Source organism: Lycium barbarum, chromosome 2, assembly GCF_019175385.1.
Source record: "Lycium barbarum isolate Lr01 chromosome 2, ASM1917538v2, whole genome shotgun sequence".
NCBI lineage: Eukaryota > Viridiplantae > Streptophyta > Magnoliopsida > Solanales > Solanaceae > Lycium > Lycium barbarum.
In genome coordinates this window covers 133,241,179-133,361,173 of record NC_083338.1, presented here as the reverse complement: position 1 = coordinate 133,361,173, position 119,995 = coordinate 133,241,179, and the positions used below count along the sequence as shown (strand labels likewise).

The window sequence follows — 119,995 nt, the reverse complement described above, 5'->3', positions numbered from 1 at the left end:
GAGGGAGTAAGATTAAATTGATTGATTTGTTGTAAAGATGGGTTTGGGTAAAGTTGATACGTCTATCCCTTTTGAAGTAATCAATGCCTTTGCCTTATCTTTGACATGGTCAAACACGATAGTCAGCAGAACCTAAAAAAATATGAATAAGAAAAAAAATGATATTATTTAGAGAAATCGATTTATTCAGCTATGACTAATCACTATCACTTTTTTTTTTTTTGAAAAAATAACTAAATAAATTTGGAGGAACAAGGTGATTAAATGGATAAAATTGGAGTTCTTGTGTTTTATATGGGTATTTGAGATATTGCACCCTATTCTTTGATTAAGGTTCATAACCCCTTCCCCTCTCAAGCTCAAATATCACCTATAGTGTGGACTTCGTTTTTGCATTTTTTTTTCCAATTCATCCTAGGAACAAAAAAAAAAAAAAAAAAGGAGGGGGGGGGGGGGGGGGGCAAAAGTAGAAAAGTTGAGGATGATATGGGCTTAAAAGTGTGGAAATAGTTATGTTGGGTCTTATTTCCAAAAGATGTGAAAATATAGTAAAGGGATATCTCGCACAAAATATGGGATTTCTCACTCATTTTATAAAGAAGAAAAAAAAACGTGCATTTTTAAAGACTAACTGATAAGTTCAAGTGCCTTTTGTTTTGATGATTGTTAAACTATTTTAAAATTAGATAGAGACCTGGTCTGTAATCTGCTCGCACTGTCAGTAAAGAACAGTTGTAAAGCCGAGCCACTTGCTGCACACAAGTACAGTTGTGAGTTGGCTCATGCTTTAGGTCAAAGAAAATGAATGATCACTATCCATCCCACATGCTCCCATTATATATACAACATGATGACAACATATTGAGCAGAATTGAAAACCTAATCAAAATCGAGCAAATCCTTGTCGCCACAGGTTCTCAAGTTCTCTCAAGAACAAGTCACTTGCAAAACTGAAGAACCCGATCCAGACACAGATTTAGTCTAAAGTTCTTTATGTTGTTGTAAGTCTTTGTTCGTTTGTGCTTAAATTGTAAACCTACTCTTCTGTGTTAAGAAGTTGTTTGTAGGTGTTTTGAAAAGTCTCAAAGTGTACTTGCTGAAAGTGTGTTTTCACAAGCTTTTGAGTGGTACACTAGGGTAGAGTTAGTCTAGGTGTATTAGTGGTTCTTGGCTAGAGTTAGTAAGTGGAGCTTAGTTGCAATCGGAATATTGCAAGTGTTGAGGGACTACGGGGGTTAGTTCCTAGGTTACAAAAGAGTCATTGTAAGGGTGAGGGGTTATGAGAGTTAATTCCTAGATTACAATCGATTGTAATCTGAAGTTGCTCATGAAGTGGAGTTGAAATCCTACTGGGGTAGGTCGTGGTTTTTAATCTCTTGAGGAAGGAGTTTAGCATCTGGTATCTTTTACATACTGCACTGCATAAGGGAACTGGTACACAATCAGGTCTCTTCATATTGTGTTTGGTGGACGCACAGCCTACATCACTAACATATATGAGAAAAGAGAAAAATAAGCATTGAAGACGTGTTTCTCTAATTATATATGAATGAAAATCATTATAATTCTCCAATTTTACTCTAAAAATCAAATACCTTCCCCCAACATTGAACAATCACCATTTTCATCCTCTTATCTCAACTTTCGGCCATTGACCGTATACTTTAGATTAGTTGACCGATCATCAAAGGGGTAAAATGAAATTTCACTTATTCTTAATTAATTAGTGGATACCCTAATTAATCATTTTAGTGAAATTCCATTTTACCCCTTTGATGATCGATCAACTAATTTAAAGCTACCGGTCAATGGCCGGAAGTTGAGATAAGAGGATAAAAATGTCAATTGTTCAATGTTGGAGAGAGGTATTTGATTCTTAGAATAAAGTTGGAGGACTAAAATAATTTTCACCCAATTATATATCATATTAACATGTGAGAAAAAACACTATTACCTAATATCCACCTTTTCCGCCAAATTTCCAGCTAGACAGCAATGAGAAATCTACTAACTGATCAATATTTTAGTTGTATGTAAGATTTGATTCTCACTTGCCAACTTTCTATTATTTTCTCCTACACGGTTCCTCTCCTCACCCAAAAGGAAAAGTTGTATGAAAAATGACAACTCCAACCTAAGTTAACTGGCTTGCAATTGATAGCCTGTTTGGTCAGGTTTATTTTTCTCCCAAATGTACTTATTTTTTTAATAAGTGCTTATTTGAAAAAAAAGTGAGGTGTTTGGCCAATCTTTTGGGAGAAAATAAGTGCTTCTGGGGAGTAGCAGAAACAGTTTTTCAGAAGCTAAAAAAAATTGTTTTTGCCCAAAAGCACTTTTTTTTAAAAATACTTTTGAGAAAAATACAAATAGAAACACTTTTTAAAAGCTTGGCCAAACAGGCTATGAGTCTTCATTGTATTGGTAGGAAAAATAGTAATTGATTAGTTGTTTCCAGTCGTTAATTTAGAAGAATGTAAAGACTTGATCGATGACGAGTTTTTGTTTTCTTTTTTGTTGGAGACGCTTAAAATAGTGGGGAGGAAGAAAAAGTTGTGATAAAAATTGATACTAGTACATATGAGGAGGTGTAAATGGTAACTGGAGTAATAATATTAATTAAATTTCACGTCAAGTGTTTCAGTTATTAGGAAGACAAAGCTGTGATAAATTGTGTCAAATCACCGGTGGAAGGAAATGAGATTTCTTGCCCTTACGATTTGAATAGAAGAAAATGATATTTTTAAACATCCTATGTGTGAGATCTCTTATGTGTAAAAATGAAATCTCTTATAAAAATGACATAAAACTAAAAACATTTTATAAGTGGAATTTCATTGGATATGTTGTTGTAGCTGCGACAAAACCACTCTCCATAAAAAGATACTGGGGGAATTAATCTCTAAGTGGTCGTTTGGTAGGTAGCCAAAATTATTCCGGGATTATAATCCCAGGACTAATTTATCCCACTTCTTGGAATTATTTTATCCCATCTGTCTGGGAGATGGGATAAAATAATCCCAAAGATAAGTGGGATAAGGCGGGATATCCCGCCCTTTAGGATAAGGCGGGATATCCCACCCTTAGGAAAAGGCTTCATTTTGTACCGTGTTTGGTAGGAGGTATAAATTTATTAAATTTATACCTCCTACCAAACACGATACAAAAAATTAGTGTTGAATATCCCAACCTATACCATGCACTAAACGACCCCTAAGATTTTGACACGACATGATGCATGGCTCCTTTAATCAAAATAATAAATACTTGACCTGCCAACATCCCATATAGACGTGGTCGGGAGCAAGACGTGTGCTGTTGACTCTTTACTTGATTCATGCTTAAGCAAAGGATATTTGCTTCTTCATTAAACTACTACTAAGAATAAAATTAAAATATGTGATCACACTCATCAGTTATCTTGCAAGGCTTCATCTCCTCATTTAATTGAAGAATAAACTTTACTTAATCTCCTTAGCCTTTTAGATTTGAGGAAACAAAACTCCGTTCACCTTTTGAATGACACAACGAACCCCTAAAATCTTAAATCAACGGCCAAAAATGAATAGGGTTATTGCTTGTATATTCAAAATGTCAAAAAAGTACAACGCAAAGATTGCATGGACTGCCCAGAAAATAGGCTCAGATTTCAGTGTTCTTATGTAAGTGTGTAACCAATCGCTTAGATGATGCATACAAATTTTTGGAGAAAGTACATATATAGCTTGATTAGGTTTGTATTTCCTTCTTTCTCAAACAGGAGTAATTGATTTAGTAGTGTTATGCTAGAAAATAGTCAATTTAACATGTGTTTGGACGTATATTGTCGTATATTTAAATAAAAATCGACAAAAAAAAAAAGGAAAACCCGACAAAATCGACAAAAATCGAAGCAATGAAGAACCGATTTAATTGATTGATTCTAAAATTTGAAAAATCGATTAAGTTGATTTGATCATCTTTTAGAGGATAACCGACTCAAATCGAAACATGAACACCCCTACATTTCAATTTTCAAACAATTCATAATTTCTTTTTTCAATTTGAAAATGCATTTAATTTATTATAAAGACATCTTGCAACAAATGGCGCTTAGTCGGAGATGGAGCTATGATTTGAAGTTTGTGGATTTAGGATTCTATTCATTTTAAATTAATGGGTTCTAAAATTAATAATTTGGGGTTCTAAAAATAATAATTTGTACATATTAATATTTTTTTGGAAAATATCACCAAGTTAAATGATCTAAAATAATATACTATTCTTCATACTAAATATGATATGGTAAACTTGAAAATAGAGTAACAACCTGATATTTTATAAGTTTTTTATTTAGTAGTAAATAGTGAATTATGTTGGTCAACATAAAGGGCCTAAAACAGATCACCAAACGCCGAACACGCATGAATGAGAAGTGGCCATTTGTGTGACTACTTATCCATTATTAATTAATAATTATATAAAGGGCAACTTATAAAAATAACTACATTTTGGAGGTTTTTTTTTTTATAGGCATAACTATATTTTTCCTAATTATATTTCGTAGCTACAGTAACGTGTATCCAAATTCGGTTGTATTTTGCTGTATTCCAATTCGCTTGTATTTACACTGTATTTAAATTCAGTTGTATTCAAACAACATAAATGAAAAAAATAGGGATATTCATCTGTATTCAAATTCATTGTATATAAAAATAATTCGGATGCAGTCAATTCAGTTGTATCATTCGTAACTACTTTTGCATTGCTGTATTCATTCGTAACTACTTTTACATATTCAACTTATTGTATTTAAACTCGGTTGTATTCAAACAACATAAATGCAAAAAAAAAAAAGGAATGTTTAGCTGTATTCAAAATTCACTGTATTCATTTGTATACAAAAACAATCTCCTTCGAAATACAAACGAAAAATACATAAAGAAATATTTTATTTTACACTAAAAAAAATAACGAATACACTGAAATAGACTCAACTCTGAGATACAAAGAAAAAAAAATACACTTAGATTTGAGATACAAGAAAAAAAATACACTCAGATTTGAGATACAAGAAATAAAATACACTCAGATCTCAAAATAAATCGCCGGAGATTTTTTCATCGCCGACAACAGTGCCGTCGTCCGGTAAGGATCCAATCAGAAACCATTTCTTTCTATGTATTCAACACAAAACAAATACATATCAAGCAACAACAATAATAAATACTCAAATCTGATAAATACATTCAGATCTGAGCAAAATACACTCAGATCCGACAACAACGGGGTCGTTCAGGTCATCCGCCGTCAACGGCAATTCTCAAAACAATAATGAGAAGGAAATTTCTTAAAAATAATAGCACGAGATGGATAATTTGATAATTCAGACTGCTACTATTTATTAACTAGAATCTATTATCCGCGTCCTCTAGTGGACAGCAAATGAGAAGTCAGAAATCGAACTGCAATGATGATAAATGAGAATATTTGTGCCCTATGACCATTTTTCTATTATATATATTAGTTTCTCGGGGCTCGTGCTAAGACTCAAAATATAGAGTCGATAGTTTAATTTAAAAATCATTTATATTAGACATTTTTACTGTATAATAATTAAAATTTCAAATAAGAGTATTTTCAATATATAAAAATAAAACGTTCATTTCACTACTTTAGCATCTTAACTTTTATTTTTAATGAAATTATTTACTTCAAATTAGATGCGGAGTCAAAATATTAAGTTTATGGATCCTGAATTCTAACCTTTTTAAGTTACTTTTGTATTACCCAACAACTACCCCAGTGTATTACCCAGAAAAAGAAAAAAAGAAAAACTACCCCTGTGGGTTCCTTTGAGAGGACTACAAATTTTGTGGATCCTTGCTTATATAGAGTAGTATATATATATATATATATATATATATATATATATATATATATATAGTTTCTATGTTCGTGCTTTGCGCGAATATATTTTGCGTCAATTTTATAAAATACGTACTTAAAATAATAAACTTTGAGCTTGTATATATTATAAAAATGATGATCAAGTATTCCAAGGCAAATGATTTATATAAATCAAATCTTTCTATAATTTTAAATTACCAAATATTAGGAGCTCTTACCTAGTTCAAATAAGAAGGTAATGTCAAAAGTAATATTTAGGAGAGGAAAAAAAAATTATGTAAAAATTACGGCATGTCGTTTGCAATCAAAATATGTTATGAATGTTGACATTATTTTATTAATCTTATTTTTAAGTTATGGAGTAGAAACTAATCTAGGCAAAAAGTTGCAATCAAAATATGTTATGAATGTTGACATTATTTTATTAATCTTATTTTTAAGTTATGGAGTAGAAACTAATCTAGGCAAAAAGTTACCGCTTAGTCATTTGAAATAAGAATATGTATTCAACATTAATATTATATTACTCCCTCCGGATTAAAAAAAGAGTTCACTTAGCCTTTTTTTCTTGGATAAAAAAAGAATCCACTTAGCAAATCAAGAAATAATTAACCTAGTTTTTCCATATTTGCCTCTATTAAGTGTTATATGATCAAATTTCAATACATATTTAATTAGGAGTAGTTTAGTCAAATTACCTATTTTTGTTTAGGAGTTAGTATTTTCTTACGGAGTATGCAAATTGTTAAGTGGACTATATTTTTGATCCGGAGGGAGTATTAAAGATGGTAATTAAATTAATTTTCTTAAACAGAAAACACATAGCTCTATTTATGAGCTGTAATTGATTATAGCGTCAAGCGGTAGAAAAAATATGATAATTTCAATGTATACACGGTGCCATGCACCTGTAGAGACCAACACAACTTGTATTAGACTCTACCTAAATAGCATTAGACTTTGTGTTTACATCAATAACTGGCTAGGTCATGCTCTCTTTTTAATGACAACTTTGTTATTTTCTAATAGTAGAAGTTAAAGACTCAAGAGTTAATAGTTTAAGAGTATAAAAGCGTAGTTAATATTTTTGACATCAAAATTGGAAGAAAATAATTATTTAGAAAATAAATTTCGTCATATTAAATGTGCAGTAAATTTGAAAACACTTTGACAATTGGACATAATTGATTTAATTAACAAATCAACACATACAATTTTATTAAAATTTTATTTTGTAGGATATGACTTAAATATAATTCAACGTTAGAAGCATTAATTAATGTTGTCATTGAGAATTAGCAAGTTGGATTTACAGCAAAGGACAAATTGGAAGTATACTCAAACTCTTCTTCCACGAATATTATCGAACTCAAATTAGTATAATAGTAAATAAACATTACAATTTGGTCCTTTTGATTAAAAAATTAATCTAGTTTTAAAGGGTGAAAAAGTCGTTCAATATTTGAAGGATATTTTGGTCAATCAACATTTATATTCATGCTTTAAAAAAAATAATAAAAAAAAATATATATATATAATAAGTGGCTAAGAAGTACCAACACCGCAATACCTTATTGTACCAAAAGCTTTATAAATTGTACACGCAATGAATGCTTGTACCAAAAGCTATATAACTTGTACATTTTACCCAACTACTTCTTTATTCCATGTGGACATATGTCATAATACTTAATATTTATTCCATTCTCATGTAGACGTATGCACTTCAATTTTAATTTTCCGACACATTTATTTCCTCTGTGCACTTTTACTTGTTCACTTTTAATTTTTCACGTTCTTGCTGAATATTTATATTTTACTTGTTTACTTTTGATTTTTCACGTTCTTGCTGAATATTTATTCTCTTCTCATGTATAGACATATGCAGTTCAATTTTAATTCTCCTACACAAATTTATTTCCTCCGTGCACTTTTACTTGTTCACTTTTGACTATTCACTTTCTTTAAGAATTGATAAATCCCACGTGGACATATGTCATCGTACTGAATATTTATTCTCTTCTCATGTATATACATATGCACTTCAATTTTAATTTTTCGACACATTTATTTCCTCCGTGCACTTTTACTTGTTTACTTTTGACTTTTCACGTCCTTGCTGAATATTTATTCTCTTCTCATGTATATATGTATGAACTTCAATTTTAATTCTCCGACACATATTTATTTCCTCCGTGCATTTTACTTGTTCACTTTTAACTTTTCACATTCTTTAAGAATTAATAAATGAAGTATTCCCTTCATCCCATATTACTTGGCCACATTACTTGACTTTTCACGTTCTTTAAGAATTAATAAATGAAATACTCCCTTCGTCCCATAGTACTTGGTCACATTACTATACTTGACTTTTCACGTTCTTTAAGAATTAATAAATGAAATACTCCGTTCGTCCATATTACTTGGCCATATTACTAAAAGTATATAGATCTATATTTTTCTTATTTATGATTTATTACATATAAACGACCAAGGTGGACGAATACAACAACAATAAGTTGTACAAAAAACAACTGAAATTGTACTCTAAGCAGGTACTAAAATGTGTACATTTTAGAAGTTGAACATTAATTCTACCTTTTATGTGTTTACTTTTTAAGTTCTCACGGGTCCGCAATATCTTAATTGTCCTTTCATTTTTTTCATTTGTCATATACTCCCGCTGTCTCAATTTAAGTGTCGACATTTGACTAGACACGAAGTTTAAGAAATATAATAAAATATCCTTTGAATCTTGTGCTTAAAAACTTGACATGTAGGATATTTGAATTGTCAACTTACTAAATATAAAAAGAGGCGGACATAACCGAAATAAGACAATTTTTTTTATTTAACAACAAACGCCCAAAGTGGACGAACACAGCAACAATAAATTTTACAAAAAGCAATTGAAATTGTACTCTAAGCCGGGACTAACATGTGTACATTTCAGAAGTTTAACATTAATACTACCTCATGTGTGTTTACTTTTTGAGTACTCATGTGTCTACAGTGTCTCAGTTGTCCTTTCATTTCCTTCATTTGGCATATACTCCCTCTGTCTCAATTTAAGTGTCTATGGTTGACTATACACGGAGTTTAACAAATAAAGATAGACTTTTGAATCTTGTGGTTTTAAATTAAAAATGTTTATAATATAATAAAATATCTTTTGGATCTTGTGATTATAAACTTGACAGGTAGGATATTTCAATTGTCAACTTACTAAGTATAAAAAGAGGCGGACATAACCAAAATAAGACAAACTTTAACAACAATTGAGAAATTAAGGGGAAAAATAAGAGAAAAAGAAAAAAAAATATGGAGACTCACTAGAGAATCGCAGTATCCTTTGCAAAATATACAAATCATAAAGACTAACTAAATTGAGTAGCCAAATTAATCATGTTGGATCCAGTGCATCGCACGGGCATAGTTTGCTAGTCTTTTTCTAAATGTGTTCCTATTCTTTGTTACCAAGTATATGAAAGAAGAATAAAAAAAATAGAATCCATGGAGAAGATGACCGGAGGCGGCTAGCTCCGTCGGAGAAGATGACCTGCAGCGGCTGGTGATGAGTCGTGAAATTACGCGATATTCGACGCTAATTCCTTAAGCTTTTGTGACTCCTTAAGCACTTTTGTTGTTACTTTTTGTGTTTTTATGTTGTTTTGTAGGAAAAGATGCCCGAAGAGCATAAAAGAGCAAAATGGATCAAAATGGAACAAAATAGAGCAAAACAAGCCAAGTAGCTGAAATGAGTGATCGGAAGATACCAAGTGAAAAGAAAGTCAAAAAGAGGTCAAACTGGACATTTTTGCAAAACTGTTAAAACTGGACAGTTTTGCAAAAACGGGACAGATTTGCAAAACTGTCAAAAAGTGGACAGTTTTGCAAAAACGGGCAGAATTGCAAAAACAGAAATATGGGGGCAGATTTTGACATTTTTTGGACTTGAAAAAATTGGGGGGAGCTACAAAAGAGAGGCTAGGGCAAAACATTTTCGATCTTTGGTCATTTTGCAAGTTTTGGAGGCTAGGGTTTTCACCTACACCATTGGAGGAGAAGATTGGAGCACTTTAATGAGATAATTCTTAAACCTTTCTTCAACTCCTTGTTTTGTATTGAATATTTTAGTGTGTAGTATTTCATTTCTAGACTTGAATCTCGTTTATGAAAGTATTCTTGATTAAAGTTTGGTTTGAAACTCTTGTTATGCTTATGTATTGAATGATTCTTATTGCTATAGAAGTGGGTCTTTGTTGATTTAATTAATCTCGTTCTTGAATGTTTCCAAAGGGATTAGCTAACCCTAGGACTCACCCATTTACTTAGATTGAGCTTGGAAAAGGAAATCTAGGTTGGGAAAGATTAATTAACAAGAATTTGGGTCATTAAACTCATCTAATAACTTGAGCTCGGAAGAGGATAGTTACTTGAGGTTAAATTGATTGTGCCTAATATCACACTCTAAGGCTTGGAAAAGCTTAGAGTGAAATTCATTGATTTGGTTGGAAGACTTTCAATGAGATTTTAGAAATCATTATCTATTGACATAAACCCGTTCTTAGTTGTAAAATCGTGAAATACATTGGATCGTTACTTGAGTGTAATATCCTATTATCCATGCTTGTGGCCATTGATCATTTTACTCGCTTTCTAGGTAATTTTACATTTCCGCATTAGTTATAATTTTCTCAAAAACCCAAAATATTATTTATCGTTTGGCTTTAGCGTAGTTGGTGAAAGTTCCTTACTTTCTTAATCGCCTAGCATATTGTTCCCTGTGGGATCGACCCCGACTCATAGTTGGGTAAATATATTGCATACGACCGTGTACACTTTCTCTTTGAGGAGTGTATTTGGACGTTATCAGCTGGCCGACGGAGAAGAGAGAGTGAAAAATGAGAGCGAGTTGAGGGAGAGGAAAGAGAGGGATTGAGGGAAAAGATTGATATAATGGAATAAGAGGGAGATGATTTTTGAAATAATTACCCTGGGTAATTGAAATATAAAATTTAGCTATGAGATGTAATTAAAATAAAATGTAACTACTAAATATAAATATAAATAACTTCCTAATGTTCTCTGCACGAAGTAGATTTCCTTATATAAATTAGATTTATGTTAGTTGGGATTTCGATCGTCCAATCGACGACTGTAAATTAGATCACTTAACCACGTGAATATCGAACGTTAATTTAAAAACCGATTATCTAATTCAACCGCCAAACAAAGGCGTTACAGAAATTCTAAAGAAAAGAAGAATAAGATGTCATAATCATTTTTATAACACAAGGAAGAAAAAGGGAGTAACACTCAAATAGTACCAAATTAATCGAAACACAAAGTATTAGAAGGCGAGAATAACATAGAAACACCAAATCAATCCACACTAGAGAGAATTAAAACTGGACACGAAACACATATCTTTTACAGTATTTATTTTAGGCAGTTCATAGCTGCTAGAAATTAAACAAAAATTGTAAAATATTAGTGGTGGCGGTGGTGGTGGTGATGTCCACCCTCAACTTCTTTTTGCTCTTTCTTGGCATCCTTTTTCTGATGGTGTTCATGGAATGCAAATCCAGCAGCCCCAACTGCAGCAGCTGCTGCTATTTCTTCCTCTATCCTGTGCTTGTGTGCATGCTCTTGGTCTTTCTTTGACTTGTGCTTCTCATGCTATTTTTTATTTATTTATCAAGACAACAAGAAATTGAGTAAGAAATTGACGAAAACTGTAGCTCAATCAAGATAAAGAGGTAAACTTCTTAATTTATGGAGCATAGTGCACTGTCAAATAAGGTATTGTACGTTTTTTTGCTAAAATCCATGTATAGAGAACAAAAATGAAGAAACTAAGAAAAAATTTGCTCCTTGTAAAGACTAAAGTGAAAAGTTATACTCCCTTATCTCAATTTTTTTGACATTTTCCTTTTTAGTGTCCCAAAAAAAAAATGTTACGTTTTTATTAGAAATATTGATTTTAAAATTCTCATTTGATAATTTAATAAAATTATTTATAGTTACACAAATGTCTAAACCTTATTTTAGATTACAAGTTTAAAGAGACTTTAAAAAAAAAAAAAAAAAAAAAAACTCCGGTGTACTATCAAACGGGCTCACATAAATTAATTAGGACGGAACGAGTAAACATTAAAATGTCATAGGCCTATGCCACTAGTTAAGATAGGAGCAAATACTTGGGTTCGATAGAATAATTCTTTGAACCTTAATTAGGCTAACTAATTAACTCCATACTACTATATATACTTACTAGTACTCGATCCGTCCCATTTTAGATTTATAACTGAGCACGGAATTTAAGAAATCAAATAAGACTGAGTCCGGAGTCAAAATGGCTTATTTTTACAGCCATTAGATAAAAATAGTATTTTTTTTTTTAGACCAAAATGGGTATTTCGTTGGTTATCCAACGAAATACCCACACAACGTACTGTTCCGATGCCGAAGATTTCTTGCATTTCGCTACATGTGTAGCGAAATGCAAGATTTTTTTTTTTTTTTTTTAATTTTCCTTTGCATTTCGTGAATCAATTCACGAAATAGGCATTTTTAATTTTTTTTTTTTTTGCAATTCGTGTAATTAAATAAACTGTTTTTTTTAGCATTTCGTGATGCAATTCACGAAATGGATTTTTTTTTATTTCGTCAAATTGCAAAAAAAAAAAAAAAAAAAACTGTTAATTTTTATTTTCCTTTGCATTTCGTGAATCAATTCACGAAATAGTTAATTTTTTTTTTTTTTGCAATTCGTGAAATTAAAACTGTTTTTTTTTTTAAATTAAAATTAAAACTTTATTTTGAATATAAATCTAATTCAATTAGATAAAAATATAGGAGAAAGAGTAGTTGTAAATTGGTGAAACTTTAAACAGTCATAACTTTGCGCTCGGATATCCGATTTATGCAAAAAAAAAAATTATTTTGCATATTTTTCCGAGATCTAGCAGCGCAAACTGCCATAGGCCGGGCCGATTTTCTAGAAAACCTCTTTTTTCCCTTCCAATTTTAATTTTCCCCCAAATTGGCGGAAATTTTTTAGTTTTCTTTACTTATATTATGATGACGCGCAATAGACTTCAACATAAAAATTTCGGAGTAATGTAGTTGTGAATGTCAATTTCACTTATGTGGTTTCAATTTTTGAAAATAAAGCTGACTAATTTTCTCAACATATAGGATAAAACTATTTTTTTATCCTATTTCGTTTTTTAATACACGAAATGCAAAAAAATAATAATTATAATTTCCTATTTCGTTGGTATATCAACGAAATACAAAAAAAAAAATTAATGAAAGAAACTGTTTTTTTTTTGTATTTCGTTGATATACCAACGAAATAGGAAATTATAATTATTATTTTTTTGCATTTCGTGTATTAAAAAACGAAATAGGATAAAAAAATAGTTTTATCCTATATGTTGAGAAAATTAGTCAGCTTTATTTTCAAAAATTGAAACCACATAAGTGAAATTGACATTCACAGCTACATTACTCCGAAATTTTTATGTTGAAGTCTATTGCACATCATCATAATATAAGTAAAGAAAACTAAAAATTTCCTGCCAATTTGGGGGAAAATTAAAATTGGAAGGGAAAAAAGAGGTTTTCTAGAAAATCGGCCCGGCCAAACCGCCTTTGCGCTGCTAGATCTCGGAAAAATATGCAAAATCAATTTTTTATTTTGCATAAATCGGATATCCGAGCGCAAAGTTATGACTGTTTAAAGTTTCACCAATTTACAACTACTCTTTCACCAATTTACAACTACTCTTTCTCCTATATTTTTATCTAATTGAATTAGATTTATATTCAAAATAAAGTTTTAATTTTAATTTCAAAAAAAAAAAAAACAGTTTTAATTTCACGAATTGCAAAAAAAAAATAAAAAAAAATTAACTATTTCGTGAATTGTTTCACGAAATGCAAAGGAAAATAAAAAAAAAAATCTTGCATTTCGTGAATCAAATCACGAAATAGGTTTTTTTTTTTTTTTTTTTTTTTTTTTGCAATTTGACGAAATAAAAAAAAATCCATTTCGTGAATTGCATCACGAAATGCTAAAAAAAAAAAACAGTTTTATTTAATTACACGAATTGCAAAAAAAAAAAAAAATTAAAAAAAAAAAATTCTTGCATTTCGCTATACATGTAGGGAAATGCAAGAAATCATCGGCACCGGAACAGTACGTTGTGTGGGTATTTCGTTGGATAACCAACGAAATACCCATTTTGGTCTAAAAAAAAAAACATACTATTTTTGTCTAATGGCTGTAAAAATAAGCCATTTTGGCTCCGGACTCAAATAAGACTTGTGACATGTAAATAAAATGTATATATGCAAAGTTTCAGATATATACCGACGTGGAAATATATGTTAGAGTTCATAATTGAGAAAAATTTACGTACCAAGGCGAAAGCACCAGCAGCAACAACACCAAATTCACCGGCTTTCTTGAGATGACTGTGGTGCTTGATTTCTTTTTCATAATCAACTGGACCACCCTCTTCCTCCTCCTTCTTGTGGTGGAACAGATGGTGATGGTGTTTCTCTTCTTCCATGGTGATTATTGTCTAAATGTGATGACTTTATGAAAGATGTCAATAGACAAGTTGTTGATGCTTTGATATTGTGATTTGTGAACGTTTTCCTAGTGCACTATTTATAGCTGATTAATTGAATAAATCGTATGGACAAGGTCCAAAAATATTAGCTGGCGTGGGTAAGGAAAAAATGTTGTGAAAGGGATTTCAATATTAATAATATTAGTCCATGGATTAGGTGGCACCTTCATCAATTCTTGTGGTATTTCTATTTGTCATCTTGTTATAGAAAATTAAGTTTGATTTCTTCTGGAAGTATTTATTATTAATTGTTTGTGTGAACGTTAGAAATTTCAATATTAATTATTTCTAACTTATTTCGAATTGAACTAAGTGAGGTTTTGACTGGTGGATGTTATCTAACTGTGAAATGTTTATAATTTCCTTAATAAAGAAGTAAGTGGAACAATTATCAAAGGAAAATGTTTTGTAGAAACACGGAGGTATGAAAATTTCCTTTCGCTTACCTAAATCAGAAAATAGAACACATGTGGTTCGGTATTTCCCTTTCAAACTTTTTTTTCCCGTGTGCATGTAGGGGCAGAATTATTCATAGACATTTCTTTTAAAGAATATCTTTATTACTTTCTTCATCTTAATTTATGTGTTTGATACTGTTTAATTAGACACAAAATTTAAGAAAGAAATGAAAACTTTGAAATTTGTAGTCTAGATTCTAAAACAATTGTGTTAGATAAATGTATGACTATAAAGCATCTCATTAAAGACTAAATAAGAAATTTAAAGTTAAATTATTTATTGTTGGTGAAAGTACAAGTACAGTTGAAAAATAAATGAAGAAAAAATAAAAGTTCTTCACGCTCTCGAAAAGAGATTCAAGCTCAGGTAGAATCGTCATTGGTCCAATAGTGACAATCGTGATGTGTTCCGACTAGGATACCACCAGTGGCGGAGCCAGGATTTTCAGTAAGGGGGTTCAAAAATATAAAGAGGTAAATATACAAGAAGCTAAGGGGGTTCAACACCTACCATATATACATAAAAAAATAATTTTAACCTTCAATATACACTGTAATTTTCTGCCGAGAGGGTTCGGATGAACCCCCTCAACTACACTTGGCTCCGCCCCTGGATACCACAACCTGATAACTGGCTCGAACTCTGGATCGGTTGTTGAGTCCAAAGCTCCACCACTAAAAATACCTTACGTCAATAGAACAATACTCTCTTTAATCTTATAGTGAATAAATTAAAGACTAAACGTTTTCCTTTTTTTTCACAATTCTTTACCAATCTCACTTTTACATGCACGCTACATATTTTTCAGACACCAACACAAGGAAGAGCGATTCCTTTTATATAAATATACAATTTATTCTATGAAGTAGATAAGCTGGTATTGGACTATTAGGTAATAAACATGTGTTAAGTAGGTTAGCGGATAAGTAATAAGGTAGATCATGAGTTCGTAAATTAATGAAATTATGCCCACTCCCTAAATCATAGGTCAGTGGTTACAAAGATATTATGATCACTTTCTAGTTTTTATGGCCGCTAAAAAGGATGAAAAGTCGCACCTTAATATTATTAATATTTTTTAATATAAAAAATTCAAAATATATCTTCGACATTTCTAAATATTGAAAGATAATACTTTTGAATTTTTTTATCAAGAATGGAAGTGTGCCACGTCAATTGAAAAAGAGGGATTACAATTTATGTGGGAAAGGAGCCTCATGAATTGAACATAAACCTATCGTTTGTGTAGGTGGCAAATTTATTCATCAACATGATGAGTCGTGAAATTACGCGATATTCGACGCTAATTCCTTAAGCTTTTGTGACTCCTTAAGCACTTTTGTTGTTACTTTTTGTGTTTTTATGTTGTTTTGTAGGAAAAGATGCCCGGAGAGCATAAAAGAGCAAAATGGATCAAAATGGACCAAAATGGAACAAAATAGAGCAAAACAAGCCAAGTAGCTGAAATGAGTGATCGGAAGATACCAAGTGAAAAGAAAGTCAAAAAGAGGTCAAACTGAACATTTTTGCAAAACTGGACAGTTTTGCAAAAACGGGACAGATTTGCAAAAACAGAAATATGGGGGCAGATTTTGACATTTTTTGGACTTGGAAAAATTGGGGGGAGCTACAAAAGAGAGGCTAGGGCAAAACATTTTCCATCTTTGGTCATTTTGCAAGTTTTGGAGGCTAGGGTTTTTCTACAACATTGGAGGAGAAGATTGGAAGCACTTCAATGAGATATTTCTTAATCCTTTCTTCAATTCCTTGTTTTGTATTGCATATCTAAGTGTGTAGTATTTATTCCATTACTTGAATCTTGATTGTGAAAATATTCTTGATTAAAGTTTGGTTTGAAACTCTTGTTATGCTTATGTATTGAATGATTCTTATTGCTATTGAAGTGGGTCTTTGTTGATTTAATTAATCTCGTTCTTGAATGTTTCCAAAGGGATTAGCTAACCCTAGGACTCACCCATTTACTTAGATTGAGCTTGGAAGAGGAAATCTAGGTTGGGAAAGATTAATTAACAAGAATTTGGGTCATTAAACTCATCTAATAACTTGAGCTCGGAAAAGGATAGTTACTTGAGGTTAAATTGACTGTACCTAACATCACACTCTAAGGCTTGGAAAAGCTTAGAGTGAAATTCATTGATTTGGTTGGAAGACTTTCAATGAGATTTTAGAAATCATTATCTATCAACATAAACCTGTTCTTAGTTGTAAAATCGTGAAATACATTGGATCGTTACTTGAGTGTAATCTCCTATTATCCATGCTTGTGGCCATTGATCATTTTACTTGCTTTCTAGGTTAGTTCACATTTTTGCATTAGTCATAATTTTCTCAAACAAAAACCAAAATACCATTTATCGTTTGGCTTTAGCTTAGTTGGTGAAAGTTCCTTACTTTCTTAATCGCCTAGCATATTGTTCCCTGTGGGATCGACCCCGACTCATAGTTGGGTAAATATATTGCATACGACCGTGTACACTTTCTCTTTGAGGAGTGTATTTGGACGTTATCACAACATCGCATTCAATCCTTTATATCCCACTAGGTCCCTATTTGTTGTTTGTTTTCTTCATGACAATACTTTTAGTTGTTGGCCAATCGCTCACGAAATATCATCTTTTTCTCACTCATTCTTCCTTTTTTTTTTTGTTTTTTTTTAAGGAAATGACTCTTATGGTCACTTATAGAAGAAAATAATAATTTAGATCTTTTATGTGTTATTTTCAAATCTCTTACATGTAAAATAAAGATTTCTCATAAAAAAAAATATAAAACTAAAACAAGTTTGTAAAACACCACAAATCAATTGATGTATCCTTTGTAGCAGCCAAGAGTTAATGGGCATGTTTACATAGATGTGTCAAATTTGGCCCAAAAGGTGATTGTCCGTCCAACCTGCTCAAAATTTTATGGGTTGGCTTAAGCTAATTTCACATTGGGCTGATTTTAGCCCAATTCAATATAGCTCATTTTAAAGTGATCTCCAACTTAGCCCAATTCTAACCCTTTTTTTAAGATTTACTTAAATTTGGGTTTATTGCTTGAGTTTACTCTATTTTTTTTTTTTTAATGTATACACTTTTCTTGTATCATGTATCTTATAAGTTTGTAGTGTGTTTGATATGAAGGGAAATATTTTTCACGAAAAATGTTTTGCTCGAAAATATTTACCACGGAAAATGTTTTCCTCAAAAATATTTTTCGCGAAAAATGTATTTCTAGAAAAAAATTTCCACGAAAATGTTTTTCTAGAAAATAGACCCTTCAAAAAAATTGGATCAAGTTGGGCGGGTCATGACCCAACTCATTTTTAGCCCATTTCAGCCCAAGCAACTTTTGGGTCAATATTAGCCCAACCTATTTATCACCTCAGTCCATTTTGATTGGGCCAATTTCAGCCTAACCCGCCCATTTGACACCTCTATATTTACGAGAACTAAAGAAGGACTTTTTTGAGTTTTATTTCTTGAAAATTAAAATCTTCGTGGTATATTCGTGATTGTCGATTTTCCATTGCTAAAAGTAAGAGCAGATCTCAAAGTAAAAGGAGTGCGCAAATAATATTCCTTTCTTTTTGTCATAGAGTTACTGTAGAATCTAAGTTCTGATTGATTATCTCCTTAAGGCTTAAATTAAACTCACATGTGTTCAGACAGATAATCTTATCATAGTAACATGTCTCTCACGATCCTGAAATGATATGCCATATTACAACAACAACAACAACAACAAGCCCAGTAGAATCCCACCATGTGGGGTCTGAGAAGAATAGAGTGTACGCAAACTTAACCCCCACCTTGAAAGATAGGGCGGCTGTTTCCGAAAAACTCTCGGCTCTGATATGCCATATTATACTTTTAATATTATGAATTGAGGTTGGGGTTTACCCGTCGATTTTTATACTAATCAATGAATGCAGGATTTTTTTTTTTTTTTTTGCACATATTTTTATTACTTAACTGTAAAGTTGATACGTGTATCCCCTTTAAAGTAATCGATGTTTTGCCTTATCTTTGACAGGGTCAAACATGCATAGTCAGCAGAACCAAAAAAAGATATGAATAAAACAAATTTGAGATTATTTAGAGAAATCGATTTATTCATACATGACCAATCACTATCATCTTTGTTTTCAGAAAAATGATAAATTTGGAGGAATAAGGTGATTAAATGGATAAAATTGGAGTTCTTTTGTTTTATATCCCTAATGTATGGGTATTTGAGAGATTATATCCTATTCTGTGATTAAGGTTCATAAACCCTTCCCCTCTCACCTCAAATATCACCTATAGTGTAGACCTCGTTTTTTCATAATTTTTTCCAATTCATCTTGGGAACAAAAATAAAGGGTAAAAGTAGAAAAAGTTGAGGATTATATGGGCTTAAATGGGGTGGAATTAGTTATGTGGGTCTTATTTTCATAAGATGTGAAAATATCGTACGTAAAGTGGTATCTCCCACAAAATATGGGATTTCTCACACTCATGAAGGATTGCTTCATTTTAGAAAGGAAGAGAAGTGCATGTTTCAAAGACTAACATCTATGACAAAAGAGAAAAATAAATAATGAAGATGCGGTTATCTAATTACATATTTTTTATTAACATGTGAGGAAAAAACACTAAGTATTACCTAATGTCCGCCTTTTCCGGCAAATTTCCAGCTAGAGCAATGAGAGATATACTAACTGATCAATATTTTAGTTGAACGTAAGATTTGATTCTCCCTTGCCAACTTTCTATTATTTTCCCCTACGCGGTTCCTCTCCTCACCCCATACATTAAAGACCATTTTGGTCATTTTCTCGTAATTAATTTTAGAAGAATGTAAAGCCTTAATCCATGATGAGTTTTTTTTTTCTTTCTTTTGTTTTTGTTGGAAAGGCTTAAAATATATATCTATATCTACATCCGTAATAAAGTTAGGTATAGACAAGGTGAAGCAGCACTTCTCTATGATCACTATTCCTATTTATTTTTTTTCTCCTTTTTTTGCATTTCTTTGTTCATTTCTGCACACAATCTACTAATTAATGGATTAATAGAAGTAGCATAAATACATATATGAATCAAGCTCACGTAGCATGATAGCAGTAACCAAAGAACCTTTGCAATAAAGCCAATTAACCGTTTTCCCATTCCTATTTAAGAACTTTTTAACAGTTAGCAATTACAATAGCATTATGTATTCATTGCAAATTTTATTATGAAATCAATCGACACATATTAATGTGCGCAATATGCTGCATTAAGAACTTGAAATGCAACAGCATGGACAGCAAATTATCTGCCCTTATGGAAGGTCTTTTGCCATTCCCTATTAACGTTATTTTTAGAAGATAGGCAATTATATATTGCTATTTTTTTAATGAAATAATTAATTCACCTATATAATGTATTGAGAACTTAAAAAGGCAAGTATGGACTTGCAACTCTTTGTACTTAAATTCTTAGACATGTGGTGGCCTTATGAAGCTGCTGCAATTGCTTTTGAAGCTATACCACAAATTTTGGCTCAAGATCAGTGGTAAAGGTGATTTGCAATGGTTATGCTAGAAGAAAAGTGTAAGAATTATACAATTTAGATAGACTTTACTACTTTGGAGTATGTGGATATATGAGAAGGCAACGTCAGTTTCGAAGTACTTTTTTGCTTTGTCTTCTCTATCATCATAATCTTATCTTAAGCTTCTGGTATTTATTTAATTTGGTTATAGGAAACGATCGCAAAGAGACAAGGAAGGCGGGATTGATAATAAGAAGTTATAAGCAATACTCTATCGTCTCTCTTTATTATTTCTTTCCCTTTTTCTTTGTATGTTTGGTAATAAGAATAGTTATACTCATTGGTTGCAAGTTTTTACTAAGCACGGAACAAAATAGATATCCAATTATACTCTTATTTATTCTTATACGTACTTCTTCTTCAAATCTTTCAGGTCTGGAGCAGGGAGGGAAAGATAGAAAAGTGAAAACATTTTGATAAGATTGAATTCCAAACATAAGTTAGGCAACTAAAATCACAATTCAAAAACTGTAAGAATAAAAAGTTAGGCAACTAAAATCACAATTCGAAAACTGCGAGAATAATAATCTTTTAACCATTTTGCATGCGTAGATAACTACAACTGTTGGGTCAAGAAGTATGTTGAAACCAGCTCGAATTCAACCATGGAAGCTCAAGAAGCTACAATGGAGGTTCATCAATGGAAGGAAGAGAGGATAGTCGGTTAGAGAGAAGAGAGAGAATTGGGAAAATGTTTCCACTGATCCAACTTTTAATCTGAAGATTACAGTTGTATATATAAAATATCTAATCTAACTAATTCATCCCTAATTCAGTTATTTGTACAACTCATTAACTAACTAACTTCTAACTGATCTGGTACAACAAAAACAACACTATGTACAACTGAGTTTTTCTCTATCCTTTATCTAAATTTCTACACTCCCCCTCAAGTTGAGAATGAAATATGTTTTTCATTCCTAACTTGCCAAGTAGGTAGTCATGCTGCTGATGACTTAATGCTTTGGTGAATAAATCTGCTGGCTGGTTCTGTGTTGAGATATGACTTGTTTTGATGAGGCCTTCTTGTAGTCTTTCCCTTATGAAGTGACAATCAATTTCGATGTGTTTGGTCCTCTCGTGATACATGGGATTGGATGCAATTTGTAATGCTGCCTTGTTGTCACAAAACAGATCAACAGGCAATGTCAAATGCACCTGTATTTCTTTCAACAGCCCAGTCAACCTGTAACGACCCGTTTGGTCATTTAGCATATTGAACTCGTTTTCGCTAAGATAGCCTTTTCATAGTTTTAAAAGATATTCTTGACTTGCGGGAATATGTGGTACGGTTATATAATTGACGGGTAAATTTTATAATTTATCTATTTACTATGTGTGAATAGTTTATTCATAGGAATTTTATTTGCACTTATATAAGATACAAGTTGGTAAATAAAATATTTGACGGTATGACTATATTTTATACAAGTGGTTAGGTGAGTAGGTAAATTGTAGAAATTATTGGGTTGAGTTATAGGGCTTAACCCACCTCTTACGACCCATATATATTAGAAGTCTAGGGTTTAAAAATAATTCATTTACTTTGGGCATGACAAATAAAGAAAAATAGAAACAGTTTGGCACAACTGGGGAAGAAAACCACTGACGGACTCCTCTTCGTGCACTAACAGTTGCACAGGCATCAGGTAGGTTCCATTTTCATATTGTTCTAATATTTACTTTATGCCCGATCATTAGGCCATAATTGTGCCTATGATGAGGGCAATGATTTGGGGGCTAATGATTGTAGCTATGATGGGTAGACTTAATAATTAAGTAATGACTGTGGGTATTGATGAAGTACTGATAGTGGTTAATTATGGGAATATGTAGCTTTAATGGTAAAATGTTGACTGAAGCAAAAGGTTTTGCATGGTTCGGTTTCGGAAGTCACTGTTTTCACCTTTAAATTAATTTCCGATTTTCTCTGTTGTTCATCATGTGCACGTAATTTTTTTTTTCCTTCTTTCATATTGGTCAGGTGTAAATGAATTCAAAAGGTTTTTGGTAATGTACTGGATTCATACGTAAATAGTGGTTCTAAGCTCTTGGTTTTGAAATTCTCCTAAATCCATCACGGTAAAGTTTCAATTTTGATATGTTGGGTCTATATGATTGAATAACAAGAGTATTAGGATATATGAATACCTTCAAATTCATGGTATTTGAATTGTGGAAAGTTAGGTTTTTGCCCGAAGTGAAGATTTTTGGAGTAATTAAAGGTTTCGAGTCATAGTCCTAAGAAGTGAGAACTAACGATTTGAGAGCCCATTTATGGATAGAATTGACTAATTTTATGAATATAGGACCCTTAGGTTATGGGCAAAATGATTTTTAAATAAAATTCCAATTTTGCCCTTCTGGACTCGAGGTCACTTTTCAGGGTGCTTTTTGGATTTCGAATATAAGTATAGCGATATGGGTGTCCATAGATTCGTATTCTAATGTAAAATGCGTATTTGATAGATCTCAATCACTCAGAGGCTCTACGCAAAGGAAAGGAATTGGTTTGATCGTTTGTGGCACTCACTCGGCATTGAGGTAGGTTACGGTCTACTTTAGTTAGACTCTGATTAGGGAATCGTATGTAGTTGTAGAAAGTGACGGGGATATCATGATAGGCCTTCGGGCATGAAGTGGAGGTGAATTCCAATTAGGTTGGTTTTGTCAGCATGTTATGTGGGCTTGTCGCCAAATGTGTTATTTCTGTGATTATCACTTGTTTGTATCTCCGTCACATACTAGTTCACTCATCACCTGAAAAGGAATGGTAATATTGATAATTAGACAGTGGACAATAATATGACTTGTACTTGTTGATTTACGTTGGTGATATTGTTAAGACTGATATCATGCATGGCATACTTTCCATATTATTGTTGCAATGATTGGTGAGGTGAGTGATTGAGAGACTCCGAGGTCTTTGCCGGAGATGGAGAGTGACAGAGAGACTCCGAGGTCATTGCCGGAGATTGAGAGTGATTAATAGCCTCCGAGGTTTCTGCCGGAGAGCACGAGTGGTACATGGACTTCGCGGGTCCCCCATTGGTCATGGCTTTGAGGCACTGCCCTTAGCATGTGTGTACGAGAGTGGAGCGAGAGAGGTGACTATTGCATTGCATTGCATTCATCCACTCATATATTTGACTGATCATTGGTGAATTATGTCTGTCTTGGTTGATTTCATGATTCCTTTATAACTTTACTTAAATATGATACGTGACCATACCTGTTTGCTCTATGTGCTACTTGTTGTTTCAACTTCTTCATGCGTTATCTAATCATTGTCGGCCTATGATGCTTACCGGTACAAGTGTTGTACTGATACTACTCTTGCTGCACTTTTGTTGAGTGCAGAGTACGATCCAGGTTCCAGTTCTACACCCCGTGGCTGATACGCGAGGGTGACATCTTTCAGTCATTCAGGGTGAGCTACTTGGTCATCCGTGGCCCCTGAAGGACCTCCTCTATTTATTTCTGTTTTTGTATTCGACAGACAATATGTAGTCTTCAGGTATTTTCAGACTTATATTTCGTACTATGTTAGCGCTCTTGTACCCTTTGACCAGATTTTGGGGTTGTCATGACATTTGTAGTTATGATAAGTATTTAAGACTTGATAATTTATTTTTATTTAATTTTCCGCTTATTCAACTTGTTATTAGTAATGTGGTTCGCCTACTCGGAGGGATGGTGTAGGTGCCACCACGACTCGCGAATTGGGTCGTGACACAACCACACCAATTCAGTTATAGTTTGTGCCATGCTTCTATACTCAGCTTCAGCTGAGCTTCTGGATATGGTGTTTTGTTTCTTAGCTTTCCAAGAAATTAGAGATGATCCCAACTTGATACAATATCCAGTGACAGACTTCCTTGACATTGGGCAGGCTGCCCAGTCTGAGTCACAAAAGGCCTGTACATATTCTCCACTATTACTTGACATTAGCAGACCAAGTCCTGGTTGCTTCTTTATATATTTGACTAAGTGCAAGGCTGCTTCATAGTGAGATTTCTTAGGTGCATGCATGAATTGACTTAGACATTGTACTGCATATGAGATGTCAGGTCTGGTAATTGTAAGATATAGAAGTTTCCCATCAAGCTTTTGGTAACTCCCCCTGTCTGCTAATGCATCATCTTGAAGTTTCTTTTTGTCTTCTAACACTTCATCTGTGATATTGGCTTTCACAATCTCATCAAATTCAAGACTGGTAAGTTTGAGGTTTTGTTCCATGGGTCTCTACTTATGCTTGGAACCTGATAGGCCAACCTCAGAAATCATTTCAAGAGCATATTTTCTCTGTGACATTAGTATGCCCTCCTTTGATCTAGCAAACTCTATCCCCAAGAAATACCTCAATTCACCTAAATCCTTAAGTTTGAATTTTTTGTGCAGTGCTTCTTTGGAATTCTAAATTTCTATTGGGTCATTTCCTGTGACCAGTAGATCATCTACATACACAAGTATAAGTACAAACTTGTTGTGGATTCTCCTAGTGAATAGGGAGTAGTCATGCTTACTTTGTTGAAAACCAGAAGAAAGGAGGGCCTGAGTAAGTTTGAGGTTCCATTGTCTGGAAGCCTGCTTCAGTCCATATAGAGATTTTAGTAGCCTACACACCTTAGTCCCCCCTTGGATACTAAAACCCTAAGGGAGAGACATATAGACTTCTTCCTCAAGATCACCATTGAGGAAGGCATTGTGAACATTGTTGACACCCAATTTTGTCCCTCCTTTATTCAATTTTATTTACTCGGGCTTCTAAATTTACTGACGAACTAAATACTTTATTTTCACTACTTTTATTTTTAAACATTACGAGCATTACTTTATCACAAATTTTAAATGTTCGTCATCGTTTCATTTTCGGGTTTGGAATCGTTAAATTAATTACAAGACAACACTTTGCAAAATATTTATTTTTTTACATATTAATTATTTATTGTCTTTACATAATATATATTATACCAGTTATTAAATTAGAAGCCCAAAAATAATTAAATAGAGGAGGAAGGATCAACAATTTTCAGCCAAATTAATGGCCCAAAATACAAATACAATATCATTCCCCTACCCAAATAATCAACCCATACATTTTGATTCACCCAACCCATTACCCATTCTCACCCGTCTGGCCCAAACATTTCACCCGACCAGCCCATTACCCCTTTTTGACCCGTCCGGCCCACTTATCCTTTTCCTAAACCCTACCTCTCTTCCTCTTTCTCCTTTTCCTTTTTTCTTTCTTCGCCTCCCTCACCTCTCTCTCCCTTCTCTCCATCCCTCACCTGCCGCCTCCCCTTCTCTCTCCCACGCTCCCCGCTCCTTTCCACTTCCCCTTGTCCCCCACGCTCTCTGCCATCTCCACATCTCCTTGTCCCCCCACGCCTTCGTCTCTCTCATACGCTCCTCTTCATCCTCATTCTATAAATAATGAAGAATTACTCAATTGAAAGGGGGGGGATTCAGTTCTGGAGGAGAGGGACGGAACTTGGTTTTATAAAGGGGGATTTGTGCCGGAGAGAGGGGATATTCAGTATCTTTGGGGATTTGGGGGAGACAACACTCAACCTTTCCTATTTTTGTTTACTCTAAATCTGAGTTTTGTTCAAATTCTCTTGTTAGAGTTTCTTGGAGTGAAGAAAAAAAAATCAATCCTACAAACGCAAGTTTTAACCATCAAAGATAGCTTCACTCGAAAAGAATAGCCAACAAATACTCTATTTTTGGTTGGAAGCTTTTTGTTACTTTAATCAGTTTTCTTCGCGTTCGAGTTTAGATTTCGAGACTTCGACGACCCCATTTCACTGTACGCGAAACAGGTCAGAAATCCTCTCTCTCACTCTTTTTTTAGTTCTGTTCTATGTAAGTTGATGTATTTAGATTCGCCTAATTTAGCATGATTTTGATTCGACGTGGTGATTAGCTATTTTGCGAAGTGGTTCCAGTGGTCCTTTAAGTTTTTGGTACTTTTTATGTAAACGTTTGTTCTCGCATTTTTGTTTCAGCAGTCTTTTAGCTGTTGTTTATCGAGTATGCTAGCTGTGTTTTGTGATTCATGTTTAGTTCGGATGTTTAGTTTACTGTTAAATTTAGCTCAATCAGTATAGTTGTTATTTCAGATTAATGTTTAATTAGTTATCTATTCAATCACTAATATGAGTGTGGTCTGGTCATTACTCCATTACTGCTTAGTTATTTGGCTTGTAAAACAATCAGGCTCATGGGTCTATTTATGACGTAGTCTGGGTCTATTATTATTTAGCGATACATATGATTGGGTCTGATTCGGGTCTGTTTTTCCTGTATTCATTTGTCTTGAAGTATGATTCATGTGGCATATGTTGAACCATAGATAACTTGTCTGGGCACCTATTAACCTTACTGTAAGACTGCCCTGTTGAATCTTGACTGTCCAAACCTTACACTATATAGCGTAAATATATGTATTTCGGGAAATCAGGAGGCTTACTAAATTTTGTTTCTGAGTTGAATCTCTACCAGCATGTTTAAGTTGTGTCTGATTAGTGGGATTAATTGACATACATAATTCGTATAGCTCCAGTGTTTGCTCGAACCTCAGTTGGGCTAATTTGAACTGTAAACAAGTAATCTTTATATGGGGAGCTTTTCTATAGCTCATAATTTAAGCTTAATGTAGAATTGAGGCTGTTTGCAATATCAGTGTGTAGAAAATAACAGCAGCCTTCCAATCTTTTCTCTTTTATTTTTTTTGCTTCAGTCTTTGTTTGGTTCTGTGACTATACGTTGGTTCTGAATAGATCAGCTCGAGTGTGGGGTTAAACATGATGCTGCCTTTCTTGTTAAATCCTAAAATAGGTTTAGAATGTAGTGATGGATTAAATTAGTTTGTGAAAGATACTGTCTGTCCTATTTTGTCACTTGTTTATGAAACTAGAAAATATGACAAGTGTTAATTTCGCTAGTTTCCTGCTTATTTAAATAGTTATCATGAGTTGTTTGGTTAAATATGATGAAGTGTTAATCGTGTTAGTTTGTTGTTTACGTAGTTGATGGAGTTGTCTAGTAAATATGATTATTGTTGGTGCTCAATTTTGTTAGCCTGCTGTTTATACGATGTCGTTGTCTAGTTACTATATACGTTCATGATGATTTGGGAATCCCACAATATTAACCTAGCTAGGACTAATTCATGGACTGCTTTAAAAGTTGGACTTGTGCTGTGTGGTGCCCCAACTGTTTTTCTCCTCTTCTTGTTTTCTCTGAAAAGAAACTGCTCGACTTTCTGCCGGCTTATATATTATCCGAATCTGCTTCATGCTTGCTGCTTCATTAGAAATTTTCCTTTAGTTATTGTCCATAGAAATCCTGCTATTAGAAATTCTGCCTGTTTATTTTCTGCTTAAGTTGCAATGGAATTATAAAGCATGTGTGTACTTCACTTTTGGTTTTCTACCCCAAAATCTCTAGGAAACATGTATGTTGTTTGGGCCTGCATTTACTGGTGAACATGAGTTTCTTTTTTTTCCCTTTAGACTGCTTGTATTCAACTCAGATTGAAATGACTGTTCTGCTACTTACTTGTTGTGCATGAATTTATGCAGTCGGCTGGCACATCTTTAAAGGCTTTAAGATTCTAAATCTTTCAAACCTTTGTGCTAAGTTAGGTTTGGGTCTGTTTCCACATTCATCTAGCCTTTGTTTTGTCCAAACGATGGAATTAAAATTGAATTAAAATATGTATGTTATCACGCTTATATGCTAGGATAACCAGAATACTTTATCACCAAGTTCAATATGAAGCACGAACTCATTTAGCATTTCTTTCACTTTTCCTTCTTGTCATCTCCCTATTCCCCTTCTGATTTTTCCAGATAAGTTAAGATGCATGGCATTCGGATAAGTTAGTTTCACCATAAACTCTTGAGTGGCTGTCATTTAGTTACAAGTCATAGGAAGGGCAAAGCTGTTTGTCATCAGTTATGTGTGGTTCTGCGTATGGTTTGGCTTCTTAAAGTCGTCATGGACTGTGCAAACAATATGTTCATCTGCTTACTGTATTCGATGATCAGTTTGATATTATGTTCGATAGCTAACTACATTTTTGAATCATTCCTTACTCCTTTTAGATGTAGTCTCTTTTAAAGCAGTAACTGGCCCAGATTCCTCTAATAGCGTGTTCAGTCAATTTAAAGCTTAGTTACATGTTTAAGTGTCTGTTGGTTTATGTTATTTTACTCATTTGAAGTTATTTAATCATATCAATAGATGTCTAATCCTTTCCTTTTGTTTTTATGCATGACCATCGCATACGAGTCCGAGAGACTCGTCAACATTGCCTTCTCTCGAGTCAGCCCATCCGCGGCAATCTATCAAAATTTCGCTGGGCCAAAGCCCAGCAACAGTGGACAGTAGTAGTCCTAAAATGGGCTGAGTTCATTCAAATCATTTTACTCCTCTATTTTATTTTATTTTGTGCATTTAATTTGTATTGTATGACTAACACTCTATTTGTTAATTTAGATGAACCCTTAGTGACATTAAGGGGTTTAGTTTAGTAATGGGTAGTTAATTTCACTAATTACATTCACTTCTATTTATATTCTAAACTATTTATAATATCTATAATATTTTTATATATTAGAACAATTGACATACAAAATAGCATGATTACATATTTTGGCTAAAAGAATCATAATTTATGCTTACTATCTTAGAAGTTTAAAACGTCACAAATTTTACACTAACGTTAGCTCATTCTAAGGAATAAAAAGGCAAACTAGTTTCAACGGATAACTCTTTCACTTTAGTTCCTTTCCAACACTTGAAATGTATATTTGTTTTAAAACAACTTTCACACAATATAACATTAAACTAATAATCTTTCTATAAAATCTTTAAAATTTATTTAATGTTAATCTTACATTAACTCTTTTAATTTGTTAGTCGACATAACTTATTTTCTCCTATATTTATAAAATGCTACACAATTCCGCACTTTCTCAGTTTACCCACAACTAAACCCCTTTTATGCAAATCATTATTTTCTACCAGTCTTACTTTAAATAGTGTTCTTATACATCTATCCGTAACTTTAACAATCCTTATAAAGATGTTTTCTTAAATATCAACAAAATATTTCATCTACATTTTTAGCCTAATCGTAAGTCCGGTCGGTTAACCATTGTTAATGGGTCTTAAAGGATGCCTCATACCTTCCCTTTAGACTAATTGAACCCTTACCTAGAATCTTAAGTTTCGCAGACCTTAAACAGAGCTAACTTTAAAAATAACTTTAATAAACTTTAGGTGTCCTAATTCACCATAAATAATTAGGTGGCGACTCCTTAAAATAAACAGAAAATAGGAATCACCAATATGTTGTACTCTACTTTAACCCGGTTAAAATGGGGTACGACAAACATCCATTTGGTAAATAGGTCAGTGTTTAAGGGCAGAAGTAGCAATAACAGCTCTAACAGTAGTAAGCTTAGCAACTGGAGAAAAGGTATCATGAAAGTCAAGACCCTCCTGCTGAGTGTATCCTTTAGCCACAAGCCTGGCCTTGAACCTCTCAACAGAACCATCAGCATGGTATTTAATCTTGAAAACCCACTTACACCCAATAGGAGTGTGACCAAGAGGTAAATCTACAACCTCCCAAGTATGATTTTGCTCAAGGGCCTCAATCTCAAGCTGCATAGCCTTGACCCATCTATCATCTTTAATGGATTGAGAATAGGTGGAAGGTTCAGTGTCAGAAGAAAAAGAGGCAAAAAAGCATTGATATTTAGGATGAGGGTGAGAATAAGAGACAGAGTGGGCAATAGAGTGAGGAGAAGAGGAAGGAAGGGGTGGATGAGCATAATCAGTTAACCAAATAGGAGGCCTAGTGGGTCTGCCTGACCTTCTAGGAGGAGTATGAGTGGGAGAGGGTGCAGAAGGAAGGGGAGAAGACACAGTAGAAAGAGGTGAGGATGAAGAGGAGGGAGAAAGAGAAGAAGGAGCAGGTGGTGAGGCATGAAGAAAGGAGGGAGGAGGAGGGATAGGAGGAGCAGGTGGAAAATCAGCAAAAAACTGAGGGGATGGTGGAACAGAAGAATAAAGGAAATGAGACTTAGGAAAGGTGAAGGGAAAAATGTCTTCCCTGAAAGACACATCCCTACTAACAAACAGCTTAGCAGTAGCAATATCATAGACCTTATAGCCCTTTTGAATAGAGGGATAACCCATGAAAACACCAGGAATGGACTTAGAGGAAAATTTGTCAGAAAAATTGGGCTTAGTAGCATAACAAAGGCAACCTAGAACTCTGATGTGATCAACATAGGGTGGTTTAGAGTGAAACAACTCATAGGGAGATTTACCATGGAGAATAGGACTAGGTAACCTATTAATAATGTAGGAAGCAGTGAGGAGACACTCTCCCCAGAATTTGAGAGGAATATGAGCTTGGAATCTTAAAGCTCTACCGACCTCAAGGAGGTGTCTATGTTTCCTCTCTACAACTCCATTTTGTTGTGGAGTGTGGACACAACTACTTTGATGAACAATCCCTTTTGATTTAAACAGGTTAAGACAAAGAGCATTCAGGAATTCAAAACCATTATCAGATCTAAGAACTTTAATAGAAGCACCAAACTGTGTGGCAACAAGTTGAATAAAATCTTGCAAGACAACATATACATCACTTTTCAATCTCAAAAGGAAAGTCCATATTATTCGAGAATAGTCATCAACAAGGATGAGAAAGTATCTATGGCCATTATAAGTACTTACCCTATATGGACCCCACACATCCATATGAACAAGATCAAAAGGCCTAACAGATTTTGTGGTACTAATAGGAAAAGGGAATCTAGTTTGTTTAGCTAATGGGCATACATGACAAATACAAGGCTTTGAACCAGTAAACAAAGTTTTTATAGTTGGAATTTTCAGCAAGGTGGTGAAAGGGGCATGGCCAAGTCTTTGATGCCATAGAATGTTGGGCTGTGACTGTGTCTGAACTGTAGAAGAAAGGCACTGAGGAGTGGAAGCAGCAGCAGGTGTTGAAGGATTGAGGATGTAAAGGCCACCCTTATGCTTACCAATCCCCTTCACCATGCCACTGTAGAGGTCCTGAAACAGGCAAAAATCAGGATAGAAAGTAACATAACAGTTCACGTCTCTAGTGTACTTTGAAACGGACAACAAATTAAATTTGAATTCAGGAACATAGAGCACATTTTTAAGGGATTGATTAGGGAATATAGGACAAGAACCAATGTGTGTAATATTAGTACTATCACCATTTGGGAGTTGAACTGTTGTGTGGCCAGTAACAAGAATAGGAGATGATAAAAGTTTCAAGGAAGCAACCATATGATTAGAAGCCCCAGTGTCTATTATCCAATGAATTTGTTCAAGAATGGATTTACCTGCCATGTTGGCCATAGCTGTTGACTGAGTTGAGGGATCTGCTGGACCTTTTCCTTCGCACATCATTTTTAACATTCTCACAATATGATCATATTGCTCATTTGTAAAGACAGGAGTAAGGGCAGGATCATTGGTACCATCTGCGTTCTGGACTTCTACACTTGAGGTCATGTTGGCACTATGAACCATAGGAGCAACACTTCCTGAGTTCATGTAGGCATTGTGAGCCATGGTAGTAGCATTGTCATATGCACTCTTCTTCCTATTGTTGAACTTGAAATGAGAGGGATATCCAACTAGTTTGTAACAACTATCTCTTATGTGTCCCTTCATCTTACAGTGGTCACAAATCAGATTTGCATTTGTAAACCTCTTTCCCCTTATGTGGGATGCATTTGCAGTTATTGGACCACTACTATCATTCTCCAATGGTGCTTGCCCTAGCACCCCTGAATGTGAGCTAGATGCTCCATGGATTCTCTGACTCTCCTCTTGAATAAGCATGGAGTAAGTTTGGTCCAGACTTGGAACTGGGTCCATCATTAGAATGTGACTTCTCTGATGAGCATATGTATCATTTAGGCCCATCAGGAACTTCATTAATTTCTGTTGGTGTAGGAACTCAACAAATGCCCTAGACTTAGGACAATCACACCCTGGGAATGGTATGACTAACTCAAACTCAGCCCACAAATCACATAATCTGGTGAAGTAAACTGCTACACTAGATGTTCCTTGTGATAGACTACTAACTTCTCTGTTCAAGTGATACACTTTGCTAGCATTGACTTTGTCAAACCTCTCTTTTAGGACATTCCAAATCCTTTGAGCACTTGAGGAATAGACAATTCCTTTCCTCAGTTCATGTGCTACTGAATTCATAATCCATTGTTGAACTATAGCATTGCACCTATCCCACTGATGTGTTCTAAAAGCATCATTTTCGTAATCTCCCCTCTTACAACTGCCATCAATAAAACCTATTTTGTTCTTCACAAGTAATGACAATTTCATAGATCTGCTCCATTCGGAGTAGTTCTCAGATCCTATAAGCAATTGAGGAACAAGTGTAACTCCAGGTGTATCAGATGGATGAACATACAGCGGATCGTTACAATCAAGCACTTGACTGTTAATAGATGCAGACCCAGTTGCATTCATGGGAGTTTCCGGTGCCATTTCAGTTTGTACAAGTGAATTAATCAACAATTCAACTTCAATCTAAAAGAAATCAAGAAGGAAATCGCAATCGAATAATGAATAGAGAACTCGATTGCACACAGATTTTCGCACAATCAATAGAAAATGAAGAAAAGAGAGAATTAACACTGAATCGATCTTACTTAGCAGCTTCTTGTGGATCGTTGTGAACGCTGCTCTGATACCATGTTGAAACCAGCTCGAATTCAGCCATGGAAGCTCAAGAAGCTACAATGGAGGTTCATCAATGGAAGGAAGAGAGGATAGTCGGTTAGAGAGAAGAGAGAGAATTGGGAAAATGTTTCCACTGATCCAACTTTTAATCTGAAGATTACAGCTGTATATATAAAATATCTAATCTAACTAATTCATCCCTAATTCAGTTATTTGTACAGCTCATTAACTAACTAACTTCTAACTGATCTGGTACAACAAAAACAGCACTATGTACAACTGAGTTTTTCTCTATCCTTTATCTACATTTCTACAAAGTAGAGAGGGAAAAAGAGATTTTAGGATTGAGAGCAAGGAAATAAAAAAATAAATTATTCTTGAGCTGTGTAGACCTGAATGACACTGTCTAAAATAACGATCACTTAATTGGAAGAATAATATTCTCTATTTTTAATAAGGAATATCCAGTTTGCGACGATAATTTTATTATCTCGGTGTCACTGTAAATCTTCATAACTGTGCTTTTATGTTTTTTCCTTCTAATTTTTTTACTTCGGAGGTAATTATCATTCTTTTTCTAAAATTTTATTGCTTTATACTTTTGGATTGTAATTTTTTAAATATTCATCTTCTCAATTTTTTCTTATGAGTTGTAGTATTTTGAGTTCTGATCTTCTTTGCTTTTGTTCCACATAGATGCACTCAAGGAGAGTCTCGAGGCTTTATTTCCTTTTCCTCTATATTTCCTTCTTCTTTTTTTCTACCATGTTAGTTCTATTTCTACAGAAGAATTATATTTACAATTCTTATTTCCTTGGTAGAAAAGGAAAATTAAGATAAATTTAGGAACCGCGCGAAGCACGGAGAAATTCACTAGTACGAGGGTAAAGAAAGAAAAAGATCTGATAAAAATTTAAACTTACTACATATAAGGTGTAGAATAAATTGAAACTCAAATAATAAATTATTAATTTTCACCTCAAATGTACAATTACAAGGAAGACAAGCTGTGATAAATGGCGTCACATCATGGTTAAAAAATACCGGGGATAATATCTCAAGATTATGACAAGCATGACTTCTTTAATCAAAATCATAAATAGTTACACCTACCAAACACCAAGACGTGAGCCGTTGACTCTTTTTCTTAATTCATGCTTAAGCAAAGGATATTTGCTTATCCATTAAACTGCTACTTAAAATAATATTAAAATTTATGATCACACTCATCAGTTATCTTGCAGGGCCTCATCTTCTCATTTAATTAAAGAGGAAATTCAACTTAATCTCCTTAACCTTTTAGGTTTGGAAAATAATACTCTCTCCACTTTTTAAATGACACAATGAACCCTTAAGATCTTAAAACAACAAACAAATTCAAGTAGTGTTCGGCAATGACGTATTGATTGGTCTGAGGTTGTCGGCAAAAAGATTAGCATAAGTCACTTCATTTCTTTTTATCCAAAATCACTAATTTTTTAGTCTAATTTCTTCTTCTTTTTTATGTGTGAATTTCAAAAATACCCTCATTCATAGGTCGGAGATCTACAGCTATGAATCGGAAGGTCCAAATGATCTACTCTAACTGGGTCATTGCATGTATATTCAAAAATGTCAAAATAAGTACAACTACACAAAGCTATGTAGCATGAACTTCCCAGAAAATGAGTTTAGATTTCAGTGTTTTTTATCTTGCAGCCAACAACTTATAGACTATGAGACAGACAATTGGGTTATGTATGCAACCAATGGCCTAACCATTCGAAAAACCTTGGAGACATAGAAGACTTTCAACTTTAGACATGAGCGGCGAATGAGAACCAAAACATATAGTTGACAAAAATGCTCCATAGATTAAGCAGTGAATACCAAGCAGGAATAAATTAACCCGTATCTCGCTGTGATAGGCTTCTGCCTCAAGTCCAGAATTAGTTTTGTCTGCATTAGGACTTGTAGCATGAGTTGCAAAATGAGTAAAAGATGACATCCTACTCCCAAGCCATCTAAAGTTAATGGGATCCTCAACTACTTTCAAGTAACCACCATCCTCCACGAGAAAATCCCAGATTTTTGGTGTTATAGTGGTGACACAATTCAAAACTTTGCTAGTTACCTCAGCAAACTCTGGATTTTCATCACGACTATCTGCAAATTTATCTCTAAACCTATCAAGCAGTGCGCATTTGCCACAAATTCGACATGAGGAAAACGAAATTTCTCCCATGTCTCTCCCCCTTGAAAATAAGTTCCAAGCAGAGCTTCTGACAAGACTTAGTAAGATCTCACCAGCAGTCGTCCAAAAATTTGAAACGGGCACAATGAGAGAAGATTCAGACTCTAATAAATGGTGGGTTGCACCTGCAAGCAACAAGGAATATGCTGCACTCTTTCTGATCATACTAAAAGCTTCGGTTTGATGCTTATCACTTTCGGGATCTAGGGCCAGCAGGTCACTTTCAGAGACTTTATATGCAGAAGCCAGTGTCATGTATGCATGCAAAGAGACATGGTGAAGAGGATATAATCTGAAGAGTAGACGTAAATTTTCTGTGTTTGGTTTCAGAACTACGTGGGCATGATCTTGAGTAAGCAGGACCTCAAGCTTCTCACAACAAGACTTGGGATTCCTAAATGACAGAAAGTCATCTATAGCGTCATTCAAGAAATCCACCAGCTTCTCCAGTACATGGTCCCCGTAAAAATTGTCACCAGAAGCCATATTTGAACAATCGAGATTCAAAATTAAGATTTCCTACACAAAAAAATTCACAATATATGTTAATGCTTGATCTAAAGGCTTAGATACGCCATAATTCTTAGATGAAAAAACAAGAAGAACAACGATCTTCAACTCGGCATAACAGAACACAAAAACTCCCCCCCGCCCCCAAAAAAAAAAAAAAAAGTAATGAACAGTATGGAAATTACAAGAGAAAATATATAAACTAGACTTCTTAGCAGGTTGTTAAAGCACCAGCCCGGAAGTTTTTGGGTGCCTTTTAGTTTTCTTATTGCTTTTGTGATAATAAGCTCTTTGGTAATATAAACTACTTGACAGGTTCTTGGTCCAGTCCTCTTCATGTCTCAGCATATATTGGGAAATTTAGTAACCTCAGCCAACTTTAGAACCAAAGTCTATAAATTGCTCCTTTTGCAAGGTTATTTCAACTGTTATTCCTTTCAAGTCTTGCTTTACCAAGTTTTAATACCTTAGTTTCTCTGAAACAACATTTAAAGTCACCTCTCATCTGCATGACCTTCAAACGTTCATATGTGTCTATCAACTGCGGGCTAATCCCACAGTCTAACTGCATTCTGATTGCAATCACAATTTGATTTCAGGCCATCTTGGAGGAGATTAAAAGATAAAAATATTGAAAAGACAATGGCAACAAAGTCAAAGTAATGAATGAAAGAAACCTCTAAAATTACAACTATTTAGTTGTCGATTACCAAATAGATCATAATAAAAGAAAAATGCTCCTTAATAAGACTTTGAGAAAGGCCTCAATCAAGCCACACCTCCAATAATAGATTACCCACTACAACTAGAATTAACAGGAATATGCTGCAATTACCAAACAGGAATTTGTAAGGTGTGCAAAATCAAAGGGGTGAAATCGGAATCCTTTTAAGTAGGAATTTACAGTAAGTGATGGCTTTATAATTCGACTGTACATCAGTTTTGCATACCCGTCTAACCAATGTTCTCAACCCATGTGCTCTTACCTGCAGACAATGATCTGTATAAGTCGTAGGCATTGCTCTACATCGTTTACAGCAGCAACTGAACCTGTACTTTGACCACAACTCTGATTGCCTCATCACCTGGAAGACAAGTAAAGTCACATGAGAAAAGAATTTGATTTCAAACTAACTTGAACTGATTATGGTGTTATACATTGGAAATCATTAAAAATAACGTGCATAGTGTTGTCATCATCACCATATACTGGATTTGAAGATTGAGAACAAATTTGGTAAACAATCTAAACAACATAAATAATTCTAATTGATACCATCACAGTGGTATTATTCATAGCCTGAACAAGCACTGAAACCAGCATTTCGTTTTGGATTACAGTAAAACTTACCTAAACTGGCAAGTACACAAATAACAAAACAAAAATTTCAGCTGATTCATGGTCAGTAAGTGAATTCAAATGGTTCTCCATCAAGGAACTTTTGATAAGAAAAAGCAAGCCATTAATAAATTATCCATCTACCTCAATTGATTGCCCATTTTTACTGGTGCAGAGATTAACACCATAATTTACGTATAATGTATTCCATATTTTTCTGATAAGGATAATGTATTCCAGAATAATTCTAGTATAAAGGAGCTTTCCTTTTATTAAAAAGTTATAATTTACTTGATCAAGAAAATAAAAAAGCTACTCCCTCCGTTTCAATTTATTTGTCTGGTTTTGACTTGGCACGGAGTTTAAGAAAGTAAAGAAACTTTTGATTCTTGTGGTCTTAAACTAAAGATATGTTGAATGTATCAAAATGCTCCTTAATCTTGTGGTCTTAAACATGCCATGTGGAAAGTTGGAATTTAAAAGTTGCCAAAAAAGGAAAGAGGGGTTCTTTTTAAACGGACTAAAAAGGGAAGTAAGACAAACAAATTGTAACAGAGGGAGTATAATGTATTCTAAAAGAAAATTGAGCTCAAAAGTACATCTACAGCAGATTACCTGACAACTTTGAGGTTCTATATGGATAAAAAGTGGTCAATTAATCATCTTCAGAATAGTATACTATTCAGAATATACTGAATAATGGTGCAACAAATTTCTAGTTTAGGTAAGTGAACATCATCAGAAATTGGGTAATCTTCTAGGATGGAGAGAGTAGCTTATCAAGATGTCAGAGATCCTAAAATATAACACATCTGATTAAGATTCTTCAAAATATTTTCTCCGTTACTGTTAAGGGGGCTTGATAGCTGATACTCTTGAAACTATTCTGGGGAAACTAGTAAAAAGGAGAAACCAGGGCTTGAACTTATTGTATTATGCGGATGCAAGTGACAAGTTCTTTGATATCTTCACGGTAACTGAAGTTCCCCATTTCCTTGCATTACCAGTGTTATCAAAAGCGAAAAGCGCAAAAAAGCTCTAAGGTCCTTTAAGCGCAAAGCGTAAATAAAGCGTGGGCTTTAATGAAAAAAGGCGCAAATGGAGAAAAGCTACAAATACGTATGTGTAGTTCAAGATTAATAATCATAAGCACTAATAACAAATATATGGAGAAAGAAATTGAAAAGAAAATTATGATAAAAGTGAAATATCAATTGTTTAGTGTCACATCTTCACGATGGCACTCATTGGCAAGGAAAAGTATGCCTTAGAGCCTTGATGACGATTTAGAGCCTTGATGACGATACTGAAGTGTCCATAAAGCGAGGCAAAGCGCTCAACACGTTTTGTGCCTCACTTCAGGGCTTAAGCGCGCGTTTGATAACACTGTGCATTGCTTGTTAACATGGTGATAACAATACCAGGAGGTAGGTGACAAAAGTACAATGAATTAGATGATATCATCAGAGAAGTATCTTGAGCATATGGAATGCTCATCATTGTTCTGATAAGACGGTTATGTTGGGCACAATAAGATTTTTGATATAAATATTACTACTATCAGAAAAGCGTACTGCCTTCAGTCCCATCATAGGTACTCAAAGGTTAGGTAAGAAAACAAGAGAACCAACATTAGCACTCATAGAGATGTGCCTTCCTGAATCCTCTCTTTCTGCATCCCCAGTCTTGAAAAACCTTAAAACACTCGTTAATCTACTTTACAAGCCTTCAGCAGTCTAAGAAGGGATTGAAGTCCTCACAGAAACTGTCCTTCCCAAAAGGTGGTTTTCAAAGAGCAAGGAATTCCACCATCCAAGAGCCCAAAAAACAAGCCAAACTGCTCGTCACGTCTCTCTATTCCCAGGGAATTATGAGCATTTTCTATATTTATCCAGGAAAAATTAACAGGTTCACAGCCTGATAAAAAAAGGTCCACACTTTAGAATTCTCTCATTATCTCTATAGTACCATTTATACTACCTTTTTCAGATTTTTCATGGTCAAGAGAATTACTAGTTTTGGCACCCAAGGGAGTGGCCTAGTGGTCAATGAAGTAGGAGGAGACCTCCGAGTTACCTTGTACTTGTTGCTAGTGGGAAGCAGGTATCCCGTGGAATAAGTCGAGGTGCGTGCAAGCTGGCCCAACCACGGTTTTTGAAAAAAAAAAAAAAAAGAAGAAGAACCACTAGTTCTGCTAGCTATCTTGCGTGTTAAAAACCCTTTGCTAGAACACCCTGAGCCACATTACTTGTAACAACCTTCAAGGGTAGGAAACACTTGGAAGTAACAAGGCTTAGTTTTTGCTTTTTTTCATAGGTAAGTAACAAGGCTCACATTTATGAGATATAGATTACGTCATCTTAGGGAGTAAGAGATCATTCCAACCATTAAAGAACATACCATGAAACATAAAATTAAAGACAAGTAAATATTAACTCATCTCTTGGACACTCCCAAAATTACTAAGTAATCTGAGACCTCTGTTTAATTAGTTTCCAGTCAAACTATGATAATAAATAAGGAGGAGAAAAAGTAACTTATTTTTAGGGTCCTAGCTAGGTCATTTGCACTATATTTTATCATGCCAATAGGATAGTCTGACTTCTCTATTGTGGATGTAGTGTTCATATAAACATCACCTAAGAAGAAAAAATTACTTTGAGTTGGACACTATAAGGTAGTGGCAAGAAATATTTGTCTATGGTTTCTAGGAGGGCAAAGAATATCGACCTTGAAGATCTTGCGGGAAGTTGCTATCAATATAGCAGACTGATTTTGGAATTGTTCTCAGCTCACGAATCTTTAGCGAGCCTGACCGCAAGACAGATAAGTTGAGAACAGTCAACAATACCCCTCCTTAGAAATTCCAAGGACAAAAGGACCTAAATAGCTTTAGTAAGTCCTACACCGATGGATTTTCTTAAAAAAAAAAATGAAAACCAGACCGAACAAATCTCTGTATCTTAAACCCAATCACTAAATTAACAGTCAAAACAGAAAATAAATGATATAATGGAGCCAAGAATTGAAAGGAGATGGGAGAAGTGGGAGGTAATATACTGAACCTAAAGAGGAGCTCCGAGATGCAACCTAAAACATTTGACTAAAATTATCCATATAGTATGTGTTGTGTAAATAACACCATTGAGACTGCCAGAAGACTACCAGAAGAAATGAATAACAAAGTTAACAAAGTTAACGATCACCTCAAGCAAACTTATACGGACATGTTCAAGCAAATGTCACTGTAGCTTTCACACATCCACTCCACAAGCCCCTTTAAGGCCAAATCACTTAGCTAGGCCATTCCAGAAAATGACTCACATTGTGTAAATATAAAGTTCTCCATTCATGAGAATCAAAACAAACGTAAACATTCTTTAATGTAACATCCTCCCTATAATTATATATATCCTTCAAAACATCAAGAAACAAGTGTACCTTAGGCTGTAACAAGTCAGTGTATGTAATCAACACCTCTTCACTTTTCTGGATGTCCTTTATACTTCTAAGGGTTATTCTCGGACCACATGCTTCACTACCTACTATCACACAAACAACAAATCGAAACCAGAAACTAAATCACACTCACTTTCTATCAAAATCATCAGAAAGATCATAACTTTGGAAGAAAAAAAAATGCACTACAATATTACCATTAATAATTGATTCACTTTCAATGCCACCAGCCCCAGCTTGACATATCCTACTCTCCAATATTCCACCAGAATCCAAAGCTGTACAAAACCTATAAGAAGCATTTGGAGAGCAACTATGATTGATATACGAAAACGCCACATCATAAACACCAACTCCTAAACTTCTCCCATCTCTATCATGCACTTCCACTGCATTAGTCAGCACTAAACAGATCACTGCAGCTTCCACTATATACTCCTCAGCTGATAACTCTCCATTAGTACTCAACCCATCTCTCATTCTTCTTGAAATAGCCATAGCCTTTGCCCCATCAAGAATTCTTTCACAAAGTTCTTCATCATCATCCAAGAACATTACTTTCTTGAAATTGGTAAGCAACCCACCAATTCTTTCCAAATTAGAGAAAACCCCATTTGATTCTTGATCATCATTGTACTGTTGTTGTTCCAAGAACATTACTACTTTTTTGAAATTGGTGAGCAACCCACCATTTCTTTCCAAATTTGGGAAAACCCCATTTGATTCTTGATCATCATTGTACTGTTGTTGTTCCAAGAACAATGCTTTTTTGGAATTGGTGAGCGACCCACCAATTCTTTCCAAATTTGGGAAAGACCCTTTTGATTCTTGGAAGTGATGGAGGAGGCGAAGAGAGAGGCGAAGGTCAATGGAAGTAGGGAAAGAGGAGTAAAGGGGTTGAGGAAAGAGGTGAAAGAAGTGGAATTCTGAAGAGGAGAAGTGAAGAGGGGAATCAAGAGAAGAGCAATGAAGGGAACAGTAGTGAATGAAGTGATTTGGGTTGTGATTATATGTAGGGGGAAGAGGAGAAAAGCAAGAAGAGCAGTGAGAGAGGAGTGTAGAGTGATGGAGGGAAAGACAAAGTGGTGGGATTGGAGGTGTTAAGTCTTGGCCTATGGGAATGTAGTTTTGAAATGAGAAAGCAAAGGAAAGAATCTTGAAGGAGAAAATGGTGAAGAGTTTTTTAAAAAAATTTATGCACGGATGTTTATATCAAGGCCGCATTTATTAGTTAATGTATATATTCACTCCATTCAATTATTAACTATAATAAGTTAATCAATGTGATGTAAACATCTGACGCAGATAAGTATTACATGTTTGTTTTATATTTCCTCTCTATCAAATATTCTTGTATAACTGCCCTTGAATTAAATTGATTCTAATATAATGGCAGTTACCTCTGTTTCAAAATGCGCTTTGGGGGACTCCTTGGGCTTCTACCTTGGGTAGGGCACTTCCAAATGCCTTGAAGTTCACGTGTGGGGTTTAGTTTTATGAATTACAACTTGATCATCATAAATCAATTCATTTGCAGAATTGCAGTTCCTCTCATAATTTAACTTTCATTTAAATCACAAAAGCTCACATGTTGCCAATTCAATAGCTATATATCAGCTTTTGCACTTGATCTAACAATCACATCTTTCTTCTTACTTTTGTTAAAAGATCAAGCTTACACATTAATAAGCATATTAGTGAAGACAAACTTGTTACTTGTAAGTTCAACACAAATACCGATGACAGGGATTGCTTTCTTCTATGGTGTATGCTAAGTTCAAAGCAGCAGGTACAGAAGATTCTCCATGGGCTGTCTGTGGAGACTTCAACAACATTCTTTCGGTGGATGAAAAATTGGAGCTCACATGTTGCCAATTCTTTCTGCTTCCCATTAAAAGAAACTATTTGAAGGAATTAATTTTATATCTTAAAATGTTAGAAAAGTGAACTAAAAATAAAAATATGCAAAGTGAACTACAAATAAAAATATGCATTAATCTGACTGAAAAGTTTATGACATCGCTCATTAGATTTGTCTTTAGGCCACGATATTATTGAGTTGCCTCTCTTGAATCTTAAGTCCATAATCATCAGTTATTCAGTTGACTTCCTCAACGTTGTTCGTCTCTTCCTTGGGAATATTTTTATTAATATTAGTGAAGAATAACTTCGCATTTTTTCTGGTTTTAGGAAAACATAATGGTTTGGTCTTTAAAACATAAAACTCTGTTATGTAATACAGATGCTATCATTTTCTTTTGTTTCTGAAGAACTCTTCCAAATGAAGCAAGTATATACAATGCAAACGCTTATATCATATGTAAGATTAATTCAATAAAAAAATATACTCATTTTATTAGTTCAAATAATCTAAACCAGCTGGCATCCTTCAAACACAGTGCCATGACTCTCAGTAGAAATCATCCATAAAAACTGAGCACTAGGACAACTATTACTATTAGATTTTTCTAATATCCAAATTACTTGTATAACAATCGAAAGCAAAAACTACTCCAGTACCTGAAAAGCAGCAGATCATGCTCAGTTCTAAAAAAAGGAAATTCTGGTGAGCACCCAATTAAATGATTAATACATTGAACATCAGTTGATCAAAGTATGCCTTTCTGTGAAAAATTCAAGTCTAATCATATTTAAAGGGAGAAAAAAAGGCAACACTTAGGCCAAGTGGATTAACCATTCTACACCTGTATCTAATCAAATTTCTGTGCAAATACAGTGGAGTGAGAAACTGAAGGCTTCCACAGATGTTCTACAGCACATGATTTTTGAAATTTTAACACGAATGACTTCAAAAGGAGGATCCAAGAACTAGAGAGGCAGAACGCGAGGACTACTGCTTAACTTCCAGTGCAGATTCTATGCGTTCCATCAACTGAGGAGCATTAAGCGCGCCCTCCTGAAACAAGACAGTAACACAGTTGTATACACAAGATACACTTAAGCAAAATACTAAATCAACTAAAAAATTTGCGCCGGGGGGAAGGATCCGCCAAAACCTCATGTCTTGTTGCTGATGTGCATGAGCATTTTTCTCACTCAATAAATCTTAAAAGCTATGTGGCACTTTCCAAGGTCCCCACCCTGGTCCAGTTTTCTGTTTCTTGATTGCTTTCAATTAGCTACTAGAACATTTCCTTTTTCTACTTCTTTTGGGCTTTTGGGTGTACGAGTGTGATAAGGTGAAGAGGCATAATATGCTCACAAACAATAAAAACTTAGTTGGAGGAAATCTAGCTACTTGGTAAAAATACAATCTTAAGGCTTTTCCCTGTTACCAGAGTCATTCTTGAAGATGCTCTCAGTGCTTCTACACGAATACTATTCAAAAAGCTGACATGAAAGCAAGTAAAAACAACAAGGTCTATTCCACTTACAAAGCGATCAAAGACTTCTCCATCCTTGAACAATATGAAGGTTGGCAGCGCCTGTATATTGTACTTATTTGCAATGGCTGGGTACTTCTCTGTATCAATTTTCACCACTTGAATTTTATCTTTCATCGATTCACCAACTTCATTTAGAATAGGAACCATGAACTGGCAAGGACCACACCTGCAATCCACATTTTAATTCTTAATTAGATGGATGTACATCATATTATGGAGAAATGCAAATAATTTGGAAAATCCTCTCATTATTATGTCAACAGAAACGGTACCCATATTTTGGGAAACCCTCCCATTATTATTTCATTAGAAACGGTAGCCAAGCTTTTGACTCCAAATGCGACTTCAAAGAATTTAATATTGAAACAATTAGCTATATCCATTTAGCAATACTATAAGCATATATGTTCTTCTCCTTTTGATGTAAAGAAATGACACTGCATGCTGCCCAAGAGAGTGTACTCCATGTTTTCTACAGAAAGGTTGAAGATTGTCAAGGAGAATAAAGGTAAAACGAGCAGAACATCATACCAGGTAGCATAGAAGTCAACAAATAATGGTTTCTCGGAGTTCTCCAACAATTCTTCAAAGGAAGAAAATGTTTGCTTCTTCGCTTCAACCTAAATAACAGATACGATTCAATCAATCTAAAGCAATTACCAGCATTTGCTTTAATAAGCAAAACAATTACAAGGAAATGTTTCCAAAGAGTACATAACAGGCAAAGAAGGTTTGCAGATTTGGTTATGATGTTAGTGAGGGATAAAGCCGAAAAATTGATTTAATCAAAACAATGCTATACAGCAGCTCAGGCGGATTACATTACTAAACAAGTAAACATCTAGTTATAACAGCGCAAATGCAGCATCCAACAAGAAGGCATGAATAATAGAAAAGCAGAAGTCCTCCAAGAGCATATCGCTGATGAACAATGACCTTGCACCAAAACGTAGCAAGTGAATAAAAAGTTACTGTATCCTATTCTCTGACAGTTTACGTCTACTGTAATTTGTTATTTACTTGGTCAAATAGTATTCTCTATTAAACATTTATATGAAACAAAAGAATGGCTCACTTTCCACACAAAATAAATGTACCACTAATTTGTATCCGACAAACATGAATATTGTTCATTTCATCCTAAAATATTTGACACACTTTTACAAATATATGGTAAATCTGATACTACTCTCATTTCTTTCGAAAATTCAAATTCCATCCAATCAAAGTTCACCTTTTTGACAATGGTGAATTAATACTTTCCCCTTTACACTAGGTTATCAATTAGTCATTACTTTTTTAAATTAACATTAAAAATAATCTTTTGAAGACTTGTTATGGCCATTTCAGTGTTTCCACGCCAGTGTAAAGCCCGTAGGCTACACATATCACGTCATGAGGAGATTCTTACTTAAAGCACGCCTCAATGCCCGTGAACGGACAGGGGATTATGAGTCAAATAAACAGACTCTTCGTAGGTGTCAGGTCGATTGAGAATTTGATAGAGACAGCTTCCATGAGCTGCAATATTCGATGATACAGAAGAGGACTTGGTTTTCATGTCATTCGGAATATACAAAACTTCACATGAGAGGACTTTTTGAGGTTATGCCAGGTTTAGTGTATCTGTTACTCTAAAATAAAAATAAAAATAAAAATCACTGGCCTGAGCTGAATAACATCTGCCCTTATTTGTTCTTGCTGCAGGAATCCTCATAACTTGTACCCAAATTCAAGTAAAACATAATCTTGATTTCTTAATCTAATTAATCGATATTAAGTGCTTTAATATTCCGTCTCTCAGAGAATTTACAAAGGAGTTTTAGACTACAAATAAGAACTCAAAGAGAAGTATAAACAACAGGTCGCATGTTTAGTAAAACTATAAATTCCATCCTCTTCTTAGTCCCTCGACTCCTATACAAACTGATAATTACACATTCAATATTCACTAGCCATTAACAACAGTGAATTTAGCATATAAAACCTCCAAGACAGATGCCAGTAAAGCAATTTTTCAAATAAAAGGGTAATTCATAACAAGCACAAAGTAAATCCCTCTTAATACTCAATTTTCTAAGAAATTGAACTCTACCACCAACCTGCCCCTTGCCATTTTCAACACCCTATAAGCCAGAAAAAATCTCCACAGCACATAATCAAAGAAAATTTACACAGCTGAAAACAAAAAATAATATTCCCTCCATTTCAATTTATTTATCTTAATGTTTCTTTCTTTTTGGCAACTCTCTAATTCCAACTTTTCACACGTGGCATGTCAGGTTGGCATGTCATGTTAAAGAAGAGCACAGGAGGGTATTTTGGTACATTCAACATATACCAGACAAACAAATTGAAATAGAGGGAATAATAATATAACAAAACAAAAGGAAACCACATTTTTTTTTTGGGATTTGGGAGAAGAAAAATGAAATACCAGAGGAACAAGACGTGAAGAAGACCCTTTCTTGGATTTCAAACCATAGTTCCCGATTTGAACACAACGAAGCTCTCTTGGAAATTGCAAGGAAGAAGATAAGTACGAAAACTTTGTTGAAGAAACTGCCATTTGGATACTTGCATTAGGTGTGGCAATTGCCATTTCTATTTTTTTAAGGAAAACAAAATATGCAAGAAAGTTGGAAAGATTATGCCTTTGAGGGAGTGTGAATAAGATACATATATATAAGATTGAAGAAATTAGATATACTTTGGACTCTTTGGATTGGGTGTGGTAGGTTGTAGAGTAAGGATTAATAAAGTCAACTAATTAGGAAATTCTGATTGGTTGGATTGGGGACTTGGGTTTTTATCGTGCCTTTCAAGTTTTGTTTATGACTTTTAATTGCAAAGTATCTCTTGCACGCCTTCTTTCGCTTTTCTTACACACTTAACCCATTATTAGCATTAAAATACTCATTTTGGATACAATTATTGTTCTTGTTTTTGTGATCTTCTTCGTTAGGTAAAGTGAATTTTGTGTTACGAGTTTTATATGTATTGTTGTTATACATCATGTCGAGAAAGAAAAAAGAAAAAAGAGGAAGAAGTCACAAGCATTTTTTTTTATAGCTTCTATTAGATAAATTGGTGAAATTATTGTGAAGGGAATAGAAATATTAGTCGAATTTCGATATAAACAACCTACAAGAGCTCTTTATTTAGAATTTTGGGTCACATCAATTAAACAAAGTTGCGTAATTCCTAGGATTCATAAGTATTTTATAATGTGAATCATTATGAAAATATTCTATGCAATATTTTGTACAAATTCAAAATGTATACAATGAATCTAGACATATTATAACACTTTATGTTGTAGTGTACTATATATGTATACAATATCGTTTAGATTAACAAAACTAGTGGGAATAAGTCCAAATTATTATTCAGCGATAAACAATTTAAATGTGTTTGGTCCACAGTAAGGGTGGCGAAGAGGACGAGACGGTAGGGGATTGTTCTGGGGGACGGGACTGGGCGGGCGACTTTTTAAAGGGGGATTTAGGGGGACCGGGCTTTACGGGGACGGGATTATAGGGGATTTTTTGGGGGGGCCCGTCCCGTCCCACTCAAAGGGGGGACGGGACGGATCGGGACTGGACGGGCCTGGGGACGAGGGGGATTTTTTTAATTTATTGAAATATTTAATTTTTAAGTACTAAATAGACACAAATTTAATATAAAACTTCAAACTTAACATTTAAATTGATAACATTACAAATTCAAACATACAAACGGCTAATACATTTCAAATTTAAAATTCAAAACATAGAAACGAAACGTAAACACATTGCAAATCATAAAACTTCAAAACATACAAATTAAACGGTTAACATTGATACAGGTAAACTTCAAAGTTCATCTTTTATTTTGTGGCACTTCTTCATGTGTTTTCTTAAGCAATCGGTACCCCCCCCCCCCCCCCCAATATATGATGGGGGTTAAGCGGATAATGATACAACTTTTGATGCTTGTTACAACGCACATATTCTTCATCTACCCGCTGATAAAAAATTCATATCCAAGAACTTCTTCTTTGAGGAGGAGGTGGGGGAGGAGGATTTTCCATGAAAGTTTGAACTTTGAAGTAGAATAGTTGAGTTTTAAAATTGAGGTAGAGAGATAATTGTGTGAAGGATGAAGTAGGATAGAGGGGTATTTATAGTTGAGTTTTTATAATTTTAACTTTAAATCATTTAAGTTTATTTTACAACAGTTTTTTTTTTTTTTTTGAACTTATAACGGCTAGTTTTTAACTTATTAGTTAATATTAAATTTTCAAGTCTTTATAAAAAATTTAAAGACTTGGATTTATTTTTAGGTATTTAACTATTTATAAAAAGAGAAAATAATTTCAAGTAAGAACTATTTATTTTTTATAACTTATAACTTTAAAGTCTTTAAATGTATTTAACAACGGCTATTTTTTGAACTTCTAAGGGCTATTATTTTAATTTATTACATAATATTAAATATACTTTCAAGTCTTTATAATCTTTATAAAGAATTGCATTTTTTTTTTTTGTAATTATGTAAAGAAAAACAATTTCAAGTAAGAACTTTATGTTTATTTATTCAAAATAGATTTTTTAAATTTCATAAAACTTGACTCAAAGTCTCAAAGACAAGAAGAGCACCTAATCTACACAGCCACCTTCTTGGAAGGGTTCTGTTTCAATTAGGCTTCTAAGTTACAATAAGATCACCTAATCTACACAGCCACATTCTAGGAAGGGTTATGTTTTAACTAGGCATCTAAGTAGTTAATTATAAATTATCACACTAAAACTTGTACGGATCTATGTACATTTTTTCTAAATGTCGTATCGCTTCCGTTGCGTCCAATTCTTGAATTAGCATTGCTGCTTGATGGTCCATAAATTCCATGTCATCATCGCTATTAGTGTTGATTATCTCTTCATATTCTTCTTCTTCTTGACGGGTTCATTTTGGTAGCCCACAATTTCTTCTTTCTGCGTTGATCCAATCCCTGAATAAGACAGAAATCTCCAAGCTATCTTGTGCTAATGAATGTTTGTGCTCTCTGAGTTGAAATCTTGCCGCGCTAAAAGCTGCCTCCGAAGCTACTGATGATGATTGAATAGTTAGGATATCTCGAGCCATTTTTTAGAGTAATGGAAATGACTTGCCACGCTCCCTCCACCATCCTAAAATATCTTCGTTGCCGTCGTCATCCACAATGATGCTTTCCAATCCCTGATTAAGATAAGATTCAAGATCACTTTCATTTTGAGTAGAAGCAATATGTAACATCCCGTAAATCCGAGTTAGGTGTCATTGTGAAATAATTGGGGTTTAGATGTCATTTTAACGTTTTGGATCCCTTTGGGATGGATAATGGTGTTAAATAATCTTTTCGGGGTCAAATGAGATAAAGGAAGTTCCTTAGAAATCTTTAAATTCGTCAAGTTTGAGACAGTTTCCAGTTATGTCCAGTTTTCGGGTATTTTCGTTTGACATTTGGAAAAACTCAAAACATATAAGTTGTAGGGAATTAAAATACCTTTTCAAAAATATATTATACAGCCCAAACAGACGTGTGAGTAAAACGTTATTACCGATTTACTGAAGCTGTGTAAAATGAAAATCCCAATTCTTGTAGGATTAGGTTTTAAAGCCCAAGCTTTTATAATGACCTATAAATACAACCCAAAAACGTCCAAGGAGAGGGTTCACTACCCGGGGTGTGATTTATGCCTAGTTATTCGGGAGGAAGGATAGCCACCGAGAATTATATGTTCCGGTGTGGTGCGCTATGCGCGGTATGCTTGATTCTTGAGCCTGTATTGACATGTGTGATATTCTTATTCTCTCATGGAACTGTTGTTGACAATCATGACAAATTTGAAAGTTGTAACTTGACGAAAGGCTTTATAATTGGTTTTGATAATTCTTATTGAGATACACAAGCTGAATACCTGTTTTTATATTGATTATTTGTAAACTGTTTAACAAATGATATTAAGAATCATGAAGTGGAATGACTGTTTTTATACTATCTTTTCAGAACTGATTTCTTTATGTATTATTATATTTTATTTTTATATTACTTGTTGTCCTCGAGGCACTCACTGAGTACGAAAGTACTCAGGCATACCATTGTTGTTTTTTATGGTATGTTAGGTAACGGAGAAGAGCAGGTTCGTGACACCCTCGACGCTTAGGAGAACTTGCTGCTGCTGTTGATTTGGTGAGCTCACATCCTTGTTCGTGGGACACTTCTTGTTTCATTTATTGTTCTAGATTTCCGAGCTGCGTCCCGAAGTTAGATGATTGTTGTGTCTCTTAGAAGCTCCATAGATAGTTGTCAGAATTGTGGGTAGATTGTCAAAGTCTCGTATGACTCAATGGGTGTTTGCCACGTTTATGACTATTTACTTATAGTAGACTTTCGCTGCTTTTATTACTTAATTGTGATCCTCATATATGCAGTTACTTATAACTTAGTTTAATTTAATAAGGAAAAATTATTAAAAAGGAACTTGATGTTACATTTATTTTATAAACTGTTGGAGGCGAATGTTGAACCTGGCAGGTTCAAGTGTTATTATTGTGTCGTTTAGGTTCTTCCGATGTTGTTCATGACGTCGGATGCCAGTCACGTCTAGGGTGGGTTTTGGGGCGTGACACAATACTAAGCCATGCAACATCCATTGATTTATCAAATTTTCTATTGCCAAATTTAGCCTTATTTTTTTGTGAAGGACGCTGATTTCTACTTCTACTTTCCAAGGATTTATAATTATTATACATTATTTTAGCTTTTAATTCTATGCTACGTTTACACTCTTCAACATTTGGATGTTCGTTAGGAGGAATATCTAACTGCAAATAATTTTTGTCAACAAGTCCCTCAGCACATTTTAAAGACGAGTCAAGTATACAAGCAATCAAATAAACATCGGGAATAGGAAAAAAAGACTTTTTAAATTTGAGAATCATTTCATCAGACACTCTAGTATCTAAGTGATGGAACACACAACGCATATGTTGACCATAATCACTTTGAAATTTAAAAACGTCGGCTCTAACAGTGGATCTAGGAATACCTTGAAAAGTAGGGTTATACATAGCTCTAATATAATGCACAAAACCGGGGTTAGAAGGAAAACTAGAAGGCAAGCCACAAACCGCAACCATTTTAGCTAGTTCTTCACGATCTCTGTCTTTATTATAAGCAATTTGAGTGACAACGGGGTTAAAAAGATTTAAAGTCTGTTGGACCATATTAGATCCCCCATCGGATCCATCGGGAGCGATACTACTAGCGCCAGTCAGTGTGTTTCTAAGTCCGGCTGCTAATCGAGCATCTAAGTATGATTTTCCAACACATGTTCTCATTGTCTATCTAAACCACCCGTCCTACCCGCCCCTCCACCGCTTCCGTGTTTTTTTAACTCCTTTACATTTGTGACAAGTAGCGTATTATTTAGCTTCATCTAAAGTCATGAATTTCCATACAGGACTAGTTCTAGGACGTTGCGCCTTAGTCGTACCCCGAGCAGGAGGTTTAGGGGGAAGATCAACTCCAGACTGAGATGTAGTCCGAGTTGGAGCTTCGGTAACGGGACTAGTTGGTGTTTCATTTAAATCTAATTCCTCTCCTTCTTCTTCTTCTAAATTTTCAAATTCATCAAAATCTAAATTACCATAAGCTTTATTTAAGGCTTCATTTTGTAATTCTAAATCTTCTAGAATAGGAGGAAACCCAGGGGGAGAAAAAAAATCAGTATCATCAACATGAGTGAAATTGTCCATATTGTTTCTAAATTGAATTTTAGATTTACTAGAAGAACCACATTTACCCTTGCTACTACGGCTAAAAGGGTTAGGGATATTGACAGTTTTACCTATGACAGGGATCTTAATTTTTTTAGACTTATTATCAAAGTATAATAAAATAAAATATGAAAATTAATTGACAAAATACGCAAATAAAATGCAAGAATTAAATAAATTAAAGGATGGAACGAGTGTACCAAACGTCTGCGGAAAAGCAGACGTAACCGTAAACGTTGAAATTGAAATTTTGTTACTTGAAGCTTGAAAGTTGCTCGAAAATTCAAATATTGCCCAATTCACCAAAATAATAATAATAATAATATTTCATCAAATATTAGAGAGAGATATAATTGATAACAAATATTAGAGAGTGAGAGAGAGAGAGATAATTGATGGATGATTTGTGTGAAAATGAATAAAAATGAAGAGGTATTTATAGTTTAGAATTTGAATTAAAATGCAATTTATTAAACTTTGGGGGTGATGTATTTTTTTTTTGGGGGGGGGGGGGGGGGGGGGGAGGGGGGGGAGGGGAGGGGACTCCAAACGGTATGATTTTGGACTCAGCCGTTGGAGTCCCAACGTTCACATTTCTTGGGAAGGCCCCCTTTAAACGGTCTGTTCAACTATTAAAAAAAAAAACCGACGTGTTGGGACTGTTCAACCGGTCCTATACCGGGACTGACTGGGATTTTGCCGCCCTTCCGTCCCACTACCCTTCCCCCTACCCCCTCTGCCCGATCCCCCTAAATTAACAGGGACCGAGCCGGAGTCAGAACAGGACCGGGACTGACCCGGCCCCACTGACACCCTTGACCGGGACTGACCCGGCCCCACTGAAACCCTTGATCGGGACTGACCCGGCCTCACTGACACCCTTAGTCCACCATGAAATGTCGAATTAGTTGCAATATAGTGTATATTACAACTTGATCATCACAAATAATCAATTATTGCAGAATTGCAGTTCCTCTCAAATCTAATTTAACTTTTGCTTAAATCTCACATGTTGCCAATTCAATAGCTATATATCAACTTTTGCACTTAATCTAACAATCACGTCTTGTTTCTTACTTTCGCTAAAATATCAAGTTTGCACATTAATACAAAGCACCAAAACAAATGGAGATCCAGCACAAAAAGATCAAGTTTGCACATGAATAGCTCATTCCTTTTATAAAAAAATTGTTTTTTCCTTATTTATTTTGGAAACATATTAACTACCGAATATAAATATTTTTAGCTAAGCGGCCAAGCTCCCTTTATTTGTCATCGTCATATTGGGTCCTTTCTGGTGCCCCAATAATGTATGGTCTGATCTCCCCGTGAAAATATGCAGTGATTAATTAGAATAGTCTTGGAAGTGGGTGGTCTTGATCTTTTGATCACGCTTATCTATGAGCAAACCTTCAAGTTCAAGTTTTGACTTTTGATCTTGAAGGTTTGCCCATGGGGGATTAATTAGAATAGTCTTGGAAGTGGGTGGTCTTGATCTTTTGATCACGCTTATCTATGAGCAAACCTTCAAGTTCAAGTTTTGACTTTTGATCTTGAAGGTTTGCCCATGGGGTAAGCGAGGACCAAAAGTTCAAAATCACTCATTTTCAAGGTCATTAGATGTAATTTTCTGAAAACATGATACGCCCAACCCGTTTATTTATTAATTTAGTTGTCTAATTCAGCTCATCTAAAAATTAATCGGATATGTAGCGAATTAACCCATGATAAACCTTATCAAAAAAAAAAATTAAAAAGATTTTTTTTGATTGTTTGATATGTTACATATAGTCATAATAGAGAAAAAAATAATTTTTATTAGATAACTAAACAAACAAATAAATTAATTCATAAATTTGGTAAGAGTTGAGTAGGCTAAATTATAATCCATTGTTTAGCTATTTTAACCAACTCATTTCAGCCAAGTAACCAACCCACCTACCCCCTCCCTCCCCTCCCCCCCCCCCCCCCCACCCCAACCCACCCAAAACCAATTTGACAGCCCTAATCTCTTCAGTTCGTCATTTTACGGAACGACCATTTAGCTAGTCGTCCAACATTAATTGGTTATGCCGAATTTAATTTTGCTAATCAAACTTGCATTAGTTGGTAAAGTATGAGAACACCCACGTGATTTGTGTTTATGCGACCAACCAAGCATGGTACATATTGAAAATTTTATGGACTAATTTAGTTTCTGCATCTAACCAGACCACCCCCTTAATTTCTCTCTTTAGCTCCTCTACATCACCAAACCCCTGCACTCTGCAGTAACCAAAAAAGGGGTAACTCCATCAAAAATAGACTAAAAAAGGAGAAGTTTTTACTATATCACAGGGGTCAAAAGCATAAAAGAACCCTCATGTAAACAATTTTACAGCAGTAGATCATCTGAATTCACTTGCAGCATAAACTAGACAAGAGGCATCCAATAAAAAGTCAATCCTCTTCATATCTAGCAGTAAATGAGCAGATACCATCTCACCTAATACAAAAAATAATTTAAAGCCAAAGCATTACAAACAAATAACAAAAGTGGAATGCCTATTCTGGCCTACCCTAATGTTAAAAATTCCACGTGTTGTAATCAATCTTACCCGTGGTAGAACATTTCGTGGGAGTTGAAAGTTGGCTGTCTCACCCGTCGCTGGTCAATGTGAAGGCAAGAAAAACCACACTAAGAGTAAAAATAATGGTTCCACCTGAAAAGAGCCACATTGCTTTGCTTTTGGAATTTTCCCTAACTTTGTTGCTCACTTCCACCTCCTTAAGGAGTTCTCTTATTTCCTCTATATTATCGTCCTTTGCTGCTCGCGTTAGTCTACCCTGAATCTTCTCGAGCCTACGGAGCCTCGTATCCTTTGACTGATCCTTCATGGGCCAGAAAAGACCTGTCATCTTCCAAAGCATTATGCCCACATAGATGGCCACAACAACGTCTACACTGTAATGATGGCGTTCTCGTATTTCTCTTTGAGCACTATGAATCACAAAAATCCAGATGAGTGCTGAGCTATAGCCACCATAGGCTTCCTGCATTTGTTTATCAAGTTTTAAGCCAGATACGATTGGTTGGTCAATGGTCACAGGAATTTAGACTTCAAATTTAGGGAATGATAGAGGGCATATATACCGTCCATGCCATAGCTGTCAGCACAGCAACAAGCATGTGGCCGCTATATATAAGGTCATTGCAACCCCCTGATGCTTTCTTGAGCAGATGATACCAAGCAGATGATCCCTCAGGAGCTGTAGGCCGAAGGAAATCAATCAAAAAGCTCATTGAACCCCAATCTGGTCGAAACTCAGCATCATATTCCCCAGGATCAGCTGAAAGCAAAAGCGAATATAGAAATCAAAGATCAACAACAGACAATGTAGTAGAATTCAACCAACAATATCAAAGAGCTACGAGAAGCTGGCTTTATGAGCTTTCATGATCGGTGGGAGCATTTCTTGTTGAACGGATGTATAGAGCTTTTCAACTTTGGACCAATCTGACTGGCAGTTAGTAAAGAACAGAGTAAGAAATCTCGGGACAGAAGGGAGGATTGGAACGGAGAAATACCATATGCTATGTCCCTGTTAATGATGTTCCGTATGGCATTTGAGTCTTCGGAGTATGGTACATAATATTTCTGAGCCCAAGGATGAGGGTGCTGAGGAACAAGGAATCTAGCAGATGCACACCATGGTCGAGCAGATGGTAGAATTGTGGAGATAAAAGTTATGGCCCGAAGGAGCCTTCCGATTCCCATTGTGAACATGTATCTTGCACCAAGCCCAAGACCAGGAGCTTCAACCGATTCAAAGAGTACAGAGAAAGCAAGCATGATAAACAGCATCAGAAAATGATGTAATCCAATTATACGAGCTCTCAATATATTAACCACTGTTTGAGGTAGTTTCTCATTCAGCGACAACAGCAACCACTGACCAACATCAGGAAGAGGTGATGTATCACTGTCAAAAATTTGCAAGGAAAGAGAAATTATAAATGCTATAGATGGTCATTTAGGAAAGAGAGACCAATGATAATGGAACAAGGTTATAATTGCTATTTTTTGCTTATCAAAGGGAAAAAGATACAATTGTTTTTTTTTTTTCTTTTCTTGCCACAAGCCAAACATTGTAAATTGAGACCAAGTATGCGTCCTCTCTTCTATAACTGTCAATCTTCGAGGAGGAAAAACAAGGTTGCATGCCATGATTGATAGAGCATTAGAGCTTGAAGAAAAGGTTCTTACATAATCACTTCAGGGTATTCTGGTCGTGTCTACAGATATTCGTAACACTTGTTGAAAAAAGTAATTTATCCATGTTCCAAGAAGGCTTTCACCATTTCACATTAATTACATCAGATTGTGCCTCAATGATAGACATATTTTTCAAAAACAAAAACAGATAAGAAAATTAATGTCAAACTGTTCTAATGAAGTTGTGATACTGGAGGCAAAGTTCATTTATTGTGATTGATGCAAGATGGAGTTTCCTTTATGCTATCAAGAAACCATGTTGTACCTCACTAGAATCTAGACCATGTATCCTTACATAACTAAACGGCATTAGTACATCTAGAATCCCAAGAAATATCACACCTAACCGATCCAAGCTAACCAAGGTATGCAACACAGGTTCTGTTATGACTTTAAATACAGCATAATTGGTTCTCTTTTTTACTATGACCATACTAGCTATCTCTTTTTATTTTGCTTCATAGTGTCTCAGTATAGAAGCTTTGGGGAAAGCTCAAAATATCACTTTTTTAACAAGTCAATCAATCAACTAAGCCACAATCCAAACTAGTTGAAGTTGCTCAGTTGTATGACTCCTCCCTAACAATTTAGCTTTATTTGGGCACATTTTTGTATAAGTAACAAATTAATTTTGTTCTTAAAAATGCACCAAACGAGGGCTTTGTAGGTATTAAATACACATAAATACAAAAACACTCCCCAACAATGTCTGATATACAAATTAATAAACTGGTCGTCCACCCGACCAGAATAAGCCTGTGAATGCTTACATATATTTTTTTTGATAAGTTACCGTATGTGTATGTATGATTTGGCTCTGTATTCTCAGTACTCTAGATGCTTCTTCTCTTAGTTTCCAAGCTCCTTCTAAATTTCTTGAATTTAGTCAGGAGAGTCACCAATTCCAACAATAAAAAAAAGTCTTCCATTCCCCAAATTCTAACAATCCGGTCCATATGGTACAAACTAAAACAGCATAAGCTTTTGTAATTTCCGGAAGATGTATCTAAAAAGCAACAATGCCATGATTCCTGTGTTATTTGGATCACCTGGCAGTAGAGTGCGAGGATTTAGTTAATGATGATAACGTAGACGATTTAGTTAATCACAAGAAAGAATTATACACAAAATACCAAAATTCACACGCACAATACATAACACGACCACAAACTAATCCACTTAAGATTTTCATTACTTTTTATATCTTGAGATCAAAGGACTACCATGCCAATGTACTTAAGCAAACAAACGTGAATAAAAGTTCACCACTCTTAATTCTGTCTCCAGGATAGATGAGATTTCTATTCCCTTTTTTTTTTTTTTTTGTCCAATAAATATGATGAATACTGACACTATCAGCTTAATCCCAGTATAGTAATCCCAACCTTGTTTTTTCCCTACCAAAATTAATGAAGTCCCTCACTTCCATTTACGGATATTCGCAATCTCCAAAGAAAGATCTCAAAACCGAATCTATAGAGAAATTGATGAAAACCCAAATTAGATCACACATTTTGGATGCAAACAAGAAATAAGCATTTCCATTTTTCACAATACAAACTCAAACTGACCATTCTTTTACCAGCAAAGGCAACTGTTAACAAGCTCAAAAACACACACAACCCCAACTCAGTTTTCTCATCAAATATGCAACCCATATACCCAGAGTACACAAATTTGCAAAGAACATCCAAATATAGAAACAATCCAAAAACTCATAAAAAGGACACTACTTTAAGCAATATACATACTTGTTCCAATCAAGCACTCAACCCCAACTCAGTTTTCCTATCAAATCTGATCCCCATTTACTCAAAATACACAAATTTGATCCAAAAACTTCCAAATATAGAAACAAATCCAAAAAAGGACACAACTTTAAGTAACACTATACACACTTGTTCCAATCAAGACCAAGAACGTCAGTAACAGGAGCGAACAGAAAACATTTCAAAAAGAAGAGCAGATAGATAAAAAAGCACTCAACCCCAACTCATTTTTCTCATCAAATCTGAACCCCATTTACCCAAAACGCACAAATTTTCCAAAACTTGCAAATACAGAAACAAATCCAAAAAAGAACACTACTTTGAGTAACAATATACATACTTGTTCCAATCAAGACCAAGAACGGCAGTAACAGAGCGAACAGAAACCATTTCAAAGAGAAGAGCAGACAGCATAAATATCATTGCAAAGATAAAGGGCATAGCTGAACGGAGCTCTAATGACCAGTGTTTGTAAAATGGGACTCGAATAATAGCTGCGATTGCCAATATGGTCCATAATGCTGGTTGTAACCGGCCATGCCATGTTGGAGATATAAAACGGATATAGTCAACTCCGATGTAAGCTATTGCTGCAATTCCTAAACCACCGCTAACTCGCCGGTTTTTCAAGATCGCCGGTGACCGCTTCATATTATTGGTAGTTTAGTGAAGTGATGAGTCTTGCTTGACTGAATAAAGTTTGGAGCTTTCCCATTTTCTTGCTTTTCTAATTTACTATATTTTCGTACTTTATTAGTATTTCTATGTGTTATTAATCTTTGTTTTTTTTTTTGGCTTACTGTAGTGTACTCTTTTCGTATGATCATTAATCACCATAGATGAAAGTGAAACCTTGTACTCTATCTCTACATTTTTTATTTTAGTATGTCACAAAAAAATGTCAATCTTTTTATATTTAAAAATAATTTAATTTAATTTAATTTTTTTATTCATAATGTGAGATGATTTAAAGCTATATAAATATATAAGGTTTGTTTTAAATCACAAACTTTAAAAGTTTCTCTTTCTTTCTTAAACTATGTGTCTAATAAAATGGTACTTCCTCCGTCTCATAATAAGTATCGCGTTAGCCATATATTTTTATCCCATAATAAGAGTGAGTCCGGAACCAAAATGCCCCCTCAAAAAAATCACTTTGAACCAAAATATCCCAACAAAAAAAAAAGTTACAAAACTACCTTTAGCGCAGTAATTTACTGCGCTAAATAAAGCAGCTCACGGAGACGGAGCCGTTAACTTCTTTAGCGCAGTATTTTATTGCGTTATAGAAACTGTTAAAAAAAAAATCTATAACGCAGTAAAATACTGCGTTATAGAAACAGTACAAAAAAAATAAAAATTTGGCCAACTTTATTTTTTACAACACTTAGTGTTTTTTTTCATACTTTGACCAATGATTAGTCGTCTGTCAACACTCCAAAACGTCAATATTTTATATAGAACTTGATATTTTTTTCTGCGTACAATAATGTAGGCTCAATACATCAAGGATACGTAAATGTTCGGATCGTCATTTTAGGGGTTGAAAAAGGTGCCCGAAGTAAGTTTTATTTGTAAACTTTAGGTTTAAGTGTTCTATATACATAGACGTCCATTTTTGTTTGAAGACTTGTTATCATTAGCTTAAGGTTTTTTATTTTTAGGGTTTAGATTTATTGAAAATAAAGCCGTTGCCAAAAGGTTTTTAACTGCTTTAGCGCAGTATTTTACTGCGCTAAAGATTTTTTTTTTGTTTGTATAGCGCAGTAAAATAGCGAGCACTAAATTTTTTTTTTTTTTTTTTTTGAAACACTTAGTGTGTTTTTTCATACTTTGACCAACGATTAGTCGTGTGTCGAGACTCCGAAACGTCAATATTTTATATAGAACCTGATTTTTTTTTTGTGTACAATAATGTAGGCTCAATACATCAAGGATACGTATACGTTCGGATCGTCATTTTAGGTGTTGAAAAGGTGCCCAAAGTAAGTTTTGTTTGAAAAAACTTAGTGTTTGACTGTAAGGTTATTTTAGTCAACTTTATATGTCGAGAAAATTAGTCAGCTTTATTTTCAAAAATTGGAACCACAGAAGTGAAATTGACATTCACAGCTACATTACCCCGAGATTTTTACGTTGAAATCTATTGCGTATCATCATCTTATAAGTAAATAAAATTAAAAATTTCACGCCAATTTGGGGGAAAATTGAAATTGAATGGGATAAAAGGTGTTTTTTTTTTTAAATCGGTTCAGCCAAACCGCCTTGCGGTTGTTTGTCCGCATAGATCTCGAAAAAATACGCAAGTTAAAAAAAAAAGCGTAAAACGGACATCCGAACGCAAAGTTTTGACCATCTAAAGTTTGACCACTTTACAATTAGTTTTTCTCCCTATATTTTTTAGAATTATATTTATATTCAAAATAAAGTTATGTCTTGATTAAAAAATAACACACTTAAATCGAAACCTTAAAAAATAAAACACTTAAACCTTAAACAAAACTTACTTCGGGTACCTTTTCAACCCCTAAAACGACGATCCGAATGTTTACGTATCCTTGATGTATTGAGCCTACATTATAGTATGCAAAAAATAAATAAATCAGGTTCTATATAAAATATTGACGTTTCGGAGTCTTGACACACGACTAATCGTTGGTCAAAGTATGAAAAAAAACACTAAGCGCTGCAAAGAAAAGATTTATTAAAATAAGATGTTGCAATCTTTTTATGAAAAAAAACACTAAGTTCCTTAAGTGTGTTATTTCTAATGCGTAACTTTCTTTCGAATATGTTGTATAAAAAAAAATCGCGTAAATCGGACGTCCGAGCGCAAAAAATCGCGTATATTCGAAATAAAGTTACCCTTTAAAAAATAATACACTTAAATCTAAACCCTAAAAATAAAAAACTTTAAGCTAATGACAATAAGTCTTCAAACAAAAATGGACGTCTATGTATATAGAACACTTAAACCTAAAGTTTACAAACAAAACTTTCTTCGGGTACCTTTTCAACCCCTAAAATGACGATTCGAACGTTTACGTATCCTTGAGTATTGAGCCTACATTATTGTACGCAGAAAAAAATATCAGGTTTTATATAAAATATTGACGTTTCGGAGTCTTGACACACGACTAATCATTAGTCAAAGTATGAAAAAAAACACTAAGTGTTCCAAAAAATAAAGTTGGCCAATTTTTTTTTTTTTTTGGTACTGTTTCTATAACGCAGTATTTTACTGCGTTATAGATTTTTATTTTTTTTTGTTAACAGCTCGATAACGCGGTAAAATACTGCGCTAAAGCAGTTAGCGACTCCGCCTCCGTGAACTCTTTAGCGCAGTAAATTACTGCGCTAAAGGTAGTTTTGTAACATTTTTTTTGTTGTTGGGGTATTTTGGTTCAAAGTGATTTTTTTTGGGGCATTTTGGTTTCGGACTCTAATAAGAGTCACCTTAAGATACTAATGCATATATTGACTAGTTTTTTTCCATCTTTGCTCTTGGGCAAAATATGACAAGTTTTCTTTATTCAAGGCCAAAAGTTGGATTCACAATGTCAAATTTTGGGTTCACGTGAAAATAGAAGTTTTGGCCTATGGAAGATAAGATTAGTAAGAGGGGCAAAAGAAGTAGTAGTACTCAAAATGATGATGGTTGGATTTCGAATGTCAAAAGATGAATTACTTGTGCATACTCTAATCATCAAGAGGAAAAAATATTTTTTTTACATAAGGGTAATTTGGTAAACTTTACACTTCATCATTGATTTTTTAATATGCGTGTTTTTTGCTAAGGTAACCCTTATTATGAGACGGTGGGAGTAACCGGGAGGAATGAGTATCGATCAATATTCAATAGTAAACTTATGATTTTCCTTTTTTTTTTCTTTTGTTAGAAAAAAAAATATTTCTTTGAAATCAAGCAAGTGCATTAAATTCAAGATTTTCATCATATATACATATATAAATATTGACATGAGAACCAAAATAGGAAGCGATATCTTGTTACAGACTTTAAAGTAATTGTTTGTGTATGGAGTAGCAATATTTTAATAGGTAGGTAAATTATATTGACTATTATATTTCCTGAGTAATATTGTTGGTGTAAAAGAGAGCTATAAAAAGAAGCAAAAACTTTTTTTCTCTTGTAAAAAGGAGATGAGAAATAAAATTGCCATACTTGGCGCAATTAAATGTGTATATTTGTTGCATATCTAACAATTCAACCCGTTACTTTTTTTTTTTTTGGGTTCTATGAATACATCTCAAAATGTGCGGACTGCGGAGTAATACATTTTTCACAAGTTCTTGTCTAGAAGTATAATTATTTACAAGTTAATTTGCGTACTTATAGCCGTGATTTATATTTTAGAGTATATCATCATCCATGCATTTTCATTAATTTTATGCAGCTGTGCAATTAAGAAGTTGGAGAAAACTGCAAATGGCAAGTAGACGCATTAATTAGATCTCGAAATTATGGAAAGTTAACAACTTTTAACCAAAAAAAAAATTAACAACTTTGGACCCTTTAGTTATTTGAAAATTACTCCCTCCGTCTTATATTACCCATCCATGTTACTAAATATATTTGTCCCAAAATACTTGTCAGTTTATAAAATCAAGATTAATTAAAAAAAAATCATCTTAACCTTAATATTAAATGTTCTTAAAATAATTAATATTTATTAGAACGCAATTTATTGGAGAGATAAGGATATGATAGTAAAGCTATAACTTTTATTTATGATTTTTAAGAGACGTGAGAAGGAGAAAGTGGATAAGTAATATGGGATGGAGCGAGTATAAAGATTTTTGAACTTTTAATACTCCTTTCGTCCATTTTTACTTTTACAGTATACTAAGAATAAATGTCCACTTTTAATTATCTAGTTTGAAAAATTAAGAGATAATTTATTATTTCACACCTATTTTATTCTTATTATTAATTATTGGGTTGAAAATTTCAAGAAATTGTTAGTGGTTGCACAACTTTTAAATTAAGTTTGATTGATTTCAATTATTTAAGTGATTTATAATAATTAGGAGTGACATAGCAAAATTGTTATTTTATTTATTGCTCTTTAAGGAGTGTGTCAAGTCAAATAAAAATAATAAAAATCGACAGGAGGGGGAAAGGGGGGCGAGGGGGGGGGGGGGGGTAGCGGAAGTATTTTATTCAAATGTTTTGACTCAAATTCGTCTCCACTAATAAATTTCGACAAAGCAAATAAATTGTAAGTATTGAATCAAGTAAATTACTACCTGCCATGAAAGGATGAAAATTTACACTTGTATTAGCTGAGGGTCGAAATATATTTAAACGAATATCATGAACTAAAGCAATTTTTTTACCAAAATAATCCATTATTTAAATTGATTAACGAAAATAATATATTTCTTTGAAACTTTACAGAACTAGTATAAACGTATTTCCCAGTAACGTATTAGACATTATTTTATTAAAAAATTTAAACGGAGCAAACGGATATATAAAACGTTACTGTCAGTAACGTTTTTATAATTCGTTACTGTGAGTTATGTATTAAGGCTAATACGTTACTTATAGTAACGACTTATACGTGACTTTATTATGCCTTCACTTATTGATATCACTAATACGTGTTTCAAATACATCTGCGATAATCAAGTATGAATTATATTATTGAGTTCATACATATGTTATGGTCGGCTTAACATACTTAGACTTAATAGCACCAATTAATATAATCTCCCTAATTTAAACTTAGATTCTTATATAGATTCTTATAGATGACAGGAAAAATATCTAGAGCATTAAGTTTTAATCTCGTATATTTTCATAAGATAATTGATATAATTATCCACATATGAAAAATGAGTAATTAAATCAGGTGGGTCTTCCTTCTACATTTATTTACCTTATAAGCTAGTAAAAATTCATCCAATTAACTTTTGGGACATGACCTAATCACGTATTCCTTTTAAAACAAGGACCATTTTCATAAAAAAATTCAAGATCCGTGTTCAGTTATGCTCTTTGTACGATAACGGCGATTAGTAAAAGGAGGAGTTTCAGGTCTCTAAAATGACAGGTTAATTTCATCGATGGATATCTAACTAATTAATGAGGTGTCAATTTCATAAAAATTATTTCATTTTATTTGTCATTTTGCTATAATTTAGCTATGTACGCGTGGACTGTGAATTTAAAGTCATTGAGGCCAAAAAATTGTGCGATGTGATGATGTATTGAATGAGCTCTTTTGTATTACATCCAATTGACAAATGACTTGTGCTTTTACTTTTCAAAACATTTATCTTTTTTTTTTCTAGATCAGCAATATTTCAATGATAATCTCCTCATGTGAAGACGAGTTAAAAATGTACGACTAAGTAGAAGCAAATTGACTAACATGAAAAAAAAGGTAATGAGAATTTTATTTCTTTATACTAATTAATACACTTGTTCAAGTTCCCGAACTATCCTTGGTTAGTTGAGTAATTTTTATGGCTGCTCGATGAAAGAACAACATGGTGTGGCCTGAAATTTGTAATAATACATATTAACTATATATAATTTTTCTCTGTTCAACCAAAAAGCCCATGTTTAGCTTATACTATATACTTCAAAATATTCCCTCACATGGAATACGTATAACTTTCTAAGGAGTTTTTTTTGGTGGGGAATTCCTGAGACCTATTGAGTCAAAAGGGACAATATCTCAAAGAATAAGGACCAATTTGAAACATTTTAATTGTGCAACCAACAAAAGAGTAAGTTTATGATTTCCATTGGATTATTAAACTATGTAAATATAGGATTTGACAATGTTACCCAAAAATTTCTGGGCAATTTGCAGGATTGCCCTTCGCGGGGGTGGTCTTTAATTTTTGTCCTTCGCTAAAAATCTCTTGGTTTTGGGTTCGAACCCCCGCTCAGCCAAACATTTTAAAAAAAAATCGTAAGGTAGAGTTTGGATTCGCAAGGCAGAGTTTTGAAGGCAATATTTTGGCCTGAAAGAAAACTCTGCCTTAAGGCAAAATTTTGGCCTGAAGGCAAAACTCTGCCTTAAGGTCTGCAACAGAGTTTTGCATGGGCAGAGTTTTGAAGGCAAAATGCTGTCTTGCGAATCCAGACATCTGCCTTGCGAAAATTCCTTTTTTTTTTTTTTTTACTGAACTGGGGTTTGAATCCAGAACCTCGGGATATTAGATGAAGGGCAAAAATTAAAGACCACTAATTTGAAGAGCAAAAATTAAAGAACACCCCGAATGAAGGGCAATCCGCGCAAAAAAAAAAATCTCACTCCACTTTATTTGCACCGAAATTTGGGTAGATATAGAAATTTAGAATGATTAATCCATTTGGCCTAATCACTGCATTATCCCCGCTTTACAACATTATACCATGGGGTTGTTGGGTGGGTGGGGGTGTGGGGGTGGGGGAGATTGTACGTAATGTATCAACAAAGTGTATAAAAGGTGTTTATAACACAAATGTGGGCTAAATCTGTCACGACCCGACTAGGGACCGTGACGGGTACCCGGGGCTAACCACCGAGCACCGCTCGTACTATTACTTCTTAGGCTTATTTAACAATCACTTATCCGATTCATGCTCAATTTTATAATAAAACCTGTTTCCATTTAGAAACAACACGTTTTATACACATGAGCCCTTAGGCTAGCAAAATGATATAATATATATACATACATAATGACCATGCCACGAAACCACGCGACCCACGTCGAGTATCTACGAGCCTCTAAGAGATGACATCTACAATTGTACACAAAAGAATCATCATAGGAACCTCCGGGACAATGGAGGGCTTTCAGTCAACTAGCAGCCTCTAAGAATCCGGAGCAAGATCTTCTCCCTGTCTACCTGTGGGCATGAACACAACGTCCAAAGAAAACGGACGTCAGTACGAATATTGTACTGAGTATGCAAGGCAGGAATGAAATAAACAAACTTAATAGAAAGATCATGAGTCAGGGGACAATGATATAACCTGCACAAGTGTCATAGGCAATCGTATTACGTTCATATCTCACATTTTACATAATCATAGTATACATGTTATCACATCTCATACATCATCACGTACATCATCATGTACATCATCACATCATAATCTGTATCGTCACTCGCGTCCGGGTAACCCTCATATGCCGCCCACTAGTGGTGATCATGCCCGGCCCTCTCGGCTCGGTGTAAACATAGCAGCCCGCATTAGCGGTGACATGCCCGGCCATGTAGGCGCGGTGGAATCATACGCAGCCCGCATTAGCGGTGACATGCCCGGCCATATAGGCGCGGTGGAAATCTTATCATCACAACATCAATCATAACACATCATTATTATACATCTCATGTCATAGCATCGTGTTATCATTTCTTAGTGTTCCATGTATCCCATAGTTATATTACAAGTTAGCATTATTCATCATCTTATTGTCATAGCATATATTAGCATTAAGAGCATACATTAGGCTTTAAGACAACCACACTATGTCGGGGTGACGTAAGGTCGTGAACCCTCGATTGTCTTATGGACATTCATGAGTATCATGCCTCGCCTTGAAGGAAATAAAGCATAAGGCGAGTGTTAACAATAATAACATCATTAGCATGTAGGAATATCGTGTCACAAGTCCTTGAATTTTTATACTCTAGCTCATTGTCACTATTATCATGCTTATAGACGATTCCATATATGGAAGGACTCATAAGCGTCATCTTATAGAAGAATTGTGGAAAACTTGAAGGACTCATAAGCGTCATCTTATAGAAGAATTGTGGAAAACATGAAGGATTCATGCCTTTTGGAAGAAGAGTTAAGCCTCACATACCTTTCTCGTTTAAGCAATTTAGCGTTTGCTTATTCTCCTTCAATGTCACGCCTCTACCTTCAAAAAGAGGATTTGTACGATCGTTAGTTAACCAACTATAAGAACGCACTACTATTTCTAAAGAAAATTAGGCAGCACTTCCTTTGTTTATACTACTTTTCCCGTATTCCATATCAACTCCCAATCACCCACAGTAACAATCACAATATAGCAAATCACAATTATCATTCATATACAATGGCCATGATCCACCATTTCTCTTCATTTTTCCCCACATTTATGGTTTTGGGTTCGCTATCGTATTTTCCCATGTATAACACTTATCTCATGGTCTACATGTCATTTATAACATATTCATACTCACAACACACTAACATTCATCATTCAATTCAACTACCACTTACTCATGACACTATTCACTCTTGAATGACCCATTTGCTATGTTTTTCTACAATTCGGGTATCTTAACCTTCCAATACCTTAAACAACATGAAATGGTCATGAAACTTACCTTGGATGATGGTTGAACGAGTCTTGAGTGGATTTTCTCCTCTAGCAACAAAACCCTATCTCACCTCTTTTGGTTTTCTTTGATGAAGATGAAGTTTACTTTGGTTTCACACTCTTGTTTTCATGAACTTGGTGTTGTTGATCTTAGCTCCCCTTGGATTTCTCTTGTAGTGGAAGAGTGGAGAGTCTTCTAGATGGTTCTTGAAGAGTGGAGAGTGAATGAAATGAAAAATGAAATGAAAGAGTCCCTTATATTAAAATACCAAAAGCTGGCCGACCATCTTTATACGAACCAACATACGGTCCGTATAATATTTACTGACCGTATGTTGGGACCGTATATTTGGTCCAGTGAACCTTGGTGTTCTGGGCTGGATCTACGGACTGGACATACGGTCCGTATATATTATACGGCCAGTATGTCTGGCCGTATGTTGTCCAGTTCTCCGGAACTTGTTTTCGTCAACTCGTTTGATCTTCGATCCTTATGGAACCTTCTTAAAACTTGTTTAACACTTCAATACCCATCTAAAGGACGTTATTGCTTATCCCTAAGACCTCATTATGCCATCACCAAATCGTTGTTTGTTATTCTTATCCGATACACAACGTATGATTCATTTTCCTTAGCAACTTTCTTTCCTTGCATTGTATGCCTTTAGAATCTCGTCGAGGGTCATCTAATACTCTTTATTACTCATCAAAACATCGCATACGCTACGCTCTTGGTTAGCTTATTCACTGTACATATACGGGGGATTTTCCAAGGTGTAACAAAATCGAAGTTGATACACAGAGTATGAGCTACGTTGCATAAGTACTTTAAAAAATAGACAAAGCGTAATTTTCCAAAAAATTAAACGATAGCATTTGTATTGAATACAGTTATGTTTCAAAAAACAAACCAAAATGTATTTAAAAAAAAATAAAAAAAAATCCAAAAGTTAGTCTTCGATCACTTATAAGTAAGACCCGTATTCCCTAGAAGTACTTTCTCATCAACCAATTGAAAACGCTGTCTTTTTTCTAATTAAAATGGCTTAATAAATATATACTTTGCCAGTTTAATTAATTAATTAATATATATATATATATATAGTTTGCCCCCAAGCTTATAGCTAAATCCTTTTGGTACACCCCTTTCTTCGTGAAAAATCATATTTTTCGAATATGTGTAATACATGAGTTTCCATTCCAAATCCTAGAGTTTTTGAAGTTCATCAGTTTCCAATCCAAATTCTAGGGTTATGAAGGTTAAAACTAGTTTTAATCATGAAGATAAACTCATAGTTAGGTTTGGAACCATTACCTTTGTTACATCCCGTATTTTTGAACGTCGAATTATTTGTAAGCTGAGGTGGGGCCCACACGTCAAGATTTTTTTTTTTGGGACATGTGACAAATTATATGAATCACATATGTGAAGTTAAACACAACTCAAGAAGGACCCTTGGGCCAAATCAAAGTGGAAGTCCTCCAAACGAATATTTTTAAGAAAACGTTTTCGGGTGACCTGACTTTGGGGGGCAAAAACGGTATTATATGTTTGGAATTTGGAAAAATACCAAGAATTAGAAGTTGTAGATAATTGAATTATCTTTCCAACCATAGGTCGTGGGTTCCCAGGTGACGTCGGTACAAGGAGATATGGACGTTTTAAGGTCGAAAGGTCAGTGGGCTAGGCCCAACTCGGGACCAACCGAGTTGGCCCAAAAAAATGAAAAGAAAAATTTAGGCCCAAGGTGAGAGGGTGGCCGGCCATACCTGGTCCAAGCCCACCAAATTAATTAATTTCCATGTGGCAAATTAATTATAAAGGGATCATTATCCCTTAGATGATTCAAGAAACTTAGAAGGAGAAAGAACAAACAAAACAAGAGCAAAAAAAAGGGCCATTTCGGGTTTGGCCATAGAAAATTCACCCCTCCAAATCTTCCTCCAAAAATTATTTTCTTGTGGTATTCCTACTAATTTAAGGGTCCTTTACAACTTGGTGTAATTGTTTTGGAAGAAGGAGCACTTATTTCTTCAAGTTGACAACTTGTTCAAGTGAAGGAGTTGTAGAAAAAGGTAAGAATCAATTTCTTTTTCTTATGTTATGAAGGTTTGTTTATGTTGTGGTATGTGGAAATGAGTAGAAATTATGGAAATAAGGAAGTTTGCAAAGTGGGTATGTATATATATATGTAGCCATGAGTGTATATATGTTGTATACATATATGAGTTGAATTTTATGTTGTATTAGTTGTGGTTATGGTGAAAATTATATTGGGAATGAAAGTTGAATGAATTTTGGTTGAAGTTGGAATGTAGAAGATTATGTCACTTTAGAATGATTTTGTGATATTATGGAAATGAAGTTGTTAAGATGTGAATTATGATTATGGTTGATGAAATTGGAAGATGGAAATATGTTATGAATATGTAGGTTGAAGATTTGAAGTTTTGGGTGAATTATGTTTTGGTGGAAAGTTTGTATATTTTGTATATCTTGTGAATATTTCGTAGAAATGATATGAAATATTTCCAAATTATATTGTGATGATCTAGATTAATGATGAATGTGAAACCATTGAGATTAGTTTGGAAATTGAAGTTGAAATGAAGGTTATGACATTATGTTGGAAAGATAGCTAGTTAAGTTATATTGTGTTTATAGTGATTGTTGTTGTTGTTGATGTTGTTGTTGGGTTGTTGTTGATTGTTTTGGCCGAGTTAAATTCTCGGGGATGCTATATGTATAGGGGAGATGCTGCCCAAATTTCTGTAGGCAATTATGAATAAAGATTGAATACTTAAAGATTGGAAATTGAGAATTGGTAAATGTGACCAATTGCAGATTTTGGGCGAAACGGGAATTGAATTTGGAAAGGCGTAAAGAGCATATAAGGTATGTAAAGCTATCCCGATTCTTCTCTTGGCATGTCCTAGATGTACTAGGCTTGGATTTACGCCTCGGGGAATATTCTGTCCATCGGAATCCGCGTTTGAAATCGTCGCTTTTTCATTCAATAGAATTGAATTCCTTAAGTATGCTTTGATGAAAAATTATGAAATTTTTTCCCAAATTGCTTACGAAGTTATGGAATGTCCTAGAACCTTTGTAGGTGACCCCATAAGCTTAAAAATACGTAATTTGAGCCCACCGCTTCATTGGTCCCGAGGTGGGCCCACTATTTCCAATTTTACCCTTTATGTGTCTATGACTTGTCTTCGAGCGTTTTCGTTAGAGATACTCTAACTACTCCTTTATCTACTAAATAAAAACTATTTTAAATATTTCATTAAGTCTTATAAATTGTTTTGAATCTTGAAAACGATCTCGGATAGATTATGCCTCCGTAACCCGTTATGACATCTAAATTTACTTACTATGTTTCCGTCCGATTTCATTGATTTGATTTGACATTCGATATGCCTCATTGAGTCTCTGGAAATATATATATGGTATTTTTAGTGCATTTAGTTTCTCACTACTCCGTTCGTGGATGCCTCAATGTTTCCCCCACTGAGCCCGGGCCAGGATATGTTGTCAAGCGTGATCCTTTGCATTGTTCGCCGTGCCTCGATGTGAGGGGGCAGGTATACGCGTACATGGGTTTGTGGAGTATGCTGTGCCATGTACGCTTGTTCTGATATGATTTGCTATGGCCATCTGATATGACATATTATGTTACAGGGTTATGCCCCTGTTCTGATTCTTCTGTGTTGTGGCACCAGCGTCGGGAGGGTGGCCACGTTCTGTCTGCCGAGTCCCTTGGCAGGGGCCGGATTTCATGTGACATATGTTTCTGTACACACTCTGCATGTTTTGAAAATATGTATCTGATACTTTGGGTTTTCTATTTACTTTCTGTACGTTCTGTACCAGTTATGATTTTGTTTCTGTAATTCAGGCTTTGCATATTCAGTACATATTTCGTACTGACCCCCTTTCTTCGGGGGCTGCGTTTTCATGCCGCGCAGGTACCGACGACAGGTTTGCTGATCCGTCCGCTTAGGATCTTATTCTGCTATTTTGGAGCGCTCCTTTATCCGGAGCCTATATTTTGGTACAATCTTCTGCTATTGTATATATGTACGCTATTCAGGGGTACGACGGGGCCCTGTCCCATCTTATGATTCTGTTATGTTCTGTAGAGGTCTGTAGACAGACTTGTGTGGGTTCTGTATATGTTTTGGGTTGTTATGATCGGTGATGGCCTTATCGGCCTCTACGTGCAAAATCTGTTCATCTGTGATATTTAGTAGCGCCAACTAACCTTTATATTAATATATTTTGATAATATGTTGGTTTGGGTTATTGGGTACGTTTGGGTGTCCAGCACGGACACTAGTCGCGGCCTACGGGGTTGGGTCGTGACAAAAGTGGTATCAGAGCGGTTCGTCCTCGGAACGTCTACAGACCGTGTCTAGTAGAGTCTTGTTTATCGGTGTGTTGTGCACCACACCTATAAACAGGAAGCTACAGGACATTTAGGGTGTTTCTTTTTTTGAAATCTTAGATCGTGCAATAGAGCTGTGCTATTAGGATGATTCTGTCCTGATCCGTTGTTGTTTTTCTTTCAGTGATGCCTCCGAAAAAGGCGACGGCTGCCCAGAAGAAAAAGGGCGTGGTAGGAGAGACCAGCCGGGCTCAGAAGGGTACTCGGACCCTTGCTCAGATGATGCGTGATATTGCGTCCCGGCCAGCAGACTCTGCTACGTCTTCATCATCAGAGGAGTCTGGGGCAGCTCCACCAGTAGCTCCAGAGGTTCCAGTACCTGAGCCTCCAGCTCCACAGCCAGGGGCTGAGGATCGGGCTATGAGAGATGCGGTCCAGTTGTTGACCAGACTGGTAGCAGGGCAGGTTCATAGGCACGGACTTGGGGATGGTCGTGCAGACAGACGTGACAGTTCGAGAGCTCGTGAGTTCCTGACCTGTAATCCTCCAGAGTTCTTCGGGACAAAGCCCGAGGAGGATCCTGAGGAGTTTATCAGGAAGATGCGGCGCACGTTACATTTGATTAAGGCATCTGCGACAGAGTCAGTGGAGTTGGCTTCGTACCGGTTGTATGATGTAGCAGCAAATTGGTACGAGTCTTGGGAGTTAGCCAGAGGCGTTGGTGCTCCCCCAGCAGTCTGGGATGAGTTTTCTGAGGCTTTTCTTAGCCATTTTCTGCCTCCGGAGTTACGGCGGGCCAGGGCTGACAGATTCTTATTGCTTAGACAGAGGGGCTGCAGTGTTCGAGAGTACAGTATGGAGTTCGACTCATTGGCCCGATATGCACCTGCTGTGGTAGCTACTATGGCTGACAGGATGCACAGGTATATTATGGGGCTGGACCGTTATTTTGTCGACAGTTGCTTGGTATTGGCCGCTCAGCCCGATATGGATATTGCCCGGATTCAGGCGCACGCTCAGGGCATGGAGGACCGGCACAGGGGTCATCAGCCCGATAGGAGTCAGGATCGGAGACAGCCCAAGAGGGCCAGATCATCTGGGTATTTTGAGGAATTTCGGAGTGGGCAGCCTCAGCAGCAGCAGCAGTCTAGCAGGCATTCTTCCCAGCCAGCACAGAGCACACCTCCGCAGTTCTCAGGCAGGAGATTTGATAGCCCAGGGTATTTAGGAGCAGGCCAGAGCTCCGGGGTTTCAGGTTCGCGGGTAGACAGGAGTTCCGGTCAGACGAGGCCACCCAGGCCTCAGTGTTCTTATTGTGGGAGATACCACCCTGGAGAGTGCTACCGTGCTACAGGTGCTTGTTATTCTTGTGGCCGTCAGGGCCATACTGTGAGAGAGTGTCCGTATAAGGGTAATTTGGGAGGTGCAGCGCAGCCTACCGGATCAGTCGCTGGGTCATCGTCTCCTTCGATAGCCATGCGCCCTGCGGGGCAGGGTACGTCGACATCAGCAGGCCGCGGCAGAGGTAGTGGCGGGGCTCCCAGTTCAAGCGGTCCTTCGAACCGCATCTATGCCTTGACTAGTCGACAGGACCCGGAGGCGCTACCAAACGCGGATACAGGTATACTAATGTCTTTTTCGAAATATAAGTGTATTGAAAGATCTAGCCTCTACTTTGTGATATATTTTCCCCAAAATGCTTACAAGACCCTATAAGATTAATTTAACATTCGAGGACGAATGTTCTAAAGGGGGGGAGGATGTTACATCCCGTATTTTTGAACGTCGAATTATTTGTAAGCTGAGGTGGGGCCCACACGTCAAGATTTTTTTTTTTGGGACATGTGACAAATTATATGAATCACATATGTGAAGTTAAACACAACTCAAGAAGGACCCTTGGGCCAAATCAAAGTGGAAGTCCTCCAAACGAATATTTTTAAGAAAACGTTTTCGGGTGACCTGACTTTGGGGGGCAAAAACGGTATTATATGTTTGGAATTTGGAAAAATACCAAGAATTAGAAGTTGTAGATAATTGAATTATCTTTCCAACCATAGGTCGTGGGTTCCCAGGTGACGTCGGTACAAGGAGATATGGACGTTTTAAGGTCGAAAGGTCAGTGGGCTAGGCCCAACTCGGGACCAACCGAGTTGGCCCAAAAAAATGAAAAGAAAAATTTAGGCCCAAGGTGAGAGGGTGGCCGGCCATACCTGGTCCAAGCCCACCAAATTAATTAATTTCCATGTGGCAAATTAATTATAAAGGGATCATTATCCCTTAGATGATTCAAGAAACTTAGAAGGAGAAAGAACAAACAAAACAAGAGCAAAAAAAAGGGCCATTTCGGGTTTGGCCATAGAAAATTCACCCCTCCAAATCTTCCTCCAAAAATTATTTTCTTGTGGTATTCCTACTAATTTAAGGGTCCTTTACAACTTGGTGTAATTGTTTTGGAAGAAGGAGCACTTATTTCTTCAAGTTGACAACTTGTTCAAGTGAAGGAGTTGTAGAAAAAGGTAAGAATCAATTTCTTTTTCTTATGTTATGAAGGTTTGTTTATGTTGTGGTATGTGGAAATGAGTAGAAATTATGGAAATAAGGAAGTTTGCAAAGTGGGTATGTATATATATATGTAGCCATGAGTGTATATATGTTGTATACATATATGAGTTGAATTTTATGTTGTATTAGTTGTGGTTATGGTGAAAATTATATTGGGAATGAAAGTTGAATGAATTTTGGTTGAAGTTGGAATGTAGAAGATTATGTCACTTTAGAATGATTTTGTGATATTATGGAAATGAAGTTGTTAAGATGTGAATTATGATTATGGTTGATGAAATTGGAAGATGGAAATATGTTATGAATATGTAGGTTGAAGATTTGAAGTTTTGGGTGAATTATGTTTTGGTGGAAAGTTTGTATATTTTGTATATCTTGTGAATATTTCGTAGAAATGATATGAAATATTTCCAAATTATATTGTGATGATCTAGATTAATGATGAATGTGAAACCATTGAGATTAGTTTGGAAATTGAAGTTGAAATGAAGGTTATGACATTATGTTGGAAAGATAGCTAGTTAAGTTATATTGTGTTTATAGTGATTGTTGTTGTTGTTGATGTTGTTGTTGGGTTGTTGTTGATTGTTTTGGCCGAGTTAAATTCTCGGGGATGCTATATGTATAGGGGAGATGCTGCCCAAATTTCTGTAGGCAATTATGAATAAAGATTGAATACTTAAAGATTGGAAATTGAGAATTGGTAAATGTGACCAATTGCAGATTTTGGGCGAAACGGGAATTGAATTTGGAAAGGCGTAAAGAGCATATAAGGTATGTAAAGCTATCCCGATTCTTCTCTTGGCATGTCCTAGATGTACTAGGCTTGGATTTACGCCTCGGGGAATATTCTGTCCATCGGAATCCGCGTTTGAAATCGTCGCTTTTTCATTCAATAGAATTGAATTCCTTAAGTATGCTTTGATGAAAAATTATGAAATTTTTTCCCAAATTGCTTACGAAGTTATGGAATGTCCTAGAACCTTTGTAGGTGACCCCATAAGCTTAAAAATACGTAATTTGAGCCCACCGCTTCATTGGTCCCGAGGTGGGCCCACTATTTCCAATTTTACCCTTTATGTGTCTATGACTTGTCTTCGAGCGTTTTCGTTAGAGATACTCTAACTACTCCTTTATCTACTAAATAAAAACTATTTTAAATATTTCATTAAGTCTTATAAATTGTTTTGAATCTTGAAAACGATCTCGGATAGATTATGCCTCCGTAACCCGTTATGACATCTAAATTTACTTACTATGTTTCCGTCCGATTTCATTGATTTGATTTGACATTCGATATGCCTCATTGAGTCTCTGGAAATATATATATGGTATTTTTAGTGCATTTAGTTTCTCACTACTCCGTTCGTGGATGCCTCAATGTTTCCCCCACTGAGCCCGGGCCAGGATATGTTGTCAAGCGTGATCCTTTGCATTGTTCGCCGTGCCTCGATGTGAGGGGGCAGGTATACGCGTACATGGGTTTGTGGAGTATGCTGTGCCATGTACGCTTGTTCTGATATGATTTGCTATGGCCATCTGATATGACATATTATGTTACAGGGTTATGCCCCTGTTCTGATTCTTCTGTGTTGTGGCACCAGCGTCGGGAGGGTGGCCACGTTCTGTCTGCCGAGTCCCTTGGCAGGGGCCGGATTTCATGTGACATATGTTTCTGTACACACTCTGCATGTTTTGAAAATATGTATCTGATACTTTGGGTTTTCTATTTACTTTCTGTACGTTCTGTACCAGTTATGATTTTGTTTCTGTAATTCAGGCTTTGCATATTCAGTACATATTTCGTACTGACCCCCTTTCTTCGGGGGCTGCGTTTTCATGCCGCGCAGGTACCGACGACAGGTTTGCTGATCCGTCCGCTTAGGATCTTATTCTGCTATTTTGGAGCGCTCCTTTATCCGGAGCCTATATTTTGGTACAATCTTCTGCTATTGTATATATGTACGCTATTCAGGGGTACGACGGGGCCCTGTCCCATCTTATGATTCTGTTATGTTCTGTAGAGGTCTGTAGACAGACTTGTGTGGGTTCTGTATATGTTTTGGGTTGTTATGATCGGTGATGGCCTTATCGGCCTCTACGTGCAAAATCTGTTCATCTGTGATATTTAGTAGCGCCAACTAACCTTTATATTAATATATTTTGATAATATGTTGGTTTGGGTTATTGGGTACGTTTGGGTGTCCAGCACGGACACTAGTCGCGGCCTACGGGGTTGGGTCGTGACAACCTTAATGATATATGAAGATCCCACTTCAAAACTTAGTCAAACCCAAAAGTTCCTTACCCCAAAAGTTTCAAAAATTGCTCCAAATTTTCGTTGTTGGTATTTATATACTGCTCTATATATTACTCGGATTCGCTAAAAATGTCAAGGAGCGTGTATGGGATTTTCTAAAAATAGTGCATTTTAGAGGATTTGCTACAGGTGCGGTAACATATTTGGAGAGTCCGAGCAATATAGTTGATACTCACCATAATTGAAGAATTTCTTACCTACCCCCCCCCCCCCCCCCAAGCATTCCAACCTCGTACCAGCTCCAACTTTCGACCTAGGCCGGAATACAAGAAAGAGAGGCAACAGAGAAGGGAGGCATCTGGAAACTTCCCGGGCTATCAGTTTTAGTTCCAGAAGTTGATAAGGATGAATCAGTTAAAGGGACCCATAACTTGCTTGCTGAAAATAATTTGATTGAAACTGATAATGGTTCAAGTAATGCTTATGTGCAACTTAGTGGATAAGATGACACCTTTGCAATTGGGAAGTCAATCCTCTCCCCTCTAGGAAGGAGTCTAGATAGTTTGTTTTGATGTTCTTTCTGTTATCCGGGTTATTCTAGAGTTGTAATCCAGATTTTATTTGCTTGTTTTAATGTCCAAAACCCTTCTATCATTTTGTTTAATAAAAAAAGAGTTTTTGTTTTGTCATTTCCGAGTATATTTTCTTTTGTACAACAATTCTTTTCAAGCTGGTTCTAGTGACATGCATGCGGAATTATTAGCCAGATCTTGAAGGCCAGTTTAATCACGAAATAAATGCACCCAAAAGATTGAAAATGGTGAAAAACATGTGAGGAAACGGTAGAGTGCTGAAACATTTTGAGAGTACGCTGAAGTCTGGCTTGAATGAAACTAAGGCGATCACTTTGGGAATCATGAGAATGGTAGTAGTATATAACAAAATGTTCATCCCAAGTGATTTAAAGTGGGCAATATCAAGAGAAGTCAAAAATCAAGTTTGCTCCAATTAACATGAGTCATCCATGGTAAAGAGATGCCGTATGACTTTCACTTCTCATTCTCGAGTTGAATGCTTTGTGTTTGACATTTTAAAGGATTGGTATGACGAAGACATTTCATTCTGATATCTAAACATTGTGTCACCCTTTGCTACCCCTTTTGAGTCTTAGTTTTATTTTCTCTCATATCCCTCTTTTGGAATCAAAGTAGAGTGGAAAAAAAAAAGAGTTGGAAGAGAAAAAAAAAGTGAAAAGGTAAGGAGAAAGTCGAAATGAAGAGAAAATAGTTGAAAGGAAAAAAAAAATATAGTTTCCTAAACTACGTTCGACCTGATTCTTGTTTCGGCAAGATACGTAGGCAGCCTTACTCTGGGGCTCGGTCCAACCAAATAAAAATCCAAATTTCCCTGTTTCAAAGAAACAAGGGAAAAAGTTGTTTTTCCTTTTTGAGTCGATTCCAGAAGTTGTAAGTCCCAGTCCTATTATTTTAGTGTTATCTTTGAGCCTCCATACCGTTCTTTCTTTCCAACCTTATCCAAAAGCCACGTTACAACCAAACGAAAGACCTTCAGATCAATATTTGAGGATGTCAAGGCTATAAGCATGCTATGAGTTTAGAAAGCTTGCACCATGGAATTACTTGTCTTCATCGGCATAAGAACGAAAAATGGAGAGAAATGAAAATGAGAGAGTCTTAATGGTGCAAACCCTCACAGGCACCGTAAGGCGATGGTAAGTTGAGAGAAATAAAAAATGAGAGAGCCTTATTGGTGAAAATCCTCACGGGCATCGTAGGGAAATGGTGAGTTGAGAGAAAGGAAAATGAGAGAGGCTTGTTGGCGCAAACCCTTCAGGGCGCCACTAACCGAATGAGGGCCATGATCTTGATTCGATTGGTTGAAGCACAAAACTCAGCCTCAAAGTCAAAGGATTGACAAGAGACGACGGATGGTTTGGATGGACTTATTTAGCTTATCAATCCAAATGCATGTCATGATCACTGGAACTAGCTACTATACTTAGATAAATTTATATTTCCTTCCTTTATCACTGGAACTAGCTACTATACTTAGATAAATTTATCTTTCCTTCCTTTATCACTGGAACTAGCTACTATACTTAGATAAATTTATCTTTCCTTCCTTTATCGTGGGAGACATATTTGTTAAACTCTTTTCCTTTCTATATTTATATTTTATTTTTCTTTTTTCTTTTTTTTCATCACTTCATTTTTCGTGTTTTGTCTCTTTGAGTCAGTTTGTGTCAAGACAAGTGAGAAAGCATTTCAAAACTTGCTATCAGCTTTTTCAATTGCATAAATCAAAGTCCGGCCAGCACATCAAAAGTGACATGATTCAAGAAGGGGTAATATGCAAAACAAGTTGTTGACAGGTTTTGAGAGTCATGACAAATAAAAAGGTTCAGTAGTTGTTGGAAAGTTAGAACGACTCAATAGAAATGAGGTGAGATTTTGTAGTCAATCAAAGATTTTGGATAAGCAACGAGTATAGATTTCCGAAGTTGAAATTAGGGTCGCACATGGCAAAGACAGGAGCTATCATCCTCAAACCCAAACCCGCAAACTAACCACCATGTTTTTAAACTCACAAAATTTTTTTTGTTTGAAACCGGGGCAGATTTTGTGCAAATTTTAAATGTAGTTGAGATTCAAATCAAGCGTGATATAGAGCAAATGTTTCTCAATGAAAGCAATTCAAGTGGGAGTGGAAAGATGATCCTGATCTTCAAAGAAACCCTTGGTCTGAAGGGCTTCTTCAATGAATTCTATGTGGTATGTTTCTTACTCGATCGGATCAATAAATATTAGATAGGAATAATTATACCAATAAGCAAATACTTCTGCAATCTACCACTAAGAAGATCTTAGGATTCTCAGGTACTATGTCACTTCTGAAAATATACTATCCAATAGCAATGGACAAAAAAAAAAAAAAAAATAGTTCACTTAGTTAGCAATCTGACAAAATGTAATTCTCTAAACATCCAAAGAAATTACTAAAACAACAATAAAAAGATAGGACAAAACAAAGAGATGAAATGACTTCTCAAACATGTTCTTTAAAATTCACGGCAGAACAAAGAATGCTGGATTGTCCTCACATTTGAATATTTATACTATAACTTTCCTAAAAAATACTAACAAGAAAGTTGACAATACACTGATAATATAAAAAAAAAAAAAAAATGTAGTGTAGCATATGTAAGTTAACTCCATACTATAAATAGGCTAGCTTTAAATAACCCTAGAGCAACAGACCAAAACTATAACGAATTAAAGCTCAAATACTTTTATACAAAGTTGACAAAAACATGGAGGGGCATAATATTTGTTGTGTGATGTTGTTCCTAGTTGTTATCAGCTTAATTACTACAAGCCTTCAGGCAGATCCTACAGATGGATTCAAAGAAGTGCCATTGACAAATGAGAATTTTGATATGCAAAAACCTTTTAATGAACCATTAAGGGATCGTTACAGCGATGAAGATGGAATTAGAAGATTATGGGTCTATAACCATGATAAGCCCTTTAAATCTGACAGTGGCACTAGACCTCGCACTGAAGTCCATATTAAGGCGCTATAATCTTTTCTTCTTCTATGTATTTTGCAAGAAAAAAATTGTGGGGCTAAGGGGAATTCATAGGTGATCCTAAATCATGAGCCTTCATATGTTACAAGCATTTCTACATTTCACCAACGGAGACTACAAAAATTACACTACTACTCCCATAATTTAATTTGAGACTTGCCTGGATTAGATATAATATATTCAATATTGTACGTAGGATATGATATGTAATAGTATTAAGTTTTGTTGAATTTTGCACTTCAAAATTATACTAGGTCATGCAATTACTATGGAGCTAGAGAATATTCACCAAAAAGTGGAAAAAACAAAGGTTCATCTTAATACGACAGTAATTTAAGCAGATCCCTACCTGTGCATTATAATAGTATTCAAGAAGTAAATAAATGCAGAAGGGAATTATGAAACCTAACCACCTCAGTTCTTAGTAACCAAATGAGTAATCCCTATTAGTACTACTGACCATACCACATGAGAGACACACATAAGCAGCAGCAGCAGCAGCAGTATTAGTAGGTTAATTTGGAAAACAATTGCAATTAAAACTTTAAAATACACATTCCCAACTATCTTTAACCTGATATTGACAAATATCGAAGAAGAAAAAAACACAAAAACAAAAAGGCACTGAGTAAGATTTTATACAAAATAAATGTTATTTTCTAGGCACAAATTTGATGATGTTCACTTCTTTCTATAGGGTCTAGATTATTCATCTGGGATTTGGCAATTCGAAGGCTATGGTTATGTACCAAAAGGAACATCAGGTGTTACAATCATGCAAATCCATGGAGCAAGAGAAGGAGCAACATCCCTACAACTCAGGATTTATAATGGTGACATGAAATATTACAAAACTGATGTGATTGATAGAGATCTTTATGACAGATGGTTCAGGCTAAATGTGATTCACAATGTGGATGAAGGAAAAATCAGTGTATTCATTGATGGAGTTCAGAAGTATGAAGTCAATGATCAAGGGCCTGGAGATTTGTATTTCAAGTGTGGGGTTTATGCTGCTCCTGCTGGTTCAAGCAATTACATGGAATCAAGATGGAAAAACATCAAGATTTACAGGAAATGATGATGCATATGTATAAAGTGCTCAAGTGTACAGCACCAGCTTATAAGCTTGCATAGCTTTATGGGACAATGTTGAAGGAGATGTACTTGAAAAAGAGAAATAAAGGCTGTTTAATAACCCAAAACAGCACTTGAACTTCTGAAGTGATCAGACATTAAGCATGTTTGACAGATGAGAAAATTACTTGATAAATTAAGTGCCACTTTAAAAGGCTTTACTTATCCTAAAGTGAAATAAACTTGATTACTGCTGGATGATCAAAGCGGCTGTAAAGAGAGGCAAACACCAACTCCATATTTTTCGATCACATTCCATCAATTTTTTTGGCAACCAAAAGACTCACAACTACAACAAAGCCACATATATAAACATAAAACGTAAGACATTTTAAACAGATCACATCAAACATTCTTGTCCCTACAGTCAAGTGGCTTCCACTCCTATACTTTGATTATTATTGACTTGACTCATTATTATAGAAAGCAAATACGATTGATCTTCTACCAAGAAAATTACCACATATTAATGATCAATACTGAAAATAACTGTAACACCCCGTACCTTTAACCTAAGCTTTGACCATGATCCTAGACTTAGAAAATCAGATAAAGAATGTGGGAATTGGAATTTCCCTGTTCAGTTGTAAGATGGGAGTTTACGCCCATGAACAGTGACCGTATTTCAGTATACGGGCCGTAATTCAAGTCGTAAACTGGTACCAAGGATTTCTGAGCATTCTGGAATTTGGCATTTGGATGTCAAATGGTAAAATACGGACCGTATTTCAAAATACGGACCGTATTTCAAAATACGGACCGTATTTCAAAATACGGCCCTTATTTCAAAACGTATTTGGAATTTGGAAAAACTTCCTTGATTAAAGTTGTAGAGATTTGAAATACCTTTCCAACGGTATATTATGGGGGTCAAACGGACATCTGTGCAAAGAGTTATGACCATTTTACTGAAGAGACGCAGTGCAGTCCGTATTTCAAAATACGGACCGTATTTCAAAATACGGCCAGTATTTAACTGGGCGGAAATTTTAATTTTCCAGAACAGTATATATTCGTCCGTATCAGTTCACATAATTATTTTTCATTCCTTCAAGCCCTAGAACGACCTCCTACCCTCTCCCATCATCAAGAACACCAAGGTAAGCCTACTCTAATTATTCCAAGTCAATTCTAATACATATCCTTGTAATCTAAACAAGAAATCATCATTCCTAAACTAGGATTTTCAAGAAAACCCATCTCAAGGTTCAAGAATTCAAGATTTTGGAAATCTTCTTCAAAACTCAAGTCTTTAATTCATGTTTTGGAGCGACTAAGGTATGTAGAGTTACTATCTACGTGTGAGAACATCATTGTTCTTCCCCACGCCTCCTAATCCATAAAGTATGAAACTTTACAAAACTAGGGTTTCTATTCTATATTATGCTCATGATAACCCTAGGTCCATGTCTATGATTATATTATGTTGCTATGATTCTATCATTGTGTTCTTAATAACTCCATATGATTATTGAGAATCAGTTCGTAATCCATGAAAACCCACATCTCGTATTCCATGGGTTCTTGCATGCATGTTTTTAAATAAAAATGATTATTTCATGAATATCCTACATGTCTACAAGTTTTCATGCAACTATATTATATAATTACTTTCATGCTATGATACAAGATACACACATACTAAATACAAGTTATTTCATGAAACCATATTTACAAGTTATTTCATGAAACCATGTTTACAAGTTATTTCGCGAAATCATGATTACAAAACTAGTACAAGTTAATTCACAAAAAATCATGGGCTTCTTAGCCAACTATATTATGTTCATGTTTTTGGGAGTTGCACGAATTACCGAGAAGGCTCAGATAGCCTGAAACTATGTAGCCACCATAGGACAAGGATCGCTCCGCCCAATTAGGACGATACCTTAATTTTACACTGAATGGATCCATCAGGCACGTTACCACCTTATACCCTGACAAGGCATGAGGGCTCTGCTGATCTGGCGAGGTACCAGACTCCACGTACCCAGTGGTGATATCACATGTCGGTTTATGAAATGCTCTCCCTACTTATCATGTTTTACTTATGTTAGTATATATATATGTACTCATGCTCATGTTCATGTCCAGGTTTTCAATTTCAATTCTTATCATGTTATTCCATGTCTCATGTTATTTCTTTCAGTTGCTTTACATACCAGTACATTCAATGTGCTGACGTCCCTTTTTATTGCCCGGGACCTGCATTTCACGATGCAGGTACGTATTTACAGGACGCCGCATCTGCTCAGTAAGATTTGCTCGTATCAGCTCATTGGTGAGTCCCATCTCATTCGGGGTTTAGTCAGTTATCTTTATTTTACTAGTCATGCATTTAAAGGTATGTTGCGGGACCTTGTCCCAGCAAGTACGTTTTCCAATCAAGATTCACGATTAGAGGTTTCATAGACTAATCAGTTTAGTTATGTTAGACATGCAAGGTGTTTAGCCATCTTTGGCCCGACTCATGTTACTTTCGCATTTATGATTTAAACAAGTATTTCATTAAATTATTATGACATCTCATGTTTTATAAAAGCCCATCACGTTCATGTTATATTTCCGCTCATGCATGCCTCATGATAATTCAGCAGGCCATGTGGTTCGCTCGGTCACATGCAGTATGGCACCGAGTGCCGTGTTACGCCCAGGCCATAGTTCGGGGCGTGACAATAACCAACTGATATAAGCTTAAATTATAGTACATACACATACCAACCAACGAATCTTCTATCTATTACCCCAAAAAAAGAGGGGGGAGGGGAGAAAAAAAGAACATTTCCCTCTGAAATCAAGCGCATGGTGGTAATTACGAGCATCACTATGAAAAACCTAATAAATATATAAAGCTCAACCATGTAACTTGCCTTATTTCTTTTCAAGCCTAGAGAAGAGGACCCTGAAAAAAAAAATGAACGATATGCTGAACCCATACAACCAATTAATAAATAAAATATGAAATAACATAAACTATACTATTCTATAATGCAGTCCCACAAGGCAGGCAACAGATTTTTCCAATCCTTGTAAAAAGCCACTGCAACGGATTTGGACCATCGTTTTCCTCAGGTGGTGGGGTTGGCAACGGTATTTCTGAAGGCAAATGCTGGTGGAAAGCATCAACTGCACCTGCAACACCATCTTCGTTCTCTAATAATACAGCTAGTTCCATTACTCGGGATTTCACCTATATAAGCAATTTCTCCATCAGACTCCACGTAGATATAAGAAAAATCATAAACAGCAGAGGCTGTAACGAGCTTTTCCAAAACACGCTTGTGTTCTGCAGTGACAGAGACAGGTAGTTTTGGAGTATGTCATTAGGTAAGGAGATGCATAGACACTTACATCAGACTGGAGCATAAATGTTATAGCATCAGAGAGTCCTTCCACACTAAGCTGTGATATAGGAATTGGAGCAGGTCCCAGTCCCTTTTCATAAATTCTATCGCCCCAAAAGAATTGATCGCCAAAGAAGGGTACTATAGTTGTTGGACACTGGATTAAAAAAGATATGGCATAAGAACATATGAGCATTCAATTCAATACAACTTAAAGAGCAAAATCTGATAAGACATCTATGACTAGCCATTTAGAATAACTCTACTGATTTGAGATCGAGAAGGAGCATTACCCCAGCACGTAGTCCCGCGGCTGTGGTTCCAGCGCCACCGTGATGAACCTGCAAGCAGGTATTTCCCACGAGCACATCAGAAGATAACATTTTTCAATTTATTATCACAATCCAGACATTGAGAAGACTGGAGCTTAGAAGGTCAGTTATACTAGTGAGTGTAAAATCCCTAATAACCAAACATCGACCATCAGTTTATCAGAACCGATCCCATATCCCCAGTCTGCTATGCAGAAAAGCATTCAAACGATATATAACATGAGTAGGTAGCGGAGTAAATTGTAAAGCAATGGTACTCACCACAGCTGAGCATTGAGGAAAAAGCCAATCATGAGGGCACTCCGCGAGAAGGAAAACATTTTCAGGAATCTCTTGAACTGGAACAGAATAAGAGAAACAAAATAAATAAGCAAGAGAAGATGTTTCTTGGTGTTAGAACATTCCCACATGCAAACCAATTACAAATGAATGGAGAATCAACATTATTTACAAATACTACAACAGTGCACTTGTGTATGTGGCTTCCAACCAGTAATATACTGTCAAATAAACTGTTCTCTTGGTCTATCCACTTAATGTTTATGTTGTTGTGATCCCAACTCCAACTCCATACCACCATCCTAGGCCCTCAAATTTCTCTCTGCTTCTCGGGGAAATAATTGGCCTTGGAATTGGTTTTTAGGTTGTATGTTGGGATTAGGGGGAAGGCTGAAGGGGAAGCTAAGGGAGACCTATTATGCCAGTTATATAGCTTATATAGAATTTTATTTAACAGACCATCTCCCCCAAGGTTCTTCTAATGTTATTTTTGAGGTTTATCCAGGTCTTAACCGTTCCAGTGAATGCTTAGTAGATCACTAAATCTTCAATATGATATACGCAATAAATTAGGAGAGTTGATGCCTATATCTTTTCTTTCTTCAAAAGATTGAATTTCATTTTGCAGCCTACATATGATCAATTTTATGGTCAGTCAAACATGCAGAATGTAATACGATGAACAAAAATTGCAAAGTTAGAGAACTTACTAGTACCAAGATCTCCCCAACCTCGATCAAGAATTCCCCTCTGCCCAGTATTCTTCAGTGCCTCCAAAATTATATCTGTAGTTTTCTTGGAATCTTCAAGAGGCTACAAACAGAACAAAAGGAATCAACAAATTGGATGTCTTCAAAACAAAAGTGAAGTAGGAGATCAAAGTGATTTAATATATCAGATTGCTTAGATCTTCATTGACCCGAAGCACAGCCACCTTACAGATCTTTTTAACAATTAAAGTTGGTTTGACAAATATACAGTTAGATTCATAGAAGCTGGTCCACATCCACTAGTGATGCAAGTTTATCAAGTACGAATTGGATCATTCAGAAAGGAATCAGACTCAAGATATGTTACAAGAGTGGCTGAGTGGGAATAAAGGATTGTCTGATACTTCTAAGACTTCTGGAAATTTATATTAGAAAACCTTACCATGCTCCCAAACCCAATATATACAGGTTTAGACCCATGTTGGATCCACTTGACAAATTCTTCTGAAGGTTGGTAGTTACTCCCAAGGTTTAAGAAACAATAGCCAACAACATCAACCAAAGGGCCCCAATCTGCAAATTAATGAAATTTCATCAATAATTTTTATGATAAATCAAGCAGATCGAAAGTATGAGTACACATTATTGCTAAGCCAATGGTTGAAATAGAACTTGAAAAGGCAGAAATCCACAAGAAGTTGAAAACAATTCATTTTGACATTTATAAGTGATTAGTTTTGCTTCAACAATAGAAGTGGAAATGGACCAATACAAAAACCAGCATCCAGATACCATTGAGGAGATGATATATACCTTTAGGCTTTGGCACAACATGTGGACTCCAGATGTAGCCAGTTGGGAAGTGAGAAATTGACCCGTGGTACGTACTGAAGTAGGCGATAGGAGGAAGGTTTAGCTTCTTTTTCCTAAACTCGTTGATGTAACTTCTTATGCCCCACCAGATCAGTAAATCCACAACTATGTAGGAAAGCTGGATTGTGCAGAAAAGAATATAGAGTTTTAACAGGAATCAGAAGCATTAATGGCAAAATATTTTTCAGGAGAAGAAACTGATAACATACCCAGTACGCAGCAGCTTGAGGTACACGAGCCAACGGGTGAGGAAATTCATAAGTTGGCCTGTCTATTAACAAAGTGTGAGAACGTATCTTGTTGAAATTAAAATGGGAGAATTTGATGAAGAATGACATTGAACTCAGCAACTGACTCACATTATATTCTATGTGCATAATTCCAATTGATCTATAAAACTTCCTAATTCAGAAGAACCAACAGCTCCGGAAAGTGGGCACTTGCATCTAATCTTTGTATGTCACAAACCTAGGTGTTTGGTTCGACATATAGATAAGCATTTTTTGCAAAAAAAAAAAAAAAATCAAATTTCAGCAAAAACTGTGTTTCAACGCAGCTCCACCACAGAAAAGTTTGAGTCTTTTCAAAAATTGTGTTCCAACACAAACTCCACTAAATAAAAGTAGTGAGTTTTGCAAAATCTCATACTTTTCTTTGGTGTAGTTCTTGTGACTTGAAGAATTTTGCAAAAACCGTTTTTCAATTTCTTTGAACCAAACGATCATGTGGGCCAGTGGTCCAAGTACCAGATCTTAGCCAAAAGGCCAAGTAACGTATCAAACGCCACCTTAGAATGGCCTGTTCAACATCATATCTAAAAAACATACACATAGCGCAGAATGTATTGGCTTTTCTCAAAGAGGATATTAAAAAAAAATAGAATTCAGATAGCGGCATTTTGTTTCATCAATGACTTACAGGAGGAATGCACTTTGCAAGGTTGCACATTGCTCAAGACAACAATTGCAGGTGCATCCACTTGTCAAAATGAAATTTTCAATATAATGGAGAAAGTGTCAATCAGAACTTACGTCCAGGGCATTGTGAAGAAGATGTGGAGGGGTACCCCAAGAGCTTCAGCAACGTGTGCATGTCCTGTCACAAAGGGTGTTCAGAAAAATATAATAATGCCTATAAGTTGACTTGGACTAAATACTATCCAGTTGACTAATTTTGATAAGTAAATGTTATTAACCAAAATAGCACCAAGAGGTTGCTGAAATCTCTACAATGATGGATTAGAACGGGTCCGGAACCAAAATGCCCCAAAAAAAAACATTTTGAACCAAAATACCCCAACAAAAAAAAAAATGTTACCAAAATGCCTTTAGCGCAGTAAATTAATGCGCTATAGTCCCTCCTTTTTTTCCGGCCTTTTTGGTTAACCCTTCTTCCATTACACTTTTTAACGTACTTTGACCATAGATTAATCATGCTTCGGGACCCCGAAACTTCAATATTTTATATAGAACCCTACTTATTTTTGTGCGATTAATAAGGTAGGATCAATACATCAAGGATACACAAAAGTTCGGATGACCGTTTTAGTGGTTGAAAAGTGCTCGAACGTCAATTTCGTTTGAAGGCTCGATGACATTAGCTTGAAGTTCTTTACGAATACTTAAACTTGTTCATTAATAATTAATCAAAAGTTAGTCAAAATGGCAGCATTCATACAAAAAAAAAAAAAAAAAAACTTAATTAAATTGCATCATTCATTCATAACCTTGAGTAGATGAAAATACTTAACATACTAATTAATAAGAAAGCCAAACTTTTTAAAATACAATCATCAAAGTAAGAAAAAAATTTAAAAAACATTCATCAATTAATGGGAAAGAACGCCTCCTCGTACATGGCTGAGGAATATACAGTTGAAAATTATGCAAGAACGTATGCTGGAAGGTTCTACCCACTTGGCAGTGAGAGTTATTGGCCACTGGATCCATTTTCAATGGTTGCAAATAAAGCATTTATCCGTAAATTCAGAAAGAATGCATACTCGCGTATTCATAATGAAATGGATGTTCCACCGGGGAGATACACTCGAAAATGCTCATTTTGCAATTATGTTGGTCATGATAAGCGCAAGTGTCCCTTACGGCATGGTGGTCAAACTACATCCCGCGGTGAAAGTACCTCTCGTGGTGGAGGAAACTTTCGTGGTGGAAGTACCTCTAGTGGTGGTGGCACATCTCGCGGTGGTGGCGGAAGATCAACTCAAGGGCATTAATTGATGAATGTTTTTTAAGTTTTTTTCTTACTTTGATGATTGTATTTTAAAAAGTTTGGCTTTCTTATTAATTAGTATGTTAAGTATTTTCATCTACTCAAGGTTATGAATGAATGATGCAATTTAATTAAGTTTATTTTTTTTTGTATGAATGCTGCCATTTTGACTAACTTTTGATTAATTATTAATGAACAAGTTTAAGTATTCGTAAAGAACTTCAAGCTAATGTTACCGAGCCTTCAAACGAAAATGGCGTTCGAGCACTTTTCAACCACTAAAACGGCCATCCGAACTTTTGTGTATCCTTGATGTATTGATCCTACCTTATTAATCGCACAAAAATAAGGTTCTATATAAAATATTGAAGTTTCGGGGTCCCGAAGCATGATTAATCTATGGTCAAAGTACGTTAAAAAGTGTAATGGAAGAAGGGTTAACCAAAAGGGCCGAAAAAAAAAGGAGGGACTATAGCGCAGTAATTTACTGCGCTATAGCAGTTAACGGAGCCGTCCCCGTTAACTGCTTTAGCGCAGTAAATTACTGCACTAAAGGCATTTTGGTAACATTTTTTTTGTTGGGGTATTTTGGTTCAAAATGTTTTTTTGGGGGGCATTTTGGTTCCGGACTCGATTAGAACTATCTATGATACAAGGAGTCTTTCAAGTCCAGGAAAGCATAAAAATGAATTTTGTTTGTTGGACCATAGAGGAAAACCATATAAAGCAGTTTATATTTTATTTGACATTCATTTACAGAGCATAAGCTCTATATTAAAGTCTTCTTTCTCCTAAACTCTTAGTTTTCAATGATTTCCAAAATAATGGAATTTGTAAACTCCTTGTGCTGTAATTTCTAAATAATAACAAACAAATGAACTCCCAAATCAATATGCAACTTTCCAAAGTAGTGCAGAATACACACCTCCTGAGGCTCAGCTAATGACTTTTCCCAATATAAAGATGCAGGGTATAACAATTTGGGATCACTGAAAGGAGGTTAATTAAGTTTTTTAGTTTGTAAGGACTTTTAATTGTTAGAAGCAGTTTAACACAGGTAGTGACTTTGATACAGAAAATACAACCAGGTGGATTTCTTTACAGGCCAATAACCCAACTTCTTGACATAGGTCAATATCTAGAGATGATAACAAGTCAATATACAGACAAGAGCACGCACTACTCTTGACTGGAAAAAAGCAGAGGAGCAATGTCAAGGCAGTGCATTTAAATATGTAACATCTGAACAGTCAGACTCACTAAGGCAGTGGAGTAGCTTTTCAGAATGATCACCTCACAATGTCAAATCCAGATAGATTCTAGTCACCACATTAGCAGTGTCACAAGATTAAACTCATAGTAAGTAAACAGAGTTATTAGGCCAAAGACATTTCAAGCGATTCGAACCTGAGTAGGATTAAAAGTTATCTTTGAGATTATTGTGTCCGGAGCTTACAGTGACCCATCCCTCTCTTTCATACACACTAATATGTTTATTTAATTTCATATTTGCTGACTTCATGTTAATCCTTTCTAAGATAAATTCCACAACACGACTAAGAGACTTCATCCCTCAACAGTCAAGTTGCATTCACTCCTCCACTTAGATTATTCTACTGGGAGAAATGTATCATAGTTACTGGCTAATACATCTTTCTAATTTAGTCAAACATATGTTGCCTACGATGGCAGATTTGGATCAAACATCTGTATGAAAAATCATCCCCCCCCCCCACCCCCCCCCCAAAAAAAAGAGAAGACAGAGAAATGTATCCTTCAGAGAACATGCAATGATATTACAACTCAATGTGATAAATCATGGACCGAACGTGAATTAGACCTCCAGATATCAAAAATCTGTAATGAGTGGTGAGTGCAGATATTCTTTTTGAACTCACCATATGCAGGAGGATTTGCAATAATAGCTTGTGCTCTGAAAGGTTCACCAGTTTCAGTATCTGGCTCAGTGCAAGCCGGAAGAAGAGATTCAATTATAGCCTTTATCTGCTTTCGCTGTACAGATATCTCTCCTGGTCCAGAAGGAATGAGACCTTTGTTCCTGGCCATATCTGCAATTCCACAGAACATAGAAACTTAGTCCATATTAATCGATTTTATCACAAGCTTCTCTTCTACTTGTACAAGTACGTGAATGAGCCACTTATTTCATACTAGAATCCAATACAAACTTGACCAGTACGTATGTTGAAAAGTTACTAAAATTTCAAGAGGAATTTCCAAACTGTGCATTAACTAAATAAGAGAAAAAGACAGGCTTAATATAAAAACGATTGCTCATAGGACATGTTAGTGTTCCACATTGGTTGGGATTGTGGCTATAGTCTCCTTATGACTTGGGCAACCCTTACCTCATGAGCTAACTTTTGAAGTTGAGTTAGGCCTAAGTCCATCTTATTGGTATTAGTACCAGACCCATCATCATTGTAGTGTTACCTAATGTAGGGCCCTATGTTATGATATCTATGCTTCGATTAGTCCTGGGCGTGTGGGAAGGGAGAGGGAAGAAGGCAGGTTAGAGTGTTCGACATTGGTTGGACGCACAGGATGTAGTCTCCTTATATGATCTTCGGCAATTCTAACCTCATGAGCTAGTTTTTGAGGTCTATTTACGCCCAAAATCCATCTTCTTAACAGGATCGCAAGGATAAGGAGCACTCTTGATATCGCTAGCACGGAGAAAGCTCCCAAAGTCAGTTTACCACCATCCTAGTTGTCATGAAATATTAAGGACCACCTCATTAACATGTTAGAAATGGGGCAGTTTTATTTATTTAGTTTAGGTCTATAATACTCACCGTCACATGCGGAGATATTTTTCTTGCCCACGCCATGCACTTGGAAATATTATTACACCGGCATCGGTAGCCCAATTCTATGCTACAAGAATCCTTCATTTACCTTAATGTACTTGAGTCAGACGGGTTTGAAACAGGTGTGGGAACATTATACGTTTCGAAACACACACAAAATTTGCAGGAAACTATACCCATACCGGATTCTTACTCACCCATACCCCATACATACCCATAGCAGAGTACTCATAGCATAGACAAAAACAAAGAAGCATGCCAAAGACCTCTTACATCCTGCCAATATCCGTGGATCACCACCCAATGGGTGGAAGTCCATGCCTGCTGATTTGACAAAATCGCGGAAGTTAGAATGAGTTGCCAGCCTGACACGATGACCAAACGCCTGTCAATGCATAGAACTGATTAGAAACTGAACAAATTATTAACTCAACAAAAGAACAATTTCTCAACCAAAATAAGAAGGTATTAAGGAGTGAAAGAACCGACAAAATTCTACAGCCAGTGAGTGAAAAAAAGAAACTTACATAAACTACTACTCGAAAAATGGAAACGTAAAATCTATACTTGAAATCTAATTTACTATTTCACAAGAAAAACCAATATTAACCACAAAAATTATGAGAATATTAAATAATAAGGAAATAAATCATTGTGCACCAGAAGAGGCCAAAACCAAGAAATAAAGCTAATCTAACCTTACACAGGAAAAGAAATTGAATCCGATGGTATCAATACTGGAAAGAGTGTATTTATTTAGAATGTTTTAACAGTCAAGCAGCAGAAGTTGTCAACATTCTGGCAGACAAAATTTTCCCTTCCGCATATTAATTGCAAGGCCAAAGTGACCTTAGTTTCTAATAGCCAAAGTGACCTTAGTTTCTAATACTTGCTTCAACCATATAGGTCCAAGTTGAACTCTGAAAATTATCTCCATCAACATACAACCAAATGAAATCTCAATTGGTTTAAAAGTTGGTGACTAAATGACTTGAAAAGTGGAGAAACTAAGTCTAGTAAAATAGGACTCAGAAGGCCATAAATCTAACCTCTCCAACAAAGTGTCACTCAAAGCTAAAATTTGGGTACTGCAGGATCCCTAGGTTATTTCTGGAAAGAAAGCTGAAGCATAGAATGCAGTTATTAATCATAAAGGCAAGTATAGATGGTCAAGAAGCAAAAGACATAGAACACATATGACCAGTACAGATATAAACATGAAAATTTAGAACTCCCAACATGCCTGAAGTCTCCTGGCCATAGCCAAAAATGGTTGAACATCTCCCCTGGTTCCAACAACAAGTACCACAATTTTCAACTTTGGAACTGACTTATTAAAATCCGTGATAATCCTGTCTGCAGTAGGAATGGGTCCTTCAACGGATCGTAGCTCCAACAATTCAGAAGTTACAGGTGTACTCTTAGTAAGGTCAACCTCCACCGTTCCATCCCTTTGTATCCTTACCATCTCCACAATGAGCTTTTGCTGGCGACATTAATAACAGAAGGAAATATGAGAAAATTGTAAATGAATAACAAGGAGCAGCAACTTAACAGCGAGAAGATGGGAAAGTACACCATTTTCCAAATGCATTAAGGTAAAAAAAAAAAAAAAAAAAAAAGACCACATAATTATGCAGGTAATTCGTGGTGGCTCTTTCAGAGGCTGCAGAGGGGCAGTCCTATGCCTGCATACTTAGGCAGATAGTAAGATTTCTTAGCCTGTTCAATTAGTTGCTATATGGACATGGACAACCTATTGTATAAAGAAGCGAATCAGGACGGATGTGTGTGATTGTGTGCACAAAATTTGTCTTTATTAAAGAGGGTCTTTCAGCCACTTATTAAATTGCAACTCAACTCAGCAAAGCCCTACAACATACAGATCAACTCCATCAGATAAAACCAAGAAACTAGCTCAAAAATCAAATGGCCAAAGTAAATTTGTATCAGTATGTTTGAATAAGTACTTGGTCAATATAATAGCCAGCTTCACGTAGTCTAAGCATTTTGGAGACGTAATTCTCAGCATTCTAGGATCTTTTACTGTTTTAGCTAAATCATATGTTTTCAGATAACAAGCATGTCAGCTTTTTCTACTCCTTATCACTCTCCAACTTTAAAGGAGCTTCCCATGCTTCAAGTTTCCAATCAAATAAAACAAAGTCAAGCTAACACTAGTGTAAAGGACAAAAGATAAACTCTAACAAGTTGCAACAACTTCCAAGATATTGACATGTATATCGTAATCAGGACTAGAAATTCTATCTACTTCTACGCCATGTTGACTATTATATAATGTCACAGGGAAGCACTACACAACTGGTTATCAGAACATAGGCGCTTCAAAGCTGGAGACGTTAATAACTTGTCCAAAATTTACCTTTTCGCGTTCAGAAAGTCTATCCACTATTAGATTATGTCTTGGACTATCCCTCCTCTCAGTCAAAGATCTTGCAAATGCCATATCCTGTCCTTCAAGGAAAAGACTTCTGTGAATAGTCACAGGTGCAGTAATAGAGTGCTCCAAACCTACAAGTTGAACCAAAAAATGCAAATGTCTTGTATGAGAAAGAAAAACATCTAAACCAGTAAACCACAACGGTCAGCGTTATGCCCATCAACAGAAATATAAATGTCTAAGATCTCTTCAAGCCAGTACGGAAAAGAAAAAGAAAAGAAAAAACAAAGAATCATTTGCAGCTAGATCAGTGATCTGCTTCAATTGCTTATAGATTACCCAATCAAATTTGCTGATTACCAAATATCCAAAAAACAACACTCGGGTCCTGAAGTTTCATTCATGAGTATTTTGCCACTCTAGACATGAAATCATTGTCAACGCTACAGCATACTGGCAGTGAAGAAAAAGAAAAGAAAAAACAAAGAATCATTTGCAGCTAGATCAGTGATCTGCTTCAATTGCTTATAGATGACCCAATCAAATTTGCTTATTACCAAATATTCAAAAAACAGTACTCAGAGGTTCTGAAGTTTCTTTCATGAGTATTTTGCCACTCTAGACATGAAATCATTATCAACACTACAGCATACTGGCAGAATATCCTAATTGTGATACAGGAGATAGCTTTTGGTTTGGAGGGAGGAAAGTGGAGATGATGTGAGAAGCAACATATTAGAAAGCTTATTACCTTAGTTTTGAACGAAGCACAAAAGAACTATGAGATAGTCAAAAAGCATTTTGCCCGCTTGTATGGAGAAGGATAAGTTAGAGTTAGTACTCTGGAGGCTTTTGGATATTTGATATTTTTCATGCTTACAATTGTTTTCCAAACATTGGTGTTAAATCATGGTTCCATTTTTTAGTAGCTTGGTTTGACATCTTTGTTTGTCAAAATCTGTCCTCCGAAACTGATGTTTTTTTGTTTGTCATTAATTTCTTTGAAGCATTGGTTTTTCTTTGTCCTACTGCTCATTTCCTTTTGATAGGAAGTTCTATTTCTGTTTTATTAATTGGACGTTATATTTTTAATGATAGGGGTGAAACTTGCCATGGAGCTAGCCAAGTCGGGTTGCAGGGTTTATCTGCCCATATATTAATACAGAAAGAAGGCAGAACTTCTATCGGCATTCCATCTAATCTTAGACAGGTAATTTGAGGGTTCGCCTCAATTCATTGTTGTGCTTACACACAAGACTACCCTTTTTCAATCGCTCCTATGTTCAAACCAAACCGCCCCCTATTTTACTAAGGCTGGAAAGAAAGCCAACCAGGTTCAGACAAGGGAATGCTTTCCCAGCCTTTAAAGGGAGGCCCGATGAAGTGAGGGAGCTGCGGTGGAAGGAAAACACTTTGGAGATCGAATACCTCTTTAGTTAGTGATAAGAATGGAGACAGTCTAGTTTGATATTGAAAATCAAATTTTGAGATCAACAACAATCATTATTTGGCCTGCGTGGAGGACATAAGATGAGAAGTCTCAAGGATGTCATATAGTCCCTTGTCCTCCCATCCACATCCAAGGATCCCTAACCTCAGGTCTAAATAAGACACAACCTATTCTCTCATTCACCAGACTCTTTTGCAATAAAAGACATCTTCAAGAAGATGGCAGCATTTTCTATCTGATAAAAGTGGGCTAGAGCACCAAACACAATTCTAATGCACCTAAAGTAAGGATCAACACCTAAAGTAAGGATCAATACACATCACATAAAGAGTGGGACGAAAAACAGGTGTTGAATTACATGACCACCACATCTAAAAGCTTAACATGTTAGACTTAGGACATTTTATTTACTTAGTTTAGGTCTATAACACGCACCCTCACATGCGGAGATATGTTTCTTCTCTAGTCAAAGCACACGGAAATATTTTGTTGATAGATTCTAGTGAGACTTAAACTCGGAACTTTTACCCAATTTGAAACCAATCCTATAGACTACTCACGAGGACCCAAACCTATAAACTAGTCCCTTGTTAGTTGGGAAAACCAATTTAGTCTATTAACCCTTCAAAACCCTTTCAGAGTCCATTTGGAACAAGTTTTCCTTCAATTGTTTCATTGCAATAGATCCCTTTTGAGTACCAACTACCTCATTGGACAAGGCTGACACCTTTTGTTTGAGTCCAATCCACGATTTCTGGCACTCTTCCTCAGGTCCAGACTACCACTTTGAGTTGCATCCTCAAGCATCGACCAACCGGCTCCAACACCTCAAAGAAAACTTAAAAACTTGCAGCCAGAACACTTCTATTTATTTATTTTAGGTGAATGACAGGAAAAGTTACTCCCGTCTTTTCTGCAATACTTGCTCAGTAATATAGGACAAACCTTAATAGTCACAGATTCGCAACTAAGCTTACATGTCTATCTAGATAGGATTATTTTGAAATCCTTCTAGGTTGATTTCATGAGAAGGCTTAATAAAGGAGAGGAACCAGACCTAGTTTCGGTGGGACAACAAATAATTAGTTCCATTTCTACAATTATTAGCTAGAGGACAACAGTGATGCTTAACATCATAAATAAGACAGTTTCCCAACCATTTTGTCATCCCAAGTAGAATCAGTAAACAAATATGGTTTCATTTTTTATCAGATAGAATAAAGATACAACACGAGCAGTAATTTTACTATCGATCAAAGAAGAATTATATTGGCATAGTCATCCCACAGAGAATAGCAGACAACTGAGATTAAATTAACTTTCTACTACGCCTTGATGAGACTGGTGAGCATATTGCTGCTTCCTGATACATCTGGAACCATAGGGATGTCATCAGAGATCACCTAAGCTTATGCATCTATCAAGAAAGAATTTCCACTAGTTTAGTACATTAAAGGAATAAAACTCCCCAGTTTGATGTGTAATGCTAGTTAGATATAAATGATGCTTAACAACTCATTATGCCAGGAGGATACGTATCAAAAAGAAAAAAGAAAAAAAAACATACTATGCCATGAGGGGTTCACAAAAGGAAGTTCACTTTCGTTATCTATAAATATGAGCTTGATGGACATTGGTCATCATGACCATCAATGAGTGTGTTTCTCCCTTAGATGGCACAAAACTGAGAAATAAGGCTGTGACTAGTACTTTCTTTCATACAGACATTGGTTATCACGACCATCAATAATCTATCTAGACATTTTCACATTGAGCAGAGATTACTAAAGAGGGAAAAGAATGTAAAAGTCTAGCAGGTTTTTAATGACACCATTTAAAACAAACTCGTCATGTGAAAGTTGCAAAAGATATGTTTAATTCACGATTCTCAACAACTATCCATTGGGAAATGATGAAAGATACATATGGAAAGGTCGTCATTAACAAAAATACAGAATACGGTCCTCCAGAAAACAGAAACTACCTTGTCAAAAAAAAAAAAAAAACTACTCAAGGGACATCAAGAAAATACCAAATTACACCCCTGGTGAACAGCATTACGAAACAAAAGACCAAAAAAGAAAAGAAAAAGAAAAAAGCCCACAGGATCATTCTTAAGTCCTAATATCCCAGTCACTTGGCGTTCGCTCATACTTTTCCTCTCTAACTTTCATTTACATCCTTGCCAATGACATTTTGCCAAGGACCATGACTCCTATTCTAAATTTATTAGTCTAAGAGAAGACTAAACTAAATGCACAAGGAAGAATCTTGATTGCAGGTTTTCTCAAGCTCATTATTTTATCAAACATAAAGAGAAAAGCTTAGGAAGCTGAAAAGCACTAACCTCTCCGAGGACGAAGTGGAGCATTAGTACTCCGATCATTTGACTCGGGACTCTCCAAAACTAAAGGAGACTGCAGTGGATGTGTTCTCTGATTTTTCATTACTGGAGTCAAACAATCATCCGAATGAGACGAAGAACTTGTCCTCCATCCATCTAATTCATCGGAAAAACCAGCATTAGACCGTTCATCAGCATTACTAGGTACTTCTAAATTACTCGTTCTCTGATCCCCTACCCCGGTCAACTCTTTTTTATCCGACTCAATGGATAAACCAACATCATTTGTTGAATCTTCTAAATCTTTGCAGGTTTTAGTAATGCCATTAGGCCCATTACTATCCATTTCATCTGATCACCAGACTAACTCACCTAGGGTTCCAAAATTGCAAGCTATTAGTCCAACACACGACAACTCAAATTCAAATGAACTCCAGAACTCAAGATTCAGCAAAATTCAACAACCCCACAATGAAAAAACAAATCTTGATGCTAGGAACTGAAGAATTCCACAAAGTTTAAGGCTTAAATTTTCCAAATTACACCACAAGCACTAGATAGTCAATGTGAAACAGTACTAATCTGTCATCTGCAAAGACCAATCAGAAAAGAACAAAAAAACACAACCAAACAGTCAACAGCATGCCTAGAATGTTTGTTATGCCAAGTTTAAAATCAGTACAAAATTCAACAGGCAACAATAGTACTAGTAATAAATAGCTACAGGAAACTCACATTATACATGCCCTAGTTATTATCTACAGAGAACTAGAAAAAACTGCCAACCAACAACAGATAAATTAAAAAGTGAAAAGGAAAGATACTTTTTTGCTAAAAAGACTGGAATCTGGCAAATTCTTTTGATGATTCTAGAATTAAAGAAAATGAATATTCAACTACTACCAGGTATCAAACATAAAATTACCAAGAAAAGAACTTGTTTCAACTTTTACTTCTCCTCTTATGACTAATTAGAACTTGGAAATTAACAACTAGGGACAAAAATTACCAGCAATTATTGAAAGAAAACCTTTTGGAGGGAAGCTAAAAAAAAGATGGAGTATGGTTTTATTGAAAAAAGGTTGTAGAAGAACACTTGATTAAGCATCCTAAAATTTCAATTCTTCAAAGCTGATGAAAAATGTCTTTGAGTTTTCTATTCTTTTCTTAATTCTAATGTAAAGAAAAGGAGAAAAAAAAAGGGAAAGGAAAAGGAAACGTTTTATTACTAAGTATAGTAAGTAAATAAAACAATTATAAGCTGGTGAAAAAAAAAGGAATTGTTTTTAGTAGTAAACCAATTATAACACGCATGTTTGACAGCGATTTTATGGAATTCAATTAATTATATTCACATTTATATTTTGGACTTTTCAGTAGCTAGCTGGCACTTGTCAGAATCTTGAAAGCCATAAGGATTGTGAAAATCTGAATATTACTATATCTTAGTAGGAGTATGATTAGTTGATGACAGAATATCCTAAGTATAAGGCTCTGTTTTTAGTCAATGGCCAAAAGGTTAGAGAGTTAGATTTTCAGTTTTTGTTTTTCTTATTTTGGAAAAGAGTTTTCTATTTGAAATTTAGGGTGTGTTTGGTATGACGGATAGTGTTTTACACAAAATGTTTTGCAAGATAATATTTTCTTGGAAAATAAGTTATTTTTCTACTCATTTTGAAAAAAAAATGTCATTTTAAGAGCATTCATATTCAAAGAAAACTATACGAGGTTTTTGAATTCTGAGTGCAACTTCTGGTGTTGGGGGTAGGAGGGGTGGGAGGTGGGGCAGGCAGGGGGTTAGGCCCTAGGGTACAGGGTTGGGGCTGAGGGTAGGGTAGTTGGGTAGGTAGGGTGGGCGAGGGTGGAGTATGGGGTAAGTGGGGTGGGGTGGGTGGGTAATGCGAGGGTGAGTTAGGAATGCGTTGGTGTATTTTTATTGATTCGGAATATATTTTTCCTCAAAATTTTTAAGAAAAAATCCTCTTCTATTTTGAGGAAAACATTTTTGGTAGGACAACATAAAACATCTTCCATCATACCAAACACACCCTTATTTTCTGCTGGATTAGTCAGCCAATAGTATTCCAAGTATGTCTTTTTTAAACTTTTTTGTAGTGTTTGCTGAAAAAGAGGAGACAAATGGACAAAAGAATGTGTAGGGCATGTACTCGGGGAGCAATTTTTCCGGTAAGATTTAGTCTTTTTTTTTATCTTTTCTTTTGTACAGATAAAATGTAGTCATTGTGAGCTGTTGATGGATTATTATCTGATCTTTTTAATGTCTTTGATGCTTTTTTCATTTTGCTTTAACACGATTGCAGGAGAAAGTATGAAGTGCATGTGATCTATGGGGCTAGGGAAATTTGGGTTCAATATGGTTTACTTACAAATTAGACAACCAGATCGATTACAAATCAATTTTTACAAAAAATATTAAAATCAAATGTAATACTATATGCTCTATAAGCTTTTTTTCGCTGTATTCTGTTAAGAATATATTTCGATATAGATGTTATAGAACGTTGATTTAGCTATTTGTGATTTTAGGCGTACGAGTTAACTATTTAGAATTACACAAATTTAAAAGCAAGTGGGCACCGTAAACAACAGTTCTAACAATTGCTGGCTAACATTTCATCATGATAGAAGTAATTACTCACTAGTTGTATCCATTCTCACCATAAGCCTTTCTGATAAAGGGTTTTTTTTATCACCATGTAGCCGGTTCTTTTCTACGTTTAACAAAAGTTTTTTTTCTTAAATAAATATTTAAATAAAGACGAGTTTTGACCCTTGTAATTAGCTTGTGCCGAAAACAGTAAATCAGAGTATACGAAATAAACTAGAAATAGTTAAACAAGAAGATACAGAAACGTTGATTAAATATTTCAAGTCCATAGAATTCATTGTGTGTTCTTAAGAAATTTATTCTCCTCACAATATCTCATGAGGTGTTGGATTATTTCCTCCAGGACAAAATGGATATACCTTTGCTGGAGTAGTGATACCTCAAACGCAATAATTTCATCGAACTTGAAGACAGTAACGAACCACAGAAAGACTATATTTTGTTTGTGAGAAAATCTGCAGAAGAAGAATGCGAAAAATCGAAGCTGAAAACTGAGGCGATGCCTCTGTATTTATTGCCACTAATGGATGAGCTTTGAAAAGGTGCATTCGAATGGGTGACCGAAGTCAAGCGAGCGACAAGAATGTCGTGAGGCTTGCTTTCTTCTCAACTCTTTAAGAGCTAGCAGAAGTGTTTCTCTGTACAAGCACAATAATTTCCATCTCTTTAATCAATGAAGGATTTATTCTTGGAGTTCCTGTATATATAAAAAAAAAATGCATTCAAATTTTCATTTCCCCCTATTTTTCATTCACACCATACTTTTAAAAACCCAACAACTCTTTCATCCAAATTATTTCAGGTTGTAGTCCCTTGTATAGTATTACCGAACCATTTAACCATTCGTCCATGCTTTGTTCCACATGGATACTTGCATAGCAATAATATAATAAATATGGTTGTTGCAATTAATAATCAGTAGTACTACTTGTTTTTGCTTTACAAACTTGGGAATTTTCACACTAAAAGAAAAATTGTCATCCCGTCACATCAAATGGCAGTACTTGCAATATAACCTCCACTCCCAAGAATCCAAACATTAAGAACAGTTGCAATCTGGGGTGTGTTCGGCACTGAGGAATTTTTGAAAATGTTTTAAGTGGATTTTTACTTATTTAATTTCCAATGTTTGATACGTAAACAAAAAAAATTATCTTAAAAGCATTTATATATAATTTAGACAAATATTATGAGAGGTGCGGGATGGGGTTAGGTAGAGGCGGATCTAGGATTTGAAGGTGCCGAGTGTCATAATTTTCTTCAATACATTTTGTTAGGAATGTGTCGGGTCCATCTCTTTTTAGTTTATTCGGATCAACTTAATAGGCCTTTTTTTATTTGCAAATATGAAAATTACATCTCAAAAATCAAAAAACGAACATAATTAACATCTTAAACAAGGGATGGGGGCTACCGGGGGTGAGGGTGAAGATGAGGAGTGTTGGAGGGTCAAGAGGACACAATCTATGTGGATGATACTTGCAAAACTTATTTTCCCTACTTCCACTAGAAAGTCATTTACACATTTTTAAGGAACTTATTATTTTCGTATATGAAATATTTTTCAAAAATTTTGACCAGCCGAACATGAGAAAATTAGAAAATATTTTTCCATAGCCAACACTCACATAAATCATAATCTTCAAAATATGTTACCTATAAATACAATATCATTAATTTATAGTATATATATCCCCCCCCCCCCAACCTGACTAACGCGGAATACTTTATGCACAAGACTTTTTTTTTAAGAAAACAAATCCTAGAAGAGGCAAATTAAAGGCTTATATCCTGGAACCTTGGCATATCAACATATCAAGACCCTAGCAATACATATTTTTTTTTTGAGCGGAATGCCCTTCAAACGCGCTAGTTTAATTTTTGCCCCTTAAATTGCTGGTCTTTAATTTTTGTCATTCGCCTAAAAAAGTGACCGAAAATACCCCGACGTTCTGGGTTTGAACCCGACTCAATAAAAAAATAAAAAAAAAATTGCAAGGCAAGGTTTCACGAAAGTTAGGCCTTATGTTATAGTTCCTAACTTCCATAGTTCTAAGTTATGCCTAAAACAAAAGTTATGCTTGACAAGGAGTAAATTTATGCCTTAAAGCATAACTCATATATAGAAACTATGCCTTAAGGCATAACTACTATATAGAAACTATGCCTTAAGGCATAACTTGCCTTATTTTTTTTTACTCTGCTGAAATTCTATTCTACAGAAGTTAGGCCTTAAGGCTTAGTTTTTGCCCGAATAGGCCTAATTTGCTACAAAATTTTACCTTGTGGAATTTTTTTATTTATACTCTGTTGGGCTTCGAACCCAAAATCTCAGAGATATTTTCGGCCACTTAAAGTGCCGAAGGACAAGAATTAAAGACCGGCAATTTGAGGGCCAAAAATTAAAGACCACCCCCGAATAAGGGCATTTGTGTGAATAACCCGTAGCAATAATGCTTCTAATGGACCGGAAGCCCATACAACTATGAAGAATCGGTGAGGGGCAATTCGCAGGAATTCCCCTTATTCGGAGTGGTCTTTAATTTTTGCCCCTTAAGTTGCTGGTCTGTAATTCTTGCCCTTCACCTAGAATACCATGAGGTTCTGGGTTTCAACCCCGACTCAGGCGTGAAAATTTTAAAAAAATCGCAAGGCAAGGCTTTTGGAAAAGTATGCCTTTTGCGGCATAGGTTGCCGTAAGGCATAACTAAAGTTCTGCCGGATCCGACAGAAATTGCCTTAGAAGGCATACATTTAGTTATGCTTTATGGAAACCTCTGCCGGAGACAGCATAGGTTGTCTTAAGGCATAACTAAAGTTATGCAGTTATGCTGGATCCAGCATAGGTTGCCTTATAAGACAAATTTTTAGTTATGCCTTAAGGCAACTTATGCCGCTTAAGGCAGACTTTTCTCAAAGCCTTGCCTTGCGAAATTATTTTTATTTTTATGCCTAAGCGGGTGTTCGAACCCAAAACCTCGATATTTTTTGCCACCTTTTCAAGCGAAGGGCAAGCTTAAAGACCACCAATTTGAGGGACAAAATTTAAAGACCACCCCAAAAGAAGGGCAATCCGCGCAAAAAAATGATCGGTGAGCCTAACAAAAATATATGGGTCATTTGCACGACTATCCTTCAAAGGCACTGGTCTTTAATTTTTGGCCCTCAAATTGTTGGTCTTTAATTTTTGTCCTTCGCCTAATAACCCGAGGTTCTGAGTTCAAACCCAGCTCAGTAAAAAAAAAAATGCAAGGCAGAGGTTTATAGCAAAATTAGGCCTAAAGGCAAACTTTTACACAAACCTCTTCCTTAAGGCCTAACTTTTGCATAAAATTAGGCCTATTCGGGCAAACTCTAATCCAAAACTCTGCCTTGCGATTTATTTTTTTTAAATTTTTTTTTACTGAGCGGGAATTCGAACCCAGAACCCATGAATTTTTAGGGAAAGGACAAAAATTAAAGATCAACAATTTGAGGGGCAAAAATTAAAGACTAGTGCCTTTGAAGGGCATTCTATGCAAAAGAATGAAAATATATAGCTCATCAAAGCCTAAACTAGAAACGTCTCTTTTTTTCATTCAAGAACTTATTTACATGAATAACTTATATGTATTTACAAATTAAATCAAAGAATAATATCATCATCATCCTATGCAGCACAACCATCTTACTGGCTACTACCTTGACTTTTATTCCCACATGATTTTGCAATTTCCGTAATTACCAAAGCTCTAGCACGATTAATCGTCAAAAGACATAAATAAACATGTTCTTCAAGCTCCTCAACTTGTTTCTTGAACCCAATGTTACTCTTCTTCAACTCCTTCAACACTTCCAATGAAAACCTATCTTCCCTTTTATCCAAACACAATTGAATCATTGCCTTGTTATGGTCAATTTCATCATGAAGTCGAGCCACGAGCCTACTCATCGTGTCAAAATCCCTGTTCAAAATATACGTACCTTTTGCTGCGACATCAAGTTGATCTCCAATTTTCGTTAAAAATCCACATTTCAAGAATCGAAAACTCATAATTTTTTTCCTTAATGGCTTTATAGGTAGGCTTAAAATCGCGGGCCCGATGACAATTGCAGCAAGAGTATGTGCTGCTAGTACTAAAGCTGCCACAGCAACTAGTCCACAAGCTGCTGTTACACATACCCCGGAAGACTTATTGACACATTTAATCAATTTGATTTTCCTAGCAACCCTTTTCTTCTTGTACTTCAAACGTTGCAAGACCAATGAATATTCATCATTAATTCGCATGAAATCTTCTTTTTTGAGGTCGGAGAAGGGGTTGTTGTGGATCATAAAAGATCGAAGCTCGAGTACTAGGTAACCAAAATGGTCAATATTGGAACAATTATCAATCGAGTCAAGGACTTGTTCGACAAAACCATAGTCAGATTGGACTTGGTTAATGCTTTTCAGAATGTAGCTGCAGAATTTTGATGCTTCTGCACTTATATTGAAGTAATTTGAAAGAAGGGATTTGAGATCATATTTTTTGGCTGGAAAAATAGTTGATTCAAGAATGGATGTTATTTTGTCTTGGCCTGGCTCAAGGAGAATTTCTGAGAATGTATTGTGGTATAATTGAGAATTAGGAGAGGATGGTTCATTTACTAGTAATTGAGCTTTTGTAAAGAAATCGCCATAAGATTTTGTTCTTAATGCCCCAAAGTATTCTTCGTTCACATTTAGACTTCTTTCTGCATCTCTCGTCATTTTCTTCTCATCTGGAACACAAAATAGCTCCATATTTATTGAAGATCAAGATTTAAGAAGAGAAATACAAGTAAGTAGAAATTAGTTCGTAGCTTTTCACATAGATGCATATGACATATGAATATTTAATTTTGATAAGGATTTAACTTATATTCAAAAAATTTCACACGTCTTTGAATAACATAATTTAACTTGGTGTAACAAGTTGTTTGTATTATTTTGTATTTAATAACTAGTTCCACTTATTATGCATAGTATCTATCATTTAATTGACTTGATATTGCATATTTTCTTTACACCTATATAGAAGTTAAACTTGATTTGTAATAGTAATAAGAAGAAAAAAAAATGAAGAAGAAATACAGACAAATATTTGTTAGGGGTAAGAATAGTGAATCTTGTGCAAATTTAACACATGAAATTCGAGCAATTCATAATTACGATTAGCTTATGAGCCATAGAAGGAATTATAGCTTCTGAAAGATTTAACTGAAAGTATAAAAATGAGTATTATCATCTTCATTTACACAGCGAAGGCACATAAGAATTAAGAAGACCTACATATATGACTAGAAATCTAGAATATGGATCTTATTTCTATTTATCTCGATGAGAAACTCCAAATAAAAGGTTCATATATACTCAAAATCCCTGTTTGCTTTCACAAAGACCATAATCTGTTACAATAGCTTATTAGAGTTTATCATCTTTCACAACAACAAAAATTAAAGAATAAAAAAATTTCCCCGTTCGTAGTAAATACTCGAACACAAAGATGAATGGATTTTGGATTACTAATCATATACGTACGCATCAATGGATAGAATTAAATTAATAAAACTAGAAAAATTAATTTCCACATATACAACAAAGGAAAACATTGTTCATCCAAGTAAACTAAATTACCAACCTTTGATAGTAGTACAAGTTTTATCTCCTGCCATCATCTTCAATCCTTCAAGCCAGCTAGAAATGAAACCGCAGCAATTAGTTGCTTCGATGCATGGAAATAATGAAATAATCAATAAATTGTGAGACCCAAGCAAGTGTTTCTTTCTAAAACTTTATAAGCAAATAGGAAATAAGAGAGAAAGGTTCCAAAAAAAATGCCAAGTCCGAGGTTGTCTTAGTTCTTGCTTGAACAGTGAATTAACCACCCTTTATATATAAAGCCCACTTACAAAGAAAGACAGTTTTAAGGATTATATCTTACGTTACCCCCTTTTGTGATATGCATTCATTTTCATCTGAATGGATGGAAACTTGTGCAATATGTTTGCTAGGTTATAGGCTAATTATATGGAGGTTGAGAGGACGTGGCTTCTTAGAAACAGCTTTATTTTTTCTAGATGATGATATGATCCAATTGGTGGTTGTTATACCTTTTTGGCTTCTTTTGGCATGATTTATGTAACAAAAGTATATATATATTACATATAAAGAAATATCTATGCGAGAAACAACTTTCGGACGACTTCCAAACTGTAGATTTGGTACATGCATAACAAAATTGAGTTAATTAAGCAACTTATGAATGTGGGGACAATTCAAACCATATATACTATATGTAATTTTGGGAGGGTTTTATTGCAAATTTGTAATGATCCATTATTATTGTTTGTATTTGAGGATTGGAGATTGTAATGACAAGTCTTATGTCTAGTTTATCTACATTGTACTTTTTTCACTTCACCTTTAATACTAGGCAGGTTTAGCTCCTAGTAATTTTATCTATCGGTATTAAGATGACCTGATCCTTTTGCTAATTACAGCATGTTAATGAATAATTTTTTTAAGGAAGAGCTTAAGTTATATACATGGTCAGTTTAAGATTTTTTTTATTTAATTTTATCAAGTTACCAAATGGTGTTTACGCATAAGCTATGTAATTTTAGATATAAGACAAATTACCTGCTAGTGCTACTACATGTAAATGTTAACCTCAAGGTATAATAATTTCTTATATTGATGTATATAACTTAAACTCTGTTTTTTTTAAGAAAAATCATATAAAGAGATACCGATATCTTCATAATAATGTGCAGTAACGCATTGTTTAGAGCCGAGTATAAATAAAGTAAGTTGCACCAAACCAGCCGAACATGAAACATATGACATTAGGTTACAGAAATTTAAGGAAATATTGTTATGGTTAGAAAACTGTTACGTAGCTTCAAGAATGCTCCCCTAACTTTGGTTAAGCAACTTTACTACTTTTCGTTGCATGCAATATATCTGGTCTAATATATGCCTTCCTCTACGCGAAGAATTAATATGTCAAAGACACGCGGCTTGCTCATATAAAGACAAGTAGGACAATAACTCTACATGTTTTTGAAATTAAAAAATAGTAAATTGTGGGAGTTGTGTGGAGGGTTCAATTTGGTGATCACTGCTGATGAGTTTATTAGTGTTTATCGGATTTCTGCTTAGGTATTCGACTTTTTGCCTACTTGGCATCCATATCAGCATCCTATTTCTCTCTTTTGCTTCCAAAAGAAAAAAAAAATTAAAAACTCTAATGCCAGGATGAAAATCAATCACATACTAAAATATGATGTTTCGAGCAACAAATTTTAAATTTCTCCTTGAAGATTCAGTGAAGGCGAGAATGGGATAGAATATGTACCTTTATTGAAGTATCACAAAGAATATGAGCATCCACGCATACTCTTAATATAATAGGTGGAATATTCTATAATCATTAGATGTTTTTTAAAGATAAATAGGCTTACACTTTGTATATCACGGTAAAAATTTATCGCACCATATATTTACATTATATCACATTAGTTTAACATGATTAAGTAAAATAAATAAATTAATAATAGGGTAGTTATCAATATCTATTGATCATCTAGAACTTAGGAGTAATTGCACTCCAATAATATACAAATCGCACCATCCCAAGAAACGCTCTTTCATTTCATCTTTTTCTTGAAAGACATTTATATTATTAATCAACCAAATTAGGGTAAGTGAAAAAAGAAAAAGAAAAAACTAGGGTATTTCTATTATCTCCTAAAATATATAAATCGTGCGACTCCTTTTTTGAGTTTACTTTATAGATAATGACGGTGATGATGTAAATATTTTTTATACCATTAGAGTTATTTTATCTGTTATAAATATTTTTTATATCATTGGAGTTATTTTATCTGTTATAGCACATTACTTACTACTTTTTATTATATGATGCCAACCAATTATGATTAAGTGAAGTTACCTGCAATCACCTTTTAAATGACTTTGGTTGTATAAATATTTTTTTACATCATTAATGCTAAGAAATTAGACTCTTTTTCTTTTTATCTATTGGAGAACGTTTAGATAAGATAATTATTCAATTATTCAGATGGACGGTGGCCAAATAACTGAATACCTTACTACTTATGTTACAAGTTATATTTAGGCATCATATGTTACGTTGTTGCAAAAGTTGTAGAGTCCAAGAATATGTTATGTGACAAATTCGCTTTTCCATCTTGTGAAAACAATGTGTTTTTCCTTACTTGTACCATGTGCCTCAATATTTGTATCTTAGCTTTTTATAGTATTAACTATTAAAAAGAGTTCCTTCCTACTTGCTCTGGAACATATAACTGACAAACTTTTAGTACGTAACAAGCCAGTTAAGAAGTTTCGTCATCTTGATTCTCGTAGGACCATTAAAGCAATAAAAAATAAAGCTATTGTATAATCACGTGTTAGCGCGTCTGTCATTGAATCATTTAATTTTTTTAGTATGATCGTTTGGTAATGATATTGGATTTTTTTTTTTTTTTAGTTGTGTGCACCACTAACTATATAAATAGATTTCTGTTTGTCTTTTCGTTAGTCAATACATCTACACGATCTTTAGAAAACAGAGATTAGTAGAAACTAGAAAGGGAAGTAAGCTAGTATATATATATTCCTTTCGTTTTAATTCATGTAATAATAATGTTTGGATATATATAAAATTTAAGAAAGAATAAAATATTTTTGAAATTTGTATTCGGGAATGAGGCTATAAAAACTTTTCGCTAAGGATAAATTAAAAAATTTAAATTCAATTATTTCAAAATTTAGAAAGTTATCATTCTTTATTAAACTAATTAAAAATAAATATTATCATATAAATTGGAACGGATGAAATATCAGATTCACTTATGGAGGAGCCGAATGAGTCTCGACCCCCGTGATCGTGGAATAGGAAAAGAGAAGTTGTAGTGAGATCAAACTTTACTCCGTTGAATGAAAAATCGTTTTAGCAAATTATATACTTGACGAAGTGTCTTTTTCAGATTATGTTTATGAATCCAGTGATGTTTTTTCTTTCCTTTTTAAACTTCAAATGATTTGTGAACTTAGCTATCTTTATAACAAGTTAACAACTACGTTAAGCTAAACATTTAACGAATACATTCTTCTTCAACAGGTTGGGTTGGAAGAAATTGCACGGTTTCCCTTCAAATGGGCTGGTCTTTAATTTTTGCCCTTCAGCTGGGTTGCTCTTTAATTTTCTCCATCGAACTTATGTTTAGCGAGGCATAAGTTCGTTAAAGAATCTGACATAATTTATGAAATACTATGATACGAAAATATAAATTTATGCTCAGTAAAAAAGTTATTAGTCGTGAGGGGAGAATATTTGGGGAAATAATTTATATATACTGCTTACACATCTAGTTTGCAGTCAATCTAACCCACTATTGTATCATCAGTGTATGAATAATGTATATGTACTGTATAGACATATATATATACACACATTAGTATACTTTGCATACATAATGTATATGCTTTGTATAAACATATGAAACCAACTCAAATTATAGTGTAGACAAAGTATAGCTACATATTTATATTAATATACTTTGTATATATAATGTATATACTTTGTATAAACACATGAAACCAAATCAATTTACAGTGTATAGATAATAAATTTAAACCCCCAATTTGAGTCCACTCTTCACTTCGAAGTACCCAAACTGATCTCCACTCTTCACTTCGAAGTACCCAAACTGATCTCTAAAACATATCTCTGAAACCCGACGACTGTGGTTTATTGCTCCTAAAATCAAAGAAAACGTTGTTAGTTTCTTTCTCTGTTTTCCTACAACCCGAACTCATTTTGCTCAGCCACTAGAACTGGTCCAAGACCATCAATTCTTTCTCATAATAATGTCCAAAACACTAAATTGAAACCAGTATCTAAAAATTGTATTCAACAATTTTTTTAAGAAAAAAAGACCTTTGATTGTGCAGGAAGACGCCTAAGTTGCTATGAAGAAGAAGAAGGCATGTTGTGTTATGACAAGTTTTTAGAAGTAAATTTAAGGTAAAACTACTGCCTCTTTGCAAAACCCAAGCATTGAATTCCTCTAATCCAACAGATCCAACATTTGGTTCTATTGAACCCGCCCCTTTTGCTACCGTTTGTACTCACAAATTTGTACCCATTGTCAGAGAAAAAATTAAATAGATGAACCAGAAGTGGAAGAAAAAAACAAGTCTAGTAAGTGGCAGTGGATTTAGAGAAACAAGAGGAAGACGGAGTGGAAAAGCCAGGAAAAGAAATGGATAAAGTGATTTGAAGGGCGAAGAAGAAGCGGTGTTCTTAGTGTCTGTTTGGACGGGCTTAAAAAAACAGCTTATAAACTGGAAACAGCTTATAAGCCAAAAAAAAAAAAAAATTGGTGTAGCCCAACTTATTTTTTTTGGCTTATAAGCTGTTTTCAGCTTATAAGCTGTTTTAGATAAGTTAAGCCAAACGGACCCAATTATTTTTTTGGGCTTATTTTAAGCACAAAATGGCTTTAAGCTAGCCAGTCAAACACTCAAAAAAGCTGAAAACAACTTATAAGCTACTTATAAGCCAATCCAAACGGGCTCTTAGGCTCCAAACTAGATAGGCGAAGGTATATTTAGGATAAAAGTGGATTGTTGAGCTAATTTCGATAAACTAAATCACTTATGGTTATGGATATTGGGCGTAATTGTTCCAAAATATTAAGGGAAAATGACCTAATAATACCTATTTAAGACTCTATATTACAAAATATAAGGATACTTTTCCTTATTTACAAAACATACCAATAAAATTACAAAGTATATCAGATTTGGGCTTAATGAGATACCTACGATTTTAGGCTTTTTTTAAGGAAGAAAATCTGATTTTAAATGTGGACTTAATTCTAGGATAGTTACCATTCAACTTTTTCTTCTTTTTAAAAATATTTCTGTTACACCTCGAAAATTTCATGTCGTTATGCGGTAAATAGACTAACACAAGTCAAGTAGTACATGATGTCCCTACAAGTAAGAAGGGATACTTAACGATCCTAATTAAGATTCCAAAGACATTTGAGGCGAGAGAAGAAAGTTCGTCGAAGGAAGTAAAGTATAAGTCGTGTTTAGAGAGGTTTTTGCAAACTATCGAGTTAAGGCTTGATTCGTAATGCCTTGGAGAGGAGTTATGAGGATATTTAGATTGTTACTGAAGTGTTAAACAAGTGTTAAGGCGGTTACATAAGGATCGGAGATCAAACGAATCAACAAGAACAACTTTGGAAAAAGGTGGGTCATACAACCATTTATACGGTCCGTATAATGGTCAGTATAACAGTCACAGTAAAGGGTCATCACTGGTGATATTATACGGTCACTTATACAGACCGTATAAGGGACCGTATAATGGTTACAGAAGGGTCGGTTGTTGATGCACTTCTACGGTCACTTATACGGACCGTATAAAATCATACAGACCGTATAAGTGTCCGTATAATCCATGTCGGGTCAGATTTTCCAATTATAAATATAAGACCCGTGCTCTTATATTTCATTTTTCTCATCTTCTCCACACCTCTCAAGAACTCTAGGATATTCGATACACCATACCAACACAAATTGAAGGGAGATAAAAAATCAAATACCAAAAATTAGTGGAATCAAGTGCAAGGATGCTAGCTAGGGTTAATGGAAGCTAGAAATTCCTTTAGAATTGAAGTTAGGATTTTCTTCAAGTGAAGTATCTTCATCCAAAGTTCATTCCTACATAATCAAAGGTAAGTTTTATGTTTATTTCATGTTATTAAGAATATTGAGTGGTGGAAAGACTTGGATTATGGAAGAAAGTGGAGATGAAGTTTAAATATGGAAATAGTGGTATTCTTAAATAGTAACTTGGCTTGAATCATAGTTCTTGATATAATGAACGTAATATTGTTATGAATGACGTTAAAGATGTTGTAGAAGCATTATATGTGAATGAATATGATGTTGTGTCACAATCTTGGTTATGGATGACTTTGAAAGGGGATTTTGAGAATTGAATAATGTCTAGCTTGGTGAAGTTTATGGATTATGATATTGTGGGTGTTGTTATTGAAGTTTTGGAGTTGTTTATTATATGGAGGAAGTTGTTGAAATAAAGGAGATGCTGCCCAATTTTCGTTAGCTTTTAGTTGTGCTAGTTGAGACCTAAAGTATGATTCCGGTTATCTAACCTTAGTACGAATTCTCTTGAATGTAGAATAGTGAACTGGGAGGGAAGCGTTTAGTCGATAAGGTTAGAGAGGCGTAAAGGTATGTAAGGATATTTCCCCTTCCTTATAAGTCATGACTCTTACAGCATGATTTTCCCCACTTTTCCATGACTTTCTTACATCCCGAAAGCTACAAGTCTATGGTTATTAAGAGTTTCTCCTGAGATAAAGATAGAGATGCATTATGATAATGATAATGATAATGATAATGATAATGATGATTCTATGTCTAGAGATTCTAAAACTTATGAAAGGATGCTAGTATGAGATTAATGATCTTGATGTATGATTTCCTTGATTGTTATTCATTATTGATAATCTCACCTCATAATGCTAGTTCCTTCAAGGCGAGACATGATGATTATGATGGTTCCATAAGATAATCGGAGGTTATCGACCTTATGTCACTCCGATAGAGTTACAACTTTTCTTTGAGCTCTTATGCATGCTTTATGTTGAGTATATAATGATGATTACACCGTGCCTAGATGGCCGGGCAGCATCGCTAAGGCGGGCAGCTTATTACACCGTGTCTATATGGCATGGGCAGAAACCACTAGTGGGAGGCGTGAAATGATTACCCCGGATGCGGGCTAATGATGTGATTGATTCAGACAGCTTACGTATGTATGTATGATATGGTTTAAAGATAAAAATGAGCATGCATGATTCCGCCTCAAGAGGCAAGCAGTTGTAGTTATACTCTCTCCTTATGTTTTCTATATTTCCTTATCATGTTATCATATATGTCTTACATACTAATTATATTGTTCGTACTGACGTCCCTTCTTTTATGGACGCTGTGTTCATGCCCACAGGTAAAAATGGAGGTGGTACAGATTCATAAGAGCCTACCAACAGCTACACAGGAGCACTCCACTACTTCGGAGGTGCTACTTATTGATATATTCTTTTGTGCACATATTTGGGGCATGGCGGGGCCCTGTCCCGTCCTTATGACTTCAGTACTTCAGTTAGAGGCTAGTAGATACTTATGTGTGGGTTGTAGGTGTTATGAAACTCCTTCAGTGTATATCTTGTACATCATTTTGTGGCCTCGTGGGCTTATGCATATATACATGCTTTGAGAGATTTAGAAATTGGTTTATGACAACTTTTATGTTGAAAATGATTATGTCCAGGTTAAGTATGATAGACAGTATGATGAGTGGTGCTCGGTAGCCAGCTCCGGGTACCCGTCATGGCCCATTAGCTGGGTCGTGACAATTTCTCTCTCTCTCTCTCTCTCTCTCTCTCTCTCTCTCTCTCTCTCTCTCTCTCTCTCTCTCTCTCTCTCTCTCTCTCTCTCTCTCTCTCTCTCTCTCTCTCTGATAGACACCATTCTCATACCTAAAGTACATCTTCTCTCTTAGTATAAATTTTCAAACCTATATTACAAAGTATTTTTGATTACTAACTTGTGTATTAATTGTATATAAAAATTGATTTGTATCGTTTTGAAATATATATTATTATTGTGTGTTTTGAAAATCTGTATAAATTATATAAACTGTAGTTTTAAAAAATGTTGAAAACGAATATATGTATGAAATGTGTATAGAGTCTGCTATATGTCATTTTTTTGATATATGCGGCACAATGTGTATGAAATGCAAACAAATTCGATATCAATTAGTCTTAAAAAAGTTGAAAACTGGTATGTGGATGGAATTCGGTTCGTATCAATCAGAAAACATATTATACATATATACTTTCTCATAATCTATACATACTTTGATCAAATTTTATACAATTTATATGTACTTCATCATAATCACAATGTACATACAACTTTTATACATATTTCATACATAGAAATTATAATGAATTTATACATTTATACATATTGCATACCAAAATTAATATATATTTATTTTCTGTTGTATGAACTTTGTATGGAATCTGGTTTGTATCAATTACAAGTTTATTATACATATTTTTCTCAAAATTTATACATATTTTGATTAGATTTTATACAAATTATATGTACTTTATAATAATCAAAATACTCATATAATTTTTATACATATTTCATATATAAAAAATAGGGATAAGGCATCATTACCCCCCTTACCTAGTAGCGTTTTTGCTACGACACACCTTACCTAGTTTTTGATCCTATCGCCCCCCAAAACTATTTAAAACCGTAATATTTTACCCCCATAAGGTTGACGTGGCAAGGAGAGTGTGCTTCACTCTCTTTGAGAGAGTGAGAAACATAAAAAACGGGAAAACTTAATTTTTTTCTTAAAAATCTGTATTTTCTTAAAATATGAATATAAATCTAGTTTTCCACATTTTAAAAAAATAATTAATTTTTTCAAAATTTTATAAAAAAACAGTTTTTTTTCAAATTTTGACAAGAAAAACACTTTTTCCGGATTTTATTTGAAAAATAAAAGTGTCCTAAGGAAATGAAATCATGAAAATCAAGATCTTTTAAGACATTTTAAAAATAATAATCAAGTTCTCCATATTTTTAACAAATCCATTTTTCCATATTTTAAAAAAAAATCATGTTTTCAGTAAAAAAACATATGGGTTTTAAAAAAAATCAAATTTTTTATTTTTTATTTTAAAAAGGGTTTTGAATTTATTTTTTTTTAAAGAAAATTCAGTTTTTTAATTCGTTTTTTCAGTTTTTTTTTTTAAACGGGTTTTAAAAATAAGTTTTTTAAAAGAAAAATCAGTTTTTTATTTTTTTATTCTTAAAAATTGACACGTAAGCTGAATTTTTTAAAAGAAAAAATTCATGTTTTCAGTTTTGTTTTTTTTTAAAAAAAAAAAACATATGGGTTTTAAAAAAAATCAATTTTTTTTTAAAAAAGGGTTTAAATTTATTTTTTTTAAAGAAAATTCAGTTTTTTAATTCGCATTTTCAATTTTTTTTTTTTTGAAACAGGTTTTAAAAATATTTTTTTTAAAAGAAAAATCAGTTTTTTATTTTTTTATTCTTAAAAATTGACACGTAAGCTGAATTTTTTTAAAAAAAGAAAATAAATAAATGCACATTAACTACTCATTAATTTCACTTATAATTCAAATCTAATTCCAAAAAAGGTAAGATTATATACTTATTTTTAATTTTCACCGTGTATTTAACCTATATTTTTGTTTTTTTTTTTTTCGTTTGAATCAGGAATACAACTCTAAATAATCAATTATCACTGTTTGTTCTTGGTTGTTTTTTTTTAGATTCAAGTAAAATGGCTAAGAAAGCTTCTACTCCGATGAGGAATAGAGGTATAGAACCCGAATTTGAGATTCCTAATTTTTCTTTGGGAATTTCTCAACATGAAACTGCCATTGCAGGCTCTTATGCTGAGAATCGTTCAAAAATAATTAACGATCCTAGGCGTTCTGCTGATTATGTTGATTCGAAGAGTAAACAACAAGAAAAAGTGAAAAAGGTTTCTCAAATGGAGATACAAAAGAAGAGAAAGGCTGGTAACAATGTTGCTAATGTTAAGGGCAAAAAAATTGCTAAAACCAAACATAATGTCGATAAGGATGATTATGCAGGGGTATATTTATGTTGTATTTTCAGTATATTTAGTTCGTTTGTATTTTTTAGTTCAGTTATTACAGAATTGTGAATTAACCAGATCTATATTTTATGTGCATTTTAAGTATATTTTGTATTGTTATTTTTTTTCCACATGTTTCTTCAGTTAATTCGTGTTTATTGTTCTTCACCATAACTGTAATTTTTAAGATTTTTAAGTATATTTGTGTATATTTTGTTGACAGTTATTACAGATCTGTAATTTACATATTCAGTCAATATATGTCATTATATTTTCAGTATATTTATATATATTTATTGTTGAATTACATTATAGTTTTTCATTGTCAATCACTGTTTTGTTGTATTTTGTATATATTTTTTGTTGATCCCTTTTTTACCTGATTGTGTTCACTGTTTTTTGTCAATCATATGTGTTTTTTGGCATGTTGTTTCAGGTATCTAAATTTTTGGTTACCAAGCACCCTGTTGTGGCACCATCTATGTGTAGATACACGAATGTTAATGTAATGCAAGATATTAGAGGCAAGCTAATAGACCCACAGATGGATATGTTCAAGAATTCTTGTTTTGGTAAATATCTCAAAATGCAGCAATTGAATGTACAACCACAGATTTTTCGGTGCGTTATGGTCAAAGAACTTAGGGGCAGCACATATAGGTGCTTTACATTTGAAATAAATGGTAAAGTTCTGCGTTTCGGCCTTAGAGAATTTGCACTGATCACTGGGTTAGATTGTGTCTATGATGAAAACGATTTTGTTTATGATAACTCAAAAACGAATAGGCTTATGGTTGAATATTTTGGTAGAAATAATGAGAACCAACTGCCAGTTAAAAGACACAAGCTTATTGAATGTTTTAACAAGACAGTTTGGGATGATAAAGGGGATGACACAGTCAAGATGACAATATTGTATTTCATAAATACGTGGGTATATTGTGGTGAGCCAAACTCAACAAACATACCAAGGATCCATTTTGATGTTGTAGAGAACGGGAGATATAATAAGTATCCTTGGGGTAAAGAATTGTTTAGAGAGTTGGTTATAAGCATCGGGCAGAAATATGCTGGTTTTAAGAAATATTATAGGATTCATGGGTTGCCACTTGCTATGCAAGTCTGGTTGTATGAATGTTGCTCAAAAGTCCAGTCCACCATTGCAATTAAGACGGGGAATTTAGTTCCTAGAATTTTGAACTGATGGACTACAAAAGGAAAACCAGAATTCAAGAGATTGATGGATGGCATGTTCAGAGACGACAAAAACCCGTAAACCAGATTTTTGACAAACTGAACAGTTATATTTGTTTGTGTCCTTTACCATTTAACTATTTTCATATGTTTGTTTTTCATAATATATTTTGACTATATTTTGACTATATTTATGAAGTAAGACATTTATGATCAATATATTTTGACTATATTTTTCCTCATATTTTAGTATGTCCCCAATGTAGATATATATATGGTAATGTAGTTTCTATATTTTGTTGTTCACAGTCTTGTAGATTTGAGGAAGTTGTGCCAACGCCCCATGAGTTGGAAACTCTTAATTTGCCTCATGTTGCACATAATATACCAGACGTCAAACATGGAGTTGATGGTGTACATGGTACTGATTTGGTAGACGATGATTACGATAATTTTAGTACCACACCACCGCATCTGTCCAGTGACAAACAACAACAAAGGAGTGCCAATTCTGATTTCCCGCGATGCAAGAAACGAACACAGTTTCCCGTTTCTGTTTCTCCTTCTAGGAAACAACCATCACAGAAGGAATCTCGGTAAAAGGGACAAGGAAACCAGATGCACCTACAGGACCCGGAACAAATGAGTTTAAACTGATAAGGGAAAAGATTCAGATTTTCAAGAAAGAAGTAGGCGTTTTGTTTTCAATATGTTTTTGTTACTTCATATTGCTTGTGTCAAGTAATTAACAATTCTAATTCTATTTTTTGTGTTTCAAAACTGTAGGTGTTTGACTACATGGATAACAACTTCAAAAAGTTGTTAGATGCAATAAAGCGCAATTAAACACCAAATAAGGTAAAAATCAAAACTAAAAGTTATGTTCAATAAATACATTACAGGCATTAACAAGCCGGTTTTCTTTTTTATTAATAAGATATTTTTTTTAAGCTCGCTGATAGTAAAGCCCCGTCATATCAACATGATGTTGGCATACAACACTCACATGAGAAAAGCCAACGTCATTGTTCTGATAAAGGCACACCAACTGTCAACGATGTAGTCGAAGACAACACGGTAAAAATGGAAATTATTAACTTTTTAAGTTATTTTGATATATTTATTAGAAGACTTTATATTTTTTTTTTGGAAAATTTTAACGGTCAGAGACACAATGTTGCAAGATGACTTACATACTGATGGTGAGATTTCTCAAGAAAATCAAAGTGGCGGTGCAGTAAAGTTTTCAACCGAAGAGAATCAAGGTGGTGGTGCAACTTCCGCGCAGAGGAGTCATCCAGTGGTACTCATTTTTTCTTTCACTTTGCTATATTTGCAGTATATTTGAAAAGTAAAAATCTTGCAATTTATTTGTGTTTAGTATTACCTATAGTTTATTTACATATATATTTATCACATAGTCATTTTTTAGTGTGTCCCATTTGCTGTATCTATTTGTGCTATATTTGTTATGATTGTGTTTATATAATAGTAGTGCTATATTTGTTTTGGATTGATATTTTAATAGTTGTTTTTCATATATATTTTGGCTATATTTTGATTGTATTTTGATTATTATGTTCAATGTTACTTATTCTGGTTTCTGTTGTCTATATTTCAGATATATTTTGACTATATTTATATGAAACTTTTAACTTTTATAGCAGTGCTATGTATGTGTATTTGTTTTACTGATGCCTGTAAATTTATTTGAACCATGTTTTTATTGTTTTAGGTTGAGGCAGTTGGGTTGCCAATTAATGATTCGGTTTCTGTTGTTGATATGGATAAAGAAATCGGAGTTAAAAGTGATGCACAAACAGATGGAGTGCCCATAACACCAATCCACTTAAAATTTGATGTAAGTACTGAAATGTGGCTTTTAAGTGTTAATCACATATCGTTTTGATAAGCAATAATTGACAAACACCAGTCGTTTTTTGTTTGTTTTTTATTTCAGGAATCTCAGCAAACTGGTGATATGGAGAATGCTAATGCTGAATTTACCGCATCAGAGGAAATGATAGCGGACTTGCTAAGTCAACTGTCCTTTAGCATCTGTTATTCCTTTCGGTCCTCCTCCAGTACCACGCAATGATCAAGCCTATTTGTCAAGTTTAAGGACCCCTCAGAATCCGGACGATA

General features: G+C 34.9%; 8 protein-coding genes across 23 annotated transcripts; 2 read left to right on the top strand and 6 right to left on the bottom strand.

Moving 5' to 3' along the window:
• Positions 1–11,159: 11,159 nt before the first annotated feature.
• Positions 11,160–14,563, bottom strand: LOC132627339 (abscisic stress-ripening protein 2-like). The gene is made up of 2 exons (XM_060342631.1): positions 14,319–14,563; positions 11,160–11,568 (listed from the first exon to the last, which is right to left on the bottom strand). The coding sequence occupies exons 1-2, from the start codon at positions 14,469–14,471 to the stop codon at positions 11,380–11,382; spliced, it is 342 nt and encodes a 113-aa protein (XP_060198614.1). The 5' UTR covers positions 14,472–14,563; the 3' UTR covers positions 11,160–11,379.
• A 20,323-nt stretch (positions 14,564–34,886) lies between these two features.
• On the bottom strand, positions 34,887–41,707 carry LOC132627337 (protein SET DOMAIN GROUP 41). Its single transcript, XM_060342629.1, has 4 exons — positions 41,098–41,707; positions 40,883–40,983; positions 37,089–37,187; positions 34,887–36,111 (listed from the first exon to the last, which is right to left on the bottom strand). Exons 1-4 carry the CDS (start codon positions 41,555–41,557, stop codon positions 35,113–35,115), a joined length of 1,659 nt encoding a protein of 552 aa, XP_060198612.1. The 5' UTR covers positions 41,558–41,707; the 3' UTR covers positions 34,887–35,112.
• A 1,760-nt stretch (positions 41,708–43,467) lies between these two features.
• On the bottom strand, positions 43,468–46,979 carry LOC132627338 (thioredoxin Y1, chloroplastic). The gene is made up of 4 exons (XM_060342630.1): positions 46,745–46,979; positions 44,839–44,927; positions 44,296–44,473; positions 43,468–43,817 (listed from the first exon to the last, which is right to left on the bottom strand). Exons 1-4 carry the CDS (start codon positions 46,907–46,909, stop codon positions 43,752–43,754), a joined length of 498 nt encoding a protein of 165 aa, XP_060198613.1. The 5' UTR covers positions 46,910–46,979; the 3' UTR covers positions 43,468–43,751.
• Positions 46,980–54,356: 7,377 nt separating this feature from the next.
• Positions 54,357–58,984, bottom strand: LOC132627336 (protein PHLOEM UNLOADING MODULATOR). 3 transcript variants are annotated; one of them, XM_060342628.1, is made up of 5 exons: positions 58,476–58,984; positions 55,679–56,073; positions 55,244–55,440; positions 54,708–55,143; positions 54,357–54,375 (listed from the first exon to the last, which is right to left on the bottom strand). In XM_060342628.1, the coding sequence occupies exons 1-4, from the start codon at positions 58,784–58,786 to the stop codon at positions 54,748–54,750; spliced, it is 1,299 nt and encodes a 432-aa protein (XP_060198611.1). In that variant the 5' UTR covers positions 58,787–58,984; the 3' UTR covers positions 54,357–54,375; positions 54,708–54,747. The 3 variants fall into 3 exon arrangements, with proteins under 3 accessions (XP_060198611.1, XP_060198610.1, XP_060198609.1); XM_060342627.1 differs by lacking the exon at positions 54,357–54,375 and adding an exon at positions 54,412–54,595; XM_060342626.1 differs by lacking the exon at positions 54,357–54,375 and having other exon boundaries at positions 54,412–55,143; positions 58,476–58,982.
• A 9,821-nt stretch (positions 58,985–68,805) lies between these two features.
• LOC132627335 (uncharacterized) lies at positions 68,806–76,606 on the top strand. Of its 10 annotated transcripts, XR_009577840.1 has the most exons (5): positions 68,806–70,376; positions 71,453–73,492; positions 74,335–74,390; positions 75,160–75,210; positions 76,287–76,606. XR_009577840.1 is itself a non-coding variant. In XM_060342624.1 (4 exons), the coding sequence occupies exons 2-3, from the start codon at positions 72,058–72,060 to the stop codon at positions 75,180–75,182; spliced, it is 1,458 nt and encodes a 485-aa protein (XP_060198607.1). In that variant the 5' UTR covers positions 68,806–70,376; positions 71,453–72,057; the 3' UTR covers positions 75,183–75,210; positions 76,287–76,606. The 10 variants fall into 10 exon arrangements, 7 of the variants coding, with proteins under 7 accessions (XP_060198607.1, XP_060198608.1, XP_060198605.1 ...); XR_009577839.1 differs by having other exon boundaries at positions 71,453–74,390; XM_060342624.1 differs by lacking the exon at positions 74,335–74,390.
• A 1,757-nt stretch (positions 76,607–78,363) lies between these two features.
• LOC132628937 (citrate-binding protein-like) lies at positions 78,364–81,474 on the top strand. The gene is made up of 3 exons (XM_060344687.1): positions 78,364–78,428; positions 80,078–80,222; positions 81,004–81,474. The coding sequence occupies exons 1-3, from the start codon at positions 78,364–78,366 to the stop codon at positions 81,385–81,387; spliced, it is 594 nt and encodes a 197-aa protein (XP_060200670.1). The 3' UTR covers positions 81,388–81,474.
• Positions 81,475–84,158: 2,684 nt separating this feature from the next.
• Positions 84,159–99,431, bottom strand: LOC132627333 (sterol 3-beta-glucosyltransferase UGT80B1). 5 transcript variants are annotated; one of them, XM_060342613.1, is made up of 15 exons: positions 99,246–99,431; positions 98,240–98,825; positions 94,425–94,573; positions 93,285–93,527; positions 92,315–92,426; positions 91,109–91,279; positions 88,013–88,076; positions 87,191–87,248; positions 86,922–87,099; positions 86,551–86,681; positions 86,109–86,211; positions 85,381–85,457; positions 85,081–85,128; positions 84,795–84,944; positions 84,159–84,633 (listed from the first exon to the last, which is right to left on the bottom strand). In XM_060342613.1, the coding sequence occupies exons 2-15, from the start codon at positions 98,580–98,582 to the stop codon at positions 84,427–84,429; spliced, it is 2,034 nt and encodes a 677-aa protein (XP_060198596.1). In that variant the 5' UTR covers positions 98,583–98,825; positions 99,246–99,431; the 3' UTR covers positions 84,159–84,426. The 5 variants fall into 5 exon arrangements, with proteins under 5 accessions (XP_060198596.1, XP_060198597.1, XP_060198599.1 ...); XM_060342614.1 differs by having other exon boundaries at positions 98,240–98,608; XM_060342616.1 differs by lacking the exon at positions 99,246–99,431 and adding an exon at positions 98,972–99,076.
• Positions 99,432–104,426: 4,995 nt separating this feature from the next.
• Positions 104,427–105,630, bottom strand: LOC132628936 (UPF0496 protein At1g20180-like). Its single transcript, XM_060344686.1, has one exon. It carries the CDS (start codon positions 105,628–105,630, stop codon positions 104,533–104,535), a length of 1,098 nt encoding a protein of 365 aa, XP_060200669.1. The 3' UTR covers positions 104,427–104,532.
• Between the last annotated feature and the right edge of the window lie 14,365 nt (positions 105,631–119,995).

What these genes read in the sequence shown, in the direction of transcription:
- LOC132627336 (XM_060342628.1), bottom strand. Translation starts at nt 58,786, where the DNA reads ATGAAGCGGTCACCGGCGATCTTGAAAAACCGGCGAGTTAGCGGTGGT. An exon ending in CTTGGTCTTGATTGGAACAA is followed by an intron (nt 56,074 to 58,475) that starts GTATGTATATTG and finishes AATTTTTGACAG; the next exon opens with TGATACATCACCTCTTCCTG. An exon ending in TAACAGGGACATAGCATATG is followed by an intron (nt 55,441 to 55,678) that starts GTATTTCTCCGT and finishes TTTTGCTTTCAG; the next exon opens with CTGATCCTGGGGAATATGAT.
- LOC132628937 (XM_060344687.1), top strand. Translation starts at nt 78,364, where the DNA reads ATGGAGAGAAATGAAAATGAGAGAGTCTTAATGGTGCAAACCCTCACA. An exon ending in ACAGGCACCGTAAGGCGATG is followed by an intron (nt 78,429 to 80,077) that starts GTAAGTTGAGAG and finishes AGTTGTTATCAG; the next exon opens with CTTAATTACTACAAGCCTTC. An exon ending in ATGGAATTAGAAGATTATGG is followed by an intron (nt 80,223 to 81,003) that starts GTCTATAACCAT and finishes TTCTTTCTATAG; the next exon opens with GGTCTAGATTATTCATCTGG.
- LOC132627333 (XM_060342613.1), bottom strand. Translation starts at nt 98,582, where the DNA reads ATGGATAGTAATGGGCCTAATGGCATTACTAAAACCTGCAAAGATTTA. An exon ending in TTCTTCACAATGCCCTGGAC is followed by an intron (nt 87,249 to 88,012) that starts GTAAGTTCTGAT and finishes GTTAATAGACAG; the next exon opens with GCCAACTTATGAATTTCCTC. An exon ending in CATTTATGCTCCAGTCTGAT is followed by an intron (nt 84,634 to 84,794) that starts GTAAGTGTCTAT and finishes TTGCTTATATAG; the next exon opens with GTGAAATCCCGAGTAATGGA.
- LOC132627337 (XM_060342629.1), bottom strand. Translation starts at nt 41,557, where the DNA reads ATGTTCTTGGAACAACAACAGTACAATGATGATCAAGAATCAAATGGG. An exon ending in AAGTGAATCAATTATTAATG is followed by an intron (nt 40,984 to 41,097) that starts GTAATATTGTAG and finishes GTGTGATAGTAG; the next exon opens with GTAGTGAAGCATGTGGTCCG. An exon ending in CTGACTTGTTACAGCCTAAG is followed by an intron (nt 37,188 to 40,882) that starts GTACACTTGTTT and finishes CTTGTCTTCCAG; the next exon opens with GTGATGAGGCAATCAGAGTT.
- LOC132628936 (XM_060344686.1), bottom strand. Translation starts at nt 105,630, where the DNA reads ATGGAGCTATTTTGTGTTCCAGATGAGAAGAAAATGACGAGAGATGCA.
- LOC132627338 (XM_060342630.1), bottom strand. Translation starts at nt 46,909, where the DNA reads ATGGCAATTGCCACACCTAATGCAAGTATCCAAATGGCAGTTTCTTCA. An exon ending in CTTCACGTCTTGTTCCTCTG is followed by an intron (nt 44,928 to 46,744) that starts GTATTTCATTTT and finishes TCTGTTATTTAG; the next exon opens with GTTGAAGCGAAGAAGCAAAC. An exon ending in GAGAAGTCTTTGATCGCTTT is followed by an intron (nt 43,818 to 44,295) that starts GTAAGTGGAATA and finishes GTCTTGTTTCAG; the next exon opens with GAGGGCGCGCTTAATGCTCC.
- LOC132627339 (XM_060342631.1), bottom strand. Translation starts at nt 14,471, where the DNA reads ATGGAAGAAGAGAAACACCATCACCATCTGTTCCACCACAAGAAGGAG. An exon ending in CTGCTGGTGCTTTCGCCTTG is followed by an intron (nt 11,569 to 14,318) that starts GTACGTAAATTT and finishes AATAAAAAATAG; the next exon opens with CATGAGAAGCACAAGTCAAA.
- LOC132627335 (XM_060342620.1), top strand. Translation starts at nt 72,058, where the DNA reads ATGCCTCCGAAAAAGGCGACGGCTGCCCAGAAGAAAAAGGGCGTGGTA.